Source organism: Syzygium oleosum, unplaced genomic scaffold (assembly GCF_021117445.2).
Source record: "Syzygium oleosum isolate NSW1041296 unplaced genomic scaffold, Sole_v2.1 Sole_v2.11, whole genome shotgun sequence".
In the NCBI taxonomy this organism is placed as follows: domain Eukaryota; kingdom Viridiplantae; phylum Streptophyta; class Magnoliopsida; order Myrtales; family Myrtaceae; genus Syzygium; species Syzygium oleosum.
Window position 1 is genome coordinate 3,377,786 of NW_026607495.1, and position 144,179 is coordinate 3,521,964.

At 40.8% G+C, this 144,179-nt stretch overlaps 4 protein-coding genes, 1 long non-coding RNA gene and 3 pseudogenes across 9 annotated transcripts; all 8 read left to right on the top strand.

Annotated features, from left to right (window-relative positions):
* The first annotated feature begins 4,682 nt into the window (after positions 1–4,682).
* LOC115691597 (cysteine-rich receptor-like protein kinase 10) lies at positions 4,683–8,501 on the top strand (annotated as a pseudogene).
* A 3,114-nt stretch (positions 8,502–11,615) lies between these two features.
* LOC115694136 (cysteine-rich receptor-like protein kinase 10) lies at positions 11,616–15,579 on the top strand. Of its 3 annotated transcripts, XM_030621261.2 has the most exons (7): positions 11,617–12,502; positions 13,278–13,415; positions 13,535–13,656; positions 13,784–13,994; positions 14,172–14,409; positions 14,616–14,766; positions 14,854–15,579. In XM_030621261.2, the coding sequence occupies exons 1-7, from the start codon at positions 11,698–11,700 to the stop codon at positions 15,178–15,180; spliced, it is 1,992 nt and encodes a 663-aa protein (XP_030477121.1). In that variant the 5' UTR covers positions 11,617–11,697; the 3' UTR covers positions 15,181–15,579. The 3 variants fall into 3 exon arrangements, with proteins under 3 accessions (XP_056171972.1, XP_030477121.1, XP_056171973.1); XM_056315997.1 differs by lacking the exon at positions 13,278–13,415 and having other exon boundaries at positions 11,616–12,502; XM_056315998.1 differs by lacking the exons at positions 11,617–12,502; positions 13,535–13,656 and having other exon boundaries at positions 13,291–13,479.
* A 9,345-nt stretch (positions 15,580–24,924) lies between these two features.
* LOC115673780 (cysteine-rich receptor-like protein kinase 10) lies at positions 24,925–106,275 on the top strand. 3 transcript variants are annotated; one of them, XM_030596027.2, is made up of 7 exons: positions 100,436–101,237; positions 102,868–103,014; positions 104,258–104,379; positions 104,535–104,745; positions 104,967–105,204; positions 105,335–105,485; positions 105,695–106,275. In XM_030596027.2, the coding sequence occupies exons 1-7, from the start codon at positions 100,436–100,438 to the stop codon at positions 106,028–106,030; spliced, it is 2,007 nt and encodes a 668-aa protein (XP_030451887.1). In that variant the 3' UTR covers positions 106,031–106,275. The 3 variants fall into 3 exon arrangements, with proteins under 3 accessions (XP_056171992.1, XP_056171993.1, XP_030451887.1); XM_056316017.1 differs by lacking the exons at positions 100,436–101,237; positions 102,868–103,014 and adding an exon at positions 24,925–25,018; XM_056316018.1 differs by lacking the exons at positions 100,436–101,237; positions 102,868–103,014 and adding an exon at positions 24,925–25,018 and having other exon boundaries at positions 104,556–104,745.
* Positions 27,381–28,762, top strand: LOC130134562 (cysteine-rich receptor-like protein kinase 10). The gene is made up of 2 exons (XM_056316022.1): positions 27,381–27,560; positions 27,799–28,762. The coding sequence occupies exons 1-2, from the start codon at positions 27,387–27,389 to the stop codon at positions 28,132–28,134; spliced, it is 510 nt and encodes a 169-aa protein (XP_056171997.1). The 5' UTR covers positions 27,381–27,386; the 3' UTR covers positions 28,135–28,762.
* LOC130139305 (uncharacterized) lies at positions 45,690–48,072 on the top strand. Its single transcript, XR_008817542.1, has 2 exons — positions 45,690–46,762; positions 47,819–48,072. It is a non-coding gene; the product is annotated as an uncharacterized LOC130139305 (long non-coding RNA).
* On the top strand, positions 57,902–65,480 carry LOC115667444 (uncharacterized). The gene is made up of 5 exons (XM_056316025.1): positions 57,902–57,973; positions 58,253–58,325; positions 59,063–59,064; positions 64,438–64,696; positions 64,787–65,480. Exons 2-5 carry the CDS (start codon positions 58,263–58,265, stop codon positions 65,354–65,356), a joined length of 894 nt encoding a protein of 297 aa, XP_056172000.1. The 5' UTR covers positions 57,902–57,973; positions 58,253–58,262; the 3' UTR covers positions 65,357–65,480.
* Positions 106,276–110,829: 4,554 nt separating the features above from the next.
* On the top strand, positions 110,830–125,189 carry LOC115673779 (cysteine-rich receptor-like protein kinase 10; annotated as a pseudogene).
* A 12,866-nt stretch (positions 125,190–138,055) lies between these two features.
* LOC115668541 (cysteine-rich receptor-like protein kinase 10) lies at positions 138,056–143,827 on the top strand (annotated as a pseudogene).
* The last annotated feature ends 352 nt before the right edge of the window (positions 143,828–144,179 follow it).

Here is a 144,179-nt window from a genome sequence, read left to right on the forward strand (position 1 = left end):
GCGAAATCAAGAATAGATTTGTTGCAGTTGTGTCTTCTTATCTTTTTGATTGATTGATATAACTTTTTAGTTAGTTGGTCATGGTATTTAATTATATTATCTCTAATAATCTTTTTATCATGGAGTTGACGGTACGAGCATATAATTGATTTCCTCTAGGAACAAGCAATAAAACCCGTCCCCAACGTTTTTGGCGACAGGTTTGGCAAAACCCTCACCAACGACCGTCGATGATCTACAAGCCGTCTGTAATGAGAGTTTACGACCAATTTCGACATTTTTGTACGGTTTTGCCCATCGCCTGTAACCCTCTTTTAGGGAACTACAACTTTAGCTTTATTGACCCCTTCTGGGGTAACTCCAATTATTATTGTAAAGAAGAATTTATACAGCGGACACCATCCTATATTTAACCAAGTGTGTATGAGAGATAGAGGAAGAGTTCTATAACTTCGAACTAATGCTTGAGATGGTAAAAGTTAGAGTAAATTAATACAAAATCTTTTGAAATTCCGCCAACCAATTATGATGAAGTTTTTTCTTCTTTTCTCTTTTTTTGGCAAGAAACTTTTTTGGACTTTAATTGATTTGGTAAATACTATATAAGCTAACTTGTCCTCCTAAACTACCCACAAGTCTCCCCAAGACTTATATAGGACGATTTTTCATTTTTCATGTTACGCACGCACAATTATTCTAGCTTCTTAGATTGGCTTCCCCCGTGTCTAAGCACTCTTTTCATTCCTGATACCATCTCTCGGTTTTGATATTTTCTTTTGGGATAAGTGCATTAAAAGTCTTAAAACTTATCATAAAAGTGTAATTGAGTCATAAAACTTTCAAAAAATTCAATTAAGTCCTAAAATTTGCACCAAGGTGCAATTCAGTCCTAAAACTTTCATAAAATGCAATCAAGTTCTAAAAATTGTCAAATTGGTCTAAGCAAGTCCTCCTAATTAAACCAATTTGATTGTACTTTCGTGATAAGTTTTAATACTAAATTGCACTTTCGTGATAAGTTTTAGCACTTTATTGCATTTTTTAAAAGTTTAAGGACATGATTGCATTTTCGTGATAAGTTTTAGGACTTGATTACATTTTTAGAAAGTTTTAAGACTCAATTGTACTTTCGTGACAAGTTTTAGGACTTCCGGTACACTTATCCATTTTCTTTTTCAAGTACTAAAAAATCCGTTTTAATAATGGGAATCCATAGTCCGTGCAGGGAATCGAGTTTGTTCTGTACATCTAATTCATATAAACAAGCCAAATTCTACACTGCAAAGCCAACTCCACGGGGGTTTTGTTTTAGGAAAATACTAGATTTATTAAGACAATTTTATACAATTAATTTGTTAAATGGCATATCAGGCTATTGGAGATTTTTTTTATATGACCAATTATTAAGCGGATTGCTCACAATCTAACATATCTCTTAGTAAAATTGCTTTTTAAATTAGTTTTAATAAATCTAGCATTGTGGTTTAAGGTTTTAACTTGGCCACGCATACTATTTTTCGCTGTTTATCCATGAAATACGACCAAATATTTTGTCATGATGTGCAGTACACAACTTCTCAATCACAAAAGTCATCACATTTTCGAAGTATGTGCAGTCAGGTGAACCGTCTGAACATATGTTCCTTCCTTCTATATATAATGATGGGTAACTTCATTATGTTCATTTATTAGCTTTGTTGCATAATCTTGTTTTTCGTGACGATGGATGTTTTTTTTTCATCTCTTAATATTATTATCTGTCAGAAATGAGTCAAAAGTTAGATATTATGTCATAATTGGCATCCCTACATTGTTAATCTCATTGAAAGTCACATTACAATACACAGCAGGATCCATTTGCAAAAGGGTAATTATTTCTAAATACTTATTACCAAAAGATTATTTCCTGCGCATAAGGAGGATCCTCCCAAGAACCTTCGTTGGGAAATTTTGGTTTTCTTCTTTATTTCGGGCCAGCATTTCGAAAAGCATTTGATTTGGAGGCCCGATTTTGCCTAGGCCCGGTTGGCCCAAAGAGCAAAATGGCATGTCTGAGAATATGCAATCAACACTACGGCTGCATTTGGTCATCTGAATTTCTAACCGAAATAGGATTGGATAGGATATGATATAAAATTGAAATGATTTGCTACATAATAGCCATTATTTGATGAATCACGGAAATAAAGTCTGATAATTTCAATCTTATCATGTCCACTATTTGCTATGAATGACATATCAATGTGAATAAACTTAAAAATTGCACAAACGGAGATGGTAAGAATCTCTTACAACACTCTTGCCTATTTCATTTGTATTTGCATATTTTTTTTAATTATTTTTTCCTCTCTTTTTTTAATTCTTTTCTTTTTTATTTCTTTTTTCCCTTCCATCATTCTCGAATAAAATCTTATTAAATAGTAAACTATACTAATATACCTAAAAGATGTAATAAATATAAATACAAAATATATATTTTCATATATGGAATTTAAATATAAAACTATACTAATTCCCTAGCCGCCAGCCATGGAGTCCCAACCGTAGGCGCCGCTCCTTGCGGCATGGCCGCCGTCACTGCTCGCCGTCTGCTGCCCCCCCCGGCCTCTGCTCACGGCATGGCCGCCCACCGCTCCCCCTGCCACTGCTAGTGGCGTGGTTGGCCACTCCCCCCAGCAGCTCCTTGCGGGGTGGCCGCCCGTCCAGCCACTGCTCGCGGGTCGGCCAACGCTGTCTGCCGTCTCCTTCAGCTCGTCGCTTGTCCATTTGTTGTCCATTCCTGCAGACCCACTGCCACTAACTGCTGACTCTGCTCCCCGTCTGCTCCCCCCCAGCCGTTGCTCGCGGCGTGGCTGCCCGACGCCAACGCTAATCGCCCAACGCAGCTCGTCGCTTGTCCAATCGCTCGTCCCCTCACCCCGCTTATCACAAATTGACGCCCTCTGCCAACCGCCGCTCAGATATCTTGAAGACCCAACTCGAATAAGAGTAGCAACCGAAGTGCAGAAATAAGCGCAAAACTGTCCGAGGGGGAGAGGGGAGAGAGAGAGAGAGAGGGGGAAAGAGAGCACTCACCAAGAATGGATTGACCTCTTCTTCCTCGTTGAAAGGGTTGCGATCATGGCGGCGATTCATTGTAGCAGTGGAAAGAGAGGGAATTTGAGCCAGAGAGAGGGGATTCGCTTTTTTAGGGTAAAAAACGAAGTTATTTTTTCAGTTCGGTTCGATCTAAACATAATCGAACCGAACCGAACCAAAATAAACCAAATTGAAAAAAAAATAATGGTTAGCTTTCATTATCCGAACTAAAAACCGAACCGAACCAAAATGCACTAAATTTTCGGTTCGGTTCAGGTCAATTCGGTTCGTATCTCGATTCGATTTTTCGGTTTGGTTCTGACACCTCTAATTATACATATATTAATTTAATCCTAAACTTTTTAATTTTGCTAATTTAGTATTAGACCATCACATAAAATTTCAATATAAAATCCATACATTAGGTTTAGGTCAAGAGACTATGCATTGATTGGACAATTTCTCCCATGTCGTTGTTTAGAGTACATGTTACTAGAAAAATGGGAAAATTACCAAAAAAGTCCTAAACCTTTTGCAGTTGTGCCAATTCAGTCATAAACCTTTTTTTTTTGCCAATTTAGTCATAAACCTTTTGCAAACCAGCCAATTCAGTCCTTTTGCCCGGCCAGCATTGATGTGGCCGCCGGCCGGCTGACGTGGCGCCGGCCGACGTCCACGTGGCAATATTTTAATATTTTTTTATTATTTTCGATTTTTTTTTCCTTTTTTCTTTTCCTTCTCCCCACTGGCCTGTCCGGCCAGGGGGGAGGCTCACCGGCGAGGGCCCAGCTCCGGCGAGGCGAGCTGGGCCCTCGCCGTCGCTGGGCATGGGCGGAGTTTGCCTAGCCAAGGCGAGCTTCGCCTCGTCGGAGTTGGGCGAGCTCGCCATGGCTGGGCGAGCTCCGCCTCGCCTAGATCTCGGCGAGGTGGAGCTCGCCATGGCGAGGCAAGCCCCGCCTCGCCGGATCCGGGCGAGGGTGGAGCTCGCCCGCCATGGCGAGCTAGGCCCTCGCCGCCGGTGGGCGAGCCTCGCCCAGCTCCAGCGAGGCGGAGCTCGCCCAGCGACGGCGAGGGCCCAGCTCGCCCAGCGGCGGCAAGGGCCCAGCTCGCCTCGCCGGAGCTGGGCCCTCGCCGGTGAGCCTCCCCCCTAGCCGGATAGGCCAGGGAGGAGAAGGAAAAGAAAAAAAAAAAAAGGAAAAAAATCAAAAATAATAAAAAAAAATATTAAAATATTGCCACGTGGACGCCGGCCGCGCGGCACGTCAGCCGACTGGCGGCCACGTCAGCGCCGGTCGGCTAAAAGGATTGAATTGGCTGGTTTGCAAAAGGTTTAGGACTGAATTGGCCAAAAAAAAGATTTAGGACTGAATTAGTACAACTGCAAAAGGTTTAGGACTTTTTTGGTAATTTTTCCCTAGAAAAATCATGGCGCAGGCTTAGTTTAATCGATCAAATCAATCACATATTACAAAATGGTGAGATCAGCTTGTCGTACGTAAAATCACAATAACAAATATAATAAAACTCAATTTCTAATCGACTTAATTAATCACATATTTACCAGATGTGGCTGTCCGGATTTGTTTTAAAACATGTATTAGATCTTCCGAATAGCTCACAGCAAAAATATCTTGAAGAGCAGACCATGCTCTTCTTCTCCCTGTAGTTCCGTGCCCGTGCCCCTGCCGAAAGCCCAAGCTATTCATCATGAGTTCTTGCTTCACCATCTCCATCTCTCTCTCCTTCCTCTTCTCTTTCTTCTTCATCCAAATTTTCAGTACCGAGGCTGCACCCGAATATCTGTATCATGATTGCCCAAACAACACCCTCTTCACTTCCAACTCCACCTACCAATCCAACCTCAACGCCCTCCTCTCCTCCCTCTCCTCCTACGCCACCAACAGCACCGATGGCTTTGCCAACGCCACTGCCGGCCAAAACCCTCCCGACCGGGCCTACGGGCTCTTCCTCTGCCGCGGCGACCTCGACACCGCCGCGTGCAGCGACTGCGTGGCCACCGGAAAACAGGGTATCCTCCAAAGATGCCCCAACCAGCAAGTCTCCGTAATCTGGTACGCTGAGTGCATGTTGCGGTACTCGAACCAGCCCACCTTCTCGGTCATGGAGCGAGATCCGTCTGCCATTTTGTACAACACAGGGAACATCACCGACTCAACTCGGTTCACGCAGCTCCTGGGAGAAAACCTGAACGACGTCGCCACGAGGGCTTCAACTGGCGGGTCAGGGAAGAAGGTCGCGGTGGCACAGGCGGACTTCACGAGCTTGCAGAAGCTGTACACACTCGCGCAATGCACTCCGGACTTGACAGCGTCAGACTGTGACACGTGCCTCCATTACGGGATCGGTAATCTGGTTTCGGGGAAGCAAGGCGGGAGGGTGCTCACTCCGAGCTGCAACGTGAGGTACGAGCTCTACCCATTTTAGAACACCTCGGCCCTGCCCGCGCCGGTGCCTCCGCCTCCCGCTCCCGCTCCGGTGATCGAACCTAAAGGTACATGTGTGTTTGTATTGCTTGTCTTCTCCGTCCTAACTCTCCACTTTTATCATATCGAAGACAGGATTTAGTCCAGTGGGCCAAGAATATTTACTCAGATTTAGCTAATCTCTCCTACTATGCTTTTGGATTAGATTTTGATTAATTATAATATTCACCATCTGTAAAATACGCGACTAAAGACGGGAGGTGATCGAGGATCACATAAAAACTTTCTTGTCTTTAGTGCGTTTGTTGGTCCTGGGCTTTTAGCTTGAGTGGCGGTGACTCCGGTGACTATGCTGCAACTTTTACTTAAGAAAACTGTTGGCTGGGTTGGATGAATGTTATGTCAAAGTATTTCTGACAAGAAAAGACATTTAATGGTATTATCAGTTCCTTCAAGTCTTTCATGCTACAAAGTCAAGATGAGGGACCTTTTCAGTGAAAAGTTTTTCCTAGGTGGAGCGATTATATCAACCACTAATACCAGTTGAACAAGGTGGGTTCTACATCCACTTGTGAGATTAGATTATTTACATAATAATTGATTAAAGGTGGCTTTTAATCAATTAATGGTCAATTCTCTATAAATAATTGGTGCACTCGTATGGGAATTAGGAAAAGAATAGAAATGTGAGTACAGATTATGGGTTACAGCTTCATTTCTTCTGGAAATTTGCTCGTTAAGCGTCCTCTCTTTGTTTTACTCCATATTTTTCATTTGCCTTGGCCTATGGTAGCAATTCCAGTTTCTAGAATCCCATACAGTCTTGAACACATATACTGATGCCATTAAGATACGGTTGCACGTATGTAGGCACAAGCAATAAAACTACCGTGATTATCATTGCCGTCGCCGTTCTTGTTGGCATAGGCGTGGTGCTTCTCTTCCTTGCTTGTTGTTTCAGGCGGAGGAAAGTAACCAAGACGTACGAAGTCGTCCAAGAAGATCAAAGTGGTATGAAATATGTACCTATGCCGTATACGTGGATAGAATGATGAAACGTTACAGGTGGGGATGTATTGTGTCTATGCTTTCGGAGAAATGACCATTTAGTGTTGTACCGTCGTGTAGGTGTGAACGCAATTACAGATGCCGAGTCCTTGCAGTACGATTTAGCCACTATACAAGCTGCCACCGACAATTTCTCTGATCAAAACAAGTTGGGTGAGGGCGAATTCGGTGAAGTTTTCCAGGTATGGTTAGTCAGAAACTCGATCGAGATTGGCTTAAATATATTTGAGAGATCTTTAGTGTAAAAAAAATTGAACATCTTTGATTTGGCGGGCTCGAAAAGTTGTGATCAAAAGCTATTCATGTATACTTAAACATCAAAATACTAACCTTTCAGGGTAGGCTTCCTAATGGACAACAAATAGCCGTGAAGAGACTATCTCAAAGCTCGGGACAAGGTGCTGAAGAATTTAAGAACGAAGTCGTATTGGTAGCAAAGCTTCAACATCGGAACCTTGTGCGGCTGCTTGGGTTCTGCTTGGAGGGTGAAGAAAAACTGCTTGTTTATGAGTTTGTGCCGAACAAAAGTCTCGACTACTTTCTATTTGGTACGTTGCCTTTCAATATATTCCTAAGCAATTGCTTTCCATGTTGAGGTGAATATGAGATTAGCCTTGATAATGTTTAATGTTTCACTAGCTTTTGGAACCTAAAATTGTTCCTTGCACAAAATCTGTTCAAGAGGATTTATCAATCAAAAATACCCACAATCTCAATTGTGCATACTTGCAGATCCTGAAAAGAGCAGACAATTGGATTGGTTGAGACGCTACAAAATAGTATGTGGGATTGCTCGAGGAATGCTCTATTTACATGAGGACTCTCGACTTCGGATCATTCATCGCGATTTGAAAGCAAGCAATATCTTGTTGGACAGTGAAATGATCCCGAAGATTTCAGATTTCGGCATGGCAAGGATTTTCGGAGTCGACCAAACACAGGCAAATACCAATAAAATAGTGGGCACTTTGTAAGTATTGTTATGCTTTTGTATCTACTTTTTATGCTTATGTGTAATTTACTGACTTATTATGGATTGCAGTGGTTACATGTCACCTGAGTATGCAATGCATGGGCAATTCTCCGTGAAGTCCGATGTCTATAGTTTTGGTGTCCTTCTTCTTGAGCTCATTAGCAGTAAGAAGAATAGTTTCTTCTACCAAGCAGATGGGGGTGAAGATTTTGCTAGCTATGTAAGTTGCACAAATTGACTATAATTAGTACAAAAATTGTTGAACTAAGCAAATTTGTATGTACTGAGAATTTTTTTTTTCAAAGAATTGTTTTTAGGCCTGGAAAAATTGGAGAGACGGTACACCATTGGAAGTGTTAGATCCAGCCATTGAAGACTCGTATTCAAGAAATGAAGTTCTTAGATGCCTCCACATTGGTCTGCTTTGCGTTCAGGAAGATCCAATGGATAGACCCACAATGGCAAACATAGTCCTTATGTTGAGCAGCTACTCTGTTACTCTTGCACAGCCCCAACAACCGGCCTTCTTCCTCCGGAGCAGGACGGAGAGATCGACGAAGGATCTCGAATCGGACCAATCCACCAGTAAGTCTATGGCAGTGTCCATTAATGAGATGTCAGTCTCTGAAGTTGACCCCCGGTGAACGGTGATAGGAGTGGAAGTCTTTCTTCATGATTGTCTCAAAGACCTTGATCTGAAGTATCCTTGGCGTTCCACTGCGATCATTGATGAACAATGAGCAATATCTATGTCCTGTATATCTAAAAGTACAAAGTGTCTTCTCCTTGAGGCAAATCATGGTATGATCCACTAGAGTGGCATGATTTTCTCATGTCACTGTTCATGATATATGATAAGGTATATCCATTCGTACACGCACCATATTATTTTCATCACAGTTATTAGAAATCGAGGTCATAGACCTCACCTCCAGATATATTCCTTTGCATCACCTGCCTCTTTACTCGATTATAATGGTTGGTGGTTGATTATGATGGAAAGGCAAGCAAATTCACATGCACATTTCTTAAGTCTACGCAAGAATAAACCTCTCCGTCTCTCTCTCTCACTGAGATCTTAGCCATGGCCTATGAGGAGTTGAGCTAGACGATGAGCTCCTCTATGGACGGCAAGCGCTCAAACTTCTAGCATTGATTAGCGAGATGGGATGATGAGGGAGGCAGGGAGATACTAGGCCGATGAGCGGACAAGTAGTTAAATGAAAATGCATTAGTGTTTTAATAGCCTACGAAAGGTTGGCATACAAAGTAATGTATAATTTGATCAACTCAGGTCGTGCGTACCTATTTAGTCTGAACATAATTAGATTATATAAGTCTCACGTTGAGCCCACTTAACTCATGCCATTGGATCCAATAATTTTCCACAAGTCAAGTCAAAGAAGGTTCGAATAATTTCTCGTGCGACGGGACATCCGATCCCGGTCCATCAATCTTTTATTTTGGTGGGTGGGCGTCGGAAAGTTAATAGTCTGAAGGGTCGTAGAGCGATCTCTATCTCGCCATCGCCATCACTTGAACTGAGATGTTGGAGTTACATGTATCTAGACTTTGGTTGGTCAAGTCCTCCTCCACTCAAGAAGAGAATGCAGATCACGCAATTGACCTTGTCGATGACCCCGGCCCGTACCATCCTCTCCGTTCATCTTGTTCTCTTTCCCCACCTGAATGTCGATGGCCTAGCCTAACCAATAAGGGGGGCGGGGGGGTGTGCATGGTGTGCATGGATCATTCGGAACATCCATAAGTGTATGTGTGGCTGTCAAATATATGTCACATTGACGTCCTAAATTTCAAAATTTGACATCTTTATCTTCCAAAGTTTTCGACCAGATTCCGATGAGGGCGAGCCTCACCGGTTTTCACTTGTGGCCGATTGCTGGCCATCGAGGAGGCCAGCGATTGCACAAGAAGAAGGAAAAAAATTAAGAAAAGAAAAAAGAAAAAAATATTATTAAAAATTATTTGTGTTAGCACTAGCCGTGCCACGTAGGACGGCCGATGTTCATATTAGCGATTTCTAGCTAAATTTGGTCAGATGGACTGAATTGGCACAAACACAAGAAGTGTATGACTCAATTGGCCAAAAAAAAAAATTGTTTAGAACTAAATTGGCACAATCGTAATGAGTTTATGACTTTTTTGGTAATTTTCCCATATTATTTGCTAAAGCTTATTTCAAGTTTTATTTAAAGTGGATCCAAACTCCATCATGTAGGTTTATCCTCCGATTATAAGAAAACATGAGGCATCCAATTGTAATATGTTTTAATTTAATATGAGCAATCTTTCGAGCAATTAAAATAATATGAACAACAAGAAACATGAAAAATTTTCCTCTTTTGGTTCCTCCATTTGTCGAAATCTTCACCATTGGGTTTTCGATTTGGTTTGAGAAAGGCCAACAAACTATTTATGCATAATTTTCTTGAGAGTAAAATTTTCTCTACTCTTCACCATTTGCTCATTTCTATTTATAGAGATTTATATGTGATTTCTTTAGATCATCTTCCAATTCAATGAATTTCTTTTTTATTGGTCCTGTGGAGCTTTCCTTTTCAATATATTTCAGTTTCGTTTTTTACGAATTACTTCCTCTTCTTTTTGTTAACTTATGACGTCTATCCTTTTATTTTGGCAAAACTTGATGAATATCTCATCATTCATAATTGTTGAGATATATACGTGTGAGTATGTTAGAGAAGTCCTACGTCGGAGAATTGATGTGGTGTGAATCAGTTAATATATCAAAGCCGGCATATAACTTATTGGCGTAAGTTTTTTAGTGAGGATAGATCCAACTAGATATATTGACAGATTCGGAGTTGAGCTTGGCAGCCTCTAGGGATGAAAGTGCACGTTTGAGATTCAAGTTGGGATAAATTGATGAAAAATGCCTCCAGGATGAAGTGCACGTGTAGATTCAAGTTGAGATAAATTGATGCAGAACGCCTCCAAGGATGAAGGTGGGCATTGGGTTCAAGTTGAGATAAGTTGACATCGAAGGAATACCTGAATAAGGGGGGAGACTTAACACTAAGCTCATAAGTGAGAGAGAGATTGTTAAAATACACGTATGATTTGTGTTGAAGAAGTTCAAATAATTGTGGTGTGAAGTAGTTAATATATTCAATTAACCCATAACTCATTTGCTTAAACTTTTGAGTGAATGTAGGTCTAATTGGATATATTAATAGATATGGACTTGGGCTTCCTCTTCGCGATCTCCTTAGGTGAAGATAATCAAGCTTATGTTGCGCACACCCCAACAATAACAATACATCACAAAGAGAATTGTTAATATCTTGGGAAAACATGCACCATACAATTTGTAATTTGAGAACTGCAATATTTTTTCTCCGAGAATTAATATATAGAATTTAATTGGTTTATTTTTGGAATAAGGAGATTCAAAAACACAAGGAGTCCGGACACAAAATAATTTTTTGGTAACACCTATTATAGAAATTAACAACTTGAAGTCTTAGTTAGCATTACCAAATGCAGCTAATTCGATTAGATGCCAATCTAATATTTATTTATGTCGTTATTCTTGACAATGCATTACCTGGACGCATATTTTTATCCAAGACTTATCAGATACGTGGTATGGCCATCTGTCATTTTGCACGTGGCACATAATATGCTCTACGATCCTCAGTCTTGGCCGGTCGTCCTATATGGTACGATCCATAATTATTCTAATTAAAATAAGCAAAACAATTACAGATGCAGAATTAGAGACTTGTTAGGATTAAAGATTTGCTAAAGTGATTATCAAAAACAACTCAAATGTTAACGTTTCACTTATATATATATATATAAAGCGGCAAAGCTTCGTATATTAAGAAATATGATTAAAACTTATACTTACCTAATGTTGTGATAAATTTTCATCTATATAAATCTTACTAAACCCTTTCTTTCGTTGTCCAATGGAAACTATCGTCCCAATTTTTTTTCTGGGCCACAAAATCGTCATCTCACTTGGCTCGTAAGTATTGTACGATTTTTCCACCTTTTTCCTTCGAGAGAACAGAGCAGCATAACTCTTCTTCCTTCGACAATTTTTCTTATGCTCAGTCCCGGAAGCAAAACTAGGATCATCAGACCATGAATTTTGGCTTCATCATCTTCCTCGCCCTCTTCTTCTTTCTCAATTTCCTCAGCAATCACTGCCATACTACAGAAGCTGCACCTACTTATATACAGAATGACTGCCCGGACACCACGCTCTTCGCTCGCAACTCCACCTACCAATCCAACCTCAACACCCTCCTCTCTTCCCTCTCCTCCGCCGCCACCGACGATGCCGACGGTTTTGCCAACGCCACCGCTGGCAAAGACCTTCGCGACCGTGCCTATGGGCTCTTCCTCTGCCGCGGTGACGTCAGCACCGCCACGTGCAGGGAGTGCGTGGCTGCGGGAACAGAAGACATCCTCCGACGATGCCCAGACAGGAGATCCTCGGTGATCTGGTACGACGAGTGCATGTTGAGGTACTCGGACCAGTCTGTTTACTCGGTGATGGAGACCGTACCTTTATACACGATGCCGGATGCCGGGGACGTCGCTGAACCAGATCGGTTCGTGAAGCTGCTAGGAGAGGCCATGAACGACGTGGCAGGAAGGGCTTGGGGCAGCGAATCCGGGAAGAAGTTTGCAGTCGTGGAGGCGAGCTTCACGAGCTCGCAGAAGCTGTACACACTTGCGCAGTGCACGTCGGACTTGAAGGGCTCCGACTGTAACACGTGTCTCCGGGCGGTGATCGCAAGTCTACCTCAGGGGAAGCAAGGAGGGAGGTCGTTCACTCCGACCTGCGGAGTGAGGTTCGAGCTGTACCCCTTTTATAATGCCTCGGCCGTGGCGGCGGCGCCCCTGCTTCCTTCTACTCCTGCTCCGGTGAACGGACCCAAAGGTACGTATTTGATTGAATCGAGGAGATGGATTTAGCCATGAAAGCTCAATGAAAGTTATATCTGTTCGTAGATTGTGGTGGTGATTTATGTCCATCCTGACCTGTATATTTAGTATCCGGTAGATAAATTTCTGTCCAGCTATTCTTATTGTAATATTTTTTAGGACGAATGTGGTTGTATTTGCTGGTTAGGACTTTTGATAGAGTTTTCGTTATCGAATCATATAAAGGATTTAATTAAAAAATTCCCTAAGGACTTGTTAAGCAATCAAATAAAGAAAGTTTATAATTTTAAATGCACTATTTTTCTTGTATTATACTAATTAGTTGTTTATAAGATATATTTATTGCTTTATTCAAGTCTTTGGTCCCATAAAGTCAAGATGGGGTACATTTTAGGTGAAAACTTTCCTAAGTGGATCAGGCAATTGTCTCAATCTCATGGTACATTCTAATGGACTTTTAGTCAAGTTAGTCGCTTATACCAAATTTATAATTGGTGCTATCCTAAGATATAAGAATTAGAACAGGAAAAACATAATGTGAGATGGACAGATAATGGAAGACCACATTACTCTTCTAGACATTTCCTCTTGAAGCAGGACGTTTTTTACAAGATAAAATCCCATGCCTGCAGATACCAGAATCGTTTATTTAAATGAGTCTGTACTGTTTTTGAATCTGTTTCTTAGATTTGCTCCGACCTGTGGAGCAAATTAGCAATTCAAATTTCTAAAATATAATGCACTCCTATGAGATGGTTGCACATATGCAGGCAAAAGCAACAAATCGACCACGATAATCATTGCCGTGGCCATCCCGGTTGGCGTTGCTATTGTACTTCTCTTTCTTGCTTGCTGTTGGCGTCGGAGTAAAACAACAAAGACGTATGAAGTTGTCCAAGCAGAAGGGGGTACATATATAAGCGCATGCATATGCCTTATACTCGCACAGAATTTCAAAACTGTGTACACGAGGTACACTGTTCTATGCTTTTGGTGAATGACTATCTCCTGTTGTTTCGTGGTGTAGGCTCAAGTGAAATTACAATTGCAGAGTCCTTGCAATACCATTTAGCTACGATACAAGCTGCAGCAAACAATTTCTCTCATCGAAACAAGTTGGGTCACGGCGGATTCGGTGAAGTTTTCTGGGTATTACCAGTTAGAAATATTGATATATGCTTTATAAATTTCTTTGAATATCGTTGATGTTTGTTATGTGAAGTTATGGTCAGAAGCTATTCGTGTGTAGTCAAGCAACCAAATTAAAAATTTTCAGGGCAGGCTTCCGAATGGACAAGAAATTGCTGTGAAGAGGCTATCTAAAAGCTCAGCACAAGGTGTTAGAGAATTCAAGAATGAGGTTCTTTTGGTAGCGAAGCTTCAACATCGAAACCTTGTGCGGCTCCTCGGGTTTTGCTTAGAGGGAGAAGAGAAGATACTTGTCTATGAGTTCGTGCCGAACAAGAGTCTCGACTACTTTTTATTTGGTACGTCACACCCTTCACTAGACTCTTAAGTTGTCATTTTCCATGTGGAAGAAATTGTAGGAGTGATTAGCATAAACTTAGAGTTGAAACTCTCACTAGCTTCTGGAGAACATGATGAAAGTTCTTTGAGGATTTACCAACTAAGAATAATTGGGTTCTAATTGCGTAACTATGCAGATCCTGATAAGAGAAAGCAATTGGATTGGTCAAGACGTTACAAGATAATATCTGGAATTGCTCGAGGAATGCTTTATCTACACGAAGATTCTAGACTCCGAATCATTCATCGTGATCTAAAACCAAGCAATATCCTATTAGACAGTGATATGAACCCGAAGATTTCAGATTTCGGCATGGCTAGGATTTTCGGAGTTGATCAAACTCAGGCAAACACTAACAAAATCGTGGGGACCTTGTAAGTCTCAAATTCTTTCTTGGATGAATGATAATTTCTTGTTTATATGATCTATCTTATGGTTGATCTATGAATTAGAAACAACACCATGCTCATATATGGCCAATTCATAGTATATTCATCAGTGTGGTTCATTCGCAAGTTGCTCATTTTATCAACTTATAATTACATAATGGATGCTACTGCCGGTGTATTTTTCTTTGTAGTGGTTACTTGTCTCCTGAGTATGCAATGCGTGGGCAAATATCAGAGAAGTCCGATGTCTATAGTTTCGGTGTCCTAATCCTAGAGATCATTAGCGGCAAGAAGAATAGCTGCTTCTTCCAATCAGACGGGGGTGAAAATCTTGCCAGCTTTGTAAGTTGCATATGTGCTATTACGACATATATTACGCTGCACCGATCTAATTAAGTTGAAATTCCTCCACTGAAATAATTTTTACAGGCATGGAAGAATTGGAGAGCCGGTACACCGCTTGAATTGTTAGATCTGTTCATTGGTGACATATATTCAATAGATGAAGTGCTTAGATGCCTCCACATTGGTTTACTAGGCGTTCAGGAAGATCCGGCTAATAGACCCACCATGGCAAGCGTAGTCCTTATGTTGAGTAGCAACTCTACTAAGCTTCCAAAGCCTCGACAACCGGCCTTCTTCCTCCAAAGGAGCACAGAGAGACAGTCGAAAGAGCTCGAGCCGGACGAATCCACCAGTAGGTCTATGCCATGGTCGATCAATGAAATGTCGGTTACTGAAATGGACCCTCGGTGAATCGTGATGTGAGTGAAAGTCTTTCTTCACGATAGTCTCTCAGAGACCTTGAGATCCATGGCCTTCCACAGATTAATGAACAATCAACAAACACCTATGTTTTTCGAAAATAGGTTGCTAGCTGCCATGGAATCACGAGCATGATGTTATATAACGGCTTCTCCTGTTAAGGAAATAATACGACTGCACCAAATTGTTAGGTTCTTCCTTCGAATGTGCGTGTTTTCAGTCAATATCATTTAAGTGTGGACGATGGAGGACTCCACGTACCAAGGGATCCCCTCTGTGATGTCCACCATCTCTCTTTTATTGAGACCATGTGTTCTCAATCTCTAGAATTTTGGACTGAATGGATGAATTTTGGCTGTGGAGAATATTTCCTCATCCTCTTCCGTAAAAGTGGAGTCGTGGGGTCTTCCTTTACTCTCTACTCTCAGTATCTTTTGTGCCCCCTTCTGTGTCGGTGCTGTGGGTGAAATACTTAAAGAGAGATAGAATGGGAGACCGAGTGAATTTTTACTGAATTCCTATTTTAGCTCAAGTATATATTAACTCTCACGTTTTAGAAAATTAATCATCTTTATATAAATAAAATTTGTAAGGGTAATAACTTTATTTCCTCTAACTTTGATGAGACGTTGCAATTTTTCCTCGTTTGGCACTCCACATGTGCATGGCACATGTTGGTTGGGTCCGCCTCTGTGGGACCTAACTAACATTAAAAGAAGAAGGAAAAGTCAAAAACTCAAAAAGAAAGAAAAAGAAAGGAGAGAGCGAGGATATGAAAAGTGGGCCTATTACGGCCACGTGCCCATCTCTGGATGATTCAATGCATATTTTACGTGGAGTATTGAATGCACCAAATATTTTCTTCTTTATCAGAGATTTTAGCCGTGGCCTCCAATGAGTTGAACTAGGTCAACAAGATCCTCTTTGAACGGCAAGTGCTCCAATAGCTTTTGAAAGTGATGGGGCCCACATTGGACATGTGTCGCCACATGAATGGACTATTGCATGGAAGAGGTGGCACCGCAGTTGTATGTAATATTTTCTCGATGGCAAAAGGATACTATAAGTGCCATAACTTATGTACGGAGATTATTTTGGTGTTATAACTTTTTTTTGGGATCACTTTAGTGCCAAATCGGAGGAAAAACGATCACTTAAGTGTCATAAGTTTTATTTGGATCACTTCAGTGCTAAAATTTTTGAAAAACGATCACTTAAGTGCTAAATTTTTTTAAAAACGATCATTTAAGTGCTAAAATTTTTGAAAAACGATCACTTAAGTGCCAATCTCCGGCGAGCCACGTCAGCTTTAGAAATTAATAAAAAAAAATGCCATGTCGGACTTCCGGCGAAAAATTGTGTACAGCACCGGAATTGGCACTTAAGTGATCGTTTTTCAAAAATTTTAGCACTTAAGTGATCGTTTTTAAAAAATTTTAGTACTAAAGTGATCCAAAAAAAACTTATGGCACCAAAGTGAGCGCCGTACACAAGTTATGACACTTGTAGTGTTCTTTTGCCTTTTCTCGATACTAGTTCATCATCAATCTTTGATTCCGCCTCAGAAAGTACAGAGCCTCGAAGGGTCATAAAGCGCTTTCTGTCTGAAACTGAGATGTTAAAGTTACATGCATTTCGACTTCTGTTGGTCAAGTCCTCCCACTCAAGGAGAGAATGCAAGCACACGCAATTGACCTAGACAAATGACCCCTTGTACGAGGACAAAAAGGCGACCATCCTCACCGTTCATCTTCTTCTCTTTCCCCACCCAAATCATAATGGCCTAACCAACATTTTTGGGTCAATCCAATATGTGACATTTTATCTTCCTAAGTTTATCGATCAATGAATGCAGCAAAATCAACACAAAATTTTCGAGCCCCACCTCAGTCTCTCTCTCTCTTTTCACCTCCGCCGTGGCTCACACGGCCCTTGCCTCTTGGTCGTGCCTCGCCACTTGTTTTTCGTGATGATGGATGTTTTTTTTATTCAACTCTTAATATTATTATTTGTCAGATATGAGTCAAACGTTAGATACTATGTCATAATTGGTATCCCTGCATTGTTAATCTCATTGAAAGTCACATTACATTACACAGCAGGATCTATTTGTAAAAGGGTAATTATTTTAAATACTTATTACCAAGAACCTTCGTTGGTAAATTTTGTGGTTCCTTTTTATTTTGGGCCAGCATTTGAAAAGCTTGGTATCGATTTTTCTATTTCCTTGTTGTAAATGAAAATCGAAAGCTAGCACAAGCAATGGCGTTTTTGTTCATCCTTATCGACCGATTTCTCCTCACGAAACTTGTGCAACTTCTCGATCCCATCCTTTTGGCAGATTTTCACAAATCAATTGAGTGGAAATGAAGAACAAAACTCGTTTCCTATTTTCGTTCGACATGATGATCTTCTTAACTAGAAAAAAACTATTTTTGATAATGTTCATGAAATCGTGGAAAGCCCCTCCCCCATTCGTGTCTATTATGTAGTCAATCAATAGTGCCTATATTTCCTGTTTGGGCTTAGACATCGAATTACAACAACTCCTATTGTGATAAAAAGAAGATTATCATCAATTACATGGCTAAAGTTAAAAAGTCAAATACTCGAATCAGCATCACCCAGCCTAAGTCAGCTTCAAAATACACATTTTTCTTAAAATTATTCCAATAGAAAATTAGCCCAAGGACGAAAGGAGTCGATCGATTGTGAGTGAACTGACTAACGGAGGTCATGGTTCGATTTTGGTGATGCTTTGGAGAAAAACTTGAAGTAGAGATCGAAAAGGATGAGGACAATAAAGGAAGAAGAACATTAAAAGATCTTCAAAAGGTAAGACTTTTTCCAACACAGGGCTTGGTCCATGTCGATATTTATATCATTACTTCATTACTTCGTTTTATTGTAAACAAGCAAATGCAAAATTTCTTGTTTTTAAATATCATGAGATATAGATATTTCGATATTTGCCAAGAGTAAAATGTCTTATTTTTATATAGGTTATGGCGTACTATTATAACATAATGTAGAGCAGCAAAACAAAAATTCATACTGCAAAGTTGTTTATACAGGAGAGAGGGGATGAAGATTGAGATTCAAGAGAACCGTTTTACTTTTTATGAGAAGCAATCAAACAACCTATAAACACCAAAGAAGACAGTTCTTCTAGAAATGAAAATTGTGGTCAACATAGCACCGTTAGAAACTCAGTCTAACAGCACGGCCAGTCTAGCAGGACCCTTTCATAAAATATTCAATTAGGTCAAATCGAATAAAAAACAATTGAAATTCAAATAAGGAATGAGAGAGAGATATGTGGAATTATTCTGACGTGGAATACATTAATTGAATTTAAAATTTACCGTTTTACGGGATTTATCTAATAAAGTAAGATACAAAGATTCTTAATTAGTCTAATATGGGGCTGGCTTGTGTGGGCTGAGTAGAACCTGGCCTGTAATGAGAGAGTATGTGGCTGAAAACTCTATAAATAGTGCTCAAATATCTCATATAACCCCAAAGCACACATAACCTCACATAAGGAGCAGTTACTAAACACTAATCGTGAGAGGTGGTTTCATTGAGCTAGTGATATAAGGAATAATATAAAAGAAGCACTTGTGCTTAAGATAGTCGCTATTCCGCATCAAGGACGTTGAATTCCAAATCACGTGCGCAAATCCTCTTATTCTTGATTACTGTGTTCTAGATTATAGTGTCGTGACCTATTTTTCTGACGCGGTCAGGAAAGAGATAGGTTTAGGGGGTATTGCCCAAAAGGCAAGCCAATTGGCCCATCAATTTGAGTTCTCTTGTTTTTTTTTAGCAAAAATTATAGAGTAGCTAGCATTTTGAATTTTCGTTCTTAAAATTACACTTTAGATTTCAAACTTACTAAGTTTTGAGTTAATTTCATTAAAAAAGCTTGAATTGTGAGTAGCTTTGAACTTTATCCCCAATTTTGAAATTTATCATAGAAATGTCCAATATTCTTGTTTCGTTCAAATATGGTGGTGTCAATTTCTCAATAGTGAATGTAGAATAAAATGTTGCGTTCGCCTATTGTACCATTCGTTTTTACTACTGAACCGCTCTTAGTGCAACATGTGCACTCTACTAGGTAAGGGGATACAAAGTTAGTGTTTTTTTTTTTTTGGTAAGGTAAGATGTATATATACTTTTTAACGCACCAATTACAATGATGGATACAAAGTTACTGTTGTAATATTAATGAACGCGAAAGGTAATTCGGATCTTACAAATTAAGTCAATGCATAAATAACCATAGAAATAATGAGGAATATTAAGGATAATCAAGATTTACGTGATTCGGTCCGACGTATTGGTACCTACATCCACGGGGAGAGCCAGTAGCACATAATTTACTAATAATCAGATAATCAAAGTTTACAATCGCTCACTCATACATTCGAGTGTTTCTCACACTTAAATTAAACCTAAACTTTAAAAATATACAAATAAATAACTCATATGGATGTAAAACTCACCTCACAAATCACCAGTGCAAGACACGTCCGCACGGCCCAAGAAACGAGAACTCCATACGTCTTCCACCCGTTCATTCTCTGTTCGTGCAGCACATCAGGAGCTCATTGGTTGGCTTCTTCAGGAGCACTCTCATGAAGAACCCCCAAAAACCTCATGGCGGAGGGAAACTGGCGAGGGCGGCCCTCGCCGGCGCTGGGGTTGGGCAAGGGTTGCCCTCGCCGGATCTGCCGAGGGTGACCCTCGCTGACGAAAAGAAAAAAAAAAGGAAAAAAAACAGAAAAAGGAAAAAGATAAAAATGCCTATGGGCTAAAGTATTGTAGAGTAAACGTGTCACAAGTGGGATAGTTTGGGATTTTTTGTGTCACAAAAAAAATTTTAGGGTAAATTTGTCACAAGTGACATAGTTTGGGGTTTTTCGTGGTATTTTCCCTAAGTAAAATAAATGAGCCCGTCAATTTTGTCTCGTGGTGATAGAGAAAAACTTCATTCTTTCCTGTGCAGTGTAAGCCCTTTACGTTTTCTTCTCCCTCATGCCCACGATTTAATTTAGCAAATCGATCTACATCCTTCAATCAAATCGAATTTTGTAAATGGCTCAAACTCGAGATATAAATTCAACAGTTACAAATGTGAATAAAATTCCTACAAAACTGCAGCAATCCAAGTTTTTTATCCAACTTATACATTACGGAAAGCAAGTGATCGAATAATAAAATAAACAAAATAAGAAAATAAATTGGATATTGAATTTACATGATTCGGTCTGTCGCGACCGACCTCCCTTTTTTATTGGTATGCAAAAAAAGGGGGGTCTCGCCTGGTACATGCTAAGTCTAGGTTCAGGACTTAATTCGGGCTCTCCCAAGCCCATACCATATCGCGACTTAGAGTTTAAGTGTTTAACATGCAAGTGGTTTATATCAAGGAGTCGTCACTAATCGATTTGGGGTGGGTCGATTAGAAACCCAAATAAGGTGATGGGAGAATCACCCTATTCCTACGAACCAGAGATTAACTGAGTCGGGGGACTTGGTTACACTAGTTGGATAACTAATGCCATTTCGGTACCTTTTTACCCTGTTCATTCCTGAAAACATTTGTTAGGCAATTTGGATTGATTTTAGGACCTTTCTCCTAACGTGTGAGGTGATCAAGCGAGTGCATAATCATAAACGATCAGCAGTCAAAATAGATATGCAGCCTTAGGTTCTAATCCTAACTAAGTCAGATGACATTCAAAACATAACAGTTCATGCAATTATGTTTTAATTAAAAACATGCATAATAATAACAAAACAGTAGTAAAAATAACATGCAAAATACTACTGCATAACCCTATAGGCTTATCTAATTTAAACATGGCAATTTATGCAATTATAGTAACATGCATAATAATACAACAATAAATTAAAACAATCAAATATACCACACAATTTAAAAAAAGAAAAAAATTTTAAAAAATTTTATGAATTTTTTTTAAAAAAAAGGAAAATACGGAAGAAGAAAAAGAAGAAAAATTTTTTTAATTTTTTTTAATTTTTTTTAATTAATTAATTTTTTTAAATAAAATAAAATAAAATCGGGTCGGGTCGCGGATCTGACCTGGGTCAGGGGTTAACTCGGGTCATTGACTCGAGTTTGGACCGAATCGGGCCCGGTTGAGGCCTGGTCTGGTCAATAAAGATGAAATAGGGTCGGTTCGACTCGGTCGAACCGGCCCTATTTGGCTTGCAGACCGGTTGAACCGGTCTGCAAACAGGCTCAGGGACGGCTCCCGTGTGTCTGAGCACGCGGGAACTTCAGCCGGCGAGATCCGGCGATCTCGCCGGACGACCCAGGCCGCCCATGGCCTAGGTCTTCACCAAATAAGACTCACTTACCTTCTCCGACCACCGGGACCGCCATCTGACTGCTCGTTCGCCGGCCGGCGACCAAAACAAAACTAGCCTCTTTGAGGCATTTCATCGAGCACTTGGCGTGCGCGACTAAAATCAGAGGATTTTGACCTCCTCCGGCGACTTGGTCGGCTCCGACGGCTATGGTTCGCTTCCAACGATGAGCAGGGGACGGGACCGACGTCGGTATGGGCCGGGATTCGCGCGAGACGGCCGGCGCGAGTCGCGGCCAAACCGTGCCAAAAAACAGGGGTGAATAGGGGATGTCGCGGCCGGGAAGGCTCACCGGTCTGCGCTGACTTCCAAGGGGCTTCCGGCTGGTCTGGAGGGTGACGACGACGCTGCTAGCTTCCTTCTCGCGACCGGCGTACTCTCAGTATGCTCTCTCTCTCTCTCTCTCTCTCTCTCTCTCTCTCTCTCTCTTTCTGTTCTCTCTGTTCTCTCTATCTCTGTTTTGCTCTCTAAAATGGCCGGCCGGGCCTCTCTCTCTCTGTTCGGCTTATATAGCTGGCGACGACGCGTCTCACCTGTTCTTGCGTGTGCTGACGACGGCCTGCACCGGCCTACTCTGTCCCACGACTTTCGTGGCTGTTTAGGCCGGTGCATGGGGGCCTGTTTTGATGCCGCGAAGAAGAGAGGAAGGAGACCGGGTTTTCGGGGTGGACGGGACTGGCAATTAATGCCAGTCCCGTTGGCGTGTTCCTTCGGCCCTGCTCTGGCCAGATAGGGACGGCGAGGCCGCGCTCCGCCATTCGTTGCTTTGGACGTCAGCAACAGAGGAGAACAGGGGAGAGAAAGAGACGGGTCGGCGTGGGGGAAGAGAAGGAGAAGGGGAGCTAGGCCGGGCCAGGCCCAGTAGCGCGGGGAGGAAAAGAAAAAAAAGAAAAGGAGGGCGGGCTAGGCTCGCACGGGGGAAAAGAAGAAGAAAAAGGGTTGGGGCTCGTGCGGGGAAAAGAAAAGAAAAAAGAAACGGGCCGGGTCAACCCGGCCCCGACCCGGCCCAACTCGAATTTAAAAAAAATATATATTTTAAAAAAAGTTCTAATAGGCCCTATTAATACAAATGTGCCTAATTTCTATATGTAATGCATTTAAATAGAAATATTTTTTTTTTGTTTTAGGAATTAAAGAAAATTAACTCCTAAATTTTGTGCAATTAATTTTTGGGCAAATTAAAATAGGTGTCAACACGATCGATGTGACCTACATCCACGAGAATAGTAACACAAAATTTAATATAGATCAAACGACACAACGGATATTATAAATATACTCGAATCACTCAAACATTCTCAATGTTTTCCATTGATCACATGGAGAAATGATCATCAATGCCCATCGGTGATCACATGGAGAAATGATTCTCTTTCACAAAGTTGCGCGTGCAGAGTAACACCACCTCAGCATAGAAGACTAACGGCTTCAGAGGGGGAATCGAGTCTGTTCGTTCAGTTAGAGGGTGAAATTCTGGATATTGGCAAACGAAAAACGATGAAACAAGAGGAAGGTTGAACGGAGGATATTGCTTATCCTTCTAAAGTTCATATTCTAAACTGTATATCACCTGCTCGACAATTTGTCTGAGAGAAGTGCTGAAACTAGTTTCGTGTGACCGATGTTTAGAGATATGCACGATGACTTCATTGATTGCATAACTAGGTCTGATTCCACGTTTTTACCCTCTGTTTCATGTTACGCATTTGCGATTTTCGGTGCCCATCATCCACGGACGCATGAGTTTCGAGTCTCTATTCTCAGCCTTCGTTTCCGGCGATGCCTACAGTGAGAGGCCGTCCTTGTTAGTTCTCTATTCCCTTGATATATGTGTGCATGTGTGTTTAGATTTAGCATGTTTGATTAGATGGAGATTGGTGACCGATTGAATAAGAGGCTCTGTTTTTTTTTTTTTCATGGCCGGTGTGTGATGAGGGGCGAAGATGGCTGTAAGTTGTCATCAGCGGAAGTTCGGCGGTGGCCGGAATAGATGGCCGACGGCGAGGGTTAGAGAATCGATGGTAATAGATTCCCGACGGTGTTGGTGATGTTTCGGTGGAGAAGCTCCCTCAATGCAGGTCTCGGGAAGAAGAAGACCAGAAAAAAAATAAAAAATAGAAATAGGAAAATAAAAGAATAATAAAAAAGGAGACAAAAAAAATCAGAAAAGAAATAAAATGGGCATATCATGAAAGCTGGGTCGGATCAGACTGGGCCGGGTTGAATATTGTGGATTAAAAGAATAGACATGGGCTGAAATAATATTGGGCCAGGCGAAATTTGATAATTTGGGCCTCATTCGTATTGAGCCCAAAAGATGATTCGAGTTCAGACCCAATCCGGATCTTCAGGGTCCGGGTCAGACAAGCGAATTGGACCGGGTTCCTTGACCCGGTCCGAAGTCCCTTTTTCCCGAAATAAAAAATTTAGAAAATCGGAAAAAATTCAGAAAAAATAAAAAATGTGAGTGAAAGCTAAAAAATGTAGAATTCTCTTAGTTTAGTTTTTTCTTTAATAAACACTTTAGGCTTGAACAAAATTTGATCCCAAAATTGAATAAGCCTTTAGGATTTTACATTAGGGATTATTGATTGCTTTTTTCTTTTAGAGACGATACTAGGTCGCTACTTGTGCATTTTCATTTTGATTTCACTTGATTGTGAACTTTAAATACATTAATTGTTGTTTTTCCTTTTTAGAATAGTTAGGATGAAATTTAGGATTCATGATTAGTGAAAGGCTACCTTGATGTATTGGTCAGCAAATAGTCAAGTTTAGGTACCAAAAGTACATTAGTTGAAAAATTAGTGTAGTCAAATCTTCGATCCCTAAGAATCTCTGATTGCGCATGTATCGAGACGACACTCTCGTGTCTCAATTTTAGGGTTTCTAGCCGACCCTTAACAATGGCTAGTGGTAACTCCTAATGAACACATAGATTAGAAAAACCCACGTCTCACGAGGTATGAGGCTTGGGAGCACCTTCGTCCTTGGATAGATAAGCCTTTTGGTTTGTCCTTCGAACAAACCAACAATGTTCATGTCCATTGACAAATACCTTTAGACTTATACCTATACATACATTCTCCCCCCTCGATTGGTACGGGTAGGTTGCAACAACTATAGTTGGTATGTTTGGGACATTTCTAATTAGGGAAAATAACAATTAATGAAAGGATAAGAACATTTGAGGGAAATATATCCAAAGAGTCATAAATTTATTGTATAGCCACCAGTTCAATCATAAACTTTCCTATTTGGTTAATGTAATTCTTAACTTTTTGGGCGGGGAAAAGCAACAAACCTACTGCGATAACCATTGCCATCACCTATTCCGTTTGAGGTGTTATGGTACTTCTCTTTCTCACTCGTTGTTTGCTTCGAAGAAAGGGAAAGAAGACATATGAAGTCGTCCGAGGAAAGAGTGGTAAATTGACTATTTGCCTTTATTTTTTCGTAAACTATTTACATCATATAATTGAGCATATTATGAAACTTCTTTATTTTTTGTAAGGAATCAGATATATTAATCATACAAATTAAGAGTCCGTTTGATATAAATGTAACATATAATATATAATGGAAAAGATCAAGGACAAAGATCCGATTCTTCATGCTCTTCAAACAATCAAAACTGTACTCGACTGCACAAGCAATCATAATGCCATCAAGAAGAGGAATACTTTGGAAATGTAACAGCTCATTTATGGCCTTCTAGGTAAATAGATGCAGCAATTCAACAAAAAATTTACCAAACACCCATGAAAATCTCTTCCTTTCATAGCCTGCTGCATCAGGACAATTCAAACTCCCAATCACCAATATCATTATTAGGAAAACAAAGCTGAAGGGCACTCTTCTAGACTTGCTTAGATAAACTGCACCCAAAGAACAAATGGGATCTAATCTCAGTGCTTTCATGACGCAAAAAACAGAGAGTTTGGCCTTGATTAGAAGACTATCCGTCAATTCCGTGAAATATAGGCAGTTTATCTTGTATCGCCAACCAAAATATGAATCCAAACCTCAGCAAATTAGATGAAAATCAAATCAGCTGATACCATTAAACTCTTATGCCTCTTTTCCTCACAATCTCCCAAGTTGAAGCAGAGGTAAGAATGTCACAAGAAGCAGCAGTGCGAGTATCTTGGTCGTCCAAAGAAGACTTTGGACAAATCACACCACAAACAGCTGCCTGGATTGATACCAAGTCTATCAGACCTTGTATTGGGCCTTTTCCACTCAGAGCACAAATCATATCAGCTGCTTTTGGAGTTCACAAAAGAGCAGAATCATAAACTACTCTCCCCGGGTATACATCCAGCAAGATCCCATTAGGATGCCATGAGTCATGCCAGAGGGATATAGATTCGACATGACCAACCACAGAATGAGGCCTCAAAATGCTCCTAACGTTTAGCGATTCCCTCCAAGCATAGGTAGCATCTGCACCGCAATTAACAGACCTAGCATTGCCTTCAGCATGAAGGAGTGATCACGATACGAGATTCATCTCATTGCTTTGTTACCGATAGTATTGATGATATTTTAATTTTTTTCTTCATGACTAATCAAGAGGGGAAAGATTTCATTGGGGTAAGGGGACAACCATGCGAGCCTGATCTGGTGCTCTTCATTGTGATAATGTTCCCAAGCACTGGCAACCGTGTAAACGCCACTAGGAGCCAATGTCAATATAATTTGATAATCAAATTGCGTTTTTTTGGTAATGCAGGTGCGAATGAACTTACCACCGTGGAGTCCTTGAAATTTGACTTGGCTACAATACAAGCCGCGACAAATGATTTCTCTCCGGAAAACAAGTTGGGTGAAGGTGGATTTGGTGAAGTTTTCCAGGTACGTATTACATATAGTTAGAAACAATCAAGAATGCTTTACATGTGAATTGAACATAATGGTGCCGAAAATGAAAGAAACACGTAACACTTTTTATGTAAGTTTTTAAGAAGTTGTGATAAGGAATTAAACGATAAATGCAAAACACTTTAGGGTAGCCTTCCTAATGGACAACAAATTGCGGTGAAGAGGCTATCTCAAAGCTCAAGACAGGGTGACGAAGAATTCAAGAATGAAGTTCTATTAGTTGCGAAGCTTCAACACAGAAACCTTGTACGACTACTCGGATTTTGCTTGGAGGGAGACAAAAAGCTACTGGCCTATGAGTTTGTGCCAAATAAAAGCCTTGATTATTTGGTATGTTGCAGTTTCACCTTCTTATGTGCAGAATGTATATTTTGCTTGAAATCAAATCTTCGAGCTTTCACTAGCTATGGAACCTTGAAATTAAGACCTTTTCTGTTCTTTCATCTTATTATAGATTTTTGTTAAGCTACAATTTGATTGATGAGAGTAAATATATTCGCCTTGAGTTTTTGAATAGGTGCCACATGCTAGCACATAATGAGTTTTGGTGCAACGATGCAGATCCCCAAAAAAGTGGTCAATTGAATTGGTCATTACGTTATAAAATAGTATCTGGGATCACTCGAGGAATGCTTTATCTACACAAAGATTCTCGTCTCCGGATCATCCACCGTGACCTAAAATGTAGCAATATCTTGTTAGACAATGAAATGAACACAAAGATTTTAGATTTTGGCCTGGCAAGGATTTTTGGAGTCGATCAAACTCAGGCCAGCACAAATAAAATCATGGGGACTTTGTAAGTCTTAGGTTTTGAATAGATGACTTTGTTATTCGATACCAGACTTGCTCATTTGATCTATTTAAAGATGCTAATTGATCTGCATCTAAATACGCAATGCAATATACATATGACTAATGTTCAGATTTGCAATGGTTACATGTCTCCAGAATATGCAATGCATGGACAGTTCTCAGTGAAATCCGATGTTTATAGTTTCGGCATACTACTTCTAGAGATCATTTGTGGCAAGAAGAATAACTTCTACCACCAATTGGGTGGGGGTGAATATCTTGCAATTTATGTAAGTTCCACCGTGCTACTGCAGCAAATATATACGCCACACTCTTTGTGATTTTGGTCGAGTGATATTTGATATTCCTTTGTAAGAACTTAGTCCTTTTTAGCCTGCAGAAACACTCATGCATATTATTCTGTTCCTTGGTCATTTATGATTTTTTGCAAGATTCAGATGTCTTGCATGATGAGTCGTTGAATTAATGCCACAATTTTGTGAAGATTTTCCGGAATTATTCTTGCAGGTGTGGAATCAATGGAGAGACGGCACGCCCTTGGAAGTGTTGCACCCTGCTATCGTGGATTCATATTCAAGAGATGAAGTGATTCGATGCCTACACATTGGCTTACTATGCATTCAGGAAGATCCAGCTATTAGACCCACCATGACCACCGTAGTTCTCATGCTCAGTAGCGATTACTTTAACCCGCCATTGCCTCAACATCCAGCCTTCTTCATCCGAAGTAGGTCGCGCGGACTGAGCATCCCAATGAACGAGCTTGAATCTGACCAATTCACCAGCAAAACTATGTCTTCGTCGACAAGTGATATGTCGGTTACTGAATTGCATGCCCGGTGAGTGGCGCTGTGAGCGATATCTTTCTTCATGGATGGTCTCATGGTGAGGTTGCGTGGCCTTCACCGGTGATTTTTTATGAACCATAAGCAAAAAACTATATATTTGAAGAATACGCTGTTAATCGCTCAAAAGGGGTTGTGTGCATTTAAAAGAAGACTTGCCACGTGTTATCCATCATAGTTATTATGATTGTTCTAAGATGGTGTCACTATTTGAGGCTAAATCATACGTGGATCCACTGTAATTAGGCGCATTTGTACATTATTGTGCTTCTATAAGGCTCGATACTACTCCTCTTGTCTAGACTAAAGACGTAGGTGCTCCATCTCTGATAGGCTTTCTCTGGGGCGCTGATCAACCCGGGTGGGATTTGCGGGCCCTTATTGCAAATGCAGATCTCGTCTGACCCATCTCTGATAGGCTTTCTCTGTGAGACCAATCGGTTAGCAGAATTGAAGCTCTCCCTTGTAACTGGTTGTCTAACTCACCTCAACTCTTTTGGGCTGTCTTTTGTTCATAAGCCCTTCTTTGTTGTTCGGAAATTGAACTTGAAGAAATGAAAGCAATCTGTTCGACCCAAAAAAGAAAAATCTTTGTATTCTTTGACCATAGCATAGCTCGAGGCAAAGATTATCTTTTTGCTTCATGAATGCACTTTCTCTTGTGAAATCGGGATTAAATTTGTTAACTTCGGTCGGTGTTAGGAAAATTCTTCGAAAATATTATTATTTAACATCTTCAATAATAAGAACTGTGTCTGGATGGTTGGTGGAACTAAAAGGATTAGCAATTAATGTGATTAATCATCTGAGTTTGGATGGACAAAGTATTGGGTGAAATGTGAATATGCTTTGTCTTCTAGTATAAATGTGGATTTCAAGGAGCACATTCCGAAGCACCTAACAATTGTTCCACATCAGAGGCATGTCTTACGTTGGAAAAAAGAAATTGGAAACCCTCAAATTTTTCTGACATTCACACGCATTGCGAGCAATTGAATATATTATCCTCACTTTACAACGAAAACTCCTCTCTCTCTCGCATTCCTTATTTGAATTTCAATTGTTTTTTTATTCGGTTTGACCATATTTGTTGCCAAGTGGATGTAAGGTTTGACGCGCAGGAGAGCTAACATGAGACCGCGACATCCGCAAGACAGGAGTGCGTGAGAGAATGAGAGCAGCTCAGCAAAGGTCCTTCTAGAAGGATTCGCGACATCTGCAAGAGACCGCGACGATCCTTGAATCTTCCGGGCTCGACGTAGTCGCCCGTTGCAGCCTCGTCACGCTCAGCTTACACGTAACATCATATTCCCTCTTCTGCCTCTATTCTCGATATGATCCTAGGTCGAGTGCTACTGATGAAGCATGTATGAAACTCAGAATGTGGGTTGTTGTCGATGATCAATGATGCTTTTCGTGCATCAATGTTTTTTTTAGATAAAGCCTACTTCAGTTACTTGGCCAGTTTAATCCTTCTGTTGCACATAAGCCGTTTGATGAAATGCCACATAGACATGATTGTTGAATTGTTAAATATAATGATGTAAAGAATATTTACATATTTGAGGAAAAATACGTAATACTGTTTGTTGTAATTAGAAAAATAATAACTCTGAAAAAGTGATAACAACAAATAAATAGGATGTGAGGTACGGCTAATCGAGTCTCCTTAAAGCAATTAGTTCTTGCCAATGGTACTAAGCAACTTCATGAACTATGCCTCCCAAGATATAATACCTTAAACCCGTTTGAATTGACACTATGCAAACAGTACTTTGTTGAACACTTCTTGAAATCTGCACATTGAAAGAATATTGAAGTGAAAAGACGATAGGCGTTTCTGCTTCATGAATGAAGAAGATTTCGAATCAATTTATAGAGTTTGAAAGTTCATATACTCAAGAGATACATGGATTCAAGAGATACACGAATTAAATCAATTCATGAATTCAAGAGATACATGAATTAAATAGATTCATGAATTGAAGAATACATGAATTCTCGAGATATGAATTTAATATATTCACGACTTCACGAGATACATGAATTCAAGAGATGCATGAATTATATAAATGTATCTCATTTTGCTCACTTTTGTTAATCCATTAACCCATAATGATAATAATCGCCACATTAATGGATCAACAAAATATTTTGACTCGAAGAGTTTTAAATGTACCTATGGAAGTGCACTGCATCAAGATAGATAGCTCTCGCCTTGAACCTTCTTTAGTCAAAGCCTATCGGACAAACTTAACCAGTTAATGGACTAAGTCTTGAATCGCTACTTGTTGGTGTAAGCCCAAACAATAGAACTCACACAAAGGTATCTTTGAATTGAGATTAGTTCTCGGTTGTGTTTATTCCTTCGGCCATGAATTTCTCGGGATTCATACATGCTTTTAAAAATCTAGCCTTTAAAGATTTTCATGGAGTCGGCCAGCTCCACGAATATAGGTGCATTCTTATGAAAGGTATCCTACCAAAGCTTACTAGGATGTTGAATTCCTAGCTATAGGAATCATTAAACGCATAACATACCCTTAAAAAGCTGTTGGAAGCATTGTTGCATTATAGGAGTGGGAGAAAGTGCGCATACTAGAGTTTTCAAAATTTGCGTTGTCCTATTGAACCTAGCCCATAGGATCTCCAATCACTAGGTTAGGTTTCCACCTTGGAACCTTTTTATTGAATTAAGGCTTTTAACTCCATTCCCCTTGATGCGCGGTTTATCTGATTTCTCAACAAACTTTTTGTGAGCGGATCCGCAATGTTTTCCTTTGACTTCACAAAGTCCAAAGAAATTATTTCATACGAGAGCAATTGCCTTACGGTATTATGTTTACGACGAATGTGTCTTGACTTACCGTTACATATCACGTTATATGCCCTTACAATCGTTGATTAACTGTCATAGTGAATGCATATTGGAGGCATAGGTTTTGGCCACAACGGACCATCCTCCAAAAACTGTTGAACCCACTTTACTTTTTCAGCAGCTTTATTCAAAGCAAACAAACTTTGATTCCATCGCTGAGCGTACTACTAGTGTTTGCTTTGAGGATTTCCATAAGACTAAGTTACCTCTTAGCGTGAACACATATCCACTAGTCGATTTCAATTCATCGAAATCCGAAATCCAGTTGACATCACTATAACCCTCCGAAATAGCTGTTGCAAATAACCCAACACTCTCAAAAGAGCATTCAAATGCTCATGACCAGGATTACTTGTATACCAACTCAGTTTTTCTACTGAGTACGCAATATCCGATCTAGTGTAGTTCATGATGCTACCGATCACATGAGAGTGCTCTAGCTGCCTAATATTGTTTTCAATATTCTTTCTTAAAGTTATGTGTGAAGGAAAAGTATTATTCACATCTTTAATGTTGAACTCTTTAAACCTCTCAATTACCTTTTCTTTTTTTTGCTAGACTCTCGATTGCCTTTTCAATGTAATGAGATTGTGTTAAACTTAAACCATCTGAATTCCTTAGAATTTTGATGCCGAGTATAACATCCCAAACACCTAATTCTTTCATCTCAAAGTTATTCTTGAGTACAATCTTGGTGATTTTGATAACCTTGGTGTTATCTCCATAAATTAGCAAGTCATCGACATATAGACAAATAAGTGCACATCCAACTCACATGAATTTAGTGTACACACATTTGTCACTCTCATTGATTTTATATCCATTTTGGATTATCGCACGGTCAAACTTCTCATGCCATTTTTTAGGAGCTTGTTAAGTGCATATAATGATTTAACAAGTCTATCCACTTGGTGTTCTTGTCCTTTGACCTTGAATCCTTCATGTTGTTCCATATAAATCTCTTCGTTGAGGCCACCATTGCAGTTTTCACATCCATCTAATATATCTGCATGCGCTACTATTTTGAGCATACACGATGAATGTACAATCTACTGTTTTAAGTCCCAACCGAGTTTGTTTAGGAGGATAAATCACCACCTTGGCTAGTTAGCCCCACACTTTCAAAATTTGTTGGATGGTAACCTTCTTGGTTTAGTAGGACTCGGCCCATTGGCCATGGCGGGCTTGAGCAGCACTGACCCATTGTCATTCTATTGTCGAGAGCAAGAGGTTTTTGCCCTCAAGCCCTTCACTCTATTGCACATGAAGTCCAAGCCTTCGCCCTCAAGTCTTCCGCTCTAGTGTACACAAAGCCCGAGCGTTCGCCTAAACCACATGAAACAACTCCCAATTTGGAATGGGCGCACCAGTAAAGAGCCACGACAAGCTCAGCCCATTGGATCCGAGCCCATGTCCCATCACCTTGTTGCCCTCACTAGGGTTACAAACTCGTGTGAATTAACTCCGCATCCAAATATTCTTTAGAGTTCTTTTAAACAATCCATCAAAAAACGGAACCATATGTCATTTTGCCTGTACTATTATGACAAACAGTCCCAGGTATATTAGCTATGCGACTAGTACCCACACCACCATAGATGGTCTCGACCCGAAGGCCCACAACATTTGATGCCACAAAACCAAGCCCCAATGTCTTAACCTGTTCAACACCTTGAACCCGTTTGAATTAGCATTATGTAAATAAGACTTTGTCGAACACTTCTCGAAACCAGCGCACTTAGAGAAAATTGAAGCGAATAGATGAGAGGCATTTCTACTTCTCGAATGAAGAAGATTTCAAATCAATTTATAGAGTTTAAAAGTTCATGTACGGAAGAGATACACGAATTAAATCGATTCATGAATTCAAGAGATACATGAATTAAATAGATTCATGAATGCAAGAGATACATAAATTCTCAAGAGATATGATTTATGAATTCAAGAGATACATGAATTTACGAGATTCATGATTCAAGAGATACGTGAATTAAATAAACGTATCTCATTTTGCTTACTTTCGTTGATCCATAACCCATAATTACAACATGAATAGCTCCTAATTCTATGCGAGCCAAGGGTGTTTTGATATAAACTACCCATTTTGCCAACGTTTGAGTCCGGATTCAAGTATAATACCTTTGCTATTATCATTGAATCTGCACACCCCTTACTCGGTTGTGTCTTGCTTTGTGTTTTGACATGTTTCCATGACTATTGATGGTAATTGCCGGTGTGAGACGTCCAAAATGGTGTTAAATCTCAGCTCGAATGTCAACCTCCCCACTCATTCACCACAGTTTGTCTATCACACATCTCAATGTCTATCTACTGCTGTTGAGCGTGGTCGTGAATGTGATTTGTGAAATGAATAATAACGGAGATGGTGGTCGAAGCGCTGCTGTTTGATGCCCAAAAGTAGCTTATGGTGGCCGAGGGTGGTGGTTGATGTTTTGAGATGGTGTCATGCGGCGATGGTGTCATTTGGTGATGTCGTTGATCATCGGTTTCGACCGTAGGCGATAAGGGTACCCGGCGGTGAATATGGACGAGCAGTGGAGAAGCCGAAGTGAATCTCGGGCCATTGGCTAGAGTTGGGTTTAGATTTTCGGGCTAAAATTGATTTGTGATGGGTTGGGCTTATTGAATTCTGGCTTAGAAGGCTTGGGCTGGGGGTGTCTGAGCTGAGTTTGGTCTAGTGGAACATGGGCTTATATTGATGAGCGGGGGAAACAGGAAGCTTGGGCTTGGTTTACTGCGGTGACCCAAGCCCAACAAACCATCGCCATAATTGGATAGGGCTCGAGGGCCATTCCGAATTTTAGATTTCCGGGTGAGACCCACATTCGGACTGGGTCCTCTGACCCGATCCGAGTCCTCATTTTTCATGAATAAAAATTAAGAAAAAATTCAAAAAAAATTAATTAATTCAAAAAATTCAAAAAATTTTCGAAAATTAGAAAATGTTAGGAAATAGTTTAGAGTTTAGACTTTGATTAGTTTGTAGATTTTTAACGTTAGTATTAGTTTGGAATTAGTCTAATAACACTTAGTTAGTGGATATCTAGCTTAGAGTTTTGGTAGACACTTTGATTTAGTTTCATCTTAGAAGATTGATCTTTTAGAAAGGAAATTGAACTCGGTTTGATTGTAGCTCATGGGATTTGCTGTCCGGGGGCATAACAACAAGGTAATGTATATTTTTTGCCCGACAAGTATCGAGTTTTCATTTCCACATATCTATTTCAAGTTTTTTCAATACTTGAGTTTTACTTTCCGCACTTTCAATACATTGATTGTTTTTTTTCTTTTTAGCATGGTCGGGATAAGTCTTAGAATCAGAACAAACATAAAAACATTGCACGGACACATCAGTTGACGAATAATCAAGTCTGGATACTGAAAGTGCACTAGTTAGATACCTAATGCAATCAAGTCCCCGACTCTAGATGTCTAGTTGCGTAGGAAGTGAGGTATACTCTCATACCTCATTTGGTTTCTAGCCAATCCTAATAGGCTAGTGGCAACCCATCATATAGAGTTATGATAGGGTTAAATTGAATTTAATTAATAAAAAAATCCCAACGTCGCGCAAGTTAAGAGTTTGGGAGAGCCCGCACCGATTAAGGACCTTTGGTCCACTTTTGACCTCATTCTTTCCCCATGCGGAAAAAAAAAGAAGAAAAGAGAGGTGGCGAGATTAGTCAAGTACGTCAGCAGTACCGAATGGATTCTAATTAAGGAGTGTTAAAAAATTCATGGATGTGCTAGATTGTATGGCCTTTATTCATACGCCTATCCTCTCCTGCCAAGCTATCACCAGTCAACTGGAAAACAAGACATCATGTGGGGAGTATTTATTTTAATGCATGATAAGGAATGGGATTTCATACTCTAATGATGGATCTGGTGAAGACGGTAGCTTGTCTACCTATAAAACTTCCTAGAAGTTGCACCCAGGTTTCATGTTGAGATGGATTTTTCTATATTTCACGTCGCACGCGCGTGAGCAGCTACAATCTCGCTTAGTCCAGTGACAATCAATTCAACCTGACCCAATTGGCATCCTCATGTTGGGCACTTCTTTTTTTTCTTTTTCTTTTTTTGCCTTATATTATTTCTTTTGATTTAAGATTATTCGAAAACATCCATTTTATTTATGGGAATCGATAATATGCGAGGATGGTTCTATATGTCTAATTCTTATCCACAAGCCAAATTCTAAACCTTTACTAATTAGAGTTTATTTTTTACTTTTTTTTGTACAGTTTTGCCCATCGCCTCCGAGTGGACTTTATTGACCTTTTCTAATGTTCCACTACTTTTTTTTTTTGTTAAAATAGTTTTTTGCCCAAGGTCTCTTCCCTAATTAATATTGGGTGGTTTACCCACTATTTTGCTCTTCTCCAGTTCGGTAAATTAACAGCAAGAATTTAGTCGTGTACGCCTGCAGTAGTAAGTGAATTCTAATCAAGGAGCGTTAAAAAATTCCTGGATCTACTAGAATATATGGCCTTTATTCATTAGTGTGTCCTCTCCTTAACCATTGAATCGACAAAATACCCAATCATGTTGTTAATCGGCAGCGCGGTGGAAGCGGATCGTAACTTTGCAATTAAGTTGGGAACTATAGAAATTGACAAAGAAATAAAATGATGAACAATAAAAGGACAAGAGCAATTTATGTGATTCGTTTTGAATGTCAAAACCTACGTCCACGGGAAGAGCCAACAAATATTCACTAATAAATCGAAAAATTACAGAGTTTACAATCACTCACACACTCGAGTTTCTCAGTCCTAGTATATATATTCAATATCTACAGTGTTTAATAACTCAACTCGATGGACTCTCTCTAAGCACAAGTCGCTCCGACCTCACGCCTCTCTTCATTTCTGGAATCTCTCTTGGCTTCTCGGCTATTTCTCTCCGGAGCTTTCCATCTTCAGGCTTCCTCTCCGTTTATAGGAGAAAGGAAAGGAAAGGAAACAAGAAAGGGACGCATTGAATGATTTCATTAAATGGTAACGCAGGCCCCCACTTTCAGCACCAACGATGCCTACCATAATGCATGCACAGGGCAATGTGCATGCATCGAAAAGAGATGAGCATGATTTCTGCTTTCCTCTTCTTTCAATCCAAAGACAGAAGAAGTCAATGAATGAAGAAAAATGAAGCCTACAATTTATTACTTTAGCCTATTCTTCTTGCGGCTACTTTGAAGGAGCTTTCATGTATGGTCAAAGAAGAAAACAGCTTGTGGGTCCGTCATTAAATGCTGCACGTTGCCCATGGAAAGAACTGGATAATTCTTTCGTCAGAACACGGGAAAAATGTCAAATAAGCAGATATGCAAACTGAGGAAGGCCATCTCCAGCTCTCCGCCATGTGAAGTCGCTCTGGTTCCGCAACCTGTACTGGGGCGGAGTTCCAGCACTCCCACCCTCCGCCCTTGCGTCCGCCCTTTGCCCACCTCCCTATGTCAGACTTTCTCTCACCATCCATTCCCATCTACCCGTGATTGTTCAGAGCCCCTCTGCTCTATCCTTCTCTGTGGGTGAGCTGCTTTCCCTCCGATCTGTTTCGATCTTCCTCTGTTTGGTGCGGCACTCATTGTGTTGTGCTTTCTTTCACTGGGGTTTTCTATCTGCTTATCTTATTGGCTTCGTTCCCCCCCTTCTTTCCTTGTTGTCTCCTCTCCTTCTTTTTCGCACATAAGGTGTTTGTTGTTTTTCCCAAGTGAAGTTCTGTGTGTGTTCGTGTCCTTCGTTGCTGCTCATCCTCTCCCAGCTCCTCCTCATTGCTGTCTTCCTCCCCTTCATTGCTGTCTACTCCTTTGCTGTTGCTCTATCCCTTGCTCCCCATCTCGTTCGTATACTTTAGATTTCCTTTGCTCCCCATCTCTCACCTATCTCTCACCCATCCCTTGCTCCTCTTTTTCCCTCGCTCCCCACCACCGTCCCCTTAGTTCTCTGACCCCTTTCAGCCCCTCTTCCTCTCTGTTTCCTGAGTGAAGTTCTCCGTCCATTTCGCCTTTTTTTGAGCACATCGTCCTCCCCCCAACACTCTCGCAGCTACCTCTGTGATCGTGTCCCTGCTCAGCTGCTCATGGTGTGTTGACGCTCATGGTCCAAGTTCTCGAGCGCATCGATCCAACCCCTTCTGGCCGGAGGCAACGTTTCATATCGCCAGGAAAAACTTCGAAAATGGTGGTTACAACGCGACGCGGTAGAGGAAGCTCTGGGAGAGCCTCATCGTCGAACACAACAGAACTCAAAGCTCTATCCACCGAAATAAAAAATAGTCTCTTCAGTTCTGAGAAAGAGAAAGAGGCAGCCTCTCCAGGGGCTGAAACAGGATTTGAAGCGGGCTTGCCAGAAACACTTTCTGTCGCCCTCCCTAATTGTAATGATGATATTTTGGCTGAGGTTACTTGTACCGTTGGAGGCGCTGAATTGGGAGATGGAAATCTAACAGATGTTGTTGATGGAGTTAGCAATTGTACTTCTAATTCTAGAACAGCGGCTGATCCTAAACATGTCCAGGCACCCTTTTTGGTAAACTCTACTGCTACCACATCATGTATGTCTTGGAAAAACGTTGCTATGGGTAATTTTGCCCAGTCTGCTGAATTAGAATTTCACCCACCAGTCAAGAGTGGCGATAAACTTATCGCCGTTCCCCCACCCGAGGTTCTAGACGAGGGTAAATCTCACTTTCAAAACTGCCTAGTGGGATACTTCCTCACCGCAAAAATATCATTCTATCAAGTCAGAGGAGTTATAGAAAAATTATGGGGCAAAGAGAACATTCTCGATATTACAGCCACGGAGGATGGCTTCTTCTTTTTTCGCTTCTCCAATATTGCAAAAATGGTGGAAGTGATGGAGGTCGGGGTATGGGACATTGCAGGAAAACCTATGTTTTTGCAGAAATGGCACCCCCATATAAGATTAGAGAGAGCGAAGGTCACCTCTGTGCCTATTTGGGTCCGTCTTTATAATGTCCCCCATGTTCTCTGGACCAAGAAAGGTTTAAGTTATGTTTGCAGTGTTCTTGGTAGACCTTTATATATGGACTCGGCCACTGAACAAAAACGGCGGTTGTCCTATGCAAAGGTATGTATCTTAATGAATGTAGATAGCTCATTCCCAGGGAAATTCGATATCGACATGGGTTAGGGCGGCTTCTTTGAGGCCTCGGTTCACTACAGCTGGTTACCTGTTAAATGCAAGACTTGCAATAGCTTTGGCCCCAAAGATTGTAGAGCTACAAGTAAAGAAATCTGGGTTCCTAAGACCCAAAAAAATGTTGCCCCTCCTAACTCTGTCTCAACTCATCGGGGGACGATAGCTACTGAAGAAGTAGAACGGGTTACTCCGATTCCATCGAATCCATCTCCCACCCCGAAGAATATTGCTAACCCCATGGTTACCCAGTCGAATGCCCATGCTGGTGTAAGGTATGATCCTTCTTCCTCACAATATACGCTAGTTGGTAGAAAGGAAAGAGGATCAAACAGTAGAAACAAAGATGACAACAATACAGTGCCTTCTGATAATAGATTTGCTCCTTTGGAAGTGGAGGCTACTTCGGATTGTTCCGTGGATACATTGGGGGCGTTGGGGGATGTAACGGAGCCTCCTGATTTATGAATATTGTCGCATGGAATGTAAGGGGCCTTAATCATAGCCCCAAGAGAAGGGAACTGGTGGACTTTGCTCTATCCCTAGATTCCCAAATTCTTCTTTTGTTTGAGCACAAGATTAAAGAAGAGAATGCTGATTTTATAATTGACAGTAGTTTTAGAAATTGGAGTTATACTCATAACTATATGTACAACAACTTGGGTAGAATATGGATCCTATGGAAACCGTCTACGCTTAGTCTAACCGTTTTGGAGGTATCTGCCCAAGTCATACATTGTCTCATTGAAAAACCTGGGGTGGAACCTTTTTTGCTATCTGCCATCTACGGGTACAATACCGAAGTTGAGCGGAGGCTTCTTTGGCACAATATTTCAAATTTTTCTTCCGGACAAACAAGAGACCTGCCTTGGTTGTTAATGGGCGATTTCAATGAAACAAGGGACACAAGCGAAAGGATTGGCTCGACTGTTCGTTGGACTGCAGGTATGGAGGAACTAAATACCATGATTGAAGAACTTGCACTTATTGAACCTCCGTCTACGGGACCTTTCTTCACATGGACAAACAAAAGCATGGGAGATAATTTCAAAGCGAGCAAAATTGACAGAGTCCTGATTAATGCAGAATGGCAGAACAAATACAACCACTATTCAGTTGAATTCCTGCTTCCAGGAGTTTCAGACCACTCCCCTTGCTTGGTGCGACTTGACACCACATATAGGAGAAGGAAACCTTCTTTCAAATTCTTTAATTTCTGGACCACTAGCCCGGGTTTCCTGCCTTTGGTGTCCACTTGCTGGCAACAGGTTATCAGAGGATCTAGAATGTTCACAGTGGTGGCAAAGCTCAAAGCACTGAAACAACAACTCAAGGGACTGAATAGATCTCAGTTTGGTGACTTACACTTAAAGGTCAAACAAGCTAAGGAGAACCTAAAACAACTTCAACAGGAGCTTGTGATTGACCCCTTTAATCCCATTACTCGGGCGGAAGAAAAGGCGCAGCTGGAGGAGTTACTTGTTCTTAGTAGACATGAAGAGGTTTTGCTTAAGCAGAAATCTAGAAATCTATGGCTGAAGGAGGGTGACGATAATAGTAAGGTTTTCTTTGCCTCCATGATGCGGAGGAGTGCCCAGAACAGGATCAATCATATCAAACTCGAGGATGGCTCTACTATTACCGAGGAGGGTGCTCTCAAAAATGCAATTATAACGTATTATCAGCATCTCCTTGGAAATCCTAGTCTTACTAGCATTCCATATGAGAGATATGTTTCTTTATTTCATGAAGATATCAATACTCTTGTTACCTTTCCTGTAGTTCAGAGATCAGAAATCCTCAGAGTCTTAAAAGGTTTCAACGACTTTAAAGCTCCGGGTCCAGATGGCTTTAATAGTCTATTCTACAAAAGCGTTTGGCACATCATAGGGAAAGACATTGAGGAAGCTATCATGGAATTCTTCTCGTCAAAAAGAATGCTGAAGTCTATAAATTCCACGTTGATTACACTCGTACTGAAGGTTTAGAATCCATCTTTCCTCAAGGAGTTCAGACCCATTTCTTGCTGCAATGCCATATACAAGATCATATCTAAGCTTCTTGCAGAACGGATTAGTTGCATGCTTCCGAAGATTGTCGGCCTCAACCAAACTGCTTTCATCAGTGGACGACAGATCTCGGAGAATATTCTGCTATGCCAAGACCTTCTACACAACTACCACAAGGGAGGAAATGGTAAATGGGTGGCAATAAAGATTGAGCTCATGAAAGCCTTTGACATGGTAAAATGGGATGCAGTCCTCGGGGTTCTCAAAGCTATAAATACTCCTCACGACTGGGTTGCTCTGATAGCTGAATGCATTACTACTCCGACATTTTCAGTGAACTTCAATGGAGAGCAGGTTGGCTATTTTAAGAGTACGATTGGGCTGCGACAAGGAGATCCACTTTCTCCATACCTTTTTGTAATGGTTATGGAAATCTTTAACAGAATTGTTCGTGCGAAAGTTGCTGCTTCTTCTTTCAAGTATCACTGGCGTTGCAAAACGCAACGAATCACACACGTATGCTTCGCAGACGACTTGTTATTATTTTCCCATGGAGATGTAGATTCCGTCCTTTGCCTTGTAGACGCCCTAAACGAATTTGCAACTCTCACAGGATTGCGTTTCAACCCGGACAAATGTCAAATCTTTTTCTCTGGGTTGAATGAGGATGAGAAGCAACTTATACTGGACCACACGCCTTTTTCTACAGGTACCCTCCCCATCAGATACTTGGGTATCCCCCTTGTTACCAGAAGACTTACCCACACAGACTGTAAGAGTCTTACCGATAATATCTTCAAGAAAATTGAAAATTGGGGCATGAAGCATATCAGTTATGCAGGACGTCTACAGTTAGCCAAATCAGTCCTCATCTCCATATGCACCTATTGGATGCAAATGTTCCTACTTCCAAAGCACACTATATACGAGGTTGAGAAGAAGATTAGACAATTCTTATGGGCTGGTAATTCAGCAAATCATGGCTCGCACAAGGTTGCGTGGCAAGTAGTATGCTCACCTAAAAGGGAAGGAGGATTAGGATTACCTAATTTGAACTTATGGAACAAAGTATTGCTAGGTCGCATGCTGTGGAATCTTATCAATCTTCCATCCTCCTCCCTTTGGAGTACTTGGGTCTACAACACCAAATGCAGAGGCACCCCAATTATGCAGCTCGACATCAAGGGCAGTATGGCTTGGAGCTGGAGATGTCTCCTCAAACTAAGACTCGTTCTAACATCGATTATACCGAGCCCAAAATACTGTTGCCAAGATATATATATGATGAACTCAGACATGTGCGACCAGCTGTGGAGTGGTATAACCTAATTTGGACCAGCGGCATTAGCAAACACAATTTTATTGGTTGGCTAGTTTGCAGAGATAGACTACCTACAGCAAGAATCGTCGCACAATGGATACCTTCAGTTGATATTCAGTGTAATTTCTGTAGGGCTGGTATTGAAGACAAAACACATTTATTCTTCGAGTGTGAATGGACAAACAACATATGGCGTTGTATCCTAGCACAACATGGGATCAGGCGCCTTTTAGGAGGATGGAATGAAGAACTTCAATGGATGATTAGGGCAACAAAAGGCAAAGACTTGGCAGCAAGACTCCTCAAGTTGTCCTTTCTAGCAACCATATATTGCATTTGGATGGAGCGCAACAGCAGACGATTTCAAAACAAGTCAACTGACTTTCATATTCTTTTGGCTAAGGTTCGTAAAAATGTCAGAGGTAGAGCTTCGCTCTACCAAAAAATTAGACCTTCCCAAACAAATGTTGTATTAGCTACTATATGGAGACTTCCTACCTCCATCTTTTTGAATTATTAGCACTTTTTGTATTGCTGGGGGATGCCCCTAAGCTGCTATACTTCATCTGGTTTATAATACCTACATTCACACCAAAAAAAAAAATGTCAAATAAGAATCTAAAATGGAGCTCTTCTCTTAAATAAAAATTTAAAATGGATATTATATCAAATAAAGATTTGGAGTTGCTATATCAATATCAAATAAGGATCTCAGCTTGCCGGTCGGTCAAATATTCACCGACCGGCGAGCATGTGACATTTCCGGCGACCGGAGTAGGGACATTTTTGTCAAAAGAAATTGGGCATAAACTAAGAAACCCTAAAACAAAAAAAACCCCAAATTAAAGCAAATGTTTCTTCCGTTCTTCTTCCTGCTCCTTCAAGCACCCAAATTGTTCGGTGGTGGAGCACGATTTGAAACCAAAACAAGAAACCCCAAGCTTCTTTCTTCATTTCTTCACGTCTTCGTTGGTAGAGCACCCAAATATTTCTTTCTTTTTTGTCTTCATTATTTTCCAAAGAAGACGACACTCACGTTCAACTGAGTTTCGTTCAAATTGATGCAAACGATTCTTCGTTTGTCCAAGAGAAAAGGGATTGCAGCTTGTTAAGGCAACATGTCTGCAAGGTGTGGACATGTGGTTGAATATCACACGAATGGCAGCGAGGAAAATGATGGTAGGAGAAATATTTTTTGTTTTATAGTATTATTTTTGCTTGTTATGTCGAATTTCTAGGCGAATGTCTCCTATGAGTTACGTCCACTGTGCATTTTTCTAACTGGATATACTGTTGTTGTGGTCCTACGTGACGGTGGTATTGGTCCCCGTTTTGCAATTTTTTAATGCTCTCATTTTGTTTTTTCCTGGTGTACATTTTGTCGTTAACGGCCAAAAATCACTCAATATGTTTTTGCTTGGTGTATATTTTTTAAATGCTCTCCTTTTTATGGTTTTTGAGCTCTAGTACATTGACCAAAATCACTCACTATATCAATAAAAAGTGTTGGTTTTTGAGCTCTTGCACCGGAGGTGGTCATTGACCATGCCAAGGATAAGGTCCGTCACTATAACGGTGGCACTTTTGTGCGCACACGAATCTGAATATATATTATCAAACAACTAGCACAAAAAACATTTTAAGTCCATAATGCACAATATTTTGTGACAAACGGTATCCAATAAAAGTGTGTTACGTAGTCATTAGTGGAACTAGTTTTCTTTCATTAATCATAGCATGGTACAAATTTATTGCAACTTTTTACTGTTTTTGTTTTGTTTTTTGCATGGAAATATATTGACGTCATTTTTGCTTCCTTTTTGCACCAGTTGAGGGATGCGAAGAAGTGAACTGTGATAAGGTTGCTGAGGGGGATGAAGAAGATGGGTTTGCCTTTACTGATCTCGATGAGTTATACATAAGAAATGTAAGGTATGCTGACGGTGATGGTTCAATAGAGAGAGATGGGGGCAACATTAGTTTGTATGTTGGTGTTATTGCTGATAATACAAACTTCTTGAATATGAATAGCGAAAATGAGTATACATATCCCGAGTTCAATGCTGAGGTTGATACGGAAAATCCTGTCTTCAAGTTGGGGATGTGTTTTAGTAATGCTGAGGAGTTTAGAAAGGCCGTTAGGAACCATACCATAAAAAAATGGGAGAAAGGTGAGGTTTGTTAAGAACACACCTAAGAAGTTGAGGGTGGTGTGTTCTGAGGGTTGTGATTGGCTTATATATGCTTCCAAAGTGCAAAGGGAGCATACTTTACAAGTGAAAACCTTCAATCCCATACATACATGTAATAGAACTTTACATGTTCCTCAAATAAGCACTAAATGGCTAGCAAACAAGTACTGTGATAGGTTGAGAAACAATCCTACATGGCCGGGTGCTTCAATAAAAAAAACAATGGAGCCAGACAATATTTTGAAGTTGTCAAACACAATGGTTTACAAAGCTAAGGCAACGGCAATGAGCATGATCACCGGAAATGAGGAGGACCAATTTGGGATGCTTAGGAGCTATTGTCAAGAACTTCTGGATACCAATCCAAGATCTACATGTATGATTAAGATCGAGCAATGTCAAGACCAATTCAAGTTTAGAGGAGTTTACATTTGTCTGGATGCATTAAGGAAGGGCTTTCTAGAAGGATGTAGGCATTTTATGGAGTTTGATGGTTGCCATTTGTCATTAGGCTATAGGGGTATACTTCTAGCAGCGGTGGGCATGGATGGCAACGATCAGATGTATCCCTTTGCATGTGCAGTTGTTGGACAAGAAACATACAAGACATGGCATTGGTTTATTAGTTTGATTATAGAAGACTTGGGGATTACGAACCTTGAAAACTCAAAATACTGGACTTTCTTGTGTGACAAATAGAAGGGATTGGTGCAAGCACTAGAAAATTTAATGCCTGAAGCAGAACATAGATTTTGTTTAAGGCATCTTTATGAGAACTTCAAACTGCATCACAAAGGAGTAGAACTTAAAAAGCTTCTTTGGAAGGCTGCCATGGCAACCGGGGTATTTGATTTTGACTTGGCAATGGAAGAGTTGAAGGTAGTTGATGCCAAAGCTTATGATTGGTTGTCCCAGAGGCCTCCAGTGCAATGGAGCAAGTCCTACTTCAGGACAAGCTCAAAATGTGACATTTCTTTGAACAATTGGTGTGAAAGCTTCAACAAAAGCATTATTGATGCTAGGGACAAGCCTATCATCACAACGCTTAAAGCTATAAGAGTACATCTCATGGAGAGAATTCATAAGCGAAGGGATGGGATGGCTAAGTACACTAGTGTAATATGTCCTAATATCCAGAAGATATTAGATCTTCAAAAACAGTTTTCAGCATCATGTATTCCTACCTGGAATGGGGAGGATGAATTTGAACTGAGTGGGCCATATGGAGACAAGAGAATTGTTAATATTAGACATAGATCTTGTAGCTGTAGAAGATGGGACATTAACGGAATCCCTTGTTGTCATGTTGTGGCGGCTCTTATATACATGAGGGAAGAGCCTGAAAAAAGGGTTCACGCAAGTTTCACTAAGGAAACATTCATGCAAACTTATAGCCATGTTGTGCATGTTATAGATTCTAAAAACACGTGGCCTGCTAGAGAGTCATTACTTCCACCATATGTGCCCAAGCAAGTTGGTAGAAAGAAGAAACAAAGAACAAAGTCAATGGATGAAACAACTCATAAAAATTTGAAGACAAGAAAGAAGAAAGTTATGCAAGAGCCTATGGGAACAAAGTTGAAGAGACATAATACTACAATCACTTGTGGAAAATGTGGCCGATTAGGCCATAACAGTATCATTGCAATAAACCATCAATAGCATCAGTGGCGGCAGCAATAGCATCAGCATCTTCAGCCCATACATTAGCCTCATGTTCACAGGATGCTATGGAAAGCACTCCATCGGCCCCATCAGAATCACAAGCTGAGATAGTTGAACTGGTTGCTTCAATTTTTGGTAACATCTCAAGCTCGTTGTTATCTATGGGAAGGATGAAGATGCAGGTATCCATTTGCCCATGGAATAAAGGAACATTATTATTATTATGGGCATTACATAAGATGTTTTTATTTAAAGGAAAAGATGCAACATCAAAATTTTTGGGAAATGTGGCCCAAAAATAGAGTCCCTCGTGATTTTTACCCAAGCCCATCAGTGTCCCAGTCGAAAGGGCTTGAAAGAGACAGACATCAGAATCAAAGAAGACCCGACATGAGTTGTCTTCACAAAGTTTGGACACGGAAATGAGATTAAAGTGAAAATCTGGAATGAATAGAATGACTTTGAGTGTGATGGAAGAATTTAGCTGAACATTTCCAATTTTAGCGACGGAAGTGTCACTTCCATTTGGAAGACGTATGGAGGTATGAGGGGAAGACTTGTTAATTTTGAAAAAGAAACGTTCATCGCAGACTATATGGTCACTAGTACCTGAATCAATAATCCATGCCTTTTTCGAAATGGCGCTCATCAAACAATAGGAAATACCTCAATAACTGGCCGTTTTGTCTTGTATTCCCATCTGATTTAAAGCCCTCATAATTTGTTGAAACTGATCATTATTAATGGGCTGGTTGACCTTGGCATGTGCTGCGACGGAGATATCTCGTTCCTTTTTATCTGTCGGCTTCCTATGCAATTTCCAACAATCTTCTTCAGTGTGATAGGGACATTTGCAATAATCGCAAAATTTACCTTTTCCTTTGTTGGAATTGCCTTTGTTTGATGATGTGGCAGAATTTGGGCGACGAGATCCTTTCCAGGCAGGTGATGACGTGGCATGATGTGCGCCATCTGATTTGGGCATGGCGAGAATTAAAGATGGACCATCTAATCTCGCTGAAGAACCTCCACCATCTGATCCCATGATGAAATCATGCCTGTTCGTTTGATGTGAGAGTCGAGTGTATTCTGGGCCGTCCGATTTAGTGAACAAATCATGGATGTTCGCTGGAAAAGAAGACATTCCATCTTCTTGATCCTCGAGAAACCCTATTGGGTTTCGTGAGCCTCCATGGCTGGACCTCGACAAGAGTGGTCGTTGCTCCGGCGAGGCCTTGGCTGCGAGAACAACGCGATCACCCACTTTAACATACTCCGACGAGGCCAATCATTGAGATTCCTCCTGAACCGCAAGTTGGTATATTCGGCCGAGCGAGGGGACGGGTTCCATGGCCAAGATCTGGCTCCAAAACGGTAAGTACGATTCATTTAGAATAAGCAAAAATCGTGTTACCTTTTCCCGTTCTTTCATGGCTCGATATTGAGCCAATGTGGTCTCGGGTCCTTCCAATTTTTCCTTTGCCATTTCGAGTTCGTTCCACAGTACGGACAACCGGTTGAAAATGACAAAAATCGACAGATTTCCTTGTTTGAGGTCTGTTAGGGCTTGAGTTAGTGAGAAAATTTTAACCCTATCAAGTTTCCCGTACATTTCTCGCAAATTTTCCAATATTCTCTTCGCGTCTTCGGTTGGAGGAAGTCCGTCGGCGACCTCTGGTGTGAGATAGTTCCCTATCCAGGTCCGCACGAGTTGATTGCATTTCCTCCATTGCCGTGCAAGTCGATCGTCGATCGGGATTGGGATGGTGCCATCAATAAAGCCTTCTTTGTCTTTGGTAATCAACGCTCGCTGGAGCTCGCGGGACCACACAGAATAGTTTTCCGGTCCCGAGAGCTACTGGACGATGAGGCGGAGTTCGGGTCCATCGGTGGCGGACGTATATAGGGGATCGCCGGGTTTTGGCCGTTCGCCGGCGAGACCCCCAAACGGAAGAAAATCGGGTCCGTACATCGGGTAGGGATTTCCTCCGAAACCCGACAGACCCGATCCATTTTGGCCCGAAAAAGACCAACCCGATCCATACCCTGAAATGGGCTCGGTGACTAGTGGTGGGCCTCCTCCTGGCCCGTTGTTTTCACCATGCTCCATGGGGATGAGATTCTGGACCAGGCTTCTCTGGTTTGTTTGACCCTGGACGGGTTGAACCTGCACAGGAACAACCCATTGAACATATGGGTCTGAAAAAAAATGTCCAGGGTTAGATTGAATGGGCCCCGAAATGGGCTGTACAGGACCCGACAGTCCCTCATTGGGTCATGTGTGGTCTTGTTCTTCTATTGTTGAATCTGGTTGATGCTCTGTAGAAGTATAATCTATTCTTTGATTGTTGAAAGACGCTTCAGAGTCTTGGTGTTCACCAGATTTTGAACTTTGGTTTCTCGGCATGATATCTCCCTTTGAAAATGCAGGATGTTGGCATGCGGAAGTGTTGAAATGCGGAAGCTAGGCTAAGTAGGGAGGCTATGATACCATGTCAAAAGTTTAGAGGATGGAAAGCGATTGAAGATTGGAATTGTGTATTGCTTTCATACATAACAATGTGTAATTACAGCCCTATTTATAGTACAAGAAGTCTAGATGATTAGGGAAAGAAAATATACATAATAAAGAAAAAAAGATTCCCTAAGATTGCCTGATATGCAATATTCTAATTTTCCACCAATGTAGCATTCAAGATCAATTAAGATCAATCAGCATCGGCAATGATATCTTCAACAATCAGCATCGGCAATGGTATCTTCAACATATTCCTCTGCCTTGGCGACATTACCACCGCCACTTGTGGCGATTGCGTGGCAAACGCGAGCAAGGAAATACTCTATAAATGCCCAAAAGAGAAAGACTCCACAAATGCCCAAAACAGAAAGACTCCATCATTTGGTATGATGAGTGCATGCTGCGTTACTCGAACCAATCCATTTTCTCCGTCAAGCAAGAGTCACCATCCTTCATATTGATGAACACGGTCAACATTTCAAACCCTAGCAGCTTCACCCAGTTGCTGAAGGACACGACCGATGAATTGGCGGAGAGGGCGGCGAGCGATGGGTTCGGGAAGAGGTTTTCCATCAAGGATGCCGACATCATGAGCTCAAATCGGCTGTACACGCTCGCACAGTGCACGCCGGACTTGACGGCGGCGGATTGCAAGTCGTGCTTGCAAGCAACCATCGATAATCTGCCGAGCGATAAGGAAGGAGGGAGAGTCTTGGCCCTGAGCTGCAATGTTAGGTTTGAGCTTTACAAGTTCTATAATGAGACTGTCTTCCACGAAGCACCGGCACAGGCACCGGCACCGACACTTGCTCCGCCACCTGCAGCGGTTGTAGCTGCTGCTCCTCCTTCAACTGTGAGATCTAAAGGAGCCAAAGAGTTATGTTTTCTCGTGAACTTTGCGTTCTTTGTATTGCTCGGGTAGTGTTTTTCTTCCCTTTTTGACGGTGATGAGAAGCTGGGTTGTTGAAGTAGAGTTACTTTTCATTCAGTGTAATAGCTGACGACGGCATAGTGAGAAAAAGTTTGTGAGCACCTAGAAGTTCTTAAATGTGACTCATTTTAAGGACAAGATGAGTAGATGCGATCCTCCATGGTAGGAGAGTGTGCGAGAAATATACTAAGACTCATCTATTAAATTCAAGGGATAAATGTACTAGAAATTTTAAAACTTATCACGAAAGTGCAATTGAGTTCTAAAACTTTCAAAAAGTACAATCAAATACTAAAACTTGTCACGAAAGTGCAATCGAGTCCTCAAACTTTGATAAAGTGCAATCAAGTCCTAAAACTTGTCAAATTGATGCAATTAAATCCTTGAGTTAACATCATCAATTTATTTAATAAAAAATGCTGACGTGGCATTTTTAATTACTTTCTCTCTCCTAAGTGGCATTTTTTAATTTTTATTTTCTTCAAATATGATTTTCATTGGATTAAAAAATTTAATAAAAAAGCTAAAATTTTATTTAAAAAACAAAACTGAAAAAAAAAATGGCAGGGCAGGGCAGGGCCTTGCTAGTGGGCGCCATCGCTGCCCATCGTCAGAGGAGTTGGCGGAGGTCACTGGCCTGGGACGAGGCTGGTCGGGCCTTGCTAGCCCTAGGTGAGGGCGCCTAGATCTAGGCGACGCCGACCCTCCCCTGGGGCCGTCGACCGTCGCTCGCCATGGGCGCGGAGTCGCCGGCCTCGGGCGAGGGCTGGCGAACCTCGCTAGGCCTGGCGAGGCTCGCTCATAACTGGGTCAAGGGCGCCCAGATCTAGGCGACGCTGGCCTTTATTTGGGGCAGGCGAGCCTCACCTGCCTCGGGTGAGGCCGGCGACGCCTCGCCCAGGGTGAGCGATGGTCGCCGATCCCAGGGGAGGGCCGGCGTTGCCCAGATCTAGACGCCTTCACCCGAGGCCGGCAACGCCTTGCTCGGGTCTGGCGAGGACCGGGCAGCCTCGCCCAGGGCCGGCGACCACCACTGGCTCCTTCGGCAATGGGCGGCGGCGATAGCGCCCACCGACAAAGCCCGGCCCTACCTTGCCATTTTCTTCTTTCTTTTCACTTTTTTTTAAAAATAAAATTTTAGCTTTTTATTAAATTTTTTAGTCTAATGAAAATCAAATTTGACGAAAATAATAATAATAAATGCCACATAGGAGAGAGAAAGTAATTAAAAATGCCACAGTAGCATTTTTCATTAAATAAATTGATGGTGTTAACTGAAGAACTTAATTGCATCAATTTGACAAGTTTTAGGATTTGATTGCATTTTGTAAAAGTTTTAGAACTCGATTGCACTTTCATGACAAGTTTTAGGACTTGATTGCATTTTTTGAAAGTTTTAGGACTCAATTGCACTTTCGCAACAAGTTTTAAGACTTTTACGGCACTTATCCCTAAATTCAATAATGTGCAAATCTATGTTTGCTTAAACGAGCAAATTAATTTAGATAACCATTTACAAAATGTACCACATCACTTAACAAGCCAACTTAGCAAGCAACTTTCAGTATTCCTAACATTGCTAGTAGCACGTGTCGAAGAGTATGTTTAATTCTGTCGGACTCGTTGTAATTCTCATTAAGCTTTGATTGGATACGTTTTGGGGTTTCTATTGGGCCTTTTTCGACAATTTGTTCTCTTGCTTTTGTTATTTCTTGACCGATGAATTGTCATCATTGATCCCTCTACTTATATTTTGAAATCAAAACCGCCCCTCTTCTTCTTCTTCTTTTTTGTGGTTCAAAACCGTCCTGGTACTTGAATCCCCTTCTTTTTAGGGTTCAAAACATGTCTACTTTTGGCCGGTCAAGATCCTTAATTTGTTTTGTTCAATATGAGATGCAATCCTCTTTTCGCAGAAAAAGAGCTTACAGACTTTCGAGAGATCTTCTGCGTTGCATTTTTTTGTGATGTGCACCTTAGACATGTTTCCGAGTTTATACTTGTGTTCATCTGTTTACACTATGTCAAAACTAGTAGACTCAGTTTGGACATTATTTTTGCGTTGGGTTCGCTTGTTTTTGTAGTACCTATCACCTCCTGATGGTTGCCGCCTTTGCGGCCTACCACTGACGTCCAGCAAGGTTCATTCCGACAGCTTTCGATCTTTCTCATCTCTGGTACTAACCCTAATAGCTTGGTGGCGTAAGCTAATTTGTCGCATCTCGTCGCTCATCGAAATCACCGAAGCTTGAGCTGCCATTGTCGCCGCCGGGGGAGTGGCAAGCCAAAGTCTTGTGCTGGGATTCCTCAACGACATGGTCATGGACCTTATGGCTTTTTGGGCCATCCTATCTCTGTACCTAAGTTAAATAATGAATTCAGCAAATAATTCACCATGTGTATGATAAACTGTCAAGTTTTTACAACCGGCCCACAATATATAACCAGAAATTTTCTCACAACCTTTTTCTAGAAAACCTTAATTTGACCAGAGCTTTATAAACACCATTCACATTGAAAGATCAACTTTGATTATTGTTGCTTGTCCGGTCGGTCCATCTTTTGATCTTGTCTTCCCCAGAAATACATACACGCACATGCAAAAGACGAGTGTGGACCATCATCCTCCTGCCAAATTAGGTTCTCAATTTAGGTTTTCAGTAATCATTTGTCATTATCTTATAAAACTTTAGGTAGATTTCATTTAATAATTAGTGTATTAGAGATGTCTTTTACATAGCTATCTATATAAGTTTCTACATTTAACAAATGTTTGCCTTTCATTCTAAGTACAGAGATTAAATCCAATAATGTTAGGATTTTTCAATACAAAACTCACTGATCTCCTCATAAATAACTAATCATTTATGGATTTATCGACAAATAACCTAGGTCACGAGATAATAATGGGGCTTATGTATCTATTTATCTATCATGTCATGGAAAAGAAGGGTTCCGAATTTTGATTAGACCCAAAACAACTATCTACATATTGCACTTTAATTATGCCAATGTTGATTAGATATATAATCAAATAAAAAACTTGTATATGAAGGAGAGGGACGAAAATACCAAATTACTAACAAAATTAGTAGTTAAATAGTCAAATACCCAACAACTCAATAAAATATTTAAGTGGATTGAAGTCCTCGTTTGCAAATCAATTCTAAATAATTTAATGTAGTAATTTCTAATGACATGGAACTCAATGTAGACTTCGAGCATCCTTATCTAGGTTGATGGAAAACTTATGTAAATTGACTATGATATTTGTAAGTGATGTAGCTAGCAAGGATCACCTAGAGGGGGGTGAATAGGTGATCTTAAACAATTTTTATCAATTTACGCGGAAATGAAAGATCACAGTTGAGTCTGAATAAAATTCAGATTCAAAACAGTTTATATAAACAGTGCTCTTAATGTGCAGTGTGTAAAGTAAGAGATAAATGATAGAAAAACTGCACACAAGTTTATAGTGGTTCGGCTTATAGCAAGCCTACGTCCACTCTCCTACGCTGACAGTCTACCGGCTGGATTTCACTATGTAATCAAGAGGAATTACAACTTTTGAGTGACAGCACTCTTGTGTGTGATAGGACTCTCTATCTCACACAATCACTCTTATAAAGTATCCCTCAAGATCTTAATGTTTTGGCTCAAGAAAAACAAGAGAAATGATCGGAGTATGCTCAGACTTTGGACTTATTGATTCTTGATTCTGTACTTCCTTTTGCTGCTCGTTGATCTCCTTAAATACTCCTCAACTTCCAAACTAACCGTTGGACAGCTTTCAGAGGATCATCTTCCAATCTTCACCTTGGACAGATTTGTATAAAAAGAATTGAGTAGCCGTTGGATGACAGAGTCTGAATTCCGCTGATTCTGATTGCCCATACAATCAGAATCTTGATTTCCATAAGTAGAGCTTTATCCGTTATAATGCATATTTGTCATAGTATTTGATTGTCAATCAATTAGACTGAGATTGAGACAATCAAAACTTTCTTTCTGTGAAATCCATATCAGATCACTAGCTGTTATTTTTCGTTCTGAGTTTTGCGTTTGCGTCTAAAGATATTTTGCGTCTGCATCTGCATCTGAAGATATTTTGTGTCTGCGTCTGCGTCTGAATAACTTCTGCGTATGCTTTTCAGAACTAAGATTATGTGGGTCTTCGGTAAGATATGAATTTATAAAGTCTGAGTGACTTTTATGTTAAATTCTGAACTTCTCATTTTGACAGCTTGTAAAGTTTGAAAAACTTCCTTCTGAGTTTCCAGAATATATATACATATCTAGAATAAAATAGTTCAGAATAAGTATCAGATTTACAATAACATGGAATGTTTTGTCAACTTCAAAATTAATAGGAGTTTTCCTCAAGAGTAAGTAGCATGAAAATGTCTTCAATATCTCTCTCTCTCTAACATCCAATTACGTCTACATCCTTATCCTTGACTTGTCTTTCCAGGTCTCCGCTTGAGGTTGAGGACGAAACAGTCCAAACTCACTCGACATCATTAAGCTTCCCGAGAACCCACAGCAATGTTAATAGAATCAGGTCGAATTCAATCCACGATGCGAGTCGCGTGACCATTAATGTCGACGCTCAGGTGAACAAGATTATTAAGTTAATTTAGTATTGTATATTAAAATCAATCCAGACGGTTGGATCCGATGGTTCTCTTGTGAGCTCACCTCACCCCTTGCACATTGAGCCTAATATATAGATTTTTTATGTAATAATTTCTTCGCTAGACTTCTAGAATGGCGATGGAGGTAGGAATAAATGGACTCGCCCACCAAGGAGGTGATAGTGTCTCTGGATAATGTATGTGGATTTAAATCTAACTTGTAAGAGACGTCTTTCGAAGAAATGATACAATTTAACGTCGAAAGCTGCAACATTAAACGTGCCTGATTAAGAACACTCAATTCTAGGCCAGTATATGATGGATAAAAGAGAGTAATATCTCGAGCGAATTAGGTTATTGGGTTGCGCAACGATCTAGAAAAAGAAATTGATTGCATTGTATCTCCCAAACAAATTGACGTGACTTGAGCGGAATGTTGGGTTCGATCCTTCCTTACGCCGATCGACGGTCCTACCGAATTGTAGTGATCAACATTAATATTTTGAAAGTATTACTATTATTATCGTAGCTTTCATGGCAAAATTCAAAGCTATAAGCCCCACCAAAATCACTTTCGTTCCCATCTCTCTCTCTCTCTTTCTCTCTACAATGACATCACTGGGATACATACTTTGACTTTTCCTTTCCAATCTCCACATTGGAGCCAAAGAAGAACGCAACTCACGCAATTGACTTTGGTCAACGACCAAAATGCTGCCTTCCATCCTCACCGTCCATCTCACTCCTCTGGTCCCCTGAACATCGACGCCCCAGCTAACCCCCAACTCCTCGCGCGGCGGCAATATATTTTGACTTTAATGTTCTTTTGACGCCGGTTTGTCTTGACTTGGTCAAAAGATCACTTTGGACCCTTTTCAAAAATATGATGACGTGGAAGAAAGTACCAAAAATATGATGCGTGGAAGAAAGTTCCAAATTTGTAGATGTTCCCGACTCGGTCCTCAAGTTTCAATTTGCAATGTTGCGCCTTGCATTGAATGTTTCCAACAAGAAAAATTGATGTCTCACCTTCCAAGCTTTCAATGGTGCTGCTGAACCTAATCTCGATTGCGTTTTTCCTTGTAAAAGAGAACGTGATCATAAAATTGCTCAAATTTCGCTTTGGTGACCCCGGTCTGATAATCATTTGTATGACATATTATTCGCCGTTTGCATGATACCTGAGAAAATTATTATGTAGGCTTAGTCTGATGGGTTAAATTAATCATGTCACGTAATAAGAAATAATGAAACAAGAAGTCCTCCATGAAAAGAACAAAAGTTCTCACCACATGCCGTTAATAGAAGGGAAAAAGCTACAAAAAGCTCCGAACTATGTCTATTATGACACATCTACTCTGAACGTTATTTTGGGATATAAAAAACCCCTTATTGTGCCTAAGATTTTTATTGTAACATAAAAAATCCTAAACTTGTATATATGTGACACATTTTCCCTCCATCAAGGTTCTTTTAAATGATTTTTTAGACAAAACAATGTCATTTTATTTCACTCAAGTTACGTGGGCACCATATCGACACTATTTGCTTTTTGGCGACCACGTAGCTAGATTTTTAACAGTTCTTATTGACAGAACTTTGACAGAGGGTAAATATGTTACACAGGTATAAGTTTTGGATTTTTTTGTCATAGAAAAAAGTTTAGAGTAAATATGTCATGGTTAGCATAATTGAGGATTTTTGGTAGCTTTTGCCCTTAATAGAATGATCCTGTATATTGCAATAATTTCCATGATATTTTTAGCAATGCGGTTATGGTAAACAAAATTTGTGATATGGCAACGTCCAAGTGATTAGCTTAATTGCTATAACGATTCCACTTAACCAGCACCTAGCTTGCATTTATAGCCACTGGCTCCCACCATTTGAAACATCAATCAACAAGATAAGATAGTGGAAATCCAAAGGGTATAAACATTCTTCTTATTGCAATTATTTATCAGATTTGACGGTAAAATTATTTATCCACATGAACTTGCCACGTCACCATATCATATTATCATGTGTCATCCACATTAGCAAATTTAACGGTAAAATTTGAAAGAAGTTAACGGATAATAAATTTGTTAAGAGTGTACCAGTTTGGAGTTTTTGGTGGTCAAAAAATTAGTTTAGAATAAATTTATCATAAATATATAAATTTAAAATTATCGTGGAACTAACCCAAAAATAAAAGAGGCTGTGATGATTCGTACGGATACAAAGAAAATGAAACCGGGCAGTCACCGACAACCAGCCGTATCTTGGCAGGGCGGCTAGAACCGATCGCAGCGATGGCAGGATTCCTTTCTACCTTCCAACCACTTTGCTCCGGTCTCCTTGATCTGATTAGTGTTTTACCGTGGCAAAAAGTTGCGTGTCGGGGAAAATGAACAGCGGAGAGAGAGAAAAAGGGCGCCAGAGGGGCTCCGTCCGTAGGACCCATCCGTGCCACGTGCCGCCACGTGGCGGTCGCTGAATCGTGCGGGAATGCCTAATATTTAGGTACCGCATGATAACCATTCTGGTTCTATCCAGAACTGGTTTTTTGCTCCCGAAATCAGTTTTGGACCAGAAACCCGTTTGTTAACGCAATTTAATTTTTCTATTTCCGGGACAAGTTTTTGTCCCGGAACTCGTTTTGGACCAGAAATGAGAATCAGAAAAAACCAGGTTTTTCGTTTCTGGACCAAAAGTGAGAACTCATTCCCGAGGAAATCGTTTTTCTTCAACACATCTCTCTCTCATCTCCTTCGAGCTCTCTCTTCTGCCCGTCTCTCTCTCTACTCTCTTTTGTCGCTGTCGAGAGGAAGCCAAGGCCGCTCGCTCCTACTCCACGTAAGCTCCGATCGTGCGCAAATCTCCTCTCATCTCTCTTTTCTGGATTTGGAAGTCGCCGTGATCGAGGGGGTCGGCTCCGGCCTCGTCGTGGGCGGCGGTCGAGCTCGCCGTCGCCCAGATCCGGGCGACCGCGAGCTCGACCGCCGGCCCGGGCGAGGCCGCTCGGCCTCCCCGGAGCGAGCGGCCTCGCCCGGGCCGGCGGTCGAGCTCGCCGTCACCCGGATCACAGGGGAGGCCGAGCGGCCTCGCCGTGGGCGGCGGTCGAGCTCGCCGTCGCCCGGATCCGGGCGACCCAAGCTCGGCCGCCGGCCACGGGCGAGGCCGCTCGGCCTCCCCGAGGCAGCGGCCTCGCCCGGGGCCGGTGGTCGAGCTCGCCGTCACCCGAGATCTGCAGGGGAGGCCGAGCGGCCTCGCCGTGGGCGGCGAGCTGCAGGGGAGGCCGAGCGGCCGCCTAGGGCCGGCGGTTGAGCTCGGCTGTCGCCCGGATCCGGGCGACCGCGAGCTCAACCGCCGCCCACGGCGGGGCCGCTCGGCCTCCCCCTCGACCGCTGGCATTTCAGCCTAATTTCCATGGAGGTTTTTTCTCTTTGTTTTTGTTCGTTGAATTTCGAATTCCTTAATTTTTACGGAATGGGTGCGTGCGAACGAGGTTGACGTCTTGAAAAGTCTCCGACTTTTTTACGTGGTGGGTTTTTGCTCTTGCGCAGGGCCTTCATATCTCCTGCGGGAAGAAAGATCGTGAAAGAGATAGTCGCCACCCCTACAAGGTTGTCGAGATCACCCCTCCTCCCAGGAGTTTGGCGTTCGTTGCTGTCCCTCGATCAGTTTGGGAAAAATTTGGTTGTTTTTAGTGTTTGATTCGGGGGTTGATGCTGTCGTGATTGGTTTGTATGCGTCCCCTATTTTGTCAGTTGATTGAATTGCTATCGTGGGATTTGAGAGTGTAACATGATCTGTTGGGCGTTCGCATAGGGCCTAATTGTGATTATTTACTTGTAATTCTTTGAACTGTCATGCTTCAAAAGTGAACAATTGCTTCGTGGCCTGATTGCAATATTAAAGTTTTAGAAGAATTGAGCCTTCAAATTTGACCAAGCAGTGGTTGATCTAGACATTCTTTCCTCGGCCATTCTCTTTTTTTCCTCAGCCTCTGCTAGAAATTTGTATTGTACGTCGAGAACTAGTTGCCATTGGAAACTCTATTTGCCGCTGTAACTTTCATATGGTGCTGTTCTTATGGCATGTGAACCTTATTGAATTTCAAGAATGTTGAAATATGATTGATGACTAGTACTATGCCATTTTCTCTCTTATACTTTTCTGCCATAGTGCAAGTGTAGCTTCATACTATAATTAAGCACAACAGGGTAGAGGAAAAAAGCAAACTTCATTTCTTGATCATATACGAAAATTTCCAGTGATTATTCTTATTAATGAGCTATATACTTATCCCTTTTCATATACTATCCGGTTTCTTTGTGCAAATATTTTTATTTCTTCCCCCCTTATGGACATTATGGACATTATATACTATCCAGAGATTAATTGCATGTTTGAAACTTTAACTAAATATTTTTTTTCAGGTACAAGCTTCTGCACCTGCAAGTAAAGGAGAACTCGGGAGGGCCACCTGGACTTCTCTCCACACTCTAGCTGCTCAGGTGTTCTTAGCAAATAAAATCTGGTTTTTTACTTTCCTTTTCGTTTTCCATTTATGAAATTTTACTTGAATATATCAGTATACTCCTACATCATCTTCTGCTGAGTTCTTCCGAATTTCTCAAACAATAAAGTTAGCGCTAATTATCTATTAGAACACTCAACATTAAAGCACACGTACATCGAATGGTTCAAATTGTAGATGATATGGCTCTTTACATCAAATCTTCCGCATTTGAATTGGTACACCATATGATGTGCTTTATTTGATGTTCAACCAGTTAAGGGTAAATGGCATCCCAAAAAGAGGCATTTGTGGCAAAGTGGAATGAGCCTTTAACCAATTTGCTTGTTGTTAAGGAAAATTCCCAATAGTTTTTGAAGTTGACAAAACTGTCCATGAGTGTTTTGTAAGTCTGATAAATGCTTTGAAGTATTTTGATTCAGGAAGTTGTTTTTGGAAGAAAAGCATATGTCAATCTTGATCTAGTTCGTGTTCAGATTGTGAAAGAACTTCAAGCAAAAGAGATTCAGACTCAGAACGAGAAGTTCAGACTCAGAACGAGAAAGTTCAGACGCAGAATTTCTTCAGACGCAGAAATTCTTCAGGGACGCAGCGCTGAAATTATTCGAGGACGCGGACGCTAAAATTATTCGGACCTTGAGAATTGAACGAAACATAACGGCTAGTGATCGGTATGGATTTCACGGAAGGAAAGTTTTGATTGTCTCAATCTAAGGCTATAATTGATTGACAATCAAACATTACGACAAGTATACATTACAACGGATAAAGCTCTACTTATGGAAACCAAGATTCTGATTGTATGGGCGACCAGAATCAGCGGGATTCAGATTTTATCAACCAACGGCTACTCAATCCATTTTATACAAATCTGTCCAAAGGTGAATATTGGAAGATGATCCTCTGAAGACTGTCCAACGGCTAGTTTGGAAGTGGAGGAGTATAAAAGGAGATCAACGAGGAGCAGAAGGTAGAGAACGAAATCAAGAATCAACAAGTCCAAAGTTTGAGCATACTCCGATTCAATCTCTTGTCTTTTGTGAGCTTAAACGTGTAATCATTTGAGAGGTGTAGACAGTGTTATAAGTGTGTGCTTAGGTGTGAGATAGTGTGATCTATCGGCTTGGTATAAGCAGCACCAGCTTCGGGGAGAAGTGCTTGGGTTTAAGCGGCACAACTTGCTGTAACTTCTCATTGATTTGATTAGTGGAATCCAGCCAGTAGGCTGTAAGCGTGGGAGAGTGGACGTAGGCTTGCTATAAGCCGAACCACTATAAACTTGTGTGCAGATTCTCTATCCCTTATCTCTTACTTTACATTACGCACATCAAGAGCACAGTCTATATAATCTGTCTTGAATCTGAATTTTATTCGGACTCTTCGCGATTTATTTTGTTTCCGTCATAAATTATTAAAACTTGTTTTAGATCACCTATTCACCCCCCTCTAGGTGATCCTTGCTAGCTACATCAATTGGTATCAGAGCAGGTTGCTCGTTTATTGAAGTGTTTTACTTCTGAGCTAACGATCGATATGGCTAGCATGAGTGCTCCAGGTCTTATTGAAGGACAAAGCAATTCCAGGCCACCATATTTCGATGGCAAAGAATATAGCATCTGGAAAAACAAGATGAAGGCATTCATCAAATCAATTGATCACATGCAATGGGATGTTGTCATCAGAGGAATCAATCCAAAACATTCCGTATCTGCTTCAAACGAGAAGCAAGAAGAAAGCAAATCAGCAGATCCTTCATTATCTCAAACTGAGATAACAAAAAGAGAAGCTTTAGATTCAAAAGCAATTTATTCATTTTATTGTGCTTTATCACCTGTTGAGTATAAGAAAATTGCTTCTTGTGAATCAGCAAAGGACATCTGGGACACCCTCTACACCACATATGAAGGAACAGATAGAGCGAAGGAAACACAGATCAATCTGTTGCTTGGACAATATGAATCGTTCAGAATGAAGACAGGAGAATCAGTTGCTGATATGTATGACGGATTTGCTGACATAGTAAACGGTCTTGCATATCAAGGACAACCAGTCTCAGATGCGATGAAAGTCAACAAACTTTTGAGAGAACTGTCAAAGCAGTGGGACAACATCAAAACCTCACTTCGAGAGACTGAAAGGATCATGCCACTATCAATGAATGAACTGATTGGAACTCTTCAGTCATATGAAGTAGAACGTATACATGAAGAAGATCCAGAAGGTAAGAAGTTAATTGCCTTAAAATCTAACATTGATTCTGATGAAACAGATTTTGAAGGAGATGAAGAAGACGACGATGAGGAGATGAAGTTGCTGATCAAAAGATTTCAACACCTTGTGAGAAAGAGAAGAAACCCCAAAGAGAAGAAGCCAACAAAGAAATCCGGAGAAAGAAAATATCTTAAGAACAGAGACGACAATGAAGAGTCTGAATCCAGCGATGATGAAATCCTTGAGCAGGGAAATCTATGCTTAATGGCGGACATTGAATCCGAAGAAGATGAGGTGATTTGTTCAGATCCTATTCTCGATGATGATGATCTTTTTGAAGAGTTAAGCACGGAACATGAGAATGCGTTGAAGAAGATCTCCAAGTTGAAAAAGGAAGTCTCTAAATTGAAGCAACAAAATATTACGAATGAGAAAAGGATCATTGAGCTTGAAAAGGAGAATTCCTCTGTCAAGGAAGAAAAGGATATTTTGCAAAAAGAAGTTGATTCCTATAAGGAAGAAATTCCGAAGATTTGCAAAAAATTTTCTCTTGGCTCAAAGACATTAGAGCATGTTCTATCCATTCAAGTCCCCTATTACAACAAATCCGGCCTCGGTTTCGAAAATGAAAGTAAGATCAAGAATGACTTTCCGAAGGTCAAGGAGAGATTAAAGCGCAGGCCTTCAATCCAGCATTATAGAAATCATTTTGGTAAGCAATTTGTCAAGCCTATTGGATTTCAATATTATAATTGCTCGAACTCGAGTGATCACTATAAGCAACAATGTCCAACTGATTGGAAGAAATCCAAGACAATCAATTGGAGATTTGATGCTTCTTCTAACCAAAAAGGACCCAAGCAGATTTGGGTACCAAAGAAAAGATGATATTACTTTTCTTGCAGGGAATAAGGAAAGAGAATTTGGTAAGTAAAGGTATATTTTTCAAATTCTAAATTTGCTTTGGATACGTACTTTAAATATCTATGAATTCTCTTTGGACTTAACATTTTATCTTCATGCTCTGCTTTATTTTGACTTGAAATGGCGTGTTTTACATCGTTGGTTGTGTTAGAAATGTCCTAATAAAAGTCAAGTTTATTTTGATGGATTTTTTAGATGAAATTTTATAAAAGAGATTGTTTGATATCTTATTAGAAATGAAATTTTTTTTATGGACTCATTATGTGTTCTCCGATATTGTCATGCCTTACAAAGAAAGAATTTATTTTTGCGAGATATTGTTTTATTATGCATATTTCCCTTAAATACTCTACTGAGATGAGTTGGGAAAGTATCTTTGGGCTTCTATGAAAGTTTCCTATTTTGCGTCTAACAAAAAGAAAGGATCCAAATACAAGGATACTAGAAAGGAAATGAGTTTATTGCAGACAATTATACAAAGGAAGCATGAATGCAAGCCTACGCAAGTCATGATGCAATCAACGAAGGATCTCAAGTGATGAATTCTTTTCTAAAAAGGAAAGGTATATTCTGCACATGCATATTGGGATATGAATCAGTAATTTCTATTGCCATGTGTGTCAGATATTGCATAAATTTAATACATCAAAATATCTACATTCCTTTTGCGAAATTCGTTAATGTCATATTATCTTTATGCATCTAAGATTCATGCTTAAGGAAAATTCATACAATCTTGAAAGATATTATTGCATATTTGGGATACACTTGGTATATTCTTGGGAGCACTATTATAATTGGCATGTTTGATCCGCAAATCGGAGGAAGGTATGTACGTGACATTCTCTATATTTTGCAAAGATTATTATCTCTCTTACAAGTATTTGCAGGATGTAAAAGAATCTTTCCTTGTGAAGTTTGGAAAGCTTGATCCCACAATCGGGGAGATTCTGCAACATTTCCGAAGGATCGAAAATTTCGCCTTTATGCAAAATTCTGACAAATTATTGGAGGCATGTCAAAACACGATGAGCAAACGCTTACTGCGTCGTACGAAAGGATAAGTTGCTTCAGTTTGTTGAGTTTATGCAGTTTGAATCCGAGACGAGCTTGATGGAAGAAAACAAATTTCTTTCTCGAATTTCAAAATGCAAACAAATGTGGCGGATGTTGCTGCTACAAAGAAAATAGAGGAACAACAATTTTTTCAAAGTGCACAAGCTGCAATGAAAGTTATTTGCAAAAGCTGTCTTGATGACAGGGGGAGAAAAACAAAAAGTGGAAAAATGCAAAAGAAAGGGGGAGAATCATCTCAAAATGGTATCAAATTGAGGGGGAGCGTAAATCAAGTATGAAAGTCAATTTAATTTCTGCCCACTCTTGATTACTATGAAAGAAAAGGTAATGTATGTTAGAACTTGCTAAGTTCTACACAATCCGGGTTAGTATCTCTTACTTTTTGTCATTAACGAATCTCTTATTTATATTATCGTTTTTTTCATGACAAAAAGATTGTGAAATTTATTATGTGCATACGTGTTCGTTGATATATATGATATTTGATTCTTCAGAACATGAGCTATATTTAATATATGTTATGTTCACGAAAGATGATATTTTTGAAGGTTGTGTTTCATGCCAAATATATTTTGAAGATAGTATGTGAAGATGAGTTAAATTTATATTCTCTACGTGATACCCTTTCCATTACTATCACTTTTTGTTTATGACAAAAAGGGGGAGAGAATGTAAATATGCATATGTGCTTAGTGGTTAATTCTACTTAATTGATGCATAATATTGAGTTGTGATTATACTTCCATATATTGTCATAATCATTAAGGAATTTTATGCATATATCTTTTTGTGATGCTGACAAAAAGGGGGAGAAATATGCAGATATGATTTGGTTTGATATGCAGATTATTGGATTCAAAGAAAAGGAGACAGACTGTGATTTAGATTTTTTTTACGGTTCATATTTTGTCATACTCCTTGTCTTATTCAAAAACTGAGTATAAAAAAATCTCATATCAAATTACTCTGATCATATATGATATCTTGAATATCTGCTACATTATATGCTTGATCATTTTTTTCAAAATTATCTCAAAATCTATATATCTGCATGGAAGTTTTGTCACCATCAAAAAGGGGGAGATTGTTAAGGAAAATTCCCAATAGTTTTTGAAGTTGACAAAACTGTCCATGAGTGTTTTGTAAGTCTGATAAATGCTTTGAAGTATTTTGATTCAGGAAGTTGTTTTTGGAAGAAAAGCATATGTCAATCTTGATCTAGTTCGTGTTCAGATTGTGAAAGAACTTCAAGCAAAAGAGATTCGGACTCGAACGAGAAGTTCGGACTCGAACGAGAAAGTTCGGACGCAGAATTTCTTGACGCAGAAATTCTTCGACGCTGGCGCTGAAATTATTCGAGGCGCGAGACGCTAAAATTATTCGGACGAGAATTGAACGAAACATAACAGCTAGTGATCTGGTATGGATTTCACAGAAGGAAAGTTTTGATTGTCTCAATCTAAGGCTATAATTGATTGACAATCAAACATTACGACAAGTATACATTACAACGGATAAAGCTTTACTTATGGAAACCAAGATTCTGATTGTATGGGCGATCAGAATCAGCGGGATTCAGATTTTATCAACCAACGGCTACTCAATCCATTTTATACAAATCTGTCCAAAGGTGAATATTGGAAGATGATCCTCTGAAGACTGTCCAACGGCTAGTTTGGAAGTGGAGGAGTATAAAAGGAGATCAACGAGGAGCAGAAGGTAGAGAACGAAATCAAGAATCAACAAGTCCAAAGTTTGAGCATACTCCGATTCAATCTCTTGTCTTTCGTGAGCTTAAACGTGTAATCATTTGAGAGGTGTAGACAGTGTTATAAGTGTGTGCTTAGGTGTGAGATAGTGTGATCTATCGGCTTGGTATAAGCAGCACCAGCTTCGGGGAGAAGTGCTTGGGTTTAAGCGGCACAACTTGCTGTAACTTCTCATTGATTTGATTAGTGGAATCCAGCCAGTAGGCTGTAAGCGTGGGAGAGTGGACGTAGGCTTGCTATAAGCCGAACCACTATAAACTTGTGTGCAGATTCTCTATCCCTTATCTCTTACTTTACATTCTGCACATCAAGAGCACAGTCTATATAATCTGTCTTGAATCTGAATTTTATTCAGACTCTTCTGCGATTTATTTTGTTTCCGCATAAATTATTAAAACTTGTTTTAGATCACCTATTCACCCCCCTCTAGGTGATCCTTGCTAGCTACATCACTTGTAAGCTTATTGGTTGAAGAGGTAAAAAAGGGAAATCGCACCACTACTACCTATAACAAAGTAGGGTGGAATAACATAGTTACCGAGTTCAATAAACAAACAACACTCCGGTTTACTGTGGTTCAGTTGAAGAACAGGACAAACAAATTGAGGAGACAATATGGGAGTTATAAGAAGCTTCTTTCACAATCTGGATTTGGATGGGATCATGTTAACAAAACGATTATTGTGGAGGATCCAAGTGTATGGGATGATCACATCAAGGTATCAGTTTACTTGGGTCATTTTGTTCTAATTGTGGATGTATGTTTTGATGATGTCGCTCACGTATGTCACTATTTTTTGAAATTGCAGGATAACATCGAATGGGCTAAATTCCGAAAGGATGGGTTTCCCCAATATCCCGATCTGTGTATCGTGTTTGGCGATACATATGCTACTGGGGATTACGCAGTAGGAAATGCAGAATACTTGGTGGTGTCGGAGGGGGAAGACAATGGTAGTGGTGGTGACAATGGTGGTGGTGCTTTGGAAGGTGATCCAAACGAACTTAGTGATGGAGTCTTCACACCTGACATGAGTGCCACGCAAGTTCGTGAGAAGCATAAGTTGGATAGGACTCCAAATTCCAAGAAGAGGAGAAAGAGTAGCACATATGATATTGCTAGCACCTGCAAAGCCATTCAAGATATGATCAAGTCCAAGGCGAGTCAATCAACAAGTGCCTCCATCACCTCACATGCCCCTCCACCCGAGAACCCCTACTCCATGGGAGCCGTGGTTGCCATTTTAAATGACATGTCTGACTTAGAGCAGAATCTTTACAACAAAGTTATGAACCAAGCATGCCTTAGTGCCAACTGGAGAGAGGGTTTCGTCCTATCTTTACCTGAAAGGAGACGCGGTCTTCTTGAATCTCTTTGAATAGATGTTGAGAACTACGATGACTTTTTCATGTTTGTTTTATTTTCACTTAATGACTTGTGTCCTTGAGATACTTTGGTTTGTTTTTATTTATGGAACTATGATGTCTTTGGTTTGTTTTTAATTATGCAACTATGATGCCGTGGCTATTGTTAATTATGGAACTATGATGACGTTGTGGCTGCTGTTGATTCCTGACTTAGTTGTTGTGTTTGTGTTCTTCATGTGAGGGCATAGGTAATATGGAGGGGGGTGAAAGTAGCAGCATTAATGGTCCAGTAGCATCAGTTGAACCAATTGAACAGGTCTTCGATGATTCTGAACTTAATATACTGAAAGCATGGATGTGTACTGTTTTGATGAACATGTCTATGCACACCAGAGAACCTATTAGAGACAGTAAATTGTCAGGGCCTGAATGGATAAGAGAGATTCTTTATGGACATTCAGATAGGATATATGAAGCTTTTCGAATGGAGAGGCATGTGTCGCGACCGAACTCCCGAGCCCTTTTTTATCGAACATGCAAAAAAGGGGGGCTCGCCTGGTACGTGCTAAGTCTAGGTTCAGGACTTAACTCGGGCCCTCCCAAGCCCATACCATATCGCGACTTAGGGTTTAAGTATTTAACATGCAAGTAGTTTATACCAATGAGTCGCCACTAATCGATTTGGGGTAGGTCGATTAGAAACCCAAATAAGGTGATGGGAGAATCACCCTATTCCTGCGAACCAGAGATTAACTGAATTCGGGGACTTGGTTACACTAGTTGGATAACTAATGCCCTTTCGGTACCTTTTTACCCTGTTCATTTTTGAAAACATTTGTCAGGCAATTTGGATTGATTTTAGGACCTTTCTCCTAACATGTGAGGTGATCAAGCGAGTGCATAATCAGAAACGATTAGCAGTCAGGAACATAACAATTCATGCAGCCTAAGGTTCTAACCTTAACTAAGTCAGATGACATTCAAAAACACAACACTCATGCAATTGTATTAAAAACATCCATAACAATACAACGGTAATAAAAACTAACATGCAAAATACTACCGCGCAACCTCAGGCTTGTCTAATTTAAACAAGACAAAAACTTATAAAATAATATCACATTAGATTAAAACAACAACAATATATCACATAAAAAAATTTAATTTTTTTTAAAAAATAAAATAAAATAAAATAAAATAAAATACGAAACCTTTTTTAAAATAAATAAAATAAATAAATAAAAAAGGGAAATAAAAAAGAAAAATAAATAAAATAAAATAAAAAAAAAGGAGCGGATCCGGACCGGGTCGGATCAGCTGAACCGGATCGGTCGGACCGACCCGGGTCAACGGATCCGACCCGGTCGTTGACCGGGTCGGGTCGGCTGAACCGGGTCAGGCCGAACCCGTGGGAGCAGCCGCCGGCGAAGCCAAAAACGGCGTCTCGCCGGCGGACCCAGACCGGCGCCGCCCCCAAATCGGCCTCCTGGGAGTAAAACCAAGCCTCTCCACCCACCGGGGTCACCGTCCGACCGCCGTTCGCCGGCCGGCGACCAAAACAAAAACTGGTTTGATTGAGGACTTTTGTCGAGCAGATGGTGTGCGCGACCTAAAACAGCAAATCCTGACCTATTTCGGCGAACCGGAGGATTCAGGCGACCTAACCTACCTTCGGTGAGGAGACACGGACGACGGGGGACAACGGTATGGGCCGGGACTCGCGTGAAACGGCCGGTGCAGGTCCCGGCCAAACCGAGCACAAAAAACAGGGCAAAACAGAGCACCGGGGGAGGCTCACCTTTCGGCAACGCGACTGGATGCTTTCCGGCTGGTTTGCGGTCGATGGCGCGGCTGTGGGAACCTGCAGAAACTCAAATCTCTCTTCTTTCTCTCTCTTTTCTTTCTGATTCTCTCTCTGTTCTTTCTCTTCTCTCTGTCTCTGTTTTTTTCTGGAAAATGGCTGACCGGGAGTGTTTCCGGGGGTTGCCGGTCGGCTTGCTGGAGACGGCGAGACCGGCTGGGACCTGCGAAACACTCCCAGGCTCATCTCTCTTCTCTGTTTCACTCTAATTCTCTCTGGGTCTCTCTCGGACTCTCTGTTTTCTCTCAAAATTGGCCGACCGGGCCTCTCTCTCTCTCTCTCTAGCTATTTATAGCCGGACGACGGACGATGGCTTCCCTCTCCGTGGCGTCCGCGTGACGATGTCTGCAGCTGCTGCCACACCCCCGCGACTTTCGCGGCCATGTGGCCGGTGCGAGGAAGCGAGCGAGCGAGAGGGGGCCCAGTGCGAAGAGGGTGCGAAGAGAGACAAGACGAGAGAGGAGAGAGAGCCCGGGAAATGGGGAAGACGAGACTGGCCTTAATGGCCAGTCCTTGTGGCATGCTGCCTCGGCCCTACTCTGGCCGGATAGCGACGCCGAGGAGCAACGCCGCCGTGCGTCATGCTGCCATCGCGAACAGGGGAGAACAGGGGCGAGAGAGCGACCGGCGAGGGAGAAGGAAGAGAGGAAGGGGTTGGGCCGGGCCAGGCCCAGTCCGCGCGGAGGAAAAAAGAAAAGGAAACGGGCTGGGCCCGCGCAGGAGGAAAAAGAAAAAGGAAGAAAAGGGCCGAGTCGGCCCAGCCCCGACCCGGCCCGAATCGATTTCGATTTTTTTTTTAAAATTTTTTTAAATTTTTGTTTAAAATTTAAGAAAATATGCTTTAATAGGCCCTATTAATGCACATATGCCTAATATCTATATGCAATGCATTTAAATAGAAATATTTTTTTGTTTTAGGAATTAAAGAAAATTAATTCCTAAATTTTGTGTAATTAATTTTTGGGGATATTAAAAATAGGTGTCAACAGCTGCCCCTCTTTAAAGGTGAGCTCGCAGAGATTGAGCTTGCAGAGGTTACGTTCAAAGATAAAATGACACCTAAATTTGGCCCATGCATGCTCAATGAATGTTATTTTTGGCGAGACCGTAAGTCTCATTTTTTATGATGCGATAAGATGATGCATGCTAAAGCAAATAAAAACATACCTGGGGCTACTTACCTTGCCGAAGGGTAGAGTAATTCCAGATAGTTGATATTGTGTGTCAAGGACCCGAACCTGTCTTCGGTCGCCTTGACGGGAAAAATGGTTTGTCTAGGACCCGAACCTATCTTCGGTCGCCTTGACAGAAATTGCTTTTGTCTAGGACCCGAACCTTTCTTCGGTCGCCTTGACTGGGCGAAATCGCTTGTTTAGGACCCGAACCTTTCTTCGGTCGCCTTGACTGGGGGAAATCGCTTGCCTAGGACCCGAATCTATCTTCGGTCGCCTTGACTAGATTTCATTTGGTCTGTCTAGGACCCGAACCTTCTTCGGTCGCCTTGACTGACTGGATTTTGTCTGTCTAGGACCCGAACCTTTCTTCGGTCGCCTTGACTGATTGGATTTTGTCTGTCAAATACCCGAACCTTTCTTCGGTCGCCTTGACTGACTGGATTTTGTCTGTCTAGGACCCGAACCTTTCTTTAGTCGCCTTGACTGACTGGATTTTGTTTTGACAAAGTACCTGGGGGTCCTCGCCCGAGGATTTGATGGTTTGCCTGGTGGGTCCTCGCCAGCAGGTCTTGAAAAGGCTCAAACGATGAGCACCTGGGGGTCCTCGCCCGAGGATTTGATGGTTTGCCTGGTGGGTCTTCGCCGGCAGGTCTTGAAAAGGCTCAAACGATGAGCACCTGGGGGTCCTCGCCCGAGGATTTGTTGGTTTGCCTGGTGGGTCCTCGCCAGCAGGTCTTGAAAAGGCTCAAACGATGAGCACATGGGGGTCCTCGCCCGAGGATTTGATGTGAACATGGGGGTCAGTCCCATGCTCAGGAGGGTGAACAACGGGGTCAATCCGATGTTCAGAGGGGGTACCATAACAATCATAGATACCTGGATTTTTGGAACCGGCATGGGTAAAATGTACTTACCTGGGCACGTTCCTGCCTCTTAAGGGCGTGTCTCCTGTCAGACAAGTTTTTTTGTGCAAACACATACGCATTCATTGGAGAGATAGACAACTGAGGCTATTCTTGAATATCGTATGAAATATCTTGACCAGCTAGTCAAGATGCTTTTCTTTTTCAAAGAAACACCCCGTTTACCTTCTGGGTAGTTTGAAAAGAAATCTGATGAAATACCTGGGATTTCTTACCCGGAGGTTTGATGTATCATCTGCTGAATACCCGACCTTTTTCAGGGCATCTCTTTTGTGATGATAACGAGGGCTTCTCCAGCGCCCGAATTTTCGTGTTCTATCACTGGAGATTAGAACTCTGAGCAGCAAAAGCATGCTGTGTCAATTCCACTTGGGGAGCGAAAGAAATTTTCTGTGACATCTTTGGAGACGCTCCAAAGGTCATATGTTCTTTGAGTCTTTGAGGATATTTTACCTGCCAAAGAGGGTTAGCGCAAACATGCATGCATTCATCGAGGATAGACAAGCTAGGCTATCCCAGAATGTGTATTTGAAAATTCATGCATGATGATTTTGCCATGTTTGCATCACCAAACATCCACCGAGGGTCAATCAAGACAATTTTCGCTTGGGAGGTGGACTTCTCGAGATGCTGAACGAGGGATCCTCAGTCAGAAAGGACTTTTCACTCGCTCTCATTGAAAAAGGCTATTTATCCCGTCCATTAATGCGGGAACATCGAAAACACTCAATCTGACCGTTATCACATCCGCAAGGGTCTGAGTTTTCTCGCAAGCGGTACGACGCTGCCAATCTGAGAGGTCTTCTTTAGGGTCGTAATGTAGGCTTGGTCAATGGCTTAACGAAGGAGACTGTCCGAGTCAAGGCCATGAAAGAAAATATTCTGCAATCATCTCCGGGTTTACAAGTCAAGAACCTTGCAAAACGAGATAGAAATAGTCTTGCTCGCACTTCCTCGAGCGTTGTTTATAAACATTTGAAATTCCACGTTAATTCATGTGCCCTAGCCAGAAGAGACTTCATGAGGGATGTAACGTGGGCTTGATTTATAGGTTGAGAAACGAAAGGATCGTTAGGCTCAAAAATGTGTGTAAGGGTGAAAATTGGTGATCATCTTAGCGTTGTCACCAGCCTTCTTCTCCACCGTCGAGACTCTTTTGGAAAACTCCCTGGGTAATCCCATGCTTTTTCTTGAGGAGCTTCTGCGTCAAGCATTTTCCTGGATATCATTCTATCTCTGTTCCAATTGCTTTCTCAAGAATAGGTTTGTCTTCATCTATCATGTGACAGATCTTTGTCAAGACATAGTTCCTAAAGTAGGAATTTGTATCGAAGAAGAACTCAAGTTTAACCCTTTTGGGTCGTCTTTTTCATCGTTTTTCTTCTTCTCCTTTTTCTTTTTCTTTGTTTTTTTATTCATGGGCATTGACCTTGCTTTTACCAAGCACACTGCTTTTTCATGCCCCTAGTTTTCAGCATTTTATTGCTGCTCTTTTGGTGTTGTCAGGACTAGCCTAAACAAATTTGAGCAGAACAATGTTATTAGGCTCTTGGAGTCTTCATCTTGATTCGGTACTTTGGACCCTGATGCTCAAATTGTGGTGACTTTTGCCTTGCCCCGGTGTAGGGGATGATCACCAACTGGGTTGGTACGAAATGAAATCGCCGGCTCAATTGGGCTAGCAAGGGATATGAGTATATGGGATAGAAGAAGAACCGCTCTTTGTCATCCTAGGGCACTTAAATTATTGTGAGAGTTCATCTGCAATAAAAACACTCAAAGATTAATGCAAATGAGAGCAAGAAAATTTCTATTCATCTTTTCACTTTGTGCGAGCTGCTGCAGCTGATGATCATAGAAATTTTAGATATTACAAACTCCTCATCCTTCTTGTCTTGCTCATCACTGTTATCAATAAGATGTTGGCATTTTGGACAGGCTTTAGTTTGCTGCTTCTCTCTTGACAAAGCCCTCTTAGCCTCGACTGTCCGGCCGTCGATGGTGTGCTTGTCTTGGAGGACTCTGTTAAGGACCACCGGATCCGTGAAAATGACGAGGTCGAAGCCACAGGGGCGGTGACCAAAAAGGAGGGACGCTCTTCTTGCTCCCTCTGGATTTGAATCCTTCCTATAATGCTGGTTTACCTCAAGCTGCCCCAATGTGGGGTGGTTCTTGACAGGGGTGATTTAAAGGGAACCTCCAAGTGTATGGGCTCAAATGGTCAAGCAAAGGATTAATGGTAGTATATGGGGCAGAGAAATGAGCTGCCTCTCATCATTTTGGCTATTGTACCTTATGCGAGAAATCTCTTTACCTTGTAGAAGTGAAATCTTTTCGCTCATCTTGCAAGGGTTTGGTACTTGAGAATGTGTTTAGGCTAAGGATTGCCTCTCATCATCCTGGCACACCTCGTTCAATACATCGGAGCAGTTCGACACCATTTGTCGACTTGTCAAGATTTTCACAGGGAATTGGTGAATTAAACAGGTAAAATTACCATGCAAAATTCCTTCCAAAAGACATGCAATGCACTTGGGGGAAGGTTAAGCATTTATTTGCTTTAACATTTTTCCTCCTTCTTTTGATTCTTTCAACTCTTAAAGTTTTAAGGGAAAGAAATACTTACCTACGCTGCAGCAGCGACGAGGTAAACCTGTAAAGCAATAAGAAAGATCGTGTTAATGAACGGCTCTTTGAGGGAACAGGAATTGGGAACGATACAATATTACCCTTCGTGATTCCCTTCATTTGAAATTAAATTGACAACTCCTTGAGTTTCCTCGGATGTCGATAATTCCCTCCTAACAAAAACAGAAGCTTATGTTAGAAATGAGAGGATTGAGGGTAAATTAAGAACGATACAAATTACCCTTCTTCCATTTTGTCTTCAAAGCTAGCAGAGTCTTTTCTCCTCTTTACTTTGTTCAGCCTTCTCTGTCTCAGTTTGCTCCTCCATATTCTCGGTCTCGAAGCTCGAATGAAATCCTCTATAATTAGGGGGTGCTCCCGAATAGAGGGTTCTATTGTCAGCGGATGCTGTGTCAATGCGGCTCCGGTATGTCGGGGAGTTTCTTGTAAATGCTCTGATTCTTGACTGCACAGGGCATGTGCAATTGCTTGTATGAGGATCTTCGCAGCAAAGCTAATCTCTGCTTTAAAGGTCTTTGACGGACATGGGCGTGACTACCATCGAGACTTCCGTGCTTGCCAGGATCAGCTTTGACGCAATTTTGTCATGTGCGAAACCCTTTCTGGTTAGACTTGCTACCATGAGTGTTCTTTACTCAATTTTGTCCTATGTAAAAGGAAAAGATATGTCATTTCTGTACTAAAGTGGATGAACTTTTAGGAACGAAATACACCCTTTTTGATGGACTGGGGGATTGCATGCCCCATAGTCTGCTCTCCCAATTAAGCACTCCTTCGTCATGCTTCATTCGATAGGTCCCGACATTGGTGCTCTATCCGGCTCGCTAGCACGTCAGGGTCTAACATGTTCCCCAGTTCATTATCTGCAAAAGAAAAGGGATGGAATGTCATTTCCAAAATTTGTTTAGGAATAAGACATACCTTTTTCTTTCAAAAGGGGTAATCTTTTCTTGATCTGCCCCCGACTTTTGTACAAAATGATGTTTCGCTCATCATGGGGTCAAGGAATGGTCAGCATTCTCTTTGACTTTCTGGGGTTGATATCACCCACTGGTAGTAGTGAGATTTGCCCCATGTTTCATTTGAAGATTGGATGATCTTCGCTCGGACTGCCCCTATCAGATGAGTTGGTCCGCTATCATCACCAGGGTCTGATGTGCTCTTCAGTTTGTGTCATTTCCAAATGTTCCTTTCGTAATAATAAATCAAAAGGGAGTATGCTCTGAGACACAAAGTGAGCGAGTTAGAAAGACAAACAGGGCTATGAGCATGCATGCTTTTTCACCACCGTTCTTTTTCGGTCCTTTTAAAAAATGATAAAACGTTTGTTTTATTTTCAAAAGCTTAGAGACAAGGAAGCATGAGGAAGCCCGGGCCTCAGAACACTTTCCTTTTCATGGCTGGATATCATCAACGGGCCGGTTTGGAATACTTCCTCAGGCCCTCAAAACAAAACATTTGTAATTCTTTTGAATAGTTCAGGCGAATTACATTTGTTGGAATGGAAATTGCAATACTAAAATTCCAAGCACAATTACAAATTCAGAAAACTGGGAATCTTAGAAAACAACTGGGACTTTAGAAAGCAAGAAAAGCTCCTACATAGGAGGATTCAAACTATTAAATATGCCTCTATTCTAAAGGAGGAAAATTGAGTCTACAGTTTACTCAATGACGACATCCGTGCCTCCTGCTTGATTGGGTGGTGCGTTGCGGAATGAAAACATCTTTGCATCCAGCAATTTCTGGACCTTATTTTTCAAGACAGCACAGTCATCGACGGAATGTCCCATTTCACCCAAATGATAGTCACATGCCTTGGAGGGATCGTAGTTGGGGAAACGCTCAGGATTTTCACGCTTTGGCTCTTTAGCAAGCAACCTCTTTTCCAAGAGAATAGGCAGGATCTGAGACATAGGCAAAGGGAGTGGCGTGAACTGCTTTTTGTTATTTCGCCTTTGGGGCGGCTTGCGGCCTGAGGCCGGTTGCTGTCCACTGCTCATCTGAATCATTGGGGAAGGACGAACGGTTTGGGTGTATGCAACATCCGCATCTGTAAGGGGTTCTTTCTCCTTCTTCATGTCGAGTTTCTTGCTTGTGGAAGTGGGGTCTGTAAACCACCCCTCACGCAATCCCATTTCGATTCGTTCACCCACAGGAACAAGACGATTAAGGGATTCAGCAGTGGCACCAACCAGGCGGTGTCTGTATTCATATGGAAGAGACTTTACGAACAATTTCACTTGTTCATGATCAGTGAGTTTTGGGGTAACCTGGGCGGCCAAGTTTCTCCATCTGGTGGCATACTCTTTGAAGGACTCACTCTTCTTCTTCTCAGCGCGTTCCAGATCGTCACGAGTAAAGGTGACGTCGAGGTTGAATTGATAATGCTTGAGGAATGCATCAGCGGCATCATCCCAAGACTTAAAAGTATCCACATCCTTCGACATATACCATGTCAGGGCTGGCCCCGTCAAACTCGCTTGAAAGGTCTGAATCATGAGGGGTTCGTTGTCAACGTCTTGGGTCATCCGCACATGATACATGTGCAAATGATGTCTGGGGCATGAGGTACCGTCATACTTCTCGAATTAGGCATCTTGAATTTTTTTCGGTACTTTGACCCGTTTGTATATAGACAGTCAAGTGGGACAAGATTCTCTGCGGGCCTTGTAGCTGTTTCAGCATCTCCTCGACTTTTGCAAGGCGTTTGTCCTGTTCTGTCATTAGTACAGCTTCAAGTTCAGGCTTCCTGACAGCAAAGGAAAGCGGATCGTCCTCTAGCGGGGGCATTTTATTGTCGCTGGCGGAGGCTTTGTCTTTTCCGGTAGACGGTGGTGATAACACCACCTCAACTGCTGCAGGCGTAGGTGTGAGCTTGCCATGAATGGATTCCACCTGCTTTGTGAGATTTTGGATTGCATTGAGGACCATCTTCATTTCGTCCTTCATGTTATTGAGACGGACGTTTTCTTCTGCCATTTTTTGTAGCTACCTGAGAAAACACTGATATGAATGAGTATAATGCCCAATAAAGAATCATTCTATGACTTATTCATATTATTATTGCATATTTTCTTTATTTGCAAAGAAAAAATAAGCAAAAAGGGTTTTTATTAATATTAACATTACAGGCGGCGTCCCCGGGGTTCGAACCCCGGTCGCCTCGGACCGTTACTGCTCATCCCCGGATACCACTGGGCCGAAGGCCGCGATGGTGTCATTAAGGGGCAAAAAATTTCATTTAAAGCATAAAAAACGGCCCGAGTTATATTAACATTTGTACAACCCATAAACATTTTTACAGGAGATAACCAAAACCCCTAAACATAAATACAGGGAAATATAAAAGACGGGGTTTTTAACAAAAATGGCGCCATTCCTGGATGCTCATTCTATAAACGATGGGGAAGCTACAGTCTCTCGGAGCCACTTATTTTCACGAATAAGTTCTGCAATAAGCGTATCCCTCGTCTCGTTGGTCCCACCATGCCAGAAGCTCTTTTTTAGGAGTGGGGACAAATTGGACATCAGCTCTTCCCATCATGTATAGAATGCAATCAACGGGTGGCCTAAAAAAAACAAATCAAATGAATAAGTACGCTGGATAATAAAATGAAAAGGGACAGAATATATACCTTTCCTTGAACCATGGCAATCACAACGACATACACATGAGGAGTGAGGTTCGATTTCTTTCTAGACTGGCTTAGCAAAATGAAATTAAAAGGGTGCCTGACCGTCGCAGCCTCGCGTTGGTGTCAAGTCCTTTTAACCTCGGCCAAATCGAAAGGAATATCTTATAGTCACGCGAATAGCGGCTAAAGATACTTCTTTACGATTTTTAGAAATAAATTTCGGGGAAAAGAAAGGCAACCTCTACATCGCGGGCTCGCGTTCGAGGTCGTATCTTTCTTAACACCATCATAAAATGCCCTATCGCGGCCCAGGTCCGGCAGCGTGGTTGTGTGTGCAACGGTGTAGTGCTAAATTATTAAAGCATGCACAATAAATTATAAACAATCAATTCAAACCTGCAAGAACAAATAATACCTTAATGTCAGTATCGTACCTGGAGTCCTTGCTGCCAAACAAAAATTATTTTGAACAGGATAAAATTTTCTTGGCGTAAGTCCACTTTAAAAAATGCAATTCCCCAGCGCAGTCGCCAGTCTGTCGCGACCGAACTCCCGAGCCCTTTTTTATCGAACATGCAAAAAAGGGGGGCTCGCCTGGTACGTGCTAAGTCTAGGTTCAGGACTTAACTCGGGCCCTCCCAAGCCCATACCATATCGCGACTTAGGGTTTAAGTATTTAACATGCAAGTGGTTTATACCAAGGAGTCGCCACTAATCGATTTGGGGTAGGTCGATTAGAAACCCAAATAAGGTGATGGGAGAATCACCTTATTCCTGCGAACCAGAGATTAACTGAATTCGGGGACTTGGTTACACTAGTTGGATAACTAATGCCCTTTCGGTACCTTTTTACCCTGTTCATTTTTGAAAACATTTGTCAGGCAATTTGGATTGATTTTAGGACCTTTCTCCTAACATGTGAGGTGATCAAGCGAGTGCATAATCAGAAATGATTAGCAGTCAGGAACACAACAATTCATGCAGCCTAATGTTCTAACCTTAACTAAGTCAGATGACATTCAAAAACACAACACTCATGCAATTGTATTAAAAACATGCATAACAATACAACGGTAATAAAAACTAACATGCAAAATACTACCGCGCAACCTCAGGCTTGTCTAATTTAAAAAAGACAAAAACTTATAAAATAATATCACATTAGATTAAAACAACAACAATATATCACATAAAAAAATTTAAATTTTTTTTTAAAAAAAATAAAATAAAATACGAAACCTTTTTTTAAATAAATAAAATAAATAAATAAAAAAGGGAAAGAAAAAAAGAAAAAAAAATTAAAATTTTTTTTTAAAAAAATAATAAAATAAATAATAAAAAAAAAAGGAGCGGATCCGGACCGGGTCGGAACCGACCCGGGTCAACGGATCCGACCCGGTCGTTGACCCGGGTCGGATCAGCTGAACCGGATCGGTCGGACCGACCCGGTCGTTGACCGGGTCGGGTCGGCTGAACCGGGTCAGGCCGAACCCGTGGGAGCAGCCGCCGGCGAAGCCAAAAACGGCCTCTCGCCGGCGGACCCAGACCGGCGCCGCCCCCAAATCGGCCTCCTGGGAGTAAAACCAAGCCTCTCCACCCACCGGGGTCACCGTCCGACCGCCGTTCGCCGGCTGGCGACCAAAACAAAAACTGGTTTCATTGAGGACTTTTGTCGAGCAGATGGTGTGTGCGACCTAAAACAGCAAATCTTGACCTGTTTCGGCGAACCGGAGGATTCAGGCGACCCAACCTACCTTCGGTGAGGACACACGGACGACGGGGGAAACGGTATGGGCCGGGACTCACGTGAAACGGCCGGCGCAGGTCCCGGCCAAACGAGCACAAAAAACAGGGCAAAACAGAGCACCGGGGGAGGCTCACCGTTCGGCGACGCGACTGGATGCTTTCCGGCTGGTTTGTGGTCGATGGCGCGGCTGTGGGAACCTGCAGAAACTCAAATCTCTCTTCTTTCTCTCTCTTTTCTTTCTGATTCTCTCTCTGTTCTTTCTCTTCTCTCTGTCTCTGTTTTTTTCTGGAAAATGGCCGACCGGGAGTGTTTCCGGGGGTTGCCGGTCGGCTTGTTGGAGACGGCGAGACTGGCTGGGACCTGCGAAACGCTCCCAGGCTCCTCTCTCTTCTCTATTTCACTCTAATTCTCTCTGGGTCTCTCTCGGACTCTCTGTTTTCTCTCAAAATTGGCCGACCGGGGCTCTCTCTCTCTCTCTGGCTATTTATAGCCGGACGACGGACGATGGCTTCCCTCTCCGTGGCGTCCGCGTGACGATGGCCTGCACCGGCCTACCTGCCCCGCGACTTTCGCGACCATGGCAGGCCGGTGCAGAGCAGAGCAGAGGGGGGGCCGGTGCAGAGAGGGTGCAGAGAGACGGGGCAGAGAGGGAGAGAGAGCCCGGGAAATGGGGAAGACGGGACTGGCCTTAATGGCCAGTCCTTGTGGCGTGCTGCCTCGGCCCTACTCTGGCCGGATAGCGACGCCGAGGAGCAACGCTGCCATGCGTCATGCTGCCATCGCGAACAGGGGAGAACAGGGGCGAGAGAGCGACCGGCGAGGGAGAAGGAAGAGAGGAAGGGGTTGGGCCGGGCCAGGCCCAGTCCGCGCGGAGGAAAAAAGAAAAGGAAACGGGCTGGGCCCGCGCAGGAGGAAAAAGAAAAAGGAAGAAAAGGGCCGGGTCGGCCCGGCCCCGACCCGGCCCGAATCGATTTCAATTTTTTTTTTAAATTTTTTAAATTTTTGTTTAAAATTTAAGAAAATATGCTCTAATAGGCCCTATTAATGCACATATGCCTAATGTCTATATGCAATGCATTTAAATAGAAATATTTTTTTTGTTTTAGGAATTAAAGAAAATTAATTCCTAAATTTTGTGTAATTAATTTTCGGGGATATTAAAAATAGGTGTCAACAACATGTTTTTCTCAACCTTTGTGATTTAATGAAGGAAAGGGGTTGGTTGGCAGATAGTCGATATATTAGGGTAGACGAACAAGTTGGGATATTTTTATCTATGATTTGTCACAAGAACTCGAATAGAGATTTATGTGAGAGATTCCAATATTCGGGACAAACTATCAGCAAGTACTTTGCTAAAGTGTTGCAAGCAGTTCTGAATTTGGCAAGAGAAATTATCGTACCACCTTCATTTGATATTGTCCCAGAAGAAATTCTTATCAATCCTAAATATAATCCTTACTTCAAGGTAGGATTTGCATACATTCCTTTACATCGTCAATTACATTTTGTTGATAATCTTGTATAATGCTAGTCTTTGCTGAAATGATAGGGCTGCATAGGCGCTATTGATGGCACTCACATTCATGCTTCTGTACCAGTGTCGAAATAGATCCCATTTAGAGGCAGGAAAGGAATTACCACTCAGAATGTGATGTGTGTTTGTTCATTTGATATGAAATTTATATTTGTGTATGCTGGTTGGGAAGGCTCTGCCAACGATTGTCGGGTGCTCTCGGCAGCACTCGAGACACATCGCTTACAATTTCCTCGACCTCCACCAGGTATTTGCTTGTTTTTCAAGGGATAATTTTCTTTATAATTGTATTGCATTTGCGAATCATGATCAATATATGAATACCTTTTGCTAGGCAAATACTACGTGGTAGATTCTGGTTATGCTGCAGCTCCGGGATTTTTGACTCCTTTCAAAGGGGAACGGTATCATATTAATGATTTTAGGGGTAGAGTGAGGCAGGCAACAACAGCAAGAGAATTATTCAACCATAGGCATTCTTCACTAAGGAATGTTATTGAGAGATCATTTGCGGTGTTAAAGAATCGCTTTCTCATTTTGAAACACATGCCTTCATTTTCAATTCAAAAGTAGTCATGTATTGTAATTGCATGTTGTGCTATTCATAATTACATCCGTGATCAAGACAAGATAGATAAAAACTTTTCCCAATATGGTGATTCAGAGTACTCGTTTGGAAGTGCACAAGATGAGGTTATTGACGATACATCAACAGAGGAGGATATCGAGATCAACATGCTTAGAAAAAGAATTGCCAATGAATTGGCAATTGATAATAATATGGCGGAGATTCCATGAAAATGTGTTTCCGACTTTTCTAATGTATTTCCATTATTTTGTATTTGAGGATTTTTTATGTTTGCTCTTGTAACGTGACGTGGCATTTTGGGATCTCCTATACTGGCTCTTGTAATGTGATGTGCTTGGTTTACTTTTCTCCATAAGCTTTTGCGATATTATGCGGAACGATGCATACTCACAAATATTGAGAGCAAATATCGAGAACGATGGTGGTTGAATGCTGAAGACCCGTTCCAGTGCTTGGCCATTTGCATTAATTTGACTGGAATTTGTGTGCGGGCGTACGTAACGTTACGAATCCAACGTAAAATTTAATTTCAAAACTTCACAATTTGTGGCCACCCGCTTTGAAAGAAATTTAATTTTTTTTAGGTGTCGAAAAAAATTAAAAAATTAAAAACATCAAAACTTCATAGAATGGCTTAGAATATATGTGGTCACCCATTTCGAGAGAAATGGGTTTTTTTTTAGATTCCCCAAAAAAATTTAAAAGATCAGAAATTTCAAAACTTCATAGAATGGCTTAGAATACCTGTAGTCACCTACTTTGAGGGAAATTTAAATTTTTTAGCTGTCGAAAAAAAATAAAAAAATGAAAAATTTGAAAATTTCTCAGAATGGCTTAGAATACCTGTGGCCACCAACTTTGAGTGAAATTTAATGTTTTTTTAGGTGATGAAATAAAAAAGCAAAAAATCAAAAATACCATTTGGGCACCTCAAAAATTGTATATTTTACTCAAAGTGAGTAGCTAGAAGTACTCTAAGCCATTATGTGAAGTTTTCAAATTTTTTATTTTTAATATTTTTTTTACCTAAAAAAATTTAAATTTCGCTCAAAGTGGGTGGCTACAGGTATTCTAAGCCATTCTGTGAAATTTTTCATTTTTCATTTTTTCACTTTTTGATTTTTTTTTCGGCACCTAAAAAAATTTAAATTTCGCTCAAAGTGGGTGGCCACAGGTATTCTATAAGCCATTCTCTGAAGTTTTGAAATTTCTAAAATTTTTAATTTTTTTTGGAAATGTCAAAAAAATTAAATTTCTCTTGAAATGGTTGGCCACGTGTATTCTAAGCCATTCTGTGAAGTTTTGAAATTTTTAATCTTTTAAAATTTTTTTAGGGCATCTAAAAAAAATTAAAATTTACTCAAAAAATGGGTGGCCACAGCTATTCTAAGCCATTTTGTGAATTTTTGAAATTTTTTTATTTTTTATTTTTAATTTTATTGGGTAACTCAAAAAATTTAAATTTCACTCAAAGTGGGTGGCCACATGTATTCTAAAATATTCTATGAAGTTTTGAAATTTTTGATTTTTTTTGGGAACCTAAAAAAATTTAAATTTCACTAAAAGTGGATGGCCACAGGTATTCTAAGCAATTCTGTGAAGTTTTGAAATTTTTTATTTCTTGATTTTTTTTTTGAAAAATTTCAACAAATTTCCTATTTTCCCGAAATCTGAATTTTTTTTGTTTTCTCGACATTTTGATGATTTTTTCTGGAATTTTTCAAATTTTTGGGATTTTCTGAATTTTTTTAAAGATTTCGATGAATTTTTCAGATTTTTTATTATTATTTTTATTTCATTTCTAAAAAAATGGATTTCTGTTCCTGGAAATAGAATTTTATGTTGTTTATCAAACGGGTTTTTGTTTCAGGAAATAGAAATTTCGTGCTGTTATCAAACGGGTTTCTGTTCTAGAAACAGAAATTTTTTGTCGTTATCAAACGGGTTTTTTTTCCCAGAAACTCATCCAGGAACCAGAAATAAAAAAATCTATTTCTGGTTCAGGAACTCATTCCGAAACAGAATGATTATCATTCGCTACCTTACTCCCCACCTCCATTCTGTCTCGTCAATCACTGGCTTTCTGGCGAAGAAAGAGAAAAGATTCAATGACTTCGTTAGTCTGAATATTCAACGCCGGCCACCCCAAAATAGAAGATGTGGACGAAACAGATTTCGACGAAGCAAACTTGTGTAGGAGCCACACAAGCTATATGTCCACGTTAATCAAAGAAAGACCCCAAACATCCCAAAGAAACAAAAAAAAAAAAAAAGCAAAGAAAAGATGGATCCTCCAAGTCTCCCTCTCTTGCTTCTTCTCACCTTTGTTTCTACCATTAACGCCCAAGTTTACTTCCCAAAGCCCTTCTGTGGTTCGACCGGCAACTTCACCGCCAACAGCACCTACGAAACCACCCTCACCGTCCTCCTCTCCTCCATCTCCACCACCAACTCTTTGTCCCTCGCCTACGGCTTCTTCAATGCCTCTGCCGCCGTCTCTGGCGCCTCCCAAACCCTCCACGCCATCGGCTCCTGCCGCAGTGACCTCACCAGTGAGAGCTGCCGCTCCTGCCTCAATGCCTCGGCCTCCGACATCCAATAGAAATGTGGAGCTCAAGGGGCGCAACAAGAAAAACAGCTTAAGGCGACATATGTTTAGAGAATGAGCCTAGTCTGGATTAGGGGTGATTGGTTTCCGATCCGGTTCAATGGAACCGGTCACTTGAGATTTAATTCACATTTTACTAAATTTATCGAATATATATATATATATGTAGTTAGTCCGGTTCGGTCCGATTCCTTCTCGGAATCGAGAACCGGAATGTCCTGACACTGGCTCTACTTTTAGGAACTGGGAACCGGATCGACACTCTTGAGAACTGGATCAAACCGACCGGTTCGGTCTTATCCGGGTGGTTCCCGTTTTGGGCTATCCGCTTTGCACACTTCTAGTTGGAACAAAGAAAAAACTTATCAACGGATTTTCTCTCTGTTTTGCTTTTTGCTGGAAATTTTCCACAGATTCAAATTGCTTGTTTCCTCAATGAATATTCACATCAAACACCTCATTTTGTCAATATCATATCTTTTATTTTTCGCATGTCCAAATTTTTATAAACTCGAAAGGGAGTTAAAACGTGTTGATTAGAAAAGAGCGCGCAAAATGAAGAATCACCAAAATTCGGCTATTTACGAAGTCGCCCCTAAAGCAAAATCCCACGTTGATCCCCCATGGATCGTCCATCGTCAGAAAGTTCAACTTACAGCTCCAGAGATCACTCTCAGAAGAAGGGTTTTCTATCAAAAAGTCGCAATTGAGTAAGTGACGGGCGGTCGCAAACGTATAATTTCAGTCAGGAGGGGGTGGGACTAGAGGTGGCCAGGGTTCGGAACTGACCGGTTCCGGTTCGGAACCGGCGGTTCCGGTTCGGAACCGGCGGTTCCGGTTTGTGGCCAAGTGTGAACCGGAACCGCCTCTGGCGGTTCCGGTTCCGGTTCGGAACCGGTTTGGAGCCGGTTCCGGTTCTGGTTTGGAACCGGTTCCGGGCCGGTTCCTATTTTTTTCTGTTTTTTTTCTTTTCCTTTTCCTTTTCTTTTTTTTTTCTTCCTCCGCGGCCGGCCATAGCCGGGGCCGGCGCGGAGGTCGCCGGCCTCTAGGCGAGGAAGCCCTCGCCGGCGTCGGGCGAGGCCGGCCCTCGCTCGGGCGGGCGAGGCCGGCCTCGCCGACGCCGGCGAGGTCGAGCCTCGCCACTCGCCGAGGGCCGGCCTCGCCCGACGCCGGCGAGGTCGAGCCTCGCCACTCGCGAGGGCCGGCCTCGCCCGACGCCGGCGAGGTCGAGCCTCGCCCGGTTGCGGCGAGGCCGAGCCTTGCCGGCGTCGGGCGAGGCCGGCCTCGCCCGGCCCGGGCGAGGCCGGCCTCGCCCGACGCCGGCGAGGTCGAGCCTCGCCCGGTTGCGGGCGAGGCCGAGCCTTGCCTCGCCGGCGTCGGGCGAGGCCGGCCTCGCCCGGCCGAGGCGAGGGCCGCCCTCGCCCGACGCCGCGAGGGGCCCCCTCGCCCGGCGCCGGCGACCTCCGCGCCGCCCGGCCATGGCCGGCCGGGCGGCCGGACGAAAAAAAAAAAATTAAAATATAAATTATAATTTTAAAAAACAAAAACAAGGAAAAAAGACAAAAGAGAAAAAGGAAAAACAGAAAAGGAAAAGGAAAAGAAAAAGAAGAAAAACAGAAAAGGAAAAACAGAAATGAAAATAAAAAAAATTAAAAAAATACTATTCTTGTGATAGAACATTATTTAATATAAATTGTGATTAAAATGTAAATTGTACTCAAATTTGGGGACAAAAAGACAAGAGAGAAAGAGAGGGCCTCAACTTAATAAATTATCATTAAGCACATTACAATTCGTTACAACGATCTTAAAAAAAAAAGGAGTACAATATATATACCCTAAAATTATCCCAAAACCTAAGCATTCCGTGCGCAGGGGACCAGAGGTCACATATCGTCGGATTATATTTCGATTTCCCTAAGCTCACGTGGGTGTACCCGGTATGAGAAACAAGAGTTCCCGAAATATTTGCCAACTCCAATAGTTCTTTTACCCTCAATCGTCACTACTCGTTCCAGTACCGATAGTGGTAGCGGTAGTATCTCCGTCGTTAAAGAATTCGGATTCATTATTCCGATCTATCTCTTGTTGCCGGTATTGAGCCTTCGTCCAATCAGCAACACAAGCTTGCATCTCCACTGATTCTGGATATAATCTTGAACGATGTTCGTTCAAAATATTACCTCCGGCACTGAATGCTTGTTCGACCGCAACTGTGGAACAAGGGGTTGAAAAAATATGTTTTGCAATAAGAGAAAGGATTGGGTATTGGCTTGCGTGCCTCTTTCACCAATCCAAAATAAAAAAATCTGTACCACCTTCGGCTTCAGTAAACTCAAATAAAATGGTTAGATAACTCTCTAATTCAGAAATATTTCCTATTACTCCCTTTTGTTTTTTTTTGTCTATGTAATAAAAGTTGGTACCCTCTACTAATTTTACCTGTACTGTCATTTTGTATCTCCGTAGATTGAGAAGATCTAATATCACCTAAATTATATTTAGTATAAAATTCATTATATAATTCTATTACTACGTTTTTAACCTCACGTACTATGGTTGTAACATTTGTCACATCATAATGTAAACATTGATAATACGCACGCAAAAAATCATTTAAGCCATCCAATTTGCAACGCGGATCAAAAACACAAGCAACTAAATAAATCATGGGAATTTCACTATAATAATGAAGCCATTTCATTTTCATTGCAACTATAGTATGTTGTAATTCAACATCATTTTCATATTCATCAAAAGTTCCGACAATATTAGTACACTCTACTAAAAATAAATGTGTAGTAGGATAATAAACACCAGACAAAGTATAAGTTGCATCATTAAAAACCTTTAAAAGATCTAAAAATTTTTGGCAAATATGCCACTCCTGTGGGTATAAATTAATCTCAGGTATATTATTAGAAATGAATGCACATAATAAATCTTTATATGCTAAAGATTCACTAAGCAAGTGGAAAGTAGAATTCCAACGAGTTGGAACATCTCTTGGAAATCTTTTTGGCTTTTTGCCATTATCTCTACAAAATCTACCCCATTCTTTCATTTTTTTGGGATATTTCCATAAAAATTGAATCGCCGTTTTTATTGGTTGAAGAAAAATATCAAGAGTTTTCAAACCATCTTGTACACATAAATTTAAAACATGACAAGCACATCTAATGTGAAAAAAATTTCCGCCAAAAGCGGGTTTACAAATATTTTCTAACTCGGCAATTGAAGCGGTATTTGCTGCGGCATTATCAAAACCAATTGAAAAAATTTTGTTAAGCAAATAATATTCTTCTAAAACTTGCCTAATTAGTCTATAAATATTATTTGCCGTATGATGATCATCGAAAACTCTAAATGCAATAACTCTTTTTTGAATAGTCCACTCGTCATCTATCCAATGACATGTTATGCCCATGTAAGAATGATTTTGCCAATGATCACTCCAAATATCACTACCTATATGCACGCATCCATTAAATTGCATAAAAAAATTTTGTAAATCATTTTTTCCATTTTTGTAAAGATCTTTAATTACTCGTTTAGTTGTATTTCTAGAAACACGTTTTGCTTGTGGAGCACATGCTTTTTGTACAAATTCATTAAAACCAAATCTTTCTCCAAATTTAAATGCTAAATGCTCAACGGAAATAAATTTGCCTAATTCTTCCTTATAAGTTTTTTCATTAAAACGAAATAAAGGGGAAGTATTAGGATTGACGTATCCGGAAATTTGTTGTTGCCCGATATCGATTCCCGTTTCGGTTGGATGTTTGCTCATAAGATGTCGTTTAAATGTTCCATATCCTTGTCCACCTGTATATTTATATATTTTTCCACAATATTTACAAATTATATCAGACCTGTCACGCCCCGAACCCCAACGGGCTCGCGACACCCCTCGATGGTCAATCATTGAATGCGACGTCCCAGGACGCGTCGCCGACTCAAACGAAACACCCAACGATAAAGGCAAGCGGAAGCGAAATAGAAACAACCCAGACAAAAGACAATGACAACGGGATAGCATAGGCACAAATCAACAAACGCATGTTATAAAACTGACAGTCACTTACAACATTAAATCTAGGTTACTAGCTTCAAGGCCACATTTAACAAAAGGGGGCGACGGTTGGGTGGCCTACTTCACTATGCACAAAAGGGGGTATCCAGAAGATGAACGGGCATCAAATGCCCAAGTACTCCTGGTCTCTGGACCGCACGCGACGACTAACCGTCATTTCCAAAACCTGAAAATGTTTAACAACGGGAATGAGATAAATCTCAATAAGCAGACCCCTAAACCCCGCATAGGCCAAAGCGTACCCAGACAAGTTCAGCATGCAATCTAACCGATTACATAAATATAATTCACATAAATGGACTTACCTCGCCATCCACTCACATGCCCACACTGCACATTAGTCAAATCATGATAATGCAATAATATCCCAAAAGTCCATCACAATCACTCGAACGCCATACACACGTACGTTCACCCAATTCATCCATGCACAAAACACATGCGCATCCATCCAACTTTTTCACGACCCGGGTCAACACCCCGCAGGTCAGCCCTCCGATCAATCCGGGCTCTGTCCCGGGTCAACACCCCACAGGACCTTTCAAAAATAAACTTTCACACGACCCGGGTCAACACCACACAGGTCAGCCCTCCGATCAATCCGGGCTCTGTCCCGGGTCAACACCCCACAGGACCTTTCTTACTTTCACACGACCCGGGTCAACACCCCCCAGGTCAGCCCTCCGATCAATCCGGGCTCTGTCCCGGGTCAACACCCCATAGGACCTTTATTACTTTCACACGACCCGGGTCAACACCCCACAGGTCAGCCCTCCGATCAATCCGGGCTCTGTCCCGGGCCAACACCCCACAGGACCTTTGGACAATCACATACGCCACAATCACATACGCCACGTGATTCAATCAATTTCCACGCCATATTCAAGCTTCAATAACATTAAATCAACTCAGCCAAGATCAGCCCGCGCGTCACAATTCATTCATCATTCCGACACATTAAACAACCGAGATTCTAACAATTAAAGTCACAAATGCACACTCGCAATCGATCAGCTCGAGGCAACAACAACCAGCCATAAAAACAGCGAAGATTAAACAACAATCAAGTGTCAAATCAACCTACTAACCCAACAATAATTCCCCACGACACAACTCGCCACTCCGACACATTCTAATCCGCATTTCATTCAATAACCCAACCGTCACTTCCTCATCCCGCTACGATCCAGCCATCAAAACAACAAGCAACATACGCAATTCGAGCACCAAATCAGCCCACCCCTCCGGCAACGCTCGACCGCAACCTAGCTCGCCATTCCAACACGATTTAACACACATTTCACCCGATAACCCGATCGATGTCACTCCATCAAACCAGTCATCGAGGCCCGCCAAAATCCATCACCAAATCAGCCATAAACGATTCAAAATCCCGCCATAATCAGTCCACCAATCTAGCAACCCAATCAGTCCTTAAACAGCCCTCAATCCACGCTAGTTGGTCCCTAAACAAGTCTACTAGTACCCAATGTCCTAGACGAAGTTTAGGAGTTGCTTACCTCGATTTGAGCAATAAAACGAGGCTGGACAGCGGGGAAATCGTCGGAACGGCGACGGCGGCGGCGATTGGCGAGGCTCTCGGCCATGGGCAAGCAAGGAGGTCCCGGTGAGGCGGCAAGCGGCTTCTGCGGAAAGCAAGGGAGAGCCGAGGCCTCGCCGGGACGGCATCAGCTCCGGCGTCGCGCGGCGGCTGCCCACGGCGGCGACGGGAATAGGGCCGACGAGGGCGAACGGGGAAGGGAAGGGGAGGCGCCTGGGTTGGCGAAGCGAGGAGGGGCGGTGCTTGGGTGGCCGGCCCGGGCGGTGGGGTGGCGATCGGTGGTGAAGCCGAGGCGGCAGCGGCCGGCGGCTCACGGCGGCGAAGGCCCGACACGGCCAGATCCGGCCCAAGCCGGAGGGAGAGAGAGAAGAGAAAGGAGTGACGGGGACGGTCGGCTCGGGACGATCGATGGCACGGACAGCTGCTCCGGGTCGACGGGAACACCGCCGACGGGCGGTGAGGCGCGGCGGCAACAGCGGCGCAGATGGAAGACACGCGCGGAAGGGGTCGGGAAACGAGATCTGGAACAGAGGGCGGACCAGCCGGTCGGGCGGCGGCGCCGGCGGACGACGGCGCGGCGGTCGAGCTAGTTGTCGACGGCGGCGAGCGCGCGGCGGCCGAGGCGAGCTCGGGCGATCGGCGTCGGGCGACGAGACACACGAGCGGAACCCGGTCGGGGCCGGGGAGGAAGAAAGGAAGAAGAAGAAGAAGAAGAAAGGAGGAAGAAGGAGAGAGAAAAGAGGAGAGAGAAGAAAAAGGACGTGCGGGCAGAGGGGGAGAGAACGTGCGCGTAGGGGAGGGGCGCGGCAGAGGGAGGAGAGAGAGAGAGAGAGAAAATAGAATAAGAAATAATTTGAACATTCAAATATTATTTGCAAACCGATGGTCCAAATTCAAAACCGAAAATGATCTACCGGTCCAAAATAAGCCTCGCATATAAAAAAGGACAAAGGCCAAATTAATTAGACCAAATTATAACGAGGGAGGTCTACTAGTCCAAATTCGCACGTGGTCAAAAACTCTCATTTTTCCATCATTCCTGAAAATCTCAGCGTTGGCTACCATAATATTGACACCGTCCAATTTATTTCGTCCCGAAACTCCCGAAAATCGACTGCCAAGTTCAGGGTCTAAATAACGGCCAAATTTGATCGAGTGCGATTCTAGCGAAATCTCTAATTTAAAATGATAACCGGGAGTGATCAGTTCCCGGGCGAGATTTTTACTATAAGCACACTGACAAATTACGCGTTTTATAAATCCCAAAAATGGCCGAAATTCGGGATGTCACAACTCTTCCCCCCTTACAAAAATTTCGTCCTCGAAATTTACAATCCAACCCAGCTATTCATACAAATGGAGGTACTGGTGTCGCATCAATTCTTCACTTTCCCACGTTGCACCTTCGGTCCCATGGTGCTCCCAACTACCTTGATCATCAGAATTTTCTTATTTCGCAACACTCTTTCTATTCAATCCTCGATCTGAACTGGCTTTTCCACGTACGACACCGTGTCGTCCACGTATATTACCTCATGATTCAACACGTGGGTCGGATCCGGTTCGTATATCCCCAACATCGACACGTGGAAGACGTTGTGAACCTGCGACAAATTCGGCGGCAAGGCGAGACAATAGTCCAACGTCCCAATCCTTTCCAAAATCTCGAACGGGCCTATATACCTTGTACTTAGTTTCCCTTTTTTTTTTTTTTTTTTTTTTTTGCCAAATTGAGATAGTCCTCTCATCGGCGAGACCTTCAGAAATACATGGTCGCCAACTTGAAACCCTAACGGTCTACGCCTTTGGTCCGCGTAACTTTTCTAACGGCTCAGAGCTGTTCTCAACCTTTCCCGGATAGCCTTTACTGTTTTCACCGATTGCTGAACTAACTCTGGACCCGTTATACTTCTTTCCCCCACTTCATCCCAACACAATGGTGTTCTATACGCCCTGCCATATAGTGCCTCAAACGGTGCCATTCTGATACTCTGCTGGTAGCTATTATTGTAGGCAAATTCCACCAAATGCAACTGTTCTTCCCACTTGCCCTGAAAGTCTAACACACACGCCCTCAGCATATCCTCTAATGTCTGAATAGTCCTCTCAGACTGGCCATCCGTCTGCGGATGATAGGCCGTGCTGAATTGCAACTTAGTCCCCATGGCCGATTGCAGACTTTTTCAAAAATTCGCAGTAAACCGGGGATCACGGTCCGAAGTGATTGACACCGGTACCCCATGAAGACGAACAACTTGTCGCACATATAACTCTGCCAGCCTTTCTAGCTCGAAGTCCTTTCGCACCGCCAGGAAGTGCGCTGACTTGGTCAACCTATCTACTATCACCCATATAGAGTCGTGTCCTCTCTGGCTCCTTGGCAATCCCGTTATAAAATCCATTGTAATATGTTCCCATTTCCATTCTGGGATTTCCAACGGCTGTAACATCCCACCAGGCTTACAATGCTGTGCCTTCACTTGTTGGCACGTCAAGCACTTAGCCACATGTCTGGCCACATCCGCTTTCATTCCGTCCCACCAATAGTGCTGTCGGAGATTCTGGTACATTTTTGTGCTGCCCGGGTGGATACTGTAATTGCTCCTATGAGCCTTCGACAAAATCTCTTCCTTAAGTCCCCAATCCTCGGGCACGCATAACGTCCTCGAAACTTAAGAATTCCGTCCTCGGACACTTGAAAGTCCGGTTTCCTCTTAGTGCATCCATCTCCAAAATCTTCTGAATCTCAGGGTCCATAGACTGCAACGCCATAATCTTGGCTTGCACTTCCGGTTCAATCCTTAATGTCGCCATCAGACTAGAGAGGTGTCCTACCTCGAACTTAAATTCTGAGTTCCGCGCTCCCTCCAATAAAATTCACTCTTTGACCAACAAATGCGCGATGCTCGATTTCCGACTCAAGGCATCCGCTACCCGGTTGGCTTTACCGGGATGATACAATATATCACAATCATAGTCCTTTAGCAATTCCATCCAACGCCTTTGGCTCATATTCAATTCCTGAAAACTCTCTTTGCGCTTTTCCGTCCATTCAAACTTAGTCTCCTTCTTAAGCAACCTTGTCAATGGAGTGGCTATTGCCGAGAATCTTTCCACAAATCGTCTATAGTAACCTGCCAGTCCTAAGAAGCTTCGAACCTCAGTAACTGTCGTCGGTCTCGGCCAATCCATCACTGCCTCAATCTTTGCCGGATCCGCGGAGATTCCTTCTCCGAAAATTATGTGCCCAAGAAACGCTACACGATTCAGCCAAAACTCGCACTTGCTAAACTTAGCATACAGTGCATGCTCCCTTAACGTCCGTAGAACTCTTTCCAAATGTACCTCATGTTCCTCGGAACTCTTTGAATACACCAGAATATCATCTATGAACACGATCACAAACTGATCTAAAAATTCCTTGAATACCCGATTCATTAAATCCATGAAAGCAGCGGGGGCATTAGTTAGTCCAAATGGCATTACTGTAAACTCATAGTGCCCATATCTCGTCCTAAATGCCGTTTTCGGTATATCCTCCTTCTTAATCCTCAATTGGTGGTAATCCGTCCTCAAGTCGATCTTTGAAAATATCGATGCACCTTACAACTGATCAAACAGGTCATCTATCCTTGGCAACGGATACTTATTCTTAATGGTCACCTGGTTCAATTGTCTGTAGTCAATGCACAACCTCAAGAATCCATCCTTTTTCCTCACGAACAACACTGGCGCTCCCCATGGAGACGCACTCGGCGAATAAAACCTTTATCCAATAATTCCTGCGTTTGGACTTTCAATTCCTTCAATCCCGACAGTAACATCCTATAGGGCACTTTCAATATTGGTTTTATCCTTAGGGTTAATTCAACCACAAACTCCACTTCTCTATCAGATGGCAATCCCGGCAATTCCTGAGGAAAGACATCGGGAAGATTACATACCTCGGCTATGTCCTTTAGCCTTGGTTCCTCAACCAACTAGTCAACCACAAAATAATTATCTTTATACACCTCAAAGACAAGCTCAATCCATCCAATTTCAATCCAACAGTCTCCCAAAACCAATCACCCTGGTTCTTTACATAATCCGAAATTTCCAAGCATAACTCATCCTTCCAAACTCGTCCAAGAATGTCATTAGTAAATCAGAAATCCATAAATCGATTACGCCTATTCACCATAAGTGATAATACGTCATACATGATCATTCAAGTAATAACTTCAAAATCATCTCCTATTGTACCTAATACCATTTCACAACGCATCTAGACTTTCAAGGCACATCCTTCACTTCCTTCTCAGCCACAACATACACTTTTCCTTACGTCCTTAGCCGATTCTGATTAATCTGCGGGGCAGCTCTCGCTTAATGTCCTACCTGCAGTCGCTGCGATTGCATTAGTAACCTAACCTGTCAGTTCAACAATTTCTCACTTGGTGACCTTACTGTCCACATCCACAACATGCTCCACTTCTACCTTGGCAATAGTCATTCCTATGCCTCTTTCCATAAGACCGAAATGCGGCGTTGGAGTCGTAGTTCGACTTCCCAAAGTTCTTTCTTACTAGAGGAACAAATCTCCGATTCTCTATCATAGACTTCTTCCCAAGTTCTTATTGTCCCTAACCGGCGCGTACCACGATCCAGAAGCGACAGCCCTGTCACTCATATCCATTTTAACTATCGAGCCCTCTCATACAGCTCATTGTAATCCCTTAAGACACAAGAGTACTAACTGATTGCAAAGTTCCGACTTCAATCCATCCCAAAACCTCCTTGTTCTATCCACACGATCATTGACTATCCTTGGTGCGTACTTAGACAACCTTACAAACTCGATCTCATACTGATCAACTGACATTCAATTTTAGCGAAGCCGAAGAAACTCTGTCATTTTCTGTTCTCGCGCACTCTCTGAAAGTACCTCCCATTGAAGGCCTCGATAACGACACCCCAGCTTAGAAATATGCCCTCTGAAATATCCCACTTTGAGGGCCCTCTTACCAATCATTTACATTTCCTTAAACTTGATATATAGCCAGAGTCACTTTCTCCTCACCAGTGCACCCGAATACCTCCAAAGCAATGTAGCCTCAAGGTCACCTTTACCATCGAACTTCAGAGGTTTCAATTTCAAATATTTTCCAACCAGCTGACGCATCTATCTGACTGCATTAACTTGCCCTTGACCTTGATTCCCAACATTTCCATTAACGGCGACAACAGCGGCCTCAGCATTAGTAGCAACAGTCGCATTTCACTGCTTAGTCTGCCTTCCCATTAAAATTCCAACTTCCTGGAGTGCCCTCGAAATTCCATCCACTATGGGATCCTCTGCAACTCTAACTTGCGGACCTACACGACCTCGACCTCGACCTCTTCCTCGGCTACTCATACTCACAGGGTTCACACCACCCACTTACCTGCTATAATTCCCCTCGGGAATTAAAGACCTAGGCCAACTATACCAGTCTAAAGCCCTAGGCGGTGAATCACAACAATAATTCACTTAGCGGGGACCAATCATCCATGACACCAAATCACAACCACAATTCACAAAGCAGCAGCAAATCACCAACATCACTCAATCACAACCAACGGGTTTCACGCACTTACCTCAAGTCCCGACGCACTTTGCATTTCACATGTCATTGCATATAATCACTCAAGCAATCACAATCACACGGTCTGGGGTACGCATGGCACACAAGACTCCTTAACTGACTACCCCAAAGTCATCGCTCCTTATCACTCCAAGCTTCGACCAACTTGGATCGAGCTGACCTTGCTCTGATACCAAATCAACAGGGATGTCACGCCCCGAACCCCAACGGGCTCGCGACACCCCTCGATGGTCAATCATTGAATGCGACGTCCCAGGACGCGTCGCCGACTCAAACGAAACACCCAACGATAAAGGCAAGCGGAAGCGAAATAGAAACAACCCGGACATAAAAGACAATGACAACGGGATAGCATAGGCACAAATCAACAAACGCATGTTATAAAGCTGACAATCACTTACAACATTAAATCTAGGTTACTAGCTTCAAGGCCACATTTAACAAAAGGGGGCGACGGTTGGGTGGCCTACTTCACTATGCACAAAAGGGGGTATCCAGAAGATGAACGGGCATCAAATGCCCAAGTACTCCTGGTCTCTGGACCGCACGCGACGACTAACCGTCATTTCCAAAACCTGAAAATGTTTAACAACGGGAATGAGATAAATCTCAATAAGCAGACCCCTAAACCCCGCATAGGCCAAAGCGTACCCAGACAAGTTCAGCATGCAATCTAACCGATTACATAAATATAATTCACATAAATGGACTTACCTCGCCATCCACTCACATGCCCACACTGCACATTAGTCAAATCATGATAATGCAATAATATCCCAAAAGTCCATCACAATCACTCGAACGCCATACACACGTACGTTCACCCAATTCATCCATGCACAAAACACATGCGCATCCATCCAACTTTTTCACGACCCGGGTCAACACCCCGCAGGTCAGCCCTCCGATCAATCCGGGCTCTGTCCCGGGTCAACACCCCACAGGACCTTTCAAAAATAAACTTTCACACGACCCGGGTCAACACCACACAGGTCAGCCCTCCGATCAATCCGGGCTCTGTCCCGGGTCAACACCCCACAGGACCTTTCTTACTTTCACACGACCCGGGTCAACACCCCACAGGTCAGCCCTCCGATCAATCCGGGCTCTGTCCCGGGTCAACACCCCATAGGACCTTTATTACTTTCACACGACCCGGGTCAACACCCCACAGGTCAGCCCTCCGATCAATCCGGGCTCTGTCCCGGGCCAACACCCCACAGGACCTTTGGACAATCACATACGCCACAATCACATACGCCACGTGATTCAATCAATTTCCACGCCATATTCAAGCTTCAATAACATTAAATCAACTCAGCCAAGATCAGCCCGCGCGTCACAATTCATTCATCATTCCGACACATTAAACAACCGAGATTCTAACAATTAAAGTCACAAATGCACACTCGCAATCGATCAGCTCGAGGCAACAACAACCAGCCATAAAAACAGCGAAGATTAAACAACAATCAAGTGTCAAATCAACCTACTAACCCAACAATAATTCCCCACGACACAACTCGCCACTCCGACACATTCTAATCCGCATTTCATTCAATAACCCAACCGTCACTTCCTCATCCCGCTACGATCCAGCCATCAAAACAACAAGCAACATACGCAATTCGAGCACCAAATCAGCCCACCCCTCCGGCAACGCTCGACCGCAACCTAGCTCGCCATTCCAACACGATTTAACACACATTTCACCCGATAACCCGATCGATGTCACTCCATCAAACCAGTCATCGAGGCCCGCCAAAATCCATCACCAAATCAGCCATAAACGATTCAAAATCCCGCCATAATCAGTCCACCAATCTAGCAACCCAATCAGTCCTTAAACAGCCCTCAATCCACGCTAGTTGGTCCCTAAACAAGTCTACTAGTACCCAATGTCCTAGACGAAGTTTAGGAGTTGCTTACCTCGATTTGAGCAATAAAACGAGGCTGGACAGCGGGGAAATCGTCGGAACGGCGACGGCGGCGGCGATTGGCGAGGCTCTCGGCCACGGCCCGGGCAAAGAAGGAGGTCCGGCTGAGGCGGCAGCTCTGCGGCAAGCAAGGGAGAGCCGAGGCCTCGCCGGGACGGCATCAGCTCCGGCGTCGCGCGGCGGCCCACGGCGGCGACGGGAATAGGGCCGACGAGGGCAGAACGGGGGAAGGGAAGGGGAGGCGCTGGGTTGGCCGAGCGGGGAGGGGCGGTGCTGGGTGGCCGGCCGGGCGGTGGGGTGGCGATCGGTGGTCAAGCGCGAGCGACGGTGGCCGGCGGCTCACGGCGGCGAGCGGCGCCGACACGGCCAGATCTCGCCCAAGCCGGAGGGAGAGAGAGAAGAGAAAGGAGTGACGGGGACGGTCGGCTCGGGACGATCGATGGCACGGACAGCGGCCCGGGTCGACGGGAACACCGCCGGACGGGGGTGGTGGCGCGCGGCGAACAGCTGCCTTGATGGAAGACACGCGCGGAAGGGGTCGGGAAACGAGATGCGGAACAGAGGGCGGACCGGCCCGGTCGGGGGCGGATCGGCGGACGACGGCGCGGCGGTCGAGCTAGTTGTCGACGGCGGCGACGCAGCGGCGAGGCGAGCTCGGGCGATCGGCGTCGGGCGAGCGGACACACGAGCGGAACCCGGTCGGGGCCGGGGGAGGAAGAAAGGAAGAAGAAGAAGAAGAAGAAAGGAGGAAGAAGGAGAGAGAAAAGAGGAGAGAGAAGAAAAAGGACGTGCGGGCAGAGGGGAGAGAACGTGCGCGTAGGGGAGGGGCGCGGCAGAGGGAGGAGAGAGAGAGAGAGAGAGAAAATAGAATAAGAAATAATTTGAACATTCAAATATTATTTGCAAACCGATGGTCCAAATTCAAAACCGAAAATGATCTACCGGTCCAAAATAAGCCTCGCATATAAAAAGGGACAAAGGCCAAATTAATTAGACCAAATTATAACGAGGGAGGTCTACTAGTCCAAATTCGCACGTGGTCAAAAACTCCCATTTTTCCATCATTCCTGAAAATCTCAGCGTTGGCTACCATAATATTGACACCGTCCAATTTATTTCGTCCCGAAACTCCCGAAAATCGACTGCCAAGTTCAGGGTCTAAATAACGGCCAAATTTGATCGAGTGCGATTCTAGCGAAATCTCTAATTTAAAATGATAACCGGGAGTGATCAGTTCCCGGGCGAGATTTTTACTATAAGCACACTGACAAATTACGCGTTTTATAAATCCCAAAAATGGCCGAAATTCGGGATGTCACAAGACCTTTTTTGACCGATATCAAACCTTTCCATTTTCGTGAAGTGATTCCAAATGTCGGATGTAAATTCCCGTTCCGCTTCCTTTATTGTAGATATTTCAGCAGGAGGATGAAAACTTTCTTGCGTCGGGACGCGCTCCACATCGTGAAAAATGTTGATTTCATCATCTTGAAAATCTGCATATTCACGAGGATCAAAAGAATGATGGGATTCCGTCGCGATATTCTTACCTTTGCCGGTTGGCACTCGATTTCTACTTGCCATTTTTCGAATGGATTGAGAGAATTGAGCGGATTAATTGGGAGAATTAAGAAAGAATTGCGTGGATTGAGAAAATTGAGAGAATTTCAGAGAATTTGAGAGAATTTCGAGTATTGAAAAAATTTGAGACTTGAGAGGAGAATTGGAGAGAATTTGAGAGAATTGTGTGTGTATTGTGAGAATTTGAGAGAATTTATAGAAAAAAAATAGAAGAAAATTTAGAATTAAAAAAAATAAAACATAACCGTTGCAAAATTGCAACGGTTATGTGTTTTTTTTTTTTTAATTATAAAAACGCCCGTTGGGGCGTAGCCGTTGCCCCAACGGGCCGCAGCCGCAAGGTGCTGCGCCTGCGGCGCGCAGCAGGGCCTGCACGTCTGCAGGCCCTGCTGCGGATAAATAAATTTTTTTTTTTTGGTTGGGCCGTTGGCCCGCCCCGTTCTCCCCGCACGCAGCTGTTGCAGCATGGCTGCGCAGGCCCCGACCGCAGTGTCTTGTAGCCTGCAGCTTTTTTTTTTTTTTTTTTTTTTTTCGCGAGCAGGCCCGAACCGGCGGTTCCGGCCGTTCAACTCGGAACCGGAACCGGGACCGTATGCCACGGGCCGGTTCCGGTTCCGAACCGCGGGCCCGATCAACGGGCCGGGCCCGGGTTTGACCGGGCCGGTTCCGGTCCGGTTCCGGGCCAAAACCGGCCCGTGGCCACCTCTAGGTGGGACCCATCCTCCGCATCCCAAGTGGTCTTAGATTTTTGCTTTCTATACGCGGGGCCTACAAATTAAACATCCATCGTCAAGTTAGAGAAGACTTTCCGATGGAGTCATGGCGAGCGAGTGCATTGAACCTGCAGAATGGACAAGACTTATGATGGGACGACAAACATTATTTTCACTATAATTCCCTGCCGATCTCACTAGCCAACGCTATCATCCGTCCAACCATGGAGTCTTGCTTCGCCGTCTCCATCTCTCTTGTTCTTCTTCCTCCATTTTCTCAGCGTTTATGCTTGAAGTCCTGAATCGGCACCTACGAATCTATGGCATGACTGTTGGCTATCTGGTTCAAGGTTTTAACTCGTCGACATATATTACTTCCCTCTTCTTCTTCTTCTTCTTCTTTCACCTTATCCCCTACAAAGTGAAAATCTCCGACCGTGCATCCACTAAAACCACTTAGAGCACCAAGAAACACCAGAAAATAATATCGTTCACTCATCATCCACTCTTTATTACCTCATTTTGCTGACTGTTCTGATCCGAACCTACCCATCCCATGCACAACACTGCTACAACACCGTCGGAAACTTCACGTCGAACAGCACCTACGCAAAGAACCGCGACGCCCTCCTGAGGTCTCTTCCCTCCGACGTGGCTGCACATGAGGGGTTCTATGCCACGAGTGAGAGCACGCCATCACTTACTGCCGAGGCGACACGTCAGCAGATTCCTGTGCGATCAGCGTGACGTCCAGTTTATTTATTTCCCCAAAGATTTAAACATGTTCTCTCCGGCGATATTTTCGGGCATCCTGATGAATTAACGTGCTAAGCCAAATTTTCACCGTGACGGGCTTAGTCCAATTAATTCAGTTCAAGGCTATTCACTCAAGTCCGTTCACTGGTATGATAATAATGCAAACGGGATAAATACATTGGAAGTTTTAAAGTTTATCACAAAAGTGTAATTTAATCCTATATCTTTCAAAAAGTGCTCAAGTCCTAAAACTTATCACGAAATGCAATTGAATTATAAAACTTTCAAAAAGTACTATCAAGTCCCAAAACTTGTCAAATTGATTTAGTAAAGTCCTTCCGTTGATTGCACTTTTTGAAATTTTTATGACTCAATTACATTTTCGTAACAAATTTTAGGATTCGTTTGCAATTTTTAAAAGTTTTAGGACTCGACTGCACTTTTGTGACAAGTTTAAGGACTTGATTCAATTTTTTGCAAAGTTTAGGACTCAATTGCACTTTTGTGACAATTTTTAGAACTTCCAATGCACTTATCCCTTACTGTTAATTAAATACTAATGAAAATACTTTGCATATAATTCATTTATTGTTTGGGGGTTCGGGTCGATCCCTAATTTTACATGTAATGAACAATTATACGGGTCGCTAAAATTTAGGTGTCAACAAAAACATATCACATTGTCGCCAGATCTGGGCGAGGGCCCAAAGCCCTTGCTTGTGACCGGCAACCTTGCTGGCCAGAAATGTAAAATAAAAAAAAAACAAAGAAAAGAAAAAAATAAAAAAAAATAATTAATTAATTAATTAGATTAAATATTAAAATATTATTAAAAGTTGTCCACGTCAGCACAAACTTTGCCACTTAAGACGGCTGATATCCACTTCAGCGATTTTCAGTCAAAATTGATCGGATTGATTCATTCGATAAAATATAGATTTAGGACTTAATTGATATAATTAAAAAATATTAAGATTGAATTGACAAAAGTATAATAGATTTAAGACTTTGTAGATAAGTTTCTTCAAAGAAAACGGGAATGTCTTTCTGAAATGATTGCGCACAATTGTTTTCTCATTTTGTGTTTATCTAGCTTTAATGCTACATTCAAGTCTTCCGTCCCATAAAGTCAAAAAGCACATGTTAGGTGCAAACTTTCCTTAGTGGACTTTCACACGAAAGCCATTGCTTTGAAGCTCGCATTTAGTCAAATTTAGTGGCTAACACCAAATTAAGAATTGATGCACCCCTCCAATAAAGGATGTTGCGTGATGGACAGATTATGGAGGACCACATAATTCTTCTAGACAATTGCTCTTCAAGCGGGACATTATTAACAAGATAAAATCTCATGCCTGAAGAATTTAAAGAAGATGATTTGAGTGGAAAAAAGATAGTACAGCCATATATTTAAATGAGTTTATACCGCTTTTGAATCTGTTTTTCTAAATTTGCTCATGCCTGTAGAAGCAAATTAGCAATGGAAATTTCTACAATATCATGCACTCCTATGAGATGGTTGCAAGAGGAATCGAAACATAATTTAGAACAGAGCTTGCAAAATCGAGAATCACCAAGATTAGACTATTTGCGAAGTAGCCCCGAAAGCAAAATCCCACCTTGATCCTCCATGGTTCGCTCATCGCCCGAAAGTCTATCTACAGTTTTCAAAATCTCTCTCAATTAGTTGGGTTCTCGGCGCACTAAGGTGATCTTTGATTCTCATTCGGGAACTAACTAAATTAAACTGGACTGGACCGTCGCAATTGAGTTAGTGACCAGCCGTCGCAAAAGGGGTATTCTGCTAGAAAACCGATTACTTCCGTTTGTAGCGCGGAGGTTTCAGTCAGGAGCGGGTGGGACCGATCCTCCGCACCAATAGTGGTCTTAGAGTTTTTTTGCTTTCTATTTATCTAATTAATTAGGTAAAACACGAGGGGTCTAGAAACTGCACATCCATCATAAAAGTCGTAGAAGACTTTTCGATGGAGTGAATGGAAGGATGGACAAAACTTATGGGACGACAATTCAAACATCATTGTTCCTATAATTGCGTTGCGATCTAACTTAAGCCAATACAATCATTAATCCAACCATGAAATCTTGCTTCGCCGTCTCCCTCTCTCTTTCCTTCTGCATCATCAGAATTTTCAGTACCGGAGCTGCGCCCCAATATCTGTTTCATGATTGCCCAAACACCACCCTCTTCACTCCCAACTCCACCTACGAGTCCAACCTTGACACCCTCCTCTCTTCCCTTTCCTCCGCCGCCACTGACAACACCGACGGCTTCGCCAGTGCCACTGCCGGCCAAAACCCTCCCGACCGGGCCTACGGGCTCTTCCTCTGCCGTGGTGACCTCGACATCGCCATGTGCAGCGACTGCGTGGCTACTGGAAAACAGGAAATCCTCCAAAGTTGCCCCAACCAGCGAGTCTCCGTGATCTGGTACGCTGAGTGCATGTTGAGGTACTCGAACCAGTCCATCTACTCAGTCATGGAAGAGTCGCCTGCTTATGTGATGTACAATACCGGGAACATCTCCGACCCGGCAGGGTTCGTGCAAGTACTTGGACAGACCATCGAAGATGTTGCCTGGAGGGCGTCGGGAAAGAGATTCGCAGTCGCGGAGGCCAATGTTACCGCGTTTGAGAAGCTGTACACAATGGCGCAGTGCACACCGGACTTGACGCCGTGGAACTGTAACACGTGCCTCCGGTCAGTGATTCCGGCTCTTCCCCAGGGAAAGCAAGGAGGGAGGATATTCACTCCGAGCTGCAACGTGAGGTTCGAGTTGTACCCCTTTTATGACAGCTCCGTCGTGCCGGGCCCACTTCCTTCTCCGGTTACACCGGCTGAACAGGCCCCACCTCCTCCTCCTGAAGGTACCCGGAGCTTTTCTTTTGCCTCTCTTTCACTACTGACAATAATCGGTTCGGGAAATTTATTATAGTTGGAGTTCTCATTCCAAAAGGATATAAAAAACACTTTTACTAACTAAATTGCCCTTTTCACAAAAGAAATAGAACCTTCCCTTTCCTGCTTTCAAGTCGATTGTTTATTCTGTTTGTCCAAGGTTCTTGCTTTTTCGGATGGACAGAGATGGGATGAGTGATTTGGCTTTGAAATGTTGAAATATTATTCCAAGTCGCTTGACAATAGATCTTATATGCTTTTTATATTCATGTATTTTTCTCTACCTAATAACTTAAGCTTTTGAATTAGATTTTCTAATATGAAACAAAAATTAGAAATATAATATATTCTAAGCCGAGTCTACCCTCCCGTGACCTTGTCCTTGTGCACAGAAAAGTTGCCGACGGACTCGTCAGCTGTTAATTAGTCGACTGCGATGTGTCTTGTTAGCCTTCCGATCAGAAGGCAAATTTGCCTTGGTTTTGCTAATGGCACCATAGAATCAGCCTTAATTCTTTGTTCGGAAGATCCTTTTATAAAGGGGAAAAAATCAAATGAAACTGGCTGGGTGATTAGAAGTCTTGCTGAGTTTATAAAGGGTTGGGCTGCATCCAATCTGTATATGACTAAATCCATTAATTTTTTACTAAACAGATAATATCGCCCTTACTGTTTTCAATTGTGGGTTCCTTTCAAATTTAACCTTATGGCTATTTGAAAAACAAAAACTAGCCTCTTCTTCGTCATCATTTCCATTATAGCAACCTACCCCTTCTTCGTCCTTTTTGTGGTGCATTTGTTATTTGTTATTTGATTTGTCTAAAACAATAGCAAGTCTCTATTTACTATATCAAAGAATTAGTGATTTTATTTTTTTCTGTACCTGTATGCAGAGCATGTAAAATTATGTAGTAATATAGAAAAGTACACTAAAAATAGGGACATAAAAATTTATGCACATTTAGACACCTTGTTGTATTTTTTTGTAAACACTTCATGAATGAAATATTTTTTTGTCAATATAAAATGACTTAGGTTGAATTGACATTTTAAATTTTTTTTCTTATTTTAAGCAATGGTTTGATTTAATTAAGTATCATCTTTTAAATATTTGTATTGGGAAATGAAGTTTCCACATAGAAATAGAAAAACTGAAAAAAATAATAATAAAGAAGGCATGTGAATAAACTTGGGATCCACCACTTTAAATTTCGATTCGAGGATTAAGAATAATTTTGTCTCTTTAGTGAAAATGGGGTCAGATTGAGTCATTTAGGGGTGGAAATAATCACACCTTTCTAGAAATTAGCCTCGACTATTGGAAAAACTATTCGCATTTTTTATTATTTTTTGCCATAAGTCACAGTTTCCTAAATTGAATACAGTGTGGGAAGCATATGCCAAATGGCTATGCATGCAATACTAAGGCCATTTATGGAAACTGAAATTATCCTTCCATTATTACATGGCATTGTTTTGATGAGAAGCAAACATGAATCGAAATTCGGGCTTCAATTCACGTTGGGACAAAAAAAAAGGAATGGGTTTCAAACAAATAAATCTAAAAAGCTTTTAGATTAGTCTAGTAATTGTCTCATATACGTAATGGTACGTGCGCAGGAAAAAGCAACAAATCTACAGTGATAACCATCGCCATTGCCGTTCCCATTGGAGGTGCTATGGTACTTCTCTTTCTCGTTTGTTGTTTGCTTCGAAGAAAGGGAAAGAAGATGCATGAAGTTGTCCAAGGAAAGAGCGGTAAATTGACTATTTGCCTTTATTTTTTCGTAAACTATCTCGTCATATAATTAAGCATATTATGAAACTTCTTTATTTTTCCAAGGATCTGATATGTTAATCATACAAATTAAGAGTCCGTTTCATATAAATGTAGCATATATAATGGAAAAGATCAAGGACAAACAATCATAATGCCATCAAGAAGAGGAATACTTTGGAAATGTAACAGCTCATATATGGCCTTCTAGGTAAATTGATGCAGCAATTCTACAAAAAAATTACCAAACACCTATGAAAATCTGTCCCTTTCATAGCCTGCAGTATCAGGACAATTCAAACTCCCAATCACCAATATCATCATTAGGAAAACAAAGCTGAAGGGCACTCTTCCAGACTTGCTTAGAGAAACTGCATCCAAAGAACAAATGGGATCTAATCTGAGTGTTTTTATGACACAAAAAACAGAGAGTTTGGCCATGATTAGAAGATTTTCTGTCACTTCCTTGAAATATAGGCAGCTTATGTTGTATCGACAACCAAAATATGAATCCAAACCTCGGCAAATTAGACGAAAATCAAATCAGATGATACCATTCAACTCTTGTGCCTCTTTCCTCACAATCTCCCAAGCTGAAGCAGAGGTAAGAATGTCAGAAAAAGCAGCAGTGCAAGTATCTTGGTCTTCCAAAGAAGACTCTGGACAAATCACACAACAAACGGCTGCCTGGATTGATACCAAGTCTTCAGACCTCGCATTGGGCCTTTCCCATTCAGAGCACAAATCATATCAGCTGCTTTTGCAGTCACAAAACAGCAGAATCGTAAACTACTCTCCTTGGGTATACATCCAGCAAGATCCCATTAGGATGCCATGTGTCGTGCCAGAGGGATATAGATTCGACATGACCAACCACAGAACGAGGCCTCAAAATGCTCCTAACGTTTAGCAATTCCCTCCAAGCATAGGCAGCATCTGCACCGCAATTAACAGACTTAGCATTACCTTCAGCATGAAGAAGTGATCACGATACAAGATTCATCTAATTACTTTGTTACCGATAGTATTGATGATATTATAATTTTTTTGTTCATGACCAATCAAGAGGCGAAAGATTTCATTGGGGTAAGGAGACAATCATGCCAGCCTAATCCGGTGCTCTTCATTGTGATAATGTTCCCAAGCACTGGCAACCGTATAAACGCCACTAGGAGCCAATGTCGATATAATTTGATAATCAAATTGCGTTTTTTGGTAATGCAGGTGCGAATGAACTTACCACCGTGGAGTCCTTGCAATTTGACTTGGCTACAATACAAGCCGCGACAAATGATTTCTCTCCGGAAAACAAGTTGGGTGAAGGTGGATTTGGTGAAGTTTTCCAGGTACGTATTACATATTAGTTAGAAACAATCAAGAATGTTTTACATGTGAATTGAACATAATGGTGCCGAAAAAGAAAGAAACATGTAGCGCTTCTTTATGTTAGTTTTTAAGAAGTTGTGTTAAGGAATTAAACGATGAATGCAAAACACTTTAGGGTAGCCTTCCTGATGGACAGCAAATCGCGGTGAAGAGGCTATCTCAAAGCTCAAGACAGGGTGATGAAGAATTCAAAAACGAAGTTCTATTGGTTGCGAAGCTTCAACACAGAAACCTTGTACGACTACTCGGATTTTGCTTGGAGGGAGACGAAAGGCTACTGGCCTACGAGTTTGTGCCAAATAAAAGCCTTGATTACTTCTTATTTGGTATGTTGCAATTTGACCTTCTTATATACATTTGCTTGAAATCAAATGTTCGAGCTTTCACTAGCTATGGAAAACTTGAAATTAAGAGGTTTTCTGTTCTTTCAACTGATTATAGTTTTTTGTTAAGCCACCTTTGATTGATGAGAGTAAATATATTTGCCTTGAGCTTTTGAATAGGTGCCACATGCTAGCACATAATGAGTTTTGGTGCAACGATGCAGATCCCCAAAAAAGCGGTCAATTGAATTGGCCATTACGTTTTAAAATAGTATCTGGAATCGCTCGAGGATTGCTCTACCTACACGAAGATTCTCGTCTCCGGATCATCCATCGAGACCTAAAATGTGGCAATATCTTGTTAGACAGTGAAATGAACCCGAAGATTTCAGATTTTGGCATGGCAAGGATTTTTGGAGTCGATCAAACTCAAGCTAGCACAAATAAAATCGTGGGGACTTTGTAAGTCTTAGGTCTTGAATAGATGACTTTGTAATTGGATGCCATACTTGCTCATTTTATCTATTTAAGGATGCTCATTGATCTGCATCTAAATATGCAATATACATGTGGCTAATGTTCGGTTTTGCAGTGGTTACATGTCTCCTGAATATGCAATGCATGGAGAGTTCTCAGTGAAATCTGATGTTTATAGTTTCGGCGTACTACTTATAGAGATCATTTGCGGCAAGAAGAATAACTTCTACCACCAATTGGATGGGGGTGAATATCTTGCTAGTTATGTAAGTTTTGCTGTGCTATTGCGGCAAATATTCACACCGCACTCTTTGTAAATTTGGTCAAATGAAATTGAAATTCCTTTGTAAAAACTTAATCCTTTGGCCTATCCTTAGTCATATATGGTTTTTTTGCAAGATTCAGATGTCTTGCATGATGAGTCACTGAATTAATGCCGTAATTTTGTGAAGATTTTTCAGAATTATTCTTGCAGGTGTGGAATCAATGGAGAGATGGCACACCCTTGAACGTGTTGGACCCGGCTATCGTGGATTCATATTCAAGAGATGAAGTACTTCGATGCCTGCACATTGGCTTACTGTGCATTCAGGAAGATCCGGCTACTAGACCCACCATGACAACCATAGTTCTCATGCTCAGCAGCAATTACTTTAACCTGCCAACGCCTCGACATCCAGCCTTCTTTGTCCGAAGTAGATCGCGGGGACTGAGCATCCCATTGAAAGGGCTTGAATCGGATCAATCCACCAGTAGGACTATGCCTTCGTCAACCAGTGATATGACGGCTACTGAATTGTACCCCCGATGAATGGCGGTGAAAGCAAAATCTTACTTCATGGATGGTCTCATGGTGAGATTGATTGGCCTTCCACCATGATTTTTTATGAACCATTGCAAAAATCTATCTATTTGGAGGATAAGCAGTTAATTGCTCAAAGGGAGTTGTGTGCATTGAAAATAAGACTAGACTCATGTTATCCATCTTAGTTATTATGATTCTTCTAAGATTTTTTTTTACTAGTTGAGGCTAAATCATACGTTGATCCACTGTAATATGGCTCATTTTAACATTATTGTGCTTCTATAAGGCTCGATGCGACTTCTCTTGTCTAGACTAAATAATCAAATGGAAGTGTTCGTTATCTAACCCACTAGGCTACACATTTCTTCACTTGTGAAACTAGTTGCATATCGGTGTTGTTAAAACTATACCTGTAGGCTATAGGTGCTCCATCTCTGAGAGGCTTTCTCTGGGGCGTTGATCTTATCTGGCCCATCTCCGTGAAATGCAAGTTGTCCACCGTTACTGTGAGGCCAATCAGTTAATAGGAAGCTCTCCCTTGTGATTAGTTGTCTAAACCACCTCAACCCTTTTGAGCAATCCTTCGTTCACATGCCCTTCTTTGTTGTTCGGAAATCGTCAGTTGAAGAAATGAAAGCGATCAATTCGACCAAAGAAAAAATAAGAAAGTCTTTGTATTCTTTGACAGTATTTATAGATGGAGACAAAGATTATCTATTTACTTTGTGAACGCACTTTCTCTTGCGAAATCAGGAATAGGCTTGTTGCAGTTGTATCTTCTTATTTTTTTGATTGATTGATGTAACTTTTTTAGTTAGTTGTTATGGTATTTAATTAGATTATCTTTATTAAATTTTTTATCATGGAGTTGACGGTACGAGCATATAATTGATATCCTTTGGGAACAAGCAATAAAACCGTCCCCAACGTTTTTGGCGACAGGTTTTGCAAAACCCTCACCAAGGACCGTCGATGATCTACAAGCCGTCTGTAATGAGAGTTTAGGACCAATTTCAACATTTTTGTACGGTTTTGCCCATATCCTGTAACGCTCGTTTAGGGAAATACAACTTTAGCTTTATTGACCCTTTCTGGGGTAACTCCAATCATTATTGTAAAGAAGAATTTATAAAGCGGACAGCATCCTATATTTAACCAAGTATGTACGAGAGAGAGAAGTTAGAGTAAACTAATACAAAATCTTTTGAAAATCCGCCAATCAATTATCATGAAGATTTTTCTTCTTGTGTTTTTTTTTTGGCAAGAAACATGCCACGAGGTAATCGAACCTAGAAACTTTTTTGGACTTTAATTGATTTGGTAAATACTAAATAAGCTAACTTGTCCTTCTAAACTACCCACAAGTCTCCCCAAGACTTCTATAGGACGATTTTCATTTTTCATGTTACACAAGCACAATCATTCTAGATTCTTTGACCGGCTTCCCCCGTGTCTAGGTACTCATTTCATTCCCGACACCATCTCTTCGGTTTTGATATTTTCTTTTGGGACAAGTGCATTGAAAGTCCTAAAACTTATTACAAAAGTACAATTCAGTCATAAAACTTTCAAAAAATGCAATTAAATCCTAAAACTTACACCAAAGTGTAATTGAGTCTTAAAATTTTCACAGAGTGCAATCAAGTCATAGAACTTGTTAAATTGGTCTAAGCAAGTCTTTTTTATTAGAAGAATTTGATTGCACTTTCGTGACAAGTTTTAATACTCGATTGGCCTTTCTTGACAAGTTTTAGGATTAGATTACATTTTTTGAAAGTTTTAGGACTCAATTACATTTTCGTAACAAGTTTTGGGACTTGAATACATTTTTTGAAAGTTTTATGACTCAATTGTACTTTTGTGACAAGTTTAAGAACTTTCAGTATACTTATCGCTTTTCTTTTCCAGTTACAAAACGATCCATTTTAATAATGGGAATCCATAGTCTGTGCAGGGAATCGAGTTTGTTCTATACATCTAATTCATATGCACAAGCTAAATTCTACACTGCAAAGCCAACGCCATGGGGTTTTGTTTTAGGAAAATACTAGATTTATTAAGACAATTTTATACAATTAATTTGTTAAATGGCATATCAGGCTATTGGTATTTTTTTATATAACCAATTATTAAGCAGATCGCTCACAATCTGACATATTTCTCAGTAAATTAATTTTAATAAATCTAGTACTGTGGTTTAAGGTTTTAACTTGTCCACGCATACTGCTTTTCATTGTTTATTCATTAAAAACGACCAAATATATTGTCATAATGTGTAGCACACAACTTCTCAATCACAAAAGTTATAACATTTTGGACGTATGTCGAGTCATGTGACAGAACCCTCTGAACATATGTTCCTTCCTTCTATGTGTAATGATGGGTAACTTCATTATGTTCATTTATTAACTATGTTGCATAATCTTGTTTTTCGTGATGATGGATGTTTTTTTTATTCAACTCTTAATATTATTATTTGTCAGATAGGAGTCAAAAGTTAGATATTATGTCATAATTGGCATCCCTACATTGTTAATCTCATTGAAAGTCACATTACATTACACAGCAGGATCCATTTGTAAAAGGGTAATTATTTTTAAATACTTATTACCAAGAACCTTCGTTGGGAAATTTTGTGGTTCTTTTTTATTTTGGGCCAGCATTTGAAAAGCTTGGTATCGATTTTTCTATTTCCTTGTTGTAAATGAAAATCGAAAGCTAGCACAAGCAATGACATTTTTGTTCATCCTTATCGACCAATATCTCCTCACGAAACTTGTGCAACTTCTCGATCCCATCCTTTTGGCAGATTTTCACGAATCAATTGAGTGGAAATGAAGAACAAAACTCGTTTCCTATTTTCGTTCGACACGATGATCTTCTTAACTAGAAAAAACTATTTTTGATAATGTTCATGAAATCGTGGAAGCCCCTCCCCCATTCGTGTCTATTATGTAGTCAATCAATAGTGCCTATATTTCCTGTTTGGGCTTAGACATCGAATTACAACAACTCCTGTTGTGATAAAAAGAAGATTATCATCAATTACATGGCTAAAGTTAAAAGTCAAATACTCGAATCAGCATCACCCAGTCTAACTCAGCTTCAACATACACATTTTACTTAAAATTATTCCAATAGAAAATTAGCCGAAGGACGAAAGGAGTCTATCGATTGTGAGTGAACTGACTGACGGAGGTCATGGTTGGATTTTGGTGACGCTCTGGAGAAAAACTTGAAGTAGAGATTGAAAAGGATGAGGACAATAAAGGAAGAAGATCATTAAAAGATCTTCAAAAGGTAAAACTTTTTACAACACAGGGCATGGTCCATGTCGATATTTATATCATTACTACGTTTTATTGTAAACAAGCAAATGCAAAATTTCTTGTTTTAAAAATCATAAGATATAGATATTTCGATATTTGCCAAGAGTAAAATGTCTTACAATGCGAATGTCTTATTTTTATAAAGGTTATGATGTACTATTATAACATAATGTAGAGTAACAAAACAAAAATTCATACTGCAAATTACTCATTCTCGGCCTCCATTGTTCCACAATCTCTCTCTTGATCAACTATGAACTAGGCATTCATCAAGTATTTGATGAAATGCTAAAGAGAGATCTTCCTTGCCTTCAGTTTAGAATTTTGCTTAATAGAAGAGATCATCCTCCATTTTTGTAGTTCGAGCATCGAGTTCCACCTGTTGTGCATGAGGAATGCCGGAATGGCACCATGTTGCAGAAGCTCTTTTTGCAGGCCCACCCACAATGCACCCCTTCTCTATTGTTGCCTCCCTTAGCTCCTCCAAGATGGTGCCGCCACTTTCTTCGACGATGGAGTTCGTCCACATGACCCACAGGAAGTTCCTCTCGCTGATCACGAGGTCATACCAGAATTCTATGAGGTCGTGTTTGTTGAAAGTCATCAAGCTATCGAGGTCAATTTCCTAGAGAGATTGCTTGTTAATGATAGTGGTCGAGAGGGTTTGAGTCGTCACGTACACAAGGAGCTTGTCAGAGATGAGATTTTCATATAAGATGGATTTTAAAAGACTTTCAATACTATCTTAGATAGCAGATTTTTAAATATTTTAAGTCCTATCTTAAATTGCACAAAATATATAATGGGATAATTTTACAATCCAGAGAATATTATGAGGATTTCAAATCCATCTTTATTATATCCTATTCCTATTCCTATTCCAATTCCAATCCCAATCCGAACGCTCAAATATAGTCTTAAGATTTAATGACTGAGATGAAGTATCCTTGCGTGCACTCCATAAGAGTGTTCATACTTTTCCTCTCGCAGTCTCCACGTTGGAGCAAATGGGAATGCAAGCTCGCATAAATTGACTTTAATCAATGACCTCGTATGAGGCCAATTGCTGTCTTCCATCTTCACCACCATCCATCTTATTCCTCTGTCCACATGAATATGAATGGCTTGAACCACCCCAGTTCCTGTCGCTTTAACATTGTGGGATGGATTTTAAACTGTATTTGTCTTTAGAGAAAATCTCTCACCGGTTTGTCCTAACCTTTCAAAAATCTCGTTTGACCTTCCTGTAGAAAGAAAAAATAATGCTATAGTTATTCACGATTTAAGATATTAATTCCTATACGGTTTAAAACGTTTAAATATGTCATATGGAACAAAATTTCAAAATTTTAAAATGTTCAAAACTCGATCCTCGAATTTCAATTTCCAATGGTCCGCCTTGCATCAACTTTTCAAGAAAAAGAAAATTGATATTTCACCCCCAATCTTGTGCCACAAGCCCAATCATCAATTCATCAAACTAGCCTAATCATGAATTCTTGCTTCACCATCTCCCTCTCTCTCTCTCCTCCTTTTTCTTCTTCATCAAGATTTTCGGTACTGAAGCTGCACCGAATTACATAGATCATGATTGCCCAAACACCACCCTCTTCACTCCCAACTCCACCTACCAATCCAACCTCCACACCCTCCTCTCTTCCCTCTCCTCCGCCCCCACCAACAGCACCGACGGCTTTGCCAACGCCACCGCCGGCCAAAACCCTCCCGATTGGGCCTACAGTCTCTTCCTCTGTCGCGGCGACCTTGACATCGCCGTGTGCAGCAACTGCATGGCCACCGGAAAGCAGGATATCCTCCCAAGATGCCCCAACCAGCGGGTCTCCATTATCTGGTACGAAGAGTGCATGTTGCGGTACTCGGACCGGTCCATCTTCTCGGCCATGTAGGAAACGCCGACTCGCCTTGTGTACGACGGGAACGTCGTGGACCCAATCCAGTTCATGCAGGTCCTGTTAGAAACCCTGAACAACGTCGCTGTAAGGGCTTCCACTGGCGGGTCGGGGAAGAAGGTCGCGGTGGCGGAGGGGAACGTCACGAGCATGCAGAAGCTGTACGCACTTGCACAGTGCACGCCAGACTTGACGGCGTCCGACTGTAGCACGTGCCTCCAGTTCGGCATTGCTAATCTGCCTCAGGGGAAGCAAGGGGGGAGCCTGCTCACCCCGAGCTGCAACGTGAGGTACCAGCTCTACCCCTTTTATAATGCCTCGGCTCTGCCGGCACCAGCACAGGCACCGACGCCTCCGCCTCCCGCTCCGGTGACCGTACCTGAAGGTAAATGTGTGTTTCTACCGCTTAACTTCGCCTGTCCTAACTTTGCTTCTTTATTATATCGAAGAAGACGTGCATTTATGCTTTATTTTTAAAAAATATTCCACACAAGTGATTTTATGCATCATTAATTCGAGAGAATGAGTAGTTATAACTCTCAAATTAAAGTTAATTGCGTAAGATTTTCTAGACGGTGGCTGTATATATGCTTTATTTTTTTTCAAATCTCTCAAGCAATAATAACCGGTGAACTGTGGTTCGTACACATATGTCGCTGAATTGTGACTTGAATAAGCGTGTTATAGCTCAAATTGTGACAGATTCCGCAAATTTTAATTTAATCATTTGTCTTGTAGTAAAGGTGAGTGAGATTTGTGGTGCATTGGAGGGGCTTTGGAGAGAGTCTTAGCAACTTAAGGTTCTATTCTGGAACCATGCTTACCCCTACTTGTTGGTCCTGGGCTTTTAGTTTAAGTGGCAACTCTGGTGTTTATGCTGCAACTTTTTGTTAAGAAAACTCTTGGCTGGGTTGAAAAATATTATGAGTATTTTTTACCCCCACAGAAAAAAGATATTGCCGGTATTATAAGTTATTGAAATTAAGGCTTCTTTCAAGTCGTCAATGCTACAAAGTCAAGATGAGATACATTTTAGGTGAACATTTTTTCTAAGGTGGATTACATGACTATTGGTAAAGGGTGGCTTTTAATCAATTAATGGTTGACCTCCAACAAACAATCGGTACGCTCACATAGGAATTAGGAAAGAGAAATAGGATTATGAGGAGGGCGGATAATGGATTACAGCTTAGGATCCGTTTGTTTGAAGGAAAATCATTTTTGGAAGATTATTTTTCAACTTTTTAGTGTCTGCATAACGAAGACCTAGTCGATCTACGAAGAGCGTATTCCATGGACCGAAAACAATAAGTTTAGGATGGGGAAAACGATTTCCCCTTTTGGCAAGAAGGCAAACATTTTTCCTGATTCCTTTTTGCGCGTAAAAGTGAGAATCATATGTTTATTTTCTTTTTCAATAAGTCTCATATGTTTTAGTCAATAATGCTCATGTTCTGTTACATTCCCAAACAAACAGGATCATACATAATGTTTTACGCATATAATTCCATTAATTCTTTCCTAATATCTTTTTAATTCTTGTTCTTTTGATGGATTACATAATAAATAAAGAAGATGTCGATTCTAGTTTTTTTAGTCGTTACATGCCATTTTTAAAGATACAAGCTGCCTTTAATTGATTCACTTATTATTAAACATCAAGTCAATTTTTTCAACTTGTTATCTGGACAAAACATAAAAAAATGGTTTATTTTCTCCAAAATTGAATTTCTTGAAAACATTGATGTAGCTAGCAAGGATCATCTAGAGGGGGTGAATAGATGATCTTAAACAATTTAAGCGGAAATAATTGACCACAGTTGAGTCTGAATAAAATTCATATTCAAAACAGTTTATATAGACAGTGCTCTTGATGTGCAGTGTGTAAAGTAAGACATAATGGATAGAAAAATTGCACACAAGTTTATAGTGATTTTGGCTTATAGCAAGCTTACGTCCACTCTCCCACGCTGACAGCCTACTGGCTGGATTTCACTATGTAATCAAGGGGAATTACAGTTTCTGAGTGACAGCACTCTTGTGTATGATAGGACTCTCTATCTCACACAATCACTCTTACAAAGTGTCCCTCAAGATCTTTATGTTTAGCTCAAGAAAGACAAGAAAAAGGATCGGAGTATGCTCAAACTTTGGACTTGTTGATTCTCGATTTCATTCTACCTTTTGCTTCTTGTAGGTCTCCTTTTATACTCCTCCACTACCAAACTAGCCGTTGGACAGTCTTCAGAGGATCATCTTCCAATCTTCATCTTGGACAGATTTGTATAAAATAGATTGAGTAGCCGTTGGTTGACAAAATCTGAATCCCGTTGATTCTGGTCGCCCATACAATCAGAATTTTGGTTTCCATAATTAGAGCTTTATCTGTTATAATACATAATTGTCATAATGTTTGATTGTCAATCAATTAGATTGAGATTGAGTCAATCAAAACCTTCCTTTTGTGAAATCCATGCTAGATCACTAGCTGTTGTGATTCCTTCTGAATAAGTTTTGCTTGTGTCTAAAAAACTTCAGCGTCTGAGAAATTTCAGTGTCTGCGTTTACATAATTACTGCGTTTGAAGAATTTCTAATTCAGAACCCGAGTCAGCGTAGGTCTTCAGTAAAATCTGAATATTTCATAATTAGAGTTTGAATGACTTTTATTGTAAAGTCTGAATATCTTATATCTGAGACTGAACTTTTAGTTCTGAGTCTGAACTTTTAGTTCTAAAAACTTGTAAAGTCTGATATTTCCTTCTGAACTTCTAGAATATATTAACCTCGAATGGAATGCATGTCAGATTCACAAGATAAACATAGAGAGTTTTGTCAGCTTCAAAATCCATTAGGAGTATTCCTCAACAATCTCCTCCTTTTTTATGGTGACAAAACTTCCATGCAGATTCAATAAATGTCAAATAAATTTGAATAAAATAATCATATTAAGCGCATGAAACACAGATATATAAATGTGCAAACTCGTAAGATTTGTGTGTTTCTCTTGCTTTGAGTATATAATCTGTATAACCTGCATATTGAAGTATTAGTACGACAATATCTGCATAATCTCTCCCCCTTTCTGTCATCAACAAAAAGAATAAATCAATAATAAGCAGAATGAAGTGCTATTATAAAGCATCCAAACAATCTAACAAAGTCAATTGTTAAGAATACAGATCCAGAATGGTTTAAAAAGAGGGTATGAAAAACAGGTTATTTCTTTGATGGGGTTCGAATAAGTTGAAAGTTCTCAAGGGTAGAAATAGCTTCCTCAATCTTGGTAGAACATTGACCCATAGCTTTCTCCATATTTGTTGAACATAGAGCAATAGCTTCCCTTATCTCTGCTTTGTCTTTTTCTGCTTGAAGATGTTGAGTCTGATTGTTTTCCTCAATAATTTTTCTGAAGGTTCTTCACGTCCTCTTCAAGTGCAGCTGGTTTTTCTTTGATTTCTAGCAGAAGGGTTAGAATGGTCATATTTTCTGAAGTCTGTCCCTAAACTTCTTCCGGTGGATGTTGTTCGAACTTATCCCCTGTCTCTATTGGAATCTCCCCCTGAAAATCTGCATGTACTGCAGCAGTAGTTTCATTCAAAGTCTCTTCAGGATTAAGTGGAGATTGACTTACACCTGTCTTCTGTGGAATATCATCCTGTTGATGCAGATGTGAGTCCTTAGATACTGATTCTGAAACCTTTTTAGTAGGTTCTGAAACATGTTCTGGACCAACATTCTGTCCTGTTTTAAGGTGTTCCGATTCATCATCTTCATCTCGAAGAAGAATTCTTCTTTTCTTCCTGTACACCTTGAATGGGCTTGAAGAGACAGTCTGCTTTCTTTCTGTTCCTGTTTTTTTTCTTTCCGCTTTGTCTTTGTCATTTTTCCTCCCAATAGATTTTGTTTCTGATTGCTGAGTATCTTTTCCTCTAGCTATGGTTGCTCTTTCCTTTTTATCATCAAAATGCTTAAGATTCATCTTGGTAAGCATTTTTTCTTCAACAAACATCCAAGGTACAAAGGTTTTGCACAATTCATCAGGAATCGTTATCTTTAAAAACATAAAGATTCGAAAGATGAGTGCACCATAAGGAAGTTGTCCCTTGTCCTTTTGGAGAGTTCTGTACATGTGGAAAATGATGACGTGTGGAAGAGAGAAAGACTTTCCATTCAGAATGGCCCAAATAAGCTTGATTTCAGACATGGATAAGTCAGTTTTGGAAGCAGCTTTAGGCTTCAAGCAATTGATAATGATCTTATGCAAGATCACAGTTCTTCTAGTCAAATCAGAATATGAAATATGGCATTTAGAGCCTGTAGCAAAATCCTGATTCTCTGAAGCCGCTTTGGAAGCATCTTCTAGGCTCACTTCCAATGGAGTAAACTTGTAATTTTTCGCTTCAATAATCAGAGCCAGATCTTCCACTTTCAAATCATACTTTTTTATCACCAACAGTGAATTGAAGCCAATTTGGTGATAGAATGGAAAGATTTGAGTAAAAATAAGCAGTCAGTTCTGCATATACATGTGCAGATTGCAGACAAATTCATAAATGCCCAATCTTTCAAAAAGATGTTTCACATAAATGCCAGCCTTTTCAAGATATTCGAAATCCACACTTCGATGATTCATAATTCCTCTAGCAAGTAGCAACTGATAGTAGACATTGTGCTCTGTACTTCTGAATAAACCTCCATTACCTTGGACACCAGATGCAATTCCAACCTTCATCTCAAAATTATGAAAAAATCTAGCATCATCATCAGGAATCGTAAATTTAGATGCACTGGTGGACTTAGGGCTTATGCGAATGGATTTCTTGTCAGAGGGAGTGGATGGTTCCCCGACTTTCTCTTTTCCCTTTCTTGAAGTAGTCCCCTTTGGAGTAGTACTGGCCTGATCATAATCAGTTCTAGAGGAAAATTGCGAATAACTTCGCACAAGACTTTCTTTAGTGTGAAAGCTGTTATCTTTCAGACACTAACGAAGAACCGATGCAGACGCATTACTGCGTTTCAACCTTTCATATGCTTTCCACACAAGTTTGATGTTACTAAAACGAAAGTCAGTTTTACCCATGGTTTTTGGTGGAGACGATGGCTGTGGTTCTTGTGGTGTCGCTTCTGAAGGGTCTTGTTGGTGGTCCGATTCTATGTCTGATATCTCCATGAATTCTGCTGGTGCTGAAGACTTTGAATCTTTGTTGAGAATACGCGAAGATCGTCTTTTGAAAGGCATTGTGATTCACAGAGACAAAAAGATTTGATCTTGGAGAATGAGGAGAAGTAGACTCTGAGTGTCGTGATGGTCGGGAGTGAAAAAGGGTTCGTACTGATAGGGTTTTATAAGAAGAGGAGGACAGTTTTTGGAAAGAAAAAAAACTTCTTTTAGAAATTATAAGAAGTGATCCTATTATATAGGAATAAAAAAAAATTAAGCACAAACAATCCATCAGATAAATTAGAATATATACCTGATTTGCTTCCAAAAGTAATAAATACGAAAATATCCTGTCAAAAATGCCAAAAATATACCCGTCAAAATTTGAATTAAGGATGTACCTTTCTTTTTGAGTCTGAAATGGACATTCAAACGGAGAACATTTGAGTTTGAAAAAATTCCTGTCTAACAAATACTTCAAGAAAATGGATAAGTAATGCATAGTTTATTTCTAATATACTCAAATAAAGACTTATGAAGAGGTTTTGTGAATATATCAGCTAATTGATTCTTAGAATCAATGAATTGAATATTCACATCACCGTTCTGAACATGATCTCTGATGAAGTGATGCTTGATTTCAATATGCTTAGCACGTGAATGAAGAATTGGGTTCTTGGTTAAATTGATCGCACTTGTGTTGTCACAATTGATTGCAACACTTGAATCTTCAATAGCAAAGTCTCGCAACTATTGCTTCATCCACAGAATCTGTGCACAACAACTTCCCAATGCCACATATTATGCTTCTGCTGTAGAAAGTGCAACTATGTTTTGCTTCTTTGAGTACCAGGATACCAACAAATTTCCAAGTAGTTGATATGTTCCTGTAGTACTTTTCCTGTCCACTTTACATCCAGCTAAATCAGCATCAGAATAACCAGTAAGAGTAAAATCTGATTCTTTGGAATACTAAAGACCTAACATTGGATAAGTTCCAATGTATTTGATTATTCTTTTAACTGCAGAAAGATGTGATTCTTTTGGGTCAGATTGAAATCTTGCACACATACAGACACTAAACAATATGTCAGGTCTAGATGCAGTAAGATATAACAATGATCCTATCATGCTTCTATATACCTTCTGATCAACCTTTTTACCATTTTCATCTTTGTCCAGTTTGGATGAATGAGATATAGGAATGTCTGTTTTCTTGCAATTCTGCAATCCAAACTTCTTGACAATCTCCTTTGCATACTTCTCTTGGCAAATGAATGTACCATCTTTGGTTTGTTTCACTTGTAGTCCGAGAAAGAATGTCAATTCACCCATCATACTCATCTCGAACTCATTCTGCATATTCTTAGAAAATTCTTTGCAAAGCAGTTCATTAGAAGATCCAAAAATGATATCACCAACATAAATTTGAACAAGTAAAAAATCCTTACATTTTCTCTTAATGAATAAAGTTGTATCAACTGTACCTTTGGTGAAGTCATTTTGCATAAGAAAGTTACTTAACCTCTCATACCAAGCACGAGGTGCTTGTTTTAGACCATAAAGGGCTTTTTTTGAGTTTATAGACATAGTCAGTCTTCCTTGGTTCTTCAAAACCAGGTGGTTGCTCCACATATACTTCTTCTTTGATATAGCCATTCAGAAAAGCACTTTTCACGTCCATCTGAAATAATTTAAAGTCATGGAAACAAGCATAAGCTAATAGTAGCCTAATGGCTTCTAACCTGGCAACTGGTGCATAGGTTTCATCATAATCTATGCCTTCTTCTTTAGAATAGCCTTTTGCCACAAGTCTTGCTTTGTTTCTTGTGACTTTCCCTTTGTCATCCAGTTTGTTTCTGAATGCCCATTTTGTTCCAATTACTAGATGATTTTTGGGTCTTGGCACAAGTTCCCATACTCTATTGATTCTGAACTGCTGAAGTTCCTCCTGCATAGCTTCGATCCAGCTTTCATCTGATAATGCTTCATCAACTTCTTTTGGTTCTATTTCTGATATCAATGCCAAGTTACTGATGTTTTCTTTGTGTTTAGATCTAGTCTTGATGCCATCTTCTATTTCTCCAATGATGAGGTTCTTCGGATGACTGAATTTATGTTTCCAGTTTCTGTCAAATCTTTCCTTATGAATATCATCATATTCTAAAGGTTCTGATTGAGTATGGATTGTATCTTCTACAGATTCAACAATCTTTGGAGATTCTTGTTGAGCTTCAAATAGCTCTTGAATATTGAAAGATGGTTCAGATTCATCTTTGTGAGTCTAAATATTTTCATCAAACCTCACATTCATTGTTTCTTCCACAGTCTGAGAATTCTTGTTGAAGACTCTATATGCTTTACTTGTTGTAGAATATCCAAGGAAAAATCCTTCATCTGCTTTCTCATCAAACTTACCAGAGCGGTCATTTGGATTTTTGAGTATAAAGCATTTACAACCAAATACACGAAAATATGAAATATTGGTTTTCTACCTTTGTAAAGCTCATAGGGGGTTTTCTCAAGAATGGCTCTGAGAAAAGCTTTGTTAATGATATAACAAGTTATAAAAACTCTATCTGCCCAAAAATGAAAAGGAACCTTGCTTTCAATCAAAAGAGTTCTTGCCATTTCTTGCAAAGAACGATTTTTCCTTTCCACAACACCATTTTGTTCTGGTGTATAAGGAGTAGAAAAAATTGTGTGGAAAGCCATTTTCCTCACAGAAATCTGAAAAACTTTGATTTTCAAATTCTCCCCCATGATCAATTTTAATGCAGGAAATGGTATAACCCTTTTCATTCTGAACTCTTCTTGCAAATTTTGAAAAATATGAAAATGCTTCATTTTTATGAGCAAGGAAAAACACCCAAGTAAATCTTGTGAAGTCATCAATAATAACTAAATAATATTTCTTACCACCAATACTTTGTGTTCTGGTTGGTCCAAATAGATCCATATGAAGAAGTTGCAAAGCACGATTAGTGGAAACCTGATGTATAGACTTAAAAGAGCTTCTTACTTGTTTTCCTAGAGTGCAGGCATTGCATAACTCTGTTTTCTTGTACTTAAAATCTGGCAGACCTCGAACCAATTTCTTATTTGAGATTTTTGAGATTTGTTTCATACTGATATGCCACAATCTTCTGTGCCATAGATCTTCATCCTTTTTTATTGAGATCAAGCAATGAGTGGAGTTTGGATTGATATCTAGAAGATAAATATTGCCATGTCTTCTTCTTGTAAATGTTTGAGAAGAATCTTTGCTTGTTCCTGAGCATGTATCTTCTTGAAAATTGATTCTGAAACCTGTATCACATAGTTGGCTTATGCTTATCAAGTTGTAGTTGAGTCCTTTTACCAATGACACATCATTGATTGTGAGTCCTCCAATTTCAACCGTTCATTTACCAACTATATTTCCTTCGTTATTTCCTTCAAAGGAAACTTTTCCACCATTCACGCTTTATAGTTTAACAAATATGCTTGGATCTCCTGTCATGTGTCTAGAACATTCACTGTCTAGGTACTACTTTCTTTTTCTCTTTGTGGTAACCTGCAAAAATCACAACCTCTCAAGTTTTCTTTGATACCCAAATTTGTTTGGGTCCTTGAGAATTAGTACATGCTATCTTAACAAAGTCTCTTCGAATAGGTCTCCAGACCTTAGGACATTCATTCTTAAAATGTTGCGGATCTCCACATTTTGAGCACCTGAGTGCACTTCGGCCAAAAGGATTGACAAAATTCCTTTTGAAATGATTTTTATAAACTTGTCGAGGAGGTCTTTGCCTTAATCTCTCCTTGACTTTTGGAAAATCAATTAAATTGTCACTTTCCTTCACAAATCCGAGACCAGATTTGTTGTAGTAAGGAATTTGTATAGAAAGAATATGCTTCAAGGTTTCTGTACCTTTTGAAAACTTGGAAGTAATTTCTGAAAATTCCTTTTTCAAAACAGCATTTTCTTTGGAAAGAAAATCTCGATTTTCCTTGACTTGATGAAATTCTTTTTGAAGGAAATCGATTTTTTCTTTTTGTGAAACATCTTGTTGCCTCAGTGATGAATTTTCTTTTTTGAAAGAAGAGATTCTTTTAAGAGCAGCCTTAAATTCAAAGCATAATTCATCAATGTAATTTGACACTTCAATAGACATTTCAGGATGCTTTACCTCAATCTCAACTTTAGCATTAGAATCTGAATCTGAATCTGAGTCTGACTTAGCCATCAGATAGAAGTTTGAGATATCTTCATTACTGTCTTCACACTCTTTATCACTCTAGGTTTCTGCTTTTAAGGCCTTCTTTGCTTTCTCAAATTTGGTCTTCTTTATCAGAAGTGGACAATTTGGCTTGATATGTCCACGTTTCCTACAGTGAAAGCAGATTACTTCCTTTGATTTTTCTGTTTCATCGAGAGCCTTCTTCTTCTCAAAAGGCTTCTTCCCTTTGAGGTTTCTTCCTTTGATTTTCATTTTCTTGTACTTCTTTATGAATAGAGCCAGTTCTTCATCGTCAACATCTTCATCTTCAGAATCTGCATCAGAATCAATGTTAGTTTTTAATGCAATTGACTTTTTACCTCTGGATTCATTCTCCTCATTCAGTTGCTCAGTCTCATATGATTGAAGAGCTCCAATTAACTCATTCACTGATAGAGACATGATCCTTTGTGTCTCTCGAAAAGATGTTTTGATATTATCCCACTGCTTTGATAGTCCTCTCAGTAGTTTGTTGACTTTCATCGCATCTGAGACTGGTTGTCCTTGGTATGCAAGACCGTTTACTATGTCAGCAAATCTGTCATACATATCAGCAATTATTTCTCCAGACTTCATTTTGAAGGATTCATATTGACCAAGCAATAGATTGATTTGAGTTTCCTTTGCTCGATATGTTCCTTCATAAGTAGCATAGAGAGTATCCCAGATATCCTGAGCTGATTCATAAGAAGCAATTTTTTTATATTCAATAGGTGCTAAGGCACAATAGAAAGAATAAATTGCTTTAGAATCTAAGACTTCTCTTTTTGATAGCTCAGTTTGAGATAATGGAGGATCTGCTGGTATGTTTCCGTCTGTCTTTTCTTTTGAATCAGAAGGTCTTGGTTTAACTCATCTGATGATGACATCCCATTGCATGTGATCAATTGACTTTATAAATGCCTTCATCTTATTCTTCCAGACACTATATTCCTTGCCATCAAAATATGGTGTTATGTTGTTGCTTTGTCCTTCGATGAGACCTAGGGCACTCAAGCTAGCCATATAGATCGTTAACTCAGAAGTAATACACTTCAATAAATGAGCAACCCGCTCTGATATCAATTGATGTAGCTAGCAATGATCACCTAGAGGGGGGTGAATAGGTGATCTTAAACAATTTAAGCGAAAATAATTAATCACAGTTGAGTCTGAATAAAATTCAGATTTAAAACAGTTTATATAGACAGTGCTCTTGATGTGTAGTGTGTAAAGTAAGAGATAAGGAATAGAAAAACTGCATACAAGTTTATAGTGGTTCGGCTTATAGCAAGCCTGCGTCCACTCTCCCACGCTGACAGCCTACTAGCTGGATTTCACTATGTAATCAAGAGGAATTACAGTTTATGAGTGACAGCACTCTTGTGTATGATAGGACTCTCTATCTCACACAATCACTCTTACAAAGTGTCCCTCAAGAACTTAATGTTTAGCTCAAGAAAGACAAGAAAAAGGATCGGAGTATGCTCAGACTTTGGACTTGTTGATTCTCGATTTCGTTCTACCTTTTGCTTCTCGTAGGTCTCCTTTTATACTCCTCCACTACCAAACTAGCCGTTCGACAGTCTTCAAAGGATCATCTTCCAATCTTTATCTTGGACAGATTTGTATAAAATGGATTGAGTAGCCGTTGGTTGACAAAATCTGAATCCCAATGATTCTGGTCCCCCATACAATCAGAATCTTGATTTTCATAAGTAGAGCTTTATCCATTGTAATGCATACTTGTCATAATGTTTGATTGTCAATCAATTAGATTGAGATTGAGTCAATCAAAACCTTCCTTTTGTGAAATCCATGCTAGATCACTAGCTGTTGTGATTCCTTCTTAATAAGTTTTGATTCTGTGTCTGAAAAACTTCAACGTCTGAGAAATTTCAGCTTCTGCGTCTGCATAATTACTGTGTTTGAAGAATTTCTAATTCAGAACCTGAGTCAGCGTAGGTCTTCAGTAAAATCTGAATATTTCATAATTAGAGTCTGAATGACTTTTATTGTAAAGTCTGAATATCTTATATCTGAGACTGAGCTTTTAGTTCTGAAAACTTGTAAAGTCTGATATTTCCTTCTGAACTTCCAGAATATATTAACCTGAAATTGAATGCATGTCAGATTCACAAAATAAACATAAAGAGTTTTGTCAGCTTCAAAATCCATTAGGAGTTTTCCTCAACAAACATTTCCAGTGACAAGAAGTTTTCAGCAAAACAAATAGACCTTTAATTTCTTCACATTTGCTCTTTAAGCGTGCTCTTTTTGTTGTTCTCTATTTTTTTTTTTTTAACATTTGCTTTGGCCTGTGGTAGCAATTTTAGTTTCTAAATTCTCATATAGTCATAAACAACACATACACTGATGCTGTTAAGATATGGTTGCACATATGTAGGCAAAAGCAACAAATCTACTGTGGTAATCATCGCCGTCGCCGTTCCTGTTGGCCTCATATAGTCATAAACAACACATACACTGATGCTGTTAAGAAATGGTTGCACATATGTAGGCAAAAGCAACAAATCTACTATGGTAATCATCGCCGTCGCCGTTCCTGTTGGCATAGGCGTGTTGCTTCTCTTCCTCGCATGTCGTTTCAGCAAGAGGAAAGCAATCAAGACAAACGAAGCCATCGAAGGAGATCAAAGCAGTACGGAATATGAGCCTGTGCTGGATACTTGGATAGATTGATGAAACTGTATGCGGGATGTACTGTTCTATGCTTTTGGTGAAATGACCATCTCGTGGTGTTTCGTCTTGTAGGCGTAAATGGAATTACAAAAGCCGAGTCCCTACAGTATGATTTGGCCACCATACAAGCCGCCACGGACAATTTTTCTCATCAAAATAAGTTGGGTGAGGGCGGATTCGGTGAAGTTTTCCAGGTATTATCTGTTACAAAAATTGACAATGGCTTATGAAATCTTTGAATATCTTCAACGTTTGTTATGCGAAGTTGCGGCTGGAAGCTATTCATGTGTGCTCTGACAATCAAATTAACAAATTTCAGGGTAGGTTTCCCAATGGACAAGAAATAGCTGTGAAGAGGCTCTCTAAAAGCTCAGGACAAGGTGTTGGAGAATTCAAGAATGAGGTTGTTTTGGTCTCGAAGCTTCAACATCGAAACCTTGTGCGGCTGCTCGGGTTTTGCTTAGATGGAGAAGAAAAGTTACTTGTCTATGAGTTTGTGCCGAACAAAAGTCTTGACTACTTCTTATTTGGTACGTTGCATAATTCAATGAGTTGTCATTTTCCATGCGGAAGAAACTGTTTGTGTGATTAGCTAAACTTAAAGTTGAGACTCTCACTAGCTTCTGGGAACTTGATGGAAGTTCTTCGAGGATTTATCAATCCAAAATAGTTGGTTTATAATTTTACAAATATGCAGAGCCTGATAAGAGAAGGAAATTGGATTGGTCAAGACGGTACAAGATAATATCTGGAATCGCTCGAGGAATGCTCTATCTACATGAAGATTCTAGACTCCGGATCATTCATCATGATCTAAAACCCAGCAATATCTTGTTACACAGTGATATGAACCCGAAGATTTCAGATTTCGGCATGGCTAGGATTTTCGGAGTTGATCAAACTCGGGCAAACACTAAGAAAATCGTGGGGACCTTGTAAGTCTCAAACTCTTTCTTAGATGACTCTTAATTTCTTGTTCATATGGTCTATCTTATGGTTGATCTATGAATTAGAAACAACACCATCCTCATATACTTGCTAATCGCCATACATATTCATCAGAATGTGGCTTTATCAACTTATAATGACATAATGGATGCTACAGCCCATGTAATTTGGTTTGTAGTGGTTACTTGTCTCCTGAGTATGCAATGCGCGGGCAAATCTCCCCGAAGTCCGATGTCTATAGTTTCGGTGTCCTAATCCTAGAGATCATTAGCGGCAAGAAGAATAGCTGCTTCAACCAATCAGGAGGAGGTGAAAAGATCGCCAGCTATGTAAGTTGCATATGTGCTATTACGACGTATATTGTACTGCACCAATCTAATTAAGTTGAAATTCCTTCACTAAAATAATTGTTATAGGCATGGAAGCATTGGAGAGCCGACACACCACTCGAAGTGTTAGATCCGTTCATTGGCAACTCATATTCAATAGATGAAGTGCTTAGATGCCTCCACATTGGTTTACTGGGTGTTCAGGAAGATCCAGTTGATAGACCTACCATGGCAAGCAGAGTCCTTATGTTCAGTAGTCACTCTGTTAAGCTTCCACAGCCTCGACGACCGGCCTTCTTCCTCCGAAGGAGCACGGAGAGTAAGCCGGAGGGTCAGTTGAAAGAGCTCGAGTCGGACGAATCCACCAGTAGGTCTATGCCGTGGTCCATCAATGAAATTTCAATTACTGAAATGCACCCTCGATGAATCGGGATGTGAGTGAAAATCCTTTTTCATGATAGTCTCACAGAGACCTTGAGATCTTCGGCCTTCCACAAGGATCATGAATGAACAATCAACAAGCACCTATATTTTTTCGAAAATAGGCTGCTAGTTGCCGTGGGATCATGCGCATGAACTACATAGTGGCTTCTCCTATTAAGGAACAAACACGACTACACTGAATTATCAGGTTCATCGCTTGTCTAAAGGATATTTGCACTCACTGCTAGATGATTAACACGATTACGAGAGTTGGCTCTGAAACTGAATTCTGTCGCATGTCACACTTATTGGCGAACAGTCTAGTAATGTGCTGCTATCTAGCCAAAGTAACGTCAAGTGCATTCGTTATTTCTGTTTAGCCATAACGAGATGGCGAGGACATGAGGACAAGATCATTCATGTAAAAACATGATTATTCATAGACACAGAGCTGAGATCTCGACTTCGCCCAAGCATAATTTCTAGAACAGCATGACTTTGGCGTACGCTAGCATTGATTTGGGTAAATTCTAATGTTGTGCAAAATTCAAAATCTGTAATGGCAGGATAACGGCTGAAAAAATATCTATGTCCTAGAATAATTTCAGCTGAGTAATGTATTATTTCTAAGCCTATTCTAACATTGTTTCTGTCCTTGAGAGTTTATTGAAATTATGTCTCGAATTTGAGCTCGTGAACGAGAACCAACCTGAGATAAATTGTAAGGAAGCTTGGTCTATTAAAGGAAGTCAGAAAGTTGGATTTTCTGTGGACTTACGACATCGAGCAAAGCAGGAAAGGGTCACTTTGTTTTCACGAATTGTTGTTGGCTTCTTATTTCCATGTTTAAGTCCAAAAGTGTTTGTTAGACTTTGACCGTGGAAAGTGGACTTTGAAAGGAAAGAGTGGGCTTGCCGATTGGGTAAGAGAAAGGAAAGAAACAAACAAGGAAATTGTACTCCTTGTTTGAGTAGACAAAGCTTCAGAGTACATGTAACTTCTTTCGCTAGTGCTAGTTCTTGCGCTGTTGTCGATGAGCGAGGGGCTGCAGGCAATTCTTTCCGAATTACATGCTAGACGTCTTCTCCGCACGTGAGATTGGAAAAGTGTTTGAGTGGTTTGGTTGACAAATTCTTGTGGCAAGATTTGTGTAATTCCTCCGTGAGATTGAGATATTATTTCGTGAAGAATTATAAGGTTAAACACTGTGTGAGTTATCAGGTGTAATTAGGGCTGGGGAAACACTGAAAATGTTCGAGCGACTCGAGTGTGATTATAATTTCCGTTATATAACTTGATTTATAGTAGAATTTTTCGTTACTTTCTTCGTGGACATAGGTCACATCGATTGAATTACGTAAATCCGATGTCCGAGTTATTTTATTGTTCTTTTTATTTTACTGTTTGATCATTTGTTTCCGCAACACAATCATTATTATCCTAATTAATTCACATACTTTACAGCTCATTGACTTAAGTTTTTAAGTGAATGTGGATCTGAGTGGATACGTCATTAATGGGCTCGGCTTTTGTCTTAATCTTGACGATCTCTTCGGAACAAAATAAAGAATTATCAACGGATTTGCTCTCTCTGTTTTTGTTTTTTCAGGAAAATTTTCTACAGATTCAAATCGATTATTTTCTCAATAAAATTTCGCACCAAAATCCTCATTTTGTCAATCTCATATATCTATTATTTTTGGCCAGTCTAATGTGTTATATACTCAAAAGGAAATCGAAACATCATTTAGAACAGAGCTTGCCAAATCGAGAATCGCCAAGACTAGACTATTTGCGAAGTCGCCCCCAAAGCAAAATCCCACCTTGATCCTCCATGGTTTGCTCATTGTCATAAGGAAAATGCTTATATGACGGTCCTTAACCTACCGTGACAATAACAATTTATTTTGGGCCAAAAAAATTTAAATAACAAATAATTAAAAATTATTGTGGGGTCTACTCCTTTAAGAATTTGTGCTTCACAACATGCTATTATTCTAACAGTAGACCAAAAATTGTTATGCTAGCAAAATCCATTTCTCTCGTTCAGAGTCTAAGTAAATTAAACTGAATTGGACCGTCGCAATTGAGTGAGTGACGGGCTGTCGCAAAAGGATAATTTCCGTTCGCGGCGCAGAGATTTCAGTCAGAGGAGGGGCTGGGATCGATCCTCCACACCACAAGTGGCCTTAGAATTGTGCTTCCTATTTAATCTAATTGATTAATTAAAGTACGAGGGGGGCCTAGAAACTACACATCCATCATAAAGTAGTAGAAGACTTTCCGATGGAGTCATGGCGTGCAAGTGCATGGAACCTTCAGAATGGACAAAGCTTACGATGGGACGACAATTCATAACATTATTTTCCCCATAATTCCCTGCCGATCTCACCAGCCAACGCTATCATCAGTCCAATCAAGAAGTCTTGCTTCGCCGTCTCCATCTCTCTTCTTCTTCTTCCTCCTCCTCCATTTTATCAGCGTTTATACTTGAAGTCCTGAATCGGCACCTACGTATCTATGGCATGACTGTTGGCTATCTGGTTCAAGGTTTTAACTCGTCGACATATATTACTACCCTCTCTTCTCCTCCTCCTCCTCCTCCTTCTTCTTCTTTCACCTTATCCCCTACAAGTGAAAATCTCCGAATGTGCATCCAGCAAAACCACTTAGGCTGCGTTTGGTAGTCGGGATAAAATTCAGGATAGGATAAATTTTATCATATCCCGTGTTTGGTGCCTACTCAAGATAGGATAAAGTTGGATATAAAAGGGATATAACTCGGATAAAATTATCCCATGGGAAAGGTGGGATAAGGGTGGATAGGATTTCTAATATCCATAATATAAAAGTTATTTTTCTCAAATAACAAACTTGTTAAATTAATAAAATTAAAATAATATTTGAATATAAATATAAAAAATTCAAAATAACAAAATAACAATAAAAAAATTTTTATTTATTCTTATTTTTATTTATATATTCAAATTTCTTTCTATCTTATGATATAAATTTCATATACATATATACACACATTTAGTATTTATATTTATTACATATTTTAGGCATATTTGTATAGTTTACTATTTAATAAAATTTTATTAGAGAATGATGGAAGGGGAAGAAATAAAAAATAAAATAATTAAAAAAGAGAGGGAAAATTAATAAACAAAAAATGAAATAGGTAAGAGTGTCGTAAGAAATTTTTATCATCTCCCGTTGTACAATTTTTATGTTCATTTACACTGATATAACGTTCATAGCAAATAATGGACATAGTAATATGTGAAAATATCTGGCTTTATTACCGCGATTCACCAAACAGTAGATAGGATATAGCAAATCCCTTGGATTTTATATCCTATCCTATCCAATCATATCCTTACTAGAAATCCGGACGACCAAACGCAGCCTTAGAGCACCAACAAACACCAGAAAATAATATGGCTCACTCATCATCCACTCTTTATTTCCTCATTTTGCCGACTATTCTGATCCGAACCTACCCATCCCATGCACAACACTGCCACCATACCATCGGAAACCTACGCAAAGAACCGCGACGCCGTCTTGAGGTCTCTCCCCTCCAACGTGGCTGCTGCACATGATGGGTTCTATGCCACGAGTGAGGGCACGCAATCACTTACTGCCGAGGTGACACGTCAGCAAATACCTGTGCGATCTGCGTGAGGTCCAGATTATTTATTTCCCCAAAGATTTAAACATGTTCTCTCCCACGATATTTTCGGGCATCCTGATGAAATTAACGTGCTAAGCCAAATTTTCATCGTGGCGGGCTTAGTCCAATTAATTCAGTTATTTCAAGGCTATTCGCTAAAATTCGTCTACTGGTCTGATAATTATGCAAACGGGATAAGTGCATTGGAAGTTCTAAAATTTGTTATGAAAGTGCAATTTAGTCTTATATCTTTCAAAAAGTGCTTAAGTCCTAAAACCTATCACAAAATGCAATTGAGTTCTAAAACTTTCAAAAAGTGCTATCAAGTTCCAAAACTTGTCAAATTAGTCCAATCAAGTCCTTCCGTTGATTGCACTTTTTAAAATTTTTATAACTCAATTGCATTTTCGTAACAAGTTTTAGGATTCGTTTGCACTTTTTGAAAATTTTAGGACTCGACTGCACTTTTGTGACAAGTTTTAGAACTTGATTGCATTTTTTGCAAGGTTTAGGACTCAATTGCACTTTTGTGACAATTTTTAGAACTTCCAATGCACTTATCCATTAGGCTTAATTAAATACTAATGAAAATGCTCCTAACATCTATATGCAATTTAATTCATTTATTGTTTGGGGGTCGGGGTTGATCAATAATTTTATATGTAATGAACAATTAAACGGATCGCTAAAATTTAGGTGTAAAAAAAAAACGTATCATATTGTCGCCAGATCTTGGCGAGGGCCCAAAGCCCTCCCTTGTGACTGGCAATGGTCGGCTGGTAACCTCGTTAACCAGAAATGTAAAATAAAAAAATAAAAAATAAAAAGAAAAAAGAAAAAAAATTTAAAAAATATTAAAATATTATTAAAAGTTGTCCACGTCAGCGCTAATTTTGTCGCTTAAGACGGCTGACATCTACTTCAGCGATTTCCAGACAAAATTGGTCGGATGGACTTATTTGGCAAAATATAGGTTTATGACTCAATTGATACTATTAAAAAAATTTAGGATTGAATTGATAAAAGTATAATAGGTTTAAGACTGTGTAGATAATTTTCTTCAAAGAAAACGGGAATGTTTTTCTTAAATGATTGCGCACAATTATTTTCTCATTTTGTGTTTATCTAGCTTTAATGCTTCATTCAAGTCTTCCGCCCCACAAAGTCAAAAAGGCACATGTTAGGTGCAAACTTTCCTTCGTGGGACTTTCACGCGAAAGCCATTGATAGTGGACTTTGTACTCAAGTGTTTAGCCTTTGAAGCTCGCTTTTAGTCAAATTTAGTGGCTAACACCAAATTAAGAATTGATGCACTCCTACAATAAAAGATTTAGAAAAGGAAAAAGATGTGTGATGGACAGATTACGGAGGACCGCATAATTCTTCTAGACAATTGCTCTTCAAGGAGGACATTTTTAACAAGATAAAATCTCATGCCTGAAGAATTATAGAACACGATTGGAGTGGAAAAAAGATAGTAGAACCATATATTTAAATGAGTTTATACCGCTTTTGAATCTGTTTTTCTAAATTTGCTCTTTCCTGTAGAAGAAAATTAGCAATGAAAATTTCTACAATATCATGCACTCCTATGAGATGGTTGCAAAAGGAATCGAAACATCATTTAGAACAGAGCTTGCAAAATCGAGAATCACCAAGATTAGACCATTTGCAAAGTCGCCCTGAAAGCAAAATCCCACCTTGATCCTTCATGGTTCGCTCAACGCCAGAAAGTCCATCTAAAGTTTCCAAATATCGCTCTCAATTAGTTGGGTTCTCTGCATACCGTGGTGATCTTCGATTCTCGTTCAGGAACTAACCAAATTTAACTGGACTGGACCATCGCAATTGAGCGAATGATGAGCCGTCGCAAAAGGGGTTTACTGCTAAAAAAGACTAATAAGTTCTGTTCGCGGCTGAGATTTCAGTCAGGAGGGGTGCAATCGGTCCTCCACACCACAAGTGATCATATATTTTTGCTTTCTATTTATCTAACTAATTGATTGAAGTTATAGAATGCTTTCTGATGGGGTCATGGCTTGCAAGTTGCATGGAACGTGTAGAATGGACAAAACTTATGAGACGACAATTCAAACGTTATTGTTCCTATAATTCCATGCCGACCTAGCCAAGCCAATACAATCATCAATCAAACGTTATTGTTCCTAATCCTAGAGAGCATTAGCGGCAAGAAGAATAGCTGCTTCTTCCAATGAGATGGGGGTGAAAATCTCGCTAGCTATGTAAGTTGCATCTGTGCTATTATGACACATATTACGCCGCACTGATCTAATTAAGTTGAAATTCTTCCATTGAAATAATTTTTACAGGCGTGGAAGCATTGGAGAGCTGGTACATCGCTCAAAGTGTTAGATCCATTCATCGGCAACTCGTATTCAATGGATGAAGTACTTAGATGCTTCCACATTGATTTACTAGGTGTTCAGGAAGATCCAGCTGATAGACCCGCTATGGCAAGCATAGTCCTTATGTTGAGCACCCACTCTGTTAAGCTTCCACAGCCTCAACAACAAGCCTTCTTCCTCCGAAGGAGCACGAAGAGACAGTTGAAAGAGTTCGAGCCGGACGAATCCACTAGTAGGTCTATGCCATGGTCGACCAATGAAATGTCGATTACTAAGGCGTACCCTCATTGAATCGTGATGTGAGTGAAAGTCGTTCTTCATGATAGTCTCACAAAGACATTGAGATCCTTGGCCTTCCATAGGGATCATTAATGAACAATTGACAAGCACCTATGTTTTTCGAAAATAGGTTGCTAGTTGCCAAGGGATCATGCACATGAAGTACATAATGGCTTCTCTTATTGAGGAAATAGCACGACTACACCAAATTACTAGGTTCTCCTTTGAATGTGTGTGTTTTTAGTCAATATCATTTGAGTGTGGACGATGGAGGACTCAGCACACCAAGAGATGTGTATCCTACTAATCTTGGTGATTAGTAGAAGTTTTTGGGCCATCCGTAGTTATTCACGCATTGAGTTTTCCACGTAAAATCTTAGTATTGTTGTTACCTTTGTCTCTTTATCATTTCAACATTATATTTACATATTTCGAGATTGTATTGTTATAACATATTGCTTGTTTTTGCTAGGGTTAAGTTGATTTTGATCGATTTAGTTTTGGGGAAAATATTAATCCTGAATTTGATTAGTTCTTGATGAATTGTTATTCGGTTGTCTCCAACCCGTGACGCAGCAGTAACGTGTCTCTCCATCGGAGATTTTAGCCGTGGCCTACAATGAGTTGAACTAGGTCAACAAGCACCTCTATGAACGGCAAGTGCTCCAATAGCTTTTCAAAATGATAGGGCCCACATTGGACACGTGTTGCCATGTAAATGAACTATTGCACAGATGATGTGGCACAGATAGGTGGCACCCAGCTGTATGTAATATTCTCTCGCTCGGGGGAGAGTCGGAGTCCATCAATCTTTGATATCAGTGGGTCCACCTCATAAAGTTCAGAGTTCGAAAGGTCACAAAGCGCTTTCTGTCGCCATCGTCATCACTATAAACTGAGATATTGGTGTTACATGCATCTCGACTTTTGTTGGTCAAGTCCTCCCACTCAAGAAGAGAATGCAAGTACACGCAATTGACCTTGATAACGACCCTTGTACGAGGACAAAAAGGCGACCATCCTCACCGTTCATCTTAATCTCTTTCCCCACCTGAATCACAGTGGCCTAACCAACATTTTTGAGTCAATCCAATATGTGACATTTTATCTTCCAAAGTTTTTCGATCAATGAATGCAGCAAAATCAACATAAAATCTTCAAGCCCCATCTCTCTCTCTCACCACCTCCATCGCGGCTCACACGGCCCTCACCTCACTGTTGTTGCTCGCCACTATTGGCAATCGCTTCCCCATTGCATCGGCCCATCTTTCCGCGAGCTCGCCTCTCTATCACAAATGGAGGAGGGCAGTGATATTTTCCGTGGATATGAGGAAGAAGCGAAGGAAAATGTAAACGAGAAAGAAAAGAAAAGAAGAAATAATGTATAAATGGGAAGAATAAGTTCAGACCATTCTTTTCTTTATGTTAACATGTCATTTTCTCAGTGCAGCAAACTCAAATCATCAATTTACACTCACTAAAAAAGAAAAGAAAAAATATGTCAATTATCTCTAATTTTAGAGAACCTCAATACATAATAAAATTTAGTGGAGTGTGAAATTGGGGAAATTACCAAAAAAAGTCCTAAATCTAATGAATTTGTGCTAATTTAGTTATAATCCTTTCAATTATTCCAATTAATTCCTAAACATTTTCACATTTTATCAATTGAGTCCATCCAGTCAATGCTAGTTGGAAATCGCCGACGTAGATGCTGAACCATCCTACGTGGCCTGGCCAGTGCTAATGTTAACATTTTTAATGATTTTTTTTTGAATTTTTTATAAATTTTTTGGTTTTTTTCTTTTACTTTTTTTGTGCTAATTTTAATAGATTTAAGAATTAACTAAAAAGTCCTAAATCTATTGGATTTGTGCTAATTTAGTTATAATCCTTTCAATTGTTCCAATTAATTATTAAACATTTTCACATTTTATCAATTGAGTCTGTCCGGTCAATTTTGGTTGAAAATTGCCAACGTAGATGCTGAACCATCCTACGTGGCTTGGCCAGTGCTAATGTTGATATTTTTTAATGAATTTTTTTGAATTTTTTATAAAATTTTTGTTTTTTTCGTTTACTTTTTTTTAAGTGAGGCAACCTTAATCGAGGGCCAAGATGAGGGTTGCAATACCCTCACTGGCCCCACCTAGATAAACTATTCGGTGGTTGGTGACATTCTCCAAACTTGATAAACTCACGTACATCCAGATAAATTGGCTCTGGCATAGGGGATGGGATGAACCCGAATTGGGTATAAAAGTTTAAAAATTAACTTAACAGTTCCTCTCTCTACTTCACCTTTGATTACTCATTTTCGGCCTCCATTGTTCCACAATCTCTCTCTTGGTCGACTATGAACTAGGCGTTCATCAAGTGTTTGATGAAACACTAAAGAGAGATCCTTCTCGCCTTCAGTTAAGAATTTTTCTTGATAGAGAGGTCGCCCCTCCTCCATTTCGCTTTGTAGTTCGAGTGTCGAGTTCCACCTGTTGCACATAAGGAAAGCCGCAACGGCACCATGTTGCAGAACCTCCTTCTGCAAGGCCACCCACAATGCTCCCCTTCTCTGTTGTTACCTCCCTTAGCTCTTCCAAGATGGTGCCGCCGCTTTCATCGGCGATGGAGTCCAGCCACATGACCCAGAGGAAGTTCCTCTTGCTAATTACGAGGTCATACCAGAACTTCATGAGGTCGTGTCTGTTGAAAGTCATAAAGTTCTCGAGGATAGTCATCGAGAGAGTTTGAGTCATCATGTACATAAGGAGCCTGTCGGAGATAAGATTTTTAAAGATTTTCATATAAGAAGGATTTTAAAAGATTTTCAATCTTATCTTAGATTGTTGTTTTTCAAAGATTTCAAATCCTATCTTTGCACCAAATATATGATGTGATACTTTTACAGTCCGGAGGATATTGGGAGGATTTCAAATCCATTTTTATCATATCCAATTCTAATTCCAATTTCAATTCGGACACCCTAACGCAACATTAAGATTTAATGATTGAGATGAAGTATGTTTGCGTGCTCTCTAGAAGAGTGTCCGTACTTTCCCTGCTGCAGTCTCCGCGTTGGAGCAAATAGGAATGCAGGGTCACATAAATTGACTTTAATCAATGACCTCGTACGAGGGCAATTGCTGTCTTCCATCCTAACCACCATCCATCTTATTCCCCAGTTCCTGTCGCTTTAACATCGTGGAATGGACTTTAACTGTATTTGACTTTAGGGAAAATCCCTCACCGGTTTGTCCTGACTTGTCATGAGTCTCTTTTGACCTTCCCGAAGAAAGAAAAATATGTTATAGCTTTTTCGTGATTTAAGAAATTAATTTCTCTATGGTTTAAAACTTTTAAATATGTCATATGGAATAAAATTTGAAAATTTTAAATGTTCAAAACTCAATCCTCGAATTTCAATTTGCAATGGTGCGCCTTGTATCAACTTTTCAAGAAAAAGAAAATTTATATTTCACCCCCAAATTTGTGCCGCAAGCCCAATCAATTCATCAAAATAGGTAATCATGAATTCTTGCTTCACCATCTCCCTCGTTCTCTCCTCCTTCTTCATCAAAATTTTCGGTGCTGGAGATGCACCTAGTTACATAGATCATGATTGCCCAAACACCACCCTCTTCACTCCCAACTCCACCTACCAATCCAACCTCCACACCCTCCTCTCTTCCCTCTCCTCCGCCGCCATCGACAACGTGTTCCATGGATCGAAAATAACAAGTTTAGACTGGGGAAAACGATTTTCCCTTCTAACAATAAGGCAAACATTTTTCCTGATTTCTTATTGCGCGTCAAAGTGAGAATTATAGGTCCCTCTATGTCTATTTCTTATTTCTCGTCATTTTTTTATTTTCTTTTTTGACATATGTTTTAGTCATTAATGCTCATGTTCTGTTACATTCCCAAACAAACATGATCATACGTAACGTTTTACACATACGATTCCATTAATTCTTTCCTAATATCTTTTTAATTCTTGTTATTTTGATGGATTACAAAATAAATAAAGAAGATGTTGATTTTAGTTTTTTAGTCATCACATGCCATTTTTTTAACGATCACTTACTATTAAATACCATCAAATCAATTTTTTCAACTTGTTTTATGGACAAATTATAAAAAATGGTTTACTTTCTGAATTTCTTGAAAACATTTCTAGTAACAAGAAGTTTTCGGTGAAATAAATGGACCTTTAATTTCTTCACATTTGCTCTTTAAGCGCGATCTTTTTGTTTTTCTCTATTTTTTTTTTAACATTTGCTCTGGCCTATAGCAATTTCAATTTCTAAAATCTCATACAATCATAAACAACACATATACTGATGCTATTCCTCAGTGGCCTATCTAAAACCGACGTTGTTTTGAGCCTCATTGGACGCATTAGATTGCCAAGCATGCCACATAGGATGGCTAGAGCTAACTAGACTGCCACGTTAGCGAAATCCGGCCTAAATTGATCGAAATGACTACTTGGAAAACATCAAAAGGTTCTGATAAAAAAATCATTAAAAGGTTTAGGACTAAATTGGCCAAATTAAAAAAGATTAGGACTAAATTGGCGACCGTACAATAGGGTTATGACTTTTTGAACAAATCTCCCATTGAAAAGTTGTATTTGAAGGAACAGATCATTGTACGTGATTCAACATTTCATATAATTTTATGGGCAAGTTTTCAATATCTAGGTAAGTATGAGTTTGAGCATACAATTTTTTAAAAATATATTTATTTTTAGCAAATTATGTAAAATGCGACCGTGATTGATCAAGTATATAATAAACTTATTTTGAGCGGTTAGGATAGTACAGGTCCTACACAAACATCTGAGATTTTTATTGAATGTTGATGCCAACCAAAATTCACACTAAAATTCAAGAACATCGCTTTGATATGTACAAAGACAAGTTTTTTGACATAATGACAATTATCTACCAACGGGTTAAAAAAAGGATTAATACTACGAAAAACCAAAAACTGATACACTTATAATAAATTTATCCAAAATTAATTTTTTGACCACCAAAAATCCCAAACTCGTACATATATGACAAATTTACCATAAACTAATTTTTTGACTACTAAAAATCATAAACTGGTATACATGTGAAAAATTTACTACAAACTAATTTTTTAACCAATAAAAAACCCAAACTGGCAATCCTATGACAAAGTTACTCTCTGTTAACGGATCAGTTTGGGGGTTTTCGTGGTATTTACCTTATGGATTTCCATGTGGACTTGCCACGTCATCATACCACATCACCATGTGTCATCCACATTAGCAAATTTAACGGTAAAATTTGAAAGAAGTTAACGGAGGGTAAATTTGTCATGAGTGTACCAGTTTGGAGTTTTTGATAGTCAAAAAATTAATTTGGGATAAATTTGTCATAAGTGTATAAATTTGAAGTTATCGTGAAACTAACCCAAAAATAAAAGAGGCTGTGATTATTCGTACGGGCATAAGAAAATGAAAGCAGGCAGGCACCGACAACCAACCGTATCTTGGCGGGGCGGCTAGAACCGGTCGCAGCCATGGCAGGATTTCTTTCTTCCTTCCAACCATTTTGCTCCGGATTTCCTAGATGGATTAATACCACGAAAAACCCTAAACTGGTACAGTTGTGACAATTTTACCCCAAACTATTTTTTTGACCACAAAAAACCCCAAACTGGTACACTTGTGATAAATTTACCCCGAACTATTTTTTTGACCACCAAAAACCCTGAACTGGTATACTTGTGACAATTTTACCCCAACTAATTTTTTAATATTATTTTTATTTTTTCGAATTTTTTTTTATTAATTTTTTTTCTTAATATTCTTCATCTTCAACCTTTGGCCGCTCGCCGGTCCGGCGACCGGCCAGAGGCGGAAGCCGGCGAGGTCGGCCCCGCCGGCCGCTGGTGAGGCTGACCTCGCCAGCGGCTGGCGAGCTCGAGCCTCGCCAGATCTGGCAAGGGCTCGACCCCGCCAACCGCTGGCGAGGCTCGACCTCGCCGGCCGGTGGCGAGGGCACGCCGGCGGGGCCGAGCCCTCGCCAGCTACCGGCGAGGCCGACCTCTCCGGCTTCCGCCTTTGGCCGATTGCCGGTCCGGCGACCGGCCAAAGGTTGAAGATGAAGGATATTAAGGAAAAAAAAAAGAAAAGAAAAAAAATCAATAAAAAAATTCGAAAAAAATAATATTAAAAAATTAGTTGGGATAAAATTGTCACAAGTATACCAGTTCGGGATTTTTGGTGGTCAAAAAAATAGTTCGGGGTAAATTTATCACAAATATACCAGTTTGGAGATTTTTGTGATCAAAAAAATAATTTGAAGTAAAATTGTCATAACTATACCAGTTTAGAATTTTTCATGATATTTACCCTTCCTAGATCTGATCAGTGTTTTACTGTGGCAAAAAGTTGCGTGTCGGAGAAAATGAACAGCGGAGAGGGAGAGAGAGAGGGGATGAGGGGCTACGTCCGTGGGACCCATCCTTGCCACGTGACGCCACGTGGCGGTCACTGAATCGTGCGGGAATGCCTGATATTTTCTCCCCACCTGCATTCTGTCTCGTCCATCATCACTGGCTTTCTGGCGAAGAAGAAGAAAGATTCAATGACTTCGTTAGGAGCTACACGAGCTATATGTCCACATTAATCAAAGAAAGACCCCAAACACCCCAAAGAAACAAAAGAAAGAAAGAAAAGATGGATCCTCCAAATCGCTCTCTCTTGCTTCTTCTCAGCTTCGTTTCCACCATTAACGCCCAAGGTTTCTTCCCAAAGCCCTTCTGTGGTTCGACCGGCAACTTCACCGCCAACAGCACCTACGAAACCACCCTCACCACCCTCCTCTCTTCCATCTCCACCACCAACTCCTTGTCCCTCACCTACGGCTTCTTCAACACCTCCTCCGTGGTCTCCGGCACCTCCCAAACCCTCTACGTCATTGGCTCCTGCCGCGGCTACCTCACTAGCGAGAGCTGCCGCTCCTGCCTCAACGCCTCGGCCTCCGACATCCGCCGCCTCTGCCCCCTCCAAAAAGAGGCGGTGCTCTACAGCGAGGTCTGCACTGTCCGATACTCAAACGCCTCGATCTTTGGCATAGTCGTGACCGACCCTAACTACAGGCTGTACAACGTGAACAACGTCTCGATCCAGGTCACGTACAAGCTGGGGACACAGGTGGAAGGTCTGCAGGGCGAGGCAGCCGGCGGCAGCTCACTGAGGAAGTTGGCTACGAGGAACGTGTCAGTGGGGCCGGACACGATCTTTGCGATGGCGCAGTGCACGCCGGACTTGACCAGGCAGCAGTGCATCGACTGCCTGGAGAAAGTTGTCGGGAGCATCACGGATTGCTGTCTTGGGAAGGCGGGATTGAGGAGCACGGCGCCTAGTTGCGAGTTTCAGTACGAGATCTATTAGTTCATCCACCAGGTCGGCGAGCCACTTCCGCCGCCGCCGCTTCCTCCTCCACCGCCAGGTACGTTGGCTCTTGTTCAAGAATTAGGTATCGTGGCGATTTGTTTTTTTTCCTTTAATCGAGGTGGATTAAGATCATCTGATTTGTTGATTATGTGATTTCATGCGAGATTTACACGATTAAGTGTGGAAATGAATTTAGTTTTTATACTCCATAGACCATCTAATTTATTTTAGGGTCAGGACGTTGGATAAATACATTTTTGCCAAAATGAAGTTGCGGAATATTTCCATATTTTCAGTAAAAGAACGGTAGGGTCCATATCTCTATCTTTGACGCATGTGAATGGCTAATAGTCAGCTATCATAGTTCATTGAATCAAAAGTTGTGGTGTTCGTTCATCAGAAGCTGTCATGTGAGATCTTTAAATTAATAATAAAGTGAGTTTAGGCTAAGGGTAATGAATCATTAACAGATGTTCATTAATTCTCCTCATTTAGTCACCATCGTTTCTGAATTGATATAAACACAAAAAGGTTTTTAACAATAAGAGAAGTAGATCGACATCTAAATTGATCTAGAGTTACAATCCATTTCAACCATGTGGTGATCACTGCTAATAGTTAAAAAAAAAAATTGGTAAGACAAATTGTCGAACTTAAATCAGCCAAACAAGAAATACCATATAGGAAACATATGCCTAGAGGCTGTGCCTGCAACAACAGGGCCATTAATGGAAACAAAGTTGTCCAATCACTTTTAAACCTGCTGTATGAATACCAAAACTTTGCGTAAGATTTTAATATAGTCATTCCGGTCACTTTTTGTCAAAAAATCGTTGCCGTGGCAATGTGTCACATGGGACAGCTGGCATTGAATGGATTGCCATATTAGCGATTTTCTCGCAAAAATTGACTGGAATGACTACATTTGAATTTCGCATCAAGATTTCGGATTAAATTGGTTAATTTGAAAAGTTTAGGACTAAATTAGCTTTCGTACAATTGATTTAGGACTAATTGGGTAAGTTTCCCAAGCTTGGTGTGTGGGGTTCATAAAAAAGACCAAAATTGGACTTCTTTGTGGCGGTGGTTGATATATTCACAAGCTGTTACGTGAGATCTTGAAAAGTTTAGAGCTAAATTAGCTTGCGTACAATTGAATAACGGTTTTTTAGAGGGATTTAAACCCAGGGGCTCGTGTGCAGCAGCAGCGGCAATAATTCCCTATTGCCGAACTTAGTAGGTGATATAACATGGGCTGTTCATCCTAGAAATTTTTTTGCTTCTTAATATTCTTCATTTGTTCGTCTTCAGCCCCGTCAATTTACCAAAAACAGAATCTTAAAAATGCTGGAATTGCAGTTGATGTTCAGGCTTTCTCGTTTAAGCCTCTCTATTCAGATCTCTCATGGCCCCTTCTTACGTGTCAAATTGCCAATCTTCACGCGTCAGTTTATATGTTACGCACGCTTTCATCTAGAAAGCTTTAGATTAGTTGAGGAATTGTCTCATATACAAAATGGTACCTGTGCAGGGAAAAGCAACAAATCTACCGTGATAACCATCGCCATTACCGTTCCATTTGAAGGTGTTATGGTCCTTTTCTTTTTCACTTGTTGTTTGCTTCGAAGAAAGGGAAAGAAGACAGATGGAGTCGTCCAAGGAAAAAGCGGTAAATCGACTATTTGAGTTTATTTTTTCATAAGCTATCTACGCCATATATGAGCATATTATGAAATTTCTTCATTTTCTGTAAGGAATCAAATATATTAATCATACGAATTAAGAGTCCGTTTGATATAAATGTAGCATATATAATGGAAAAGATCAAGGACAAAGATCAGATTCTTGATGCTCTTTAAACCTTCAAAACTATACTTGACTGCACAAGCAATCATAATGCCATCAATAAGAGGAATACTTTGGGAATGTAACAGTTCATTTCTGGCCTTCTAGATAAATAGATGCAGCAATTCTACAAAAATTTTACCGAGCACCTATGAAAATATCTCCCTTTCATAGCCTGCTGCATCAGGACAATTCAAACTCCCAATCACTAATATCATTATTAGGAAAACAAAAGTGAAGGGCACTCTTCCAGGCTTGCTTAGAGAAACTGCATCCAAAGAACAAATGGGATCTAATCTCAGTGCTTTCATGACGCAAAAAAATAGAGAGTTTGGCCATGACTAGAAGACTATTTGTCAATTCCTTGAAATATCGGCAGCTTATCTTGTGTCGCCAACCAAAGTGTGAATCCAAACCTCAGCAAATTAGATGAAATTCAAATCAGCCTATACCATTCAACTCTTGGGACTCTTTTCCTCACAATCTCCCAAGCTGAAGCAGAGGTAAGAATGTCACAAGAAGCAGCAGCGCAAGTGTCTTGGTCTTCCAAAGAAGACTTTGGATAAATTACACCACAAACGGCCGCCTGGATTGATACCAAGACTTCAGACCTCGCATTGGACCTTTTCCATTCAGAGCACAAATCATATCAGCTACTTTTGCAGTTCAAAGAAGAGCAGCATCTTAAACTACTCTCCTCGGGCATACATCCAGCAAGATCACATCAGGATGCCATGTGTCATGCCAGAGGGATATAGATTCGACATGAAAAACCACATAACGAGCCCTCAAAATACTCTTAACGTTTAGCAATTCCCTCCAACGATAGGTAGCATCTGCACCGCAATTAATAGACCTAGCACTACCTTCAGTATTGATGATATTGTTTTTCTTCATGACCAATCAAGAGGGTAAATATTTCATTGGGCTAAGGAGACAACCATGCCAGCCTAATCCGGTGCTCTTCATTGTGATAATGTTCCCAAGCACTGGCAACCGTATAAACGCCACTAGGAGCCAATGTCGATATAATTTGATAATCAAATTGCGTTTTGGTAATGCAGGTGCGAATGAACTTACCACCGTGGAGTCCTTGCAATTTGACTTGGCTACAATACAAACCGCAACAAATGATTTCTCTCCAGAAAACAAGTTGGGTGAAGGTGGATTTGGTCAAGTTTTCCAGGTACGTATTACATATCAGTTAGAAACAATCAAGAATGTTTTACATGCGAATTGAACATAATGGTGTCGAAAAAGAAAGAAACGTGTAACGCTTCTTTATGTTAGTTTTTAAGTTGTGTTAAGGAAATAAATGATGAATGTAAAACACTTTAGGGTAGCCTTCCTGATGGACAGCAAATCGCGGTGAAGAGGCTATCTCAAAGCTCAAGACAGGGTGATGAAGAATTCAAAAACGAAGTTCTATTGGTTGCGAAGCTTCAACATAGAAACCTTGTACGACTGCTTGGATTTTGCTTGGAGGGAGACGAAAAGATACTCGCCTACGAGTTTGTGCCAAATAAAAGCCTTGATTACTTCTTATTTGGTATGTTGCAGTTTGACCTTCTTATGTACATTTGCTTGAAATCAAACGTTCGAGCTTTCACTAGCTGTGGAAAACTTGAAATTAAGCGGTTTTCTGTTCTTTCAACTAATTATAGTTTTTTGTTAAGCCACCTTTGATCGATGAGAGTAAATATATTCGCCTTGAGTTTTTGAATAGGTGCCACATGCTAGCACATAATGAGTTTTGGTGCAACGATGCAGATCCCCAAAAAAGCAGTCAATTGAATTGGCCATTACGTTTTAAAATAGTATCTGGGATCGCTCGAGGATTGCTCTACCTACACGAAGATTCTCGTCTCCGGATCATCCATCGAGACCTAAAATGTAGCAATATATTGTTAGACAGTGAAATGAACCCGAAGATTTCAAATTTTGGCATGGCAAGGATTTTGGAGTCGATCAAACTCAGGCTAGCACAAATAAAATCGTGGGGACTTTGTAAGTCTTAGGTCTTGAATAGATGACTTTGTAATTGGATGCCGGACTTGCTCATTTTATCTATTTAAGTATGCTCATTGATCTGCATCTAAATATGCAATATACATGTGGCTAATGTTCGGTTTTGCAGTGGTTACATGTCTCATGAATATGCAATGCATGGAAAGTTCTCGGTGAAATCTGATGTTTATAGTTTCGGCGTACTACTTATAGAGATCATTTGCGGCAAGAAGAATGACTTGTACCACCAATTGGATGGGGGTGAATATCTTGCTAGTTATGTAAGTTTCGCTATGCTACTGCTGCAAATATTCACACCGCACTCTTTGTAAATTTGGTCAAATGAAATTGAAATTCCTCTATAAAAACTTAGTCCTTTGGCCTACAAAAACATTTATGGTTCTGTTCCTTAGTTATATATGGTTTTTTGCAAGATTCAGATGTCTTGCATGATGAGTCACTGAATTAATGCCGCAATTTTGTGAAGATTTTCCTGAATTATTCTTGCAGGTGTGGAATCAATGGAGAGATGGCACGCCCTTGAACGTGTTGGACCCGGCTATCGTGGATTCATATTCAAGAGATGAAGTACTTCAATGCCTGCACATTGGCTTACTGTGCATTCAGGAAGATCCGGCTGTTAGACCCACCATGGCAACCGTAGTTCTCATGCTCAGCAGCAATTACTTTAACCCGCCATCGCCTTGACATCCAGCTTTCTTTGTCCGAAGTAGATCACGGGGACCGAGCATCCCAATGAAAGAGCTTGAATCGGATCAATCTACCAATAGGACTATGCCTTTGTCAACCAATGATATGACGGTTACTGAATTGTACCCTCGGTGAATGGCGGCATAAGCAAAACTTTACTTCACGGATGGTCTCATGGTGAGATTGCTTGGCTTTCCACCATGATTTTTTATGAACCATTGCAAAAGTCTATGTATTTGAAGAATAAGCAGTTAATTGCTCAAAGGGAGTTGGGTGCATTTAAAATAAGACTCTACTCATGTTATCCATCTTAGTTATTATGATTCTTCTAAGATTTTTTTTACTAGTTGAGGCTAAATCATACATTGATCCACTCTAATATGGCGCATTTGTAAATTATTGTGCTTCTATAAGGCTCGATACGACTTCTCTTGTCTAGACTAAATAATCAAATGGAAGTGTTCGTTATCTAACCCACTAGGCTACACATTCCTTCACTTGTGAAACTAGTTGCGTTTCAGTGTTGTTAAAACTATACCTGTAGGTTGTAGGTGCTCCATCTCTGAGAGGCTTTCTCTGGAGCGCTGATCTTATCTAGCCCATCTCCGTGAAATCTAGAGGTGTCAAAATGGGTCTTAAACCCATATATGACCTATTTAAAAATAAATGGGTCATATATGGGTCACTTAATTTTAAAGAGTCAACCTTAAATGGGTTTTAAATTTTAAAGCTTAAAGATAAATGGGTCTAAATGGGTTGAGTTTGGAACCCATGTCCAACCCACCCACTA

Bases quoted from the DNA above. Each gene is read 5' to 3' on its own strand.
- LOC115667444 (XM_056316025.1), top strand. From the start codon at position 58,263: ATGGCATCCCAAAAAGAGGCATTTGTGGCAAAGTGGAATGAGCCTTTA. The intron at 64,697-64,786 runs GTATCAGTTTAC...TTGAAATTGCAG, and splicing joins TATGGGATGATCACATCAAG to GATAACATCGAATGGGCTAA.
- LOC115694136 (XM_030621261.2), top strand. From the start codon at position 11,698: ATGAATTTTGGCTTCATCATCTTCCTCGCCCTCTTCTTCTTTCTCAAT. The intron at 13,416-13,534 runs GTACATATATAA...TTCGTGGTGTAG, and splicing joins AGTTGTCCAAGCAGAAGGGG to GCTCAAGTGAAATTACAATT. The intron at 14,410-14,615 runs GTAAGTCTCAAA...TTTTCTTTGTAG, and splicing joins AACAAAATCGTGGGGACCTT to TGGTTACTTGTCTCCTGAGT.
- LOC130134562 (XM_056316022.1), top strand. From the start codon at position 27,387: ATGACTAATGTTCAGATTTGCAATGGTTACATGTCTCCAGAATATGCA. The intron at 27,561-27,798 runs GTAAGTTCCACC...TTATTCTTGCAG, and splicing joins GTGAATATCTTGCAATTTAT to GTGTGGAATCAATGGAGAGA.
- LOC115673780 (XM_030596027.2), top strand. From the start codon at position 100,436: ATGAAATCTTGCTTCGCCGTCTCCCTCTCTCTTTCCTTCTGCATCATC. The intron at 103,015-104,257 runs GTAAATTGACTA...TTGGTAATGCAG, and splicing joins AGTTGTCCAAGGAAAGAGCG to GTGCGAATGAACTTACCACC. The intron at 105,205-105,334 runs GTAAGTCTTAGG...TCGGTTTTGCAG, and splicing joins AATAAAATCGTGGGGACTTT to TGGTTACATGTCTCCTGAAT.